Source organism: Vanacampus margaritifer, chromosome 12, assembly GCF_051991255.1.
Source record: "Vanacampus margaritifer isolate UIUO_Vmar chromosome 12, RoL_Vmar_1.0, whole genome shotgun sequence".
NCBI lineage: Eukaryota > Metazoa > Chordata > Actinopteri > Syngnathiformes > Syngnathidae > Vanacampus > Vanacampus margaritifer.
Genome location: NC_135443.1, coordinates 20,562,141 through 20,706,319, shown reverse-complemented (window position 1 = coordinate 20,706,319; position 144,179 = coordinate 20,562,141). Strand labels below are relative to the sequence as shown.

The 144,179-nt window shown below is 39.3% G+C and overlaps 2 protein-coding genes across 6 annotated transcripts; one reads left to right on the top strand and one right to left on the bottom strand.

Moving 5' to 3' along the window:
• Positions 1–35,097: 35,097 nt before the first annotated feature.
• cdh11 (cadherin 11, type 2, OB-cadherin (osteoblast)) lies at positions 35,098–123,180 on the bottom strand. Of its 4 annotated transcripts, XM_077581765.1 has the most exons (18): positions 122,905–123,180; positions 118,557–118,856; positions 80,246–80,300; positions 78,052–78,094; positions 63,213–63,489; positions 62,273–62,412; positions 60,363–60,657; positions 58,001–58,120; positions 54,543–54,710; positions 51,621–51,808; positions 44,938–45,051; positions 43,904–44,043; positions 43,688–43,824; positions 41,510–41,631; positions 41,291–41,408; positions 39,305–39,556; positions 37,919–38,070; positions 35,098–37,840 (listed from the first exon to the last, which is right to left on the bottom strand). In XM_077581765.1, the coding sequence occupies exons 5-18, from the start codon at positions 63,343–63,345 to the stop codon at positions 37,478–37,480; spliced, it is 2,442 nt and encodes an 813-aa protein (XP_077437891.1). In that variant the 5' UTR covers positions 63,346–63,489; positions 78,052–78,094; positions 80,246–80,300; positions 118,557–118,856; positions 122,905–123,180; the 3' UTR covers positions 35,098–37,477. The 4 variants fall into 4 exon arrangements, with proteins under 4 accessions (XP_077437891.1, XP_077437890.1, XP_077437888.1 ...); XM_077581764.1 differs by lacking the exon at positions 78,052–78,094; XM_077581762.1 differs by lacking the exon at positions 118,557–118,856.
• LOC144061374 (uncharacterized) lies at positions 64,462–139,614 on the top strand. Of its 2 annotated transcripts, XM_077581766.1 has the most exons (4): positions 64,462–64,639; positions 69,326–69,384; positions 136,528–136,578; positions 138,463–139,614. In XM_077581766.1, exon 4 carries the CDS (start codon positions 138,612–138,614, stop codon positions 139,254–139,256), a length of 645 nt encoding a protein of 214 aa, XP_077437892.1. In that variant the 5' UTR covers positions 64,462–64,639; positions 69,326–69,384; positions 136,528–136,578; positions 138,463–138,611; the 3' UTR covers positions 139,257–139,614. The 2 variants fall into 2 exon arrangements, 1 of the variants encoding a protein (XP_077437892.1); XR_013296171.1 differs by lacking the exons at positions 136,528–136,578; positions 138,463–139,614 and adding an exon at positions 82,640–82,816.
• Positions 139,615–144,179: the final 4,565 nt, after the last annotated feature.

Sequence of the window (144,179 nt, the reverse complement as noted above, 5' to 3'; positions counted from 1 at the left end):
ATGCCGTTTATTATTTGTCTGTGTAGATTGTCAATCTTTAATTATTTCAACTGTACTCAACAATTAACACATCACATCTTGGCAAGCTAAATTGTTTGTTTTTGAGAAAACGCTGTGATTTTTATGGGGTTTCTTCATTGTCCCACTAATTTCTCAAAGCCCTGCTGCCTGTTGTTGGCCGCAAACCCCATCACTGGAAGAAAAAGAAAAAAAGAGCTGTTGGTTAAAATAAGATCATGTAGAAATGTCCACATATATTTTAAAGTATATTTAAATTCAGCTATGATTGAATACATGCCACAAGACTTATCTACCCCCCCCCCCCCCCCAAAAAAAAGTTACAAACATCTACTGAAAGTGTTCCTTCTATTTTTCACATTGAGTGGAAGTCAAATTTTTTACAGTGCTGTTCAGAAGTACAAATTACGACATTTTCTGTGTACCTTGAAAGCATCAGTAGTTGTAGCGGGATGGGAGAGAAACATTAGTTTTACCTGAGATTTTTGCCGTGGCGAAAGTGGATGGAAAGGATTGTGGTCTTTATGAAATTAAGTCCCCCGCGTTCTCAGTGCACTCTATGACCTTGGCTTTTGTTTAATGTGAGTGAGACTAAAATAAAAAGGGAGTGACTAACTTACCGACTAACTTACCGACGGCAGGCACAGTGGCGAAGGATCTGGCTGAGAGCGCGTCTCGGAGAATGGCGTCATCTTCGAGGATCTCGTGACCAAATATATCGTAATAATAATTTTATATATGTAAATTATGCTATTGAATTTGAGTTGTGACAGGCAACAAAAAAATAAATATTGTTTGATATTTCATATTAATTTACTGTTTTGGTTCCTACAGTGCCTCGTCTGTGTTTTTTTTTTTTTTTTTTGGGGGGGGGTCTTTGTTGAGCTTTATCCTGCTTTTTCTCACTTCTTCTCCGCACTTGGGTCCTTTTGCCACAAACATGACTACAAAATCATAACAGATTCTACTTCTCTCTACTTTTGGTGTGTTGTAGCACAAGTAATAGGGCTTCACCAACTTTTTCAGGTTGTTAAATCTGGAGTTATACCTTCATATTGTGACCAGGAGTATATATGATATAGAATTTTGATTGAAAGTTGAGAAGTTGAGCGAAGCATCTATCTCCCACTGTCGACTTTTTCTCTCTTCTATCTGTCTTGCATGTCCATCCCTCATCTCATTTCATCTCCTCTTTCCTCTCAGCTCTGGTCGTCGTCTGCTCTAATGTAGCTGTCAGTCATGCTGTCACTCGCTTTCCAAAGGCTTCATTTCCTGCCCAGGATTCCATTAGCCTCCACACTCACCTGCTGAATTACCAGCCTCCCTCGCTCTCTTTGCCGCACGTCTGAAAACGCCAGATGTGGAGGTGGACATCCTCAGTGGTGACACCAGCACTGTGGTGATCAACATACACCATGCCCTCCATTCCACTGGAATGAATGTACACGTCTGACACTTTGAGCACAACTTGGGATTTTTGTTCATATATTCATCAACTACATGACATAGAAGTCATTCCGGAAATTTCCATATTATCTTCTAACTGGAGAGCCTCACTCCTCCTGCCAGGTTCATCCACCTTCAAGCCAACTACTTGACTTTGACTCAAAGCAAGATTCTCCCAGTCCAGCTTCTTCAAAACAATGGCCGACTACCGTTCCACAGTATATCCTCTGTAACAAGTGGCTACTCTGGCTCCATGCTATGAGCTAATAAATTAGCCGTTGTTAGACTATGTTACATTAAAAATAATTTACTTTTTTTTTTTAACCTTTCACCATGAATCCACCTCCTGTCTGTCCTAATTTTCATCTCGTTTTTTTGTTCATGAACTAAAATGTCCATATATTTTAGTCCAGTTTTTATGACATTACATTACATTTTCATCTCGTCTTAATTAGTCAACGAAAGTTATTGTTTATTAATGAGGGTTTTAGTCTAGTCTAGTTTTAGTCCGGTGAAAAATGTGTATTGACGAAATTATTTTTGTTTAGTTTTCATTGACAAAATTAACACTATTCTGTCATGATGAAATGTACTGATACCAGATCCTGTGAATTTAGAAGAAATGCCCATAATCCCTGAGCAATGGTACTTTGAAACCATGGTTCTTTATTGATTTTCGTACATCCTGTTTTGATGAACATGTGTGCTGCATTCGAGTCACTTGGACGCATTGGTGCCAGATGTGGTGAATTTGGTCGAAATGGCCAAAATCCCCCCCCAAAAAATCTTCCACCAACACAAAATGGCCGACTATCTCTGCATTTAACAGCATAGTTTCTTCAGTGATTTTTACGCACCGTTATGATGAACGTGTGCCAGATTTTGTGTCAGTTGGCCGGACTGGTGCCAGATGCAGTGAATTTGGTAGAAATGGTCAAAATCCCAGAAAGATCTGCAACCCAAAATGGCCGTCTATTTGTGCGTTTAACAGCATAGGTTCTTTAGTCATTTTCGTGCTGGATACTAATATTTTTGTGTTTCATATGACTGATTTGCTTTCTCTGACTTGTTGCTACGTCTGTATGATTCTGCTTTGATGCATTAGCCTTGCACAAATCAAGAGCAGAAAGGACACCCCTGGGAGCCATTTAGATGTGTTTTACTTGTGTTTTTTCTCTTGTTAATGGTGCTCTGGGTTATTGGAGCAATTCTTTTTCTCTGAGCGTGAGTGAGGGAGGGAGAGAGGGAGTCTTGTTGGAGCTCAGGCTGTCCTTGAGAACTTTTCCTCATAGGCTCAATCATGTGCCGGCTCCACAGTCACACTCACAGTCACAGTTTCTCCTGAAGCACTTTGCTGATTGTTACTCATGATGATCAGATTATTATTAGTCACAGCAAATAATGGAGTAATCCACTAATAAAATAATGCCTTCAGTGGTCATTTTGACAAGGATACCAAAAAGGCCTCAAAAGCATGACTCGCGAATTTAAAAATGAAAAGTAGATTTATAAAAATAATCGACAGTGATCTTTAAATTACAAACAAAAATCACTGCAAGGCAAAAAACTACCAACAATACAAGCACATTTCTCAGGAAAACTGGATACAAAAACAAACATGAAGTAGGAAGTAAAGTTTCTGAAATAAAAGGAAACAATTGCTACAAAATAAAAGCAGGTATGGCAACATGACAAAAGACAAAAGTGAGAACGAGACAGGACACATTTTGTTTGAATCTAAACTTGACTACACACTATGACCGGCTACCAGAACCCTGCTTTAAAACCCTAATTTCAAATCCAAACTTTTTGACACCTTATTTTAAACCCTACTTTAAAATCATAACACTATCTTAATGCGCAAATTTTATAATTTAACATTTAAATTGAATCCTAATCCTAATCATTGAAATCCTAATCCTGGTTTGCAAACCTAATCTGAAACCATAATCCTGGCTAGCTGTCCTAATTTGGCACCCTAATTTACCTTTGTAACCCTAATTTGAAACACAATCTTTTCTTTGAAACCCTAATCCTAATTTGGAACACTTTTTTTAAGGTAAATATTAGGGCTGCCAATAACTAATCTTTTTGGAATCGATTATTCAATTGATTGCTCGGGGAAAACAACCCCCCGTGCATAAACACAGAACATTTTATCCAGTTATCATAAAGGTTTGAAAGTGATTAATTATAGTTTTGAGGCATACAGTTTTAATGTCGACCAATTTTTATGGCCGACACAAACGAGCTGGTCGACTTTTTTACCCCCCGGCCTAGTATGCTAGTTTTGTGTCATAACAAGTAAAAAAATAAAATGTATTCAGTAAAAAAAAAAACAATTGTATCTTTTAAAAAATATCTCTCCAGGTTAGCTGAAGACAAGATTGTATGACTTGACTTGCTTGATGTGTGCCACAGTAACCTTTTTGAAATGTAAAGGTTAAGATTTGAGACTTATTTGTGACTTGCACATATGTAACTTCGTCCTTCCCTATGGAAAATAGCGTTTGTTGTGCCTTTTGCTCATAATTGATCACCATCCAAGTAGCTATCAGCACACTTGCATTATGATTACCCCGTCGCCACAGCCACTGCCGTTCTATTATTCATGAGCGTGATTACACGGGAGCAGATTACACGCTGACCCCATTGCCTTTGCTTTACCTCAGCTATAATTTGGATGCGGCAGGCAGGCGGAGGAGATGTGACGAAAAAGACGGAAGCGCAACGCGTGCCATCAATCTCGGCAATAATAGTTTGGGATGGAACAGCCCAGCCCCTCTAATGACGTCCCCCTGTATAGTTTTAAAAGCAGAACGGCACAACCACATGATGGAAATCCTCATCTCTTGCAGACTGTTTGGCTCAAAATTGACCTGTCTTGACATTTGAAACCATAGCATACGTTTCACTCTTTCAATCTAAAATTTGAAGACTTTTTCTAAAGTCACTCAAAATACACATTTTTTTTGAATTGATACTGTAAATATAATCAAACATCATAAAATAGTATTCTGTACAGTGGTAAATTAATAAATTATTAAAAGCAAAGTTTTCCTATTGAACAAAATTGTCTGCAAATCTTTTGCTTATTGTACAAATAAAACTAAATATGAACTTCAGTAAAAAAGTATTATTTCAATTTAAAAAAAAACTAGAAAATAAAATGCTGATTAGTTTAATAATTAAAAAAAAGGATCAACTCCACTTTTTTATAGAATTCAGTGGAACCTCTAAAATAGAATATAAGTTTAATGTAAATGATACAAATGGATTATTGACTAAATTAAAACCCTACTTTCAAAACCCAATTTGAAACCCTAACCGTGTCTTGAAACCATCAATTAAAACACTAGCCCTGTTTAGTAGTACTACTTTGAAACCGTAACTCAGTCATTTCACACTAATTTGAAAACATCACTTGACACCGTAACCCAAGTTAAAAAACTGTAATTTGAAACCCTATAAGTCAGGTCCCAATTTCAAACCTTCCCTTGACACCCTAACCCTGTCTAATTACCATAATTTGGAACCCTACACCAGAATTTAAACCCCAATTTGAAACCATAACTTGACACCCTAACCATAGCTTGAAACCATCATTTAAAACCCTATTTAATAATAATAATAATAATAATAATTTGAGGGCAGCACGGTGGATGACTGGTTAGCACGTCCGCCTCCCAGTGCAGAGGACGTGAGATCGAGTCCGGGCTTCGGCCTTCCTGGGTGGAGTTTGCATGTTCTCCCCGTGCTTGCGTGGGTTTTCACCGGGTACTCCGGTTTCCTCCCACATTCCAAAAACATGCATGGCAGGTTAATTGAACACTCCAAATTGTCCCTAGGTGTGAATGTGAGTGTGGTTGTTCGTCTCTGTGTGCCCTGCGATTGGCTGGCAACCAGTTCAGGGTGTACCCCGCCTACTGCCCGAAGCCAGCTGGGATAGGCTCCAGCACCCCCGCGACCCTTGTGAGGAAAAAGCGGCCAAGAAAATGGATGGATGGATGGATGGATAATAATTTGAAACCATAACCCACTCGTTAAACCCTAATTTGAAACTTTCACTTGACATTGTAACCCTGTCTAATAACCCTAATTTTAAGCCCTAAACCAGGCTTTAAACCCTAATTTGAAACCATAATTCGATACCCTAACCCTAATTTAAAACAGTAACCCAAGCCTTAAAACCCAATTTGAAACCCTAACCATGGCTTGAAACCCTGTTCTCAAAACCAAGCGTCCATTTAGTGTCTTAACTCTTTGACTGCCAGACGTTTTCAGAAACTGGATGTCACCAGTGCCAGCCGATTTAAGCATTTTCACTGATCTTTCAAGGTCCACAGAAAATGTTGTGTTTGGACTATGGAAACACACATAATGAAAGATTGAACTCTCATCTCAGAAAACTCTCATCTCAGAAAAAAAGTTTGTTTCTACCTTATTCCGTTCTTCAGTAATCAACAATAGAAAATGGTTAGTTTCACCGAAATGTTCTGTTTTGAAACAAAAAGCGGAGAAAAAGAGCTTTTTGTGAAACGATGTTATTTCATGCACTCTAGTGAATTCTACAGTTCTTTTTGTCCATGAATGATGCCACAAACACCTAAATAGTGCTTTACTTCTGTAATACACCACCACCAACAATGAAAAAGTGTTTTTAGATTGCAAAATAAGTTTATTTCCATTCAACAGTGTAACAATTTGACAAAACAATTTCGCAAACTATTTACAAATGTGTGCAACTGTGGTACTATTTACAATTATGTGGATGTTTCAAATACAGTTTTTCTTTTTGTAACGCTCCCATGCGTGCTAGGAGACGCCGCAGGAATTGCACAACAGATTAGTTTCACTTGTGATGGCTCCTTTCGCGTGCAGACGTTACACTTTCTTGACGGCCTTTTTTTCCGGGGAATAGCAAGTAGCAGACTGTACCCACTCCTCCGATGAATATGCATTGGACTCGGGGCACTCTTCGTCGTCCGATTGAACGTCCGCCTGAGCGTCCGCCTGAGCGTGCTCGGTTGTGCTCCGCGTTTTCCGGTGTTAGCATCGCTAGCCGGTGAACCTTTATGACGTCGTCATAGCCGCCGCGTCAACGCTTGCAACTTCAGCGTCAACCTCGGAGTCACCATCATTATCATCGATGATGATCATCGTCGTCATCAATGTGCTTTTTAGCGTTGGTCGATGCCTTTCGTCTTTGAAAAAAATTCCCAAGTATGAGCTGCCTGCAATCGGTCGCCATTGTTCGCTTCTTCAGCCATCTAGCTCCGCCTCACATCTTCTACTGCCGCGTCAATGCTTCCAACCTCGGAGTCACCATCATCATCATCGATGATGATCATCGTCGTCATCAATGTGCTCTTTAGCGTTGGTCGATGCTTTTCGTCTTTGAAAAAAAATGCTCGACCGTGAGCTGCTTGCAACCGGTCGCCATGTTTTCTTCCCTTCCCCAGCCATTGTCCCCTCTAGCTCCGCCTCACGTCTTCTACTGATGCCTACCCAATCTTGTCAAAAGAGAGTCATTGCTTCCATCTAGGGGCCAAAAATAGTCATTAGGCTAACTAGATCTGCTTGAAACTTACACAGCAGCTGGCCAAGGCTTTCCTCCACCCGTTTCAAAAAAAATAAAAAATAAAAATTGGATGACGTCTTTTAACGTCATTGGCAGCCCTCCGTAGGTTTTTACTTGACGTCTTTTAACGTCCATGGCAGTCAAAGAGTTAATGATGCTTCCTGGTTGTCATGACTACCAAGTTTGCAATTGACGTCTACTTTAATGAATGTTTTCAAATGTAGGGAGTAAAAGCGGTCATAAAAAGAAACATGCAAAAATTTACAATTATGAAGTATTTGTACTTAATTACTTCCCACCACTGTTTCCTGGTCCATATGCTCAAGGTCCTGCTAAGTCATGCAGTCATAACAGCCTCAGGCGCTCTGTGTGTGCGTGTGGGCTCATCTCCTCAATAGAAAAGCACTCTGCTCTGCTTAAACATGTCTTCTTCCTCTTTATTCATCTTCTGCACTTATCTGGCTGGGCCTCATGTGTCTTGTGTTCCCTTTCAGACGTTTCATTACTCCCCTGCCCTTCACACCACTCTCTACTCCATTCGTGTCTTCGACTGAGGCTTTTTTGTGGTTCTCGTGTTGATTTCGATTGTGCAAGGTGATGTGATGATGGACTTCCTCTTGAAGTTATTTCATTTTTTTTTTTAATTCATTGATTATTATTTTCTTGTATGACGTTTTTGTGCTTGTCATCTTATACTTGTGTTATTTTCTAGTTCCGTCATTTTGGGCTCATTATCCCCCCTACAAGCCAGTTGGAATGATAATATTGACGACTGGGGCTGCAAATGTAGAATAAAACGTCCTATTTTTCTTCCTCTTGTTTTGCGTTAACAGGAATCAAAGGCGAGCTGGTTGTTTGCATGCAGACCTCCTTTGATGCCGTAATGAGCCCAGTGTGGCGCCTTATTATCTGGAGAGGCGGAAGAGGTTGAGGAGGTGGCGGCAAAGAAGAAATCAGTGGGTGGTGACACTTTACTTTCTCCTTCTTCGTCTTCGAGGAGCAAATTGAGTCAATCCAGTGATGAGCAAAATGCAGCTTGAACATGTTCTTCAATGTTAAAAAGAAAGGCAGAGATGAGGCTGTTTTTTGCTAAATATACACCATTTCTAATTGTAAAATTAAAATTCATATTATGTGATTAATTATTATATTATATATTGTAAAAAAGTTTTAAACTTCCGATACCTATATTACCTGTAGAGTGATGTGTGGGGCGTTTAATTAATTCAGTTACATGGACGTTAAAATTAGTGTTAGGAGGGCAGCCATTTTTTTTTTTTAATTATTCTACATTGGCACACATTTCATTAACCTTTACATAATATTCATTTTCCATGCACGCAGAGAATGTTCCAAGAACATCCTCATAATCATTGCCAAATTATAAAGTAGAGATCCTTTCAAAGCTTGTTAAACATTAAAATATTGATGATTAATCCTTAAAGTTTAAGATATTTTTATTTTATAGTAAGTATACAGTCTGTATGATTATTCATATGCTGTTTACGGTGTCCTAAATTTTGTCCCAGGTTTTATTGTACATTTGCTCAGTTTTCACATGCGCGCACGCACGCACACACACACAAATAAATATGATTCAGCCATTCATTTCCCGGAATCGGTATAGGTTAGTTAGTTGTGTATAGGACTCATTATAAGGCAAGCATATTCCAAAATGCTAACTTTTATAACAACTCAAAACAATAACACTACCATCTACCGGTCTGCTCGGTTAGCAACATCAATGCAACACATCTTGCCAAAAATCAGACCTTAAAAATTAAACAGTATATAATAAGACATTTTCAATAACACATGTTCATTCACATGGTGACTTATATAGTCACACTCAATAAACAAGCACAAAATAGGTTGAGTGTGACTGCAAAATAAACCACCATAAAGTGTAGTGAGACCTAAATTTTATTGACATGCTTTAATTGTGAAACTCTGACTTTTGACTGGTAACACTGATGTTGGTATGAATTGTCCAAGGATACTGGGAAGCAACTGAAAGTTGATTTTTTTTTTTTTAAAGGCGAGAATCGTAATACAAAACTTTTTCTTCAGTCTTCAATAAGTGTAAAAGTGATGGTAAATGTTCATTTTTATGCATCTCACATTCTTTTTGTATGTAAAGCAATAGTTTATTATCCTTAAAATATATTGTTTGTTACTATTTGTGGGTGTCTGTAACAGATTAATTGGATTTACTTCATTTCCTATGTGAAAAGTTGCTTTGGATTTCATACAATTTGGTTTTAGTGACACTTTCTGGAACCAATCAAACATGAAAACCCAGGTTCCACTGTCTGTATATTTATCGCTGTCAAATTTCAAAATGGGTCAAATTTAACCCAGAAAGTATGTAAAGAGTTCAAGTTCATTCAATAACCGCAACTCCTTTAACGTTGGAGGACAGACTCCTTTGTGGAATGTCTTTCTTCTAACTTTACACATGATGAAGCGCCTCCATTAGACAAGACGCAAATGTAACATAATCCAAAGTAATGGATGGAGTCGTGTTTTTGCTGAAGATAACTAAACGGATCACGAGTGGATTAGGATGCCGAGACACGTCCGCACGCTCCAGTCAAGAGCTCTTCACTCCACAGAGGAAGTCAAAGAAAGTCGTTTGCCCCCCCCCCCCCCCCCACTCTTTCTCACACCCGCCGTTGCTGCAAAGTTGGCGTAATGAGAGCTGTTTTTCAGCTACGGCGTTGCAATTCCAGCTAGAGTGCTGAGAAATCACCTGGTGGCGCTTCAGAGTTTATCTGAATAAAGAAGACTATAATCGGATAGATGGAGGCACAAGCAAGGGCAACAGTTGCATAAATGTCTCCACAGGGGGGCGATGTTTTTACGGCCGAATTATAGTTGGAATCAGACACTGTTTGAGGCCAATTGAGTAACACCTGCGGCACAAAGACAGGGTTAGGTTTCAAATTTGGGCTTAAAGCCACGGTTAGGGTTTCAAGTTTGGTTTCAAATTGGATTTTCAAGTAAGTGTTTCAATTTGAAGACACTTTTTCAGGGTTTCAAGTTTGGTTTCAATTCGGGGTTCAAACCATGGTTAGGTTACAAAAATATGGTTTCAAGCCAGGGTTATTGTTATATTCAGGAGTTGCATCCCAAAAACGCAGACACAAATAATAGTTTTGACATTTATTTGTAAAACAAAGCTTCAACTGAAGGTGATGCAATCGGCCCTCGAGGGGTGCAGTCTCGCAGGTTTTGAAGGTTTGCCTCTTCCAACACAAGCTGATTCCAATCATCAGGATCATTATCAGGCTTATGCAGAGCTTGCTGATGAGCTGATCATATATCAGCTGTGTTGGAGAACAGAAACATCCAAAACCTGCAGGACTGCGGCCCTCCAGGACCGGAGTTTGACACCTATGATTTAGGCTAACAGTGACATGACAAAGAGAACAAAGGCTCTTGCATCAGCCAGGGCTAAATATGGTATGCCCAGTAAGTCAATAACTAAATGGTCTGCGCGAAACGTACTCACGGCTAGACGAGGCAGCGCAAACTAGACCAGAAACAACGAGAAGAGATCGTGGATCAAGAGACGTGGACCTAAGTAGCAAACTATATTATCATTCATTGGACTGTGGAGGCAAGCAGATGAATCGTCTTCCGCTGTTGCCTTTATAGGTTGCGGATGACTCTCATAGGCTGCTGATTATATCAGACAGTGGCAACACAAAGTACACAGTCTGAGAGCACAAATATGATAGTTATGGTTTGAAGTCAGTGTTTCAAATTACAATTAAAGCCTGGGTTGGGGTATCAAAGTAGGGTTTCAAACAAGGGACAGCGTTTTAAATTAAGGTTTCAAGTCAGTAAAGGTTTCAAATGAGGGTTGTTTTTCAAATTAGTAATCCAAGTCAGGGTTATGGTTTCAAGTTTGGATTTCTTATTAGTGTTTCAAACCTGGGGTAGGGTTTCAAGCTTGGTATCAATTTGCGATTGTAAACCTGTGTTACGATGTCAAATTACGATTTCAAGCCAATTAATTTAACTTTTAAATTAGTTTTTGAAATCTAAGTTAGGGTTTTAATCAATGGCTAGGGTTTCAAGCAGGATTTGGTTTTCAAGTTTGGGTTCAAGTTAGAATTTCAAGCTTGGGTTACAGTTTTAAGACATGCTTCATGTTAGGGTTTCAAACAAGGGCTACAGGTTTACATTAGGGTGTCAAGTCAGGATTAGTGTTTCAAGTTTGGGTTTAAATTAGAATTTCAAGTCTGCAGTGCCCCGTCCTGCTGCGTTGGGTTGGGGGCGCGGGCCGCGTTGGGGTGGGGGGCGCTCCTGCTCCGGGGTTTGCTCTCCGGCCGGTGGCCCCTGCGGGGCCCGGGGGTCGTCCTTTGGCGCGGCCGCGGCCTGGGGGGCCCTGAGGTGTTGCGCTTGCTCTGTCCTGGCGGGGGTCGACGGCTCCCCTCTTTGGTGGAGATTTTCATGCATGCTAGATCCACCACACCAGCATCTATCGAGACTCAGACACAATTTGTTTCTCTCTCAGGTCATTGATTCGGTGGAGGCTGGTGTCTGTGGATCTCACTCTGCTTCGTCTGTCCTTTCTACCTTTCCTCAGTTTCTCCTTTGGGCCCTTGAGGTTTCCCTGATTTGTTGGAGTTTAGATGTCTCTGGGGTTGGTGAAGGTTAGTGGCCCGGTGGGTGGTGTCTGGTCGGTGCTGGGCTTCGCTCTTCTTTCTTTTCTTTGGTCCCCCTTCGGGTCTCCTGGCGGCCCCACGACTCTGGCTGGATTTTGAAGTGTTCGGTTTAGGTGAACGGTATGAGAATTCTTATTTTTTATTTTTTTCTTTCTCACGCACGCACGCACGCACGCACGCACGCACATAAAAAAACACATACAAAAAAAAAAAAAAAAAAAAAGGAGAACAATGATGATGACATTTCAAATGATCAATACTGAGATCTCCCCAAAAAAAAAGAAAAAAAAAAAAAAAGAATTTCAAGTCTGGGTTATGGTTTTGAGACGTGTTTCATGTTAGGGTTTCAAACAATGGCAAAAGTTTCAAATTAGGGTATCATGTTAGTGTTTCAAGTTGATTTATCAATTTGTGGTTTCAAGCCTTGGTTATAGTGTCAAATTAGGGTTTCAAGTCTGGTTTAGGGTTTTAAAGTAGTGTTTCAAGTCATGGATTTCAAGTTTGTTTCCCATGTAAAGTTTTCTACTCAGGTTTGGATGGTCAAATTAGGATGTTAAATTAAGGTTTCAAGCCAGAGTTAAGTTTTAAATGAAAGTTTCAAGCCCCCAATTTGAGTTTCAAGTTGTTCTTCATTAACGTCAAGTTTGCTTTCACTCATCCAGCTTTTCATTCGTGGATGTGGAAACAATTTGAGGTCTTTTAATAATGTCATCAGCGTTTAACCTCTCTTTTTCAACCTGAAACATCACAAATAATCCATTTGGCCCAACTATGACCCAATCCATGAGGTTAAACCATGAATGGAAGGTAGATTAAACTCTCACTACACACGTGCGCTCGCACACACACACACACACACACACACACACAGTGAGTAATCTCTGGTCTTGGTATGTCTTCCTGCGTCCTATTATGCGGGGATTTTGCCGGCGATGAGAATGTGAGCGTCTAATTATCCACAGATAGACGCCTTCCAACGCCAGCAAATGAGCACATTTGCCAGTGGACAAATCATTTTAACCCTGACAAGAAAAGGGGAACATCTTGCAACCCTAATTACAATCACAGGCCAGCAAAATGGGGGAAAACACACACACACACAAATGTGCTGTGAGGCTACATTAGCATTTGAGGAGAATAGAAACATTCTTTTTTTTTGTTTTCTTCTCTTTTCATGGCTGTCTAAGCAAGTTACAAAGCTGCCGGGAGATTTGTGCTGATTTGTAGTGTTTTTTTTTCTTTCTTTCATTGTCCCCGCCTCTCCAACCAGTTGCCACTGCAGACCAACACAACACACAAACACACAAACACAAAAGAAAAGTGACAAGTGTTGATGCTGCTGAGGAAAGGCTTGTTTCGACTTGTAAACAACTATATGGAAATGTGCTTGTTGGTGTTCGAGGGAAGAAGACACAAAGTCTGGGGGAAAAAACTCTCAGGAATCAACATTTTGTTTCATGGAGAACAAGATCCGTTTACAGTTAGCTTTGCTTCATATTAGGGAAGTTAGGGGCTCAATGTACAGTAGGGATTCAAGGCAGGGTTAGGCTTTTAAAATTAAGGTTGAATATCAATGGTATACCATTGATTAATTTTGAAACCCTATAGGGTTTCAAAATTAAAGTTGAATGTTAGCAATAAGGTTTAAAAATTATGGATGAATATCAGGGTTAGGGTTTCAAAATCAAGGTTGAATAGGATTTCAAAATTTACCCTGGAGAACCCACAGGGTCAAATTTTGCCCCTGTTAATTCTGCTACCCAAATGACAAACTTTTTTTTTTTTTTGGACAAATTGAACTTCAAATGTCCAGAGTGCTCGGCAGCACGGTGACTGACTGGTTAGCACGTCCGCCTCCCAGTGCAGAGGCCGTGAGATCGAGTCCGGGCTTCGGCCTTCCTGGGTGGAGTTTGCATGTTCTCCCCGTGCTTGTGTGGGTTTTCACCGGGTACTCCGGTTTCCTCCCACATTCCAAAGACATGCATGGCAGGTTAATTGAACACTCCAAATTGTCCCTAGGTGTGATTGTGAGTGTGGTTGTTCGTCTCTGTGTGCCCTGCGATTGGCTGGCAACCAGTTCAGGGTGTACCCCGCCTACTGCCTGAAGCCAGCTGGGATAGGCTCCAGCACCCCCCGCGACCCTTGTGAGGAAAAGCAGCCAAGAAAATGGATGGATGGATGTCCAGAGTGCCACTTCTGACATCAGCATAGAGTCATCCATCTAGTGTATCAATATTGAACTGACATGAGCCAAAGGGGCAATAACAAGATGGCTGGCAACATGCTGTTTTGTTGAGCTGGAAATCTATTCAAACAAAATAATTTTTTCTGTAAACCATCAGTTGTTGAAATTGTGTATATTTTGTTAATCTATTTGATATTATCTTACAGAATGCCCAGAGGTGTGTTTTATATATATATATATTTTCGTTTGTGTGTGTGTGTGGGGGAGGGGGGTAAGCAGTGATTTTGTCCCATGTTTCCATTCGCCAAAGTGTGTTTGCATATTTGAAATCCAGTTCTAACATGCAATAAATAAAGCAAAACACTTTGTTCAAAGTAGCTGTGTATTTGATTGATTATTTTCCAAAATTATAAATAGTTGGCATTGACAGTATTTGTTATTATGGTTCTTCGAAATTATACTCCTAAATCCCAATGGGTCAAATCCTAATCCTAAATTAGAGAATAAAGGGTTAAAATTGGAAAAACTTGATATTTTGGTGTTCATTGGATTTATAGCAGTAATTTAATGCATAGTTCATAGTTTTCCAAAGAAGAAAACGGATCTTGGGTTCTCCAGGGTTAAAGCTGAATATTGAATGCCATGTGAAAGTTTTAAACTTGGATTTCAAACAAAGGTTACAGTTTCAAATTAAGGTTTCACATCAAGTTCTGGGTTTCAAAGTAAAGTTTCAAGCATAGGCTAGGGTTTCAAATAAAGGTTTCCAAGCAGGGTTTCAAATTAGGGTGTAAAGCAAAGGGTTGGTTTTCAAATTAAAGTTTCAGGCTTGGGATTTCAAAGTAGGGTTTCAAGCAAAGGCTGGGATTAAAAATTAAGGTTTCAAAGGAGGGTTTCAAATTTCAAAGTTTCAAACAAAAGTTGGGGCTTCAAATTAAGGTTACACAGGGTTTCAAATTGGGTTTAATGTAAAGGTTACAATTTGAAATTAAGGTTTCACAACAGGATTAGGGTTTCAAGCAAAGGCTAGGGTTACAACTTGAGGTTTCAAAGTAGGGTTTTATCTCAATCAAAAGCCATGGTTACTGGGGACACAAAAACACACACACACTTCTGCTGTTAATTTTGCATAGGTTGTGGGTGATGGATGATTTTGCTGGCTAATGGTTATAAATGCATTAGTGCAAATCATCTGGACTCGCACACACGCACACACGCACGCACGTTTCTCCCCTCCAAGCGTAATCTTCTCTGCGTCCTTCCGATTCAATTTGCCGTCATTACTAAGTCATGAGCCGCCATGTTTACGATGACGTGTGTTCATTTTTTCACATCCGAGGCTCATTCGGCCGCTCGTTGCGTTTAAAAATAGCTCCACTATGTCATTAATCAATGACACAAACACGTGTCAAATTGATCGGCCGCCATATTTCTTTGCGCAAGGCCGCTGTGGGCACATAATGGCGCGAGGAGAAGGATGTTCTCCTTCACCGCTAAACTTGTTTTCAACCTGATGTATGGCACTCTCACTGCATGTATGAACTTACGTCTTCTCTGCGTGAAAGGGGATTAAGGCTCTGAACCTCACCGTTACGCACCGGAAGGTTTATTGAGTTTATTCTAGAAGGACGTGCTAACGCGCTACGTTTGTTGTGTTAAAATTACTTTCAGGAAGTAATTTTGAGGGGATAAATTGTACTTGTCAGTGTAGTTTTAATGCAATATATATGTTTTACTTGAGTATTTTTTATAAGAAGCAAAAGTATTTTTACTACATTACATTGAGCTTCATTGGGCTCCTTACATTTATTAATCTACTATTGCTTTCGTGGTCTCTATGTTTTGTTGTACCAGAGACGTTTCTGCCATCACATGACTGATTCACCAATCCAAAAGAACTAGCGACTCGAGCCAGGAAGTCATATGACCATACACAATTGGAGAACTTTTCAATTCACCTTGGTAAAATTCACTAAAGGGCGTTTAGTGACAACAACAATTTCCAGGGTAATTAAATTGCCCAGGGAGCATCCGAGTACTATCTCAGCTGCAGGGTCTTGCTGAGCCAGGCTGGAACTTTGAGGGGGCGGGCTTCACTGACCAAGGCTGATTGGTTGGTCAAGTTTTTTTTTTGGTGGGGGGGGGGGGGGGGTTATTTTTACATTGGATGGGCTCAAACTCATAAGTCATCAAACTCATTTGAATTAATTACAGAGAACTCTAAGACACTGTGGAAACACAATTATAAATTCCCAGCGGAACTTTTAAAGAACTCCCTTTACCCAGAACTCAAAGATCCTGGGCTTATTTGTGGAAAAGCAGCTAAAGAGAAAGTTAATTTAAGACCATTTCTTGTGGCAGAATTGGCCTTCATTTTAATTATTTCATAAAGATTACATTTATTATTGTTTCACTTAGTGATATTGTTGAGCAATATTTTAATTTGCACATTCTTAGTTGATGTTCATGCTTTGATAAAAAAAAAGAAGAAAAAAAATAGTTATTCTCCAGTTAGTTAGTACCTGAGTAATTGTTTCCACTAAATACTTTCTCTTGCTTCAGTACTTGTAATTTAAAAGTCTAAAAGTCATTTGGAGGGGCTCAGGGCAAAAAAACCCCAAAAACTTTTATTTAAAGTTGACTGCAAACAATAAGTTACATGAAATAATTTAACTAAACACATTTGAATTTTTTTAATTAAATTAAATGACATTATGAAATGGTTTATTTAGTTAGTTTTAAATTCATACAAACTAAATATATATATCATGTCATGACTTAATTAAACAGAAAATTCATTGTATAATTAAAAACACAATGAAATGAATTAATATGTTTTTAAAAGGTCTGAAGTTGATAAATTCATAAGATAAATTTAATTTAAAAAGTAACAAAATTGAAAAAAACAACAAAAAAAACCCACAAATATATTAACTCATTGAATACCAGCTATTTTCATTGGAGCAGCCCCCTTCAATACCAGCCGCTTTACTGGATTTTGACTGATCTTGCAAGGCCCACAGAATATTGTGTTTTATTGCTATATAAACAAACCAAAAAAAAGATGAGACTCTCTTCTTTCATCATAAAAAAACTACCTTTTTCCGTTCTTTAGTTATCAGTGTTAGAATATAGGCAAGTTTTGTTGAAATTTCAATTCCTGAGAGAAAGAAAATGTAGAAAGAGCTTTTTGTAAAACAAACATTTAAAGCACATTTTGGACTTTAACACTATGTTGTTTGCAATAAAGTGTGAGTGTGTCCAAGCTTTGTGTGAAACAATGAGCTGCATTTGATGCCTTGCCATGTTCACGTTGTCTTATTTTTCTTCTTGCATGGTGGCGCCTGCCAGCTTTTTTTTTTTTTTACACTTTTGTGATAATACTCTCCCCTCCTCTCCTCTGTGTTGTGTCGTGGTGCGTTTGCTTTGTTTTCCTGCCTCTTTATCTGCTTCACTTCTAATTCAAGCAGCATCTCGGGCCCTCTCGAAATTAATCTGAAGCGGCACAATGAGCTTAGATGGTATTACATATGCAAACAAGAGTCAGATATTAAAAAGACAGCACAAAGCAAAATGAAGGCTCAGCGATGGCCTGATGAATGACAACCAAGCATGTTGATGATGATGCTGCTGGTGAGGCTTGAGGAAATGAAACATGCGTGATAATCACATGTTGTCGTGGACCACAAGATTTTATGGCATTATTAACATGCAGTCATTATGAGCTACATGGTCAGTTCGGCAATTTTTTTCATCTTCAGTATTTTATAGTTTCACAAAATAAGTAAACAAAATTAACTGAAATTTCAAATGCATTTCAATGAGTGTGAGATTTAATTTGAGTCAGATTTTTGCTCTTTGCGGGCCGGCCCGGTCCCTATACCACATCAATCGAAGTGGTAAACTGCCTAGTCTTAAGTTGTAATATCGCCATTCACTACTAGGTAGACATAGTTTGGTTTCGCTTGCACCTTATACTGCCCTCTATTGCATTAGTAGGCCTAATAATTCTTTGTGGATTTTGAATGACATGCAGAACAAACAGCACCTGAATAATATAAACAAATTGAGTGAGTTGATTTTTTTTAATAAAAAAGAGGGAGAGAGTTCTTGCACTTCATGTTGGTTTGTGCCGTCCTTGAATGGTAATTTTTATGTATGTGAGCCTTTTGCACTGGAAAAAAAAATCACTATGTGTATATTTTTGGATTGTTCAAACCCTTTTCGACATATGCATTGAAATATGTAGGCTATATTGTGAAATATATTAACTAATTTGCTCCCAAAAACATGTAAAAACGTTCTATTTTAAATATTGACATCCCAAAAACATATTTATACATTTTTGTTTTTGTTTTATGCTAGAGCATACAGAAGGCTTTGATGTAGCCTCTGACCTGAAGAGGTCGCTTAAAGCAATGGTAGTCATTACAAAAAAACGGCCAGCAGGTGGCAGCAGAGTATAAGAGATCAATCAGGGCCATGTTGCATCAAAGCTCTTTCTCCTAGGGTTTTCAACAAGTTTGTGAATATTGATGAAACTTAGCTCTATTCTAATGTCTATTCCTGCACGGAAACGGAAACAGATACAAATATACTTCTTTTTTTTCCCTGATGAAAGAAGATACTCTAATCTTTCTCTTGGTAGGTTCCATGTTTTATAGCAATACAACACAATATTCTGTGGGCCTTGCAAAATCAGTCAAAATCCAGTAAAACAGCCCTGAGCGAAGGGTGTTGCTTCAGTTAAAATTGCTGGGAGTGAATGAGTTAAGATAGAGTGAGGCATATTAGTTCAATTAAAAACAAAAAAAGTTTTCGCTATTCACAGTGGGTCTTTAAAAACTACTCCAAATTATGATCATCACTCCATAAAATGTGTCAAAATAAAATCGTGGGAATTTTTTCATACTGTAACATTCCAGAAAATTGAAGGTTTCAACTGCTGCCAAAATTCAAGCCCATAAGTGTGCTAGGCCCATTCCCAAATTGGTCTGTATTTGCAATCACATTAACCAACCCGATTGAGTGATTAGACTCTCCGCTGTCCATCACATCTGCTTGCCGACTTCTTGTTAACCTCGTTAGCATCCGCCAGTTTTTAGAGATGAGACGCAGTCCCGTGCTAATTAGCGCCCTCGGCCAGCTCGACCTTTACACAAAAAGGCTACGTTGTCGCCTCGGATGAAAAATGTGTTAATGTGACTTTTTTGGGGGGGGGGCCCTTTTGATTAGCTTTGTAATTGGATTAAAGGTTTAGCAGCACAGGTGAAAATGTGCTGAGTAAGCGCGGCCTGTAAAGTCTGTCCACTGACTGGCCAAGGTAATTATTTCGAAAACAGATCCATTTTTTAAAGCAAATGTGACGTTTTTGTGGTAATTATGGTATTTATTTGACGAAGGCATAAATTCTGTTCTCCGAATGAGATGCACATAAGGCCTCAGTACTACTTAAAGAGTGGATGAGAAATTGTCTTTTGTTTTTCAATTACGCTCAGTTTTGATTTTTATACAATATTTTCATAAGAGAAGTAATATTTTGTAGTTTTCAAACCACTTATCGAGCAGAATTTGAACTTTTTTTTTACCCCTTACAATCAAAGTCAGCGAAGGCTGGATTATCAAATGTCACTGAAAATTTATCCTGTTGTGTGGGGACGTCTTAAAGCTCTAACCGATAATTGGGCCAAATTTGAGGATGTTCCCTACTTCCGACCCGATTATCGGCTGTTTCAAAATGATAATCCTGAGTGATTACCCTAGTTTAATATCTCCGCTTGTAGAGCCCCCCGTCCCCACCCAAAAAAACAACAACCTCTTAACACACCTCACACCGCAAGATAATCAATCAGGATCATCTTTTAGAGACAATGATGGTGCCTTTACTGACTTTGATTGTAAATCTGGCACGATTATCGGCATGCATATACACCACTTTAATTATTTCTTATTCTTCGATGATGCTTGTTATTGGTTCAAAAAACCGTGCAACACATGCAGATAGACAATTTGACAGTACTCGCAGGCATATATTCCTTTTTCTCTGTGAAAATCGAGTAATACTATTGCAGCTTACTGTGAATGAAACTTTTTAAATCAGTATGTTGATTATAGAAGTTGTAATTTGTAGTGGTAAGATAATGTCCAGTTCCATCGTTTATGACCACACGCTTAGAATCCTCACACTTGCAATGAATCCCTTCCGTGTCATTCAGGGTTTTTTTCCCCCTTTGAGGGCACCGTTGCCAGGCGTCGGGTGATTTACGGCGCGTGATTATCTGATGAGCGGCGAGCAGACGAGCAGAGAAGCCCTCCAGCCAATTGGGAGAGGAGTGGAGATAATCATACATGCTTAGCCGTTTAATGGGAATGCGCTGGATATGAATTTTCTCATCCGGAAAAACAAACAGAAATGATTAATGGGAGGTGGTGAGGGGGAGGGAGGGGCAGAATTAACATCTGAGATGTTGACTGTTGGAATTCACTGAATAATTCAACATGTTTCTTCTGCTTACTATCTCCTCCACTGTGCTGCGCTATCAAACATATTTACAGAATGCACGAGTGTCACTTACTCAATTATATCATATTAAAAATGCCACCAACTGATATTAACAATTTTTCAAAATTCTTTCCAATCTACAGTAATGTAGTACAGTTACACCCTTAATAAGCCTGTGACCGTGTGCTAATCTTTTGTTTTAGTTTTTTTCCAGCCTAGTCTAGGTCAGTGAATGCATCGCGCCTGTCTATGTAACGTTTATCATTGCGAGACTAATTGTTAAGTTGTTCTGGTTGTATGGTACTCGCAGCTCACTGCATGAACATTGCTGGAACGCTGTCTGTGCCCGAGCTAGAGGCCAAACCAGCAGTGACCCTTGGAGAAGCCAGGACCATACCAGCTTCATCTAAATGCATCGTTTGGGGTGAAGTGAAGGACCCGAGGCCAGGAGTCATGGCTGTGCACTTCACAGACAACATAACATCTGGAAGTGTTCTGGTCACTATGGAAAAAAGGGTGCCGGTCAGAGTGTGCAATTTCTCAACCAAAGCAACCGCCCTACCAAAAGGAGCCTGTCTTGGTGTCCTTGTTGAAGCTTGCCTTGAATGTGCCAAAGAAAATTGCAGTGACTAGCCATGCAGATGACGATGCAACATCACTGGTGGTAGGAAGAGTAGCAACGACCCATGACATTCCTGAACACCTTCAAAGCCTGGTTGCTGCTACATGCAAGCTCTCAATGAATAACAACAACAGCGGTTCACTCAACTACTGCTCACATATCAATCGATCTTTGCCAAAAATGACTCTGATCTTGGTTACATGTGTGCTGTTACGCACAAGATAGACACTGGGTTCGCTAGATGAAGATGAAGTCCTCTTCCTGGGTCACATCGTGAGTGGGGAAGGGGTCAAACCGAATCCAGCTCTCATCAAAGATATACAGCAGTGGAGCTCCCCCACTAGCCTTCAAGAGCTTCCAGTTCAAATGCCCTGAAGGACAGCTAGGCTCGGTGGATAGAAGAGTTGAGCCAGTATGACTTCCACATTGAACATCGAGCTGGTAAACATCAAGCTGGTAAACGCACACACAAACGCGGACGCCATGTCAAGGTTGCCAGGAGGAAATGTGGACAAATGTGACAGTTACCGGGCTAATGTGAATTGCAGGACACATTGATCATCGACACTTCGAACGCACCTTGTGGGGGATCAGCCTGTCAGGCCTGCCATGTAAAGGGTGTGCGTACTGCCGGAGAATTCACGAACAGTGGGTCAAATTCGTAAACGATGTTGATGATGTGCCATTCGCAGTAAGTTGCATTGAGCCCCAAAGTCACAGACATGGTCAAGACACCCTGGCACCAGAAGATCAGCCAGCTGTGGGGGGCCCAGAAGTCAACTGGCTCAAATCCCTTGGTCTGGCAACAATTCAGAAAGCAGATCCTGTCCTTGTTACCCTTCACACATAGAAAGAAACAGGGACGCTCCCTACCAAAGATGAAGTGATGCTTGAGAGTCCTGCAGTGAGGAAGTTCTGGCTCTACTGGCCCCAAGTCACACTTAAACAAGGAGTCCTTTATTACACCTGGGAGAGAATTGGAGACCAGAAACCAACCTTGTTATTGTTAGTTCCCGTGTCCATGCACAAGGAAGTCCTACAGTCATGCCACAACCCTCCATACTCTGGTCATCTGGGAAAAGCCAAAACCCTTGAGCGAGAGCACTCCTACAGTGTTGGTGACCTTGTGTGTGTTAGAGACAACCTGAAAAAGAAAGGACTAAGCCCAAGCTTCAAGCACTCTGGAAGGGTCCCCTGATTGTTGCTGCAGGTCGAGGTCCAGTACTGTACGAGATTCAAGGTCCCAAGCGCACCACATTCATGCATCTTGACCGACTCAAGCTCTATGACAGTGACGTTATATCACTCTGGATATTACGACAGAGAAGTAAATTGCTACAGCAGTGCCAAGATTCCAACTTCCAAGAAAATGAAGAGGACACTCCACTAATGCCAATGCTGCCACGACCAGATGATCCAGACGGTACACACATGGGTCCGGGTGACAAGTCCAAAGATCCATGTGAAGATCCATCTCAGTCAAGAAGACAATGTGATACAAACACATGGACAAAGACTGTTAAAACATCAAGTGGTCGAGTAATCAATAGGCCAGAAAGATTCAGGTACTAGTTGCAAGTTGCATGAAGCTAAGTTAACAGTTAATTGCTTGCACTTAAGACTGAATCTAGAAAAAAATACTGTTTTATTAGGTTGTTTGTCGCCTAAATCTTCAATGAGTGTTATGTTTATTGTAATTACATAATTACTACTTAGTTTTCCCTATATTACCCATACTGAAGTATTCCCAAAGGGGGGATACTGTAGTAGTTACACCCTTAATAAGCCTGTGACCGTGTGATAATCTTTTGTTTTAGTTTTTCCCAGCCCAGTCTAGGTCAGTGAACTTTTAATGGAAAAAATGACTGAATGAAAAAAAGAACATATATGATGAATGAAAAAGCATTCATAATCTAAAAGTCATAGCAAAATGAAAAAAACTATATTATGAATGAAAAAATATTAATTAACGGAATTTTATTTTTATTTTTTAATTTTGAAAAAAAAAGTTTGTGGAACGTAACATCCTCGAGACACGAGGGAATACTATAATTCAATTTTCGACCTTACTAGTCATGTTTGAAATCAGAAAATCTCCTTAATCTCAAAGCTGACTGCCGCCAAAATCAAAGCATCTCAACTTGTTTTTACTGACTACATGCCTGCCAAGTTTAGAGACGATTGCAAGGAAAATTGCATTTAAAATTTTCTTGTTTCACTAAGTTTGACATTGCTGTGACTGTGAAATTTTCTGTCGACATTTACACTTTGGCAAGTACACAGCGGTAAAGCCAAAGAAGCAATTTTGTAAATTTTTCAAAACAACTGTAATAAATCTCGAGAAAGCCTGTTGATGGTATTTTTAGCTTTAATCTTTACAGTTACACATTATAAAAGGACAAAATGGCAAAAAAATTGTGAACAAAGACCTTTCTTTCTAAATCAGATGAAGTTAAAGATGAAGTGTTAAACTGCCACAGCTGAGCGCCAACTACTGTCAAGGAGGACTTAATCAATGTCAGATGTTTTTTTTCTTCTTACTGGTAGCTGATATTGGCAGCCTCCATGTACCTAACCTGATACCTTAAAATAAGGTGGTATCGGCCCGATACCGATACATGTTTTTTTTATATCGAGAATATACTTTTTTTGTTTAAATGTAGCTTTTTGTGGTTTGTACCAGATTATATAATTTATTAATTTTCAGAGAAAGGAGCAATTTCATGTAATTTTCTTATACTTTCCAAAAGATGCGTTCCAAGGGTACCGTCTGCTGATCAACGGGAACAAATACATATTTTTTTCTGCTAACAAATGTGGAATTTGAAGGATTAGAAATGAAAAAAAATTATGTTTTTTAGGCTAAATAACAAAAACTGATGCTAGTTAAAAATGTAATCTTGAAAATTACAACAAAATGTCTGAAAGGTTAGTACAGTAAAAGGCCTGCTGGTTAATAACATAACATCTCATTGTTCACTGTGCTGTGACAGCATTCTAAACTAGCCTTGGTTTATGAGCCACATGCTGCTTCACCTTATCTACTCAAGTGTGACACAGCATCCTCTGGTAGTTTTTTTAATCATTATTACAACTTTACCACCTTATCATCACACTGATGCTAAAATAGTGGTGATTTGGGGTTGCCATGCTAATGAAGCTAACAATTTGCATTCTGTTGTTTTTAGCTACTATTTTCAGGTCATTCATACTGACAATCCACTAGTTGAACAATTGAAAAAAGGTTTTAAAAAAGTATTAATGTCTTCTGCAGTATTTAGAGAAGGATGAAGAACAATGCTATAGTATTTTTTTAAACTTTTTTAAAAAAATTTAATTAGCCCGCCAAGCCGTCAGGAGCTAATACGTTCTCATTAAGCACAAATCAACACTGGAAAGAGCAATGCAGGATTAAATTAGCCATTCCTGACAACTGAAGGCCGCTATATGTTTTAATTAGGCCACCAAGAAGGATATACGTTTTAATTAGCGCCGTCTCCCGCGGCCCTGGAGGTTTAAACACTAAGGTAGTGCGTTAATCAAATGACACTAATTGTTTTCTCTCCCTGGCGTTGGAATCTTCACGGAATCGTTTTTGCTTTCAGTTTCTTGTTTGGCTTTTAAAAAGCAAACAAATAAATAAATAAGACTGACCTACTTTCAAGTATTCCCTGGTGACCCGCGAGCTGCAGGTGCTGCATGCACTTTCGTCTCCGTCATCCCAAAACGCAGCCGGCATGCAAACAGGTTTCAAACGGTGTAACAGCTGTAAGCATCTGGACGAATGATCATTACACGACTGTGATATTTTCAATCCTTATCGATTACAAGTAAATTGAATAGCATGTGTAGCACTTAGGCCAAAATATGTCATGTTTATGGCAAGCCCTTTGAGCATTTATTTCATATCCTTGATATCAGACAGTAGTGTTTCTTACTTGTTCAGTCTTTGTCAGCACTAGTTGGACAATTAGCCACACTGGCTGTGCACTTTGTCATACTAGTTGCACAGAAACTCTGACTAGTCGCTCATTTTTAGCAACGTGTTAATTAGTCAAACTCTCACTCTCAATAGTGACGTGCCCTATGATTTCCTTGCACTAGTTAGGTTGTGAGAGCTGAAACACCCACTAGTTAACTAGTGAAAGACAAAACACTGACAAGTTAACTAGTGAACGGCTCTTGAAGTCTACACTAGTGACACACAAATGTTTTACTAGTTAACTAGTGATGCCCCAAATATCCACAAGTTACACTAGTGAGACATTTGGACTGAACTAGTTCTATATTCTATTAGCTACTTCTATTTTTGTTGCAACACACTTGAGATTTTGCCCTCGTTTCAGTATGATTTAGTTAATTTTTTTTAATAGTTTTAAATTCAGTTATGTTTATTTGGCATGTTTTATTTTTTATTTTTACTATGCACAACACTTTGTTTTAGATTGTCCTAAATCAAGTATTTTTTTCTCCGTTATTTATTTATTCATTCATTTATTTTTTTCAGCCTGTACAGCAGTCAGTTTTGGCAGCAGACTTGCTGTTGCGCCAACTTCGCCCTATGGAACCTCATTCTGTTCATTTTCAATGTATCCATATCATACCTATACACTACATTAGTCAGGTTTCCATCCAATTGTTTTGAATTTTGAAGGCGAATTTACTGAAAATGCGCAAAACAGACATGCGACTTATGCCCGTTTCTATCTGTTCTTCTTTTGAGAATAGTGAAAGGGGACTCCGCCGCTGTAGATGGTGGTATATACCATAGAGATATTATCCACCAGTCATTTAAAAGAAGACCAGGAAGCAACTGTGCTGTGCGATGACATCGTATGAGTTTGCTTTTGTAATTCTTGATAAAACATAGCGTTTCTTTGCTGTTTTTTCCATCTAAAATTGCATTAATATTCGCTTCTTTAATTAATTCCAAAATAATTGCTGTTTCGTCGTCCCCCCAAACATACCTTACTTTATCGTCCAACATTGCTTAGGGACTACAAACGGTCAAAACGTGTATCCGGTCTTGCCAGCGGTTATTCACAAAACCTGTTTGCATAGCCAAAATTAGCATTTTCCTTTTTTTGATACATATCAAAATCCACCTCGTCTAAGCGTAAAACTTTTTTTTTTGTGCAAATTTTGGGCCCTTTTTCGAATTTCTAGCATTTCCATTAAATTGTATTTTCGCATTTCTTAAAAATGTAATGGATTGAAATCCAACTACTGACTATGTTTACATCCAGTCAATAACCCATCCAAAAAATTAGCAAATTCCAGTTATACAAGGCCATTTAAACACCAGCAAAACCCCGGATATCGTCGCTGTCCTGTGAAAAATACTTATGCCCATTTTTGTCATTATTTATTTTTTATTTATTTATTTTTACATTTTTACGTTTATGGGATGAAACTGAATGCAGACATATCAAAAACAACAAAACAAAAATGGGTGTTTTTCACAGGACAGCAACATTATGCTCAACTTTTTTTTTAAAAACCCGAATATGATCCCTGGATTACTCCTTTAATAACTTGACTATGTACACATATAACCGTTTTATTTTTTACTATTGACTTCCTGGTTTTGATTTCTTCACTAGGTTCGGGGGTCCAAGCCATATAAATGTATTTTTAAAAACTTGTACATTTTAGAATTGCTCCAAATGAAACTTCCTGCTTACTTTCTGGTTTGGATTTCTTCTGCAACCTGTTGAGGCAGCATACTAGTGGGACCCTTGAAGAATTGTTGCCTGTGCTGGTATTGCATCATGCCAAATTTCATTCCGTCAGGACACGATGATTAACAACACTTAATTCACTTATTGTACAAAAATTATGATAAAATCTCTTTTAACATATTTTTTTAAATTAAAATAGATTGCATATGCTTAAGTTGCTTAGCATGAGATTGTGTTTATGCTGGCATGCAGCGTAAATGCAAAAGATGCGAGAGAAGGGGTGTGGAAATGAAGGCAAAAGTAATAAAAAAAATTAATTGGTTTAAAGAAAATCAAAGAATGTAGACAAGGAGAGAGAATGGAGTCTGACTCTGCTCTGCCCCAATTACACAAAGCAAATATCTTTTCTGATTGCATTTTGTCGTGTGTGTGTGTGTGTGTGTGTGTGTGTGTAGGTGCGTGCGTGTGTGTATATCGTCTTCCCTGACTAAATAAAAACTGGCTGCCAGACCAAAGTTATGTTTTGGAAAATACTGGTTTTAGATGCCTTATTCACATTGGGAAAATGTGAAACTATTGAACTTGGACACATTATTAGAAATGAACACAAACAATCTCAACTTGTGAAAAACATGGACCAGTGTGACCTTTTTGAATTTGAAAATATCCCAACAAAAAACAGAACTTGATCCAAAACAGGATGAGGCATCTTTCAAAATAAGGTTTCAAGCACAGGTTACGGTTTTAATGTAGGGTTTTAAGTTTGGATAAGAATTGCAAAGTAAAGTTTCAAGTCGGGGTTAGGGTTATGATTTAAAATTAGTGCTTGTAGTTACAATTTACTGTTGTGATTTTAAAATATAATTGGCATTTCAAAGTAGAATTTCAAGACTGGGTTATGGGTCATATGTTCAAGTTACAAGTAAGTATATAGCGCTTTTTTTTGGACACTCAAAGATGCTTCACAGTGACTGCATTATTCATGAGCACACAAAGTATCATTTTGTGTGCCTATTATCAAATTATTAGCCATAATTTGGAAGAAAAAAAACTAAATCTGTGGGATTTTGTGAAGCGCAGGGCAAAAATTTATGCGAACCACCAGAGACGTAGCCTACATATAAATGTCGCTCGTGCACACATACGCACACAAACACGGGAAGCGACGAGGACGCAGGAAATGCTCGACAAGACTCTTTCCAAAGCTGGAGGGGCAAACACAACTCGCGTGTCTCGTGACGCCTTTCCAACCAAACTAAACCTTATTACTGTATGCTTTTTTTTGGGCGGGGGGGTTGTCTTCCTCTCCTGCTGTTTGCCTCTCGTGCCTCTTCCGCCTCATGTTCCTGTTGCTAATTAGATGAAGACGTATCGCGGTGCTGTGAAAGAATTCTCCACAGAGCCGAGTGGTGATATGAATAATTGAGACGCAATTAGCCTCTTGCCATCACACCGCTGACCGCAGTCGGCTTACGTGCTCTCTACTGCCTACATTATTTGCCGCTGCGGGGGTCTGCTTATGATGAATGTAAGACAACCATTGGACTGCATAGGACAGTAAACGATCGCCAGGTGTCTTAATAGCAAGCTGTGAATAACGGAGGGATGAAAATAAGAGCTAGGATAATTTTAAATTTACATGGTGTACAGTGTTCAGCTAATCATTTTGAAACACTTAAAACATATTGTTCATTTTGATTGACTTTTTTGTGTGTTTTTATTATTACTGTACGCATTTGTATGGTGTCCTTGAGTAGCCAAAAAAGTGCATACGAATAAAATGTATAAAACATATTATTGTTATTTTTCATAGTACATCGCGCTGACACTTGTAATATTGATAATGGCTACAAGCCCATCCATCAGCTTGTGTGGCCATCTTCCTCCTTCCATCCTCTCTTCCACCTTTCCTCCTCCTCTGTTCCTCTTCCTCCCCTGACAGCACTATGAATAACAATTAGAGGATATACAAGTCACAGAGAAACCATTTAAAAGTTTGAAATCACTTCTGTGTGTCACAGATGAGCAAAAGAGAGAGGAGGAGGCCTGTTGCCGAGGATACGGCCTGAAAAGGTTAAGGGGGGGGGGATATTTTTGTGTGCGTGCTTGTGTGTTATAACGCGATTAGTGAGTAGAATACCAAATAGTGATTAAGAACATGAATAAGCTAATTGCTAAATGTTATTGTGCATTTGGATAGTGTGAGAGAGAGAAAAAAAAGGAAAACATTCAGACTTGAAACCATAATTCAAAACCATAACCAGGGTTAAGGTTCCTTAAATTCTAATCCAATCAAAGAATAATAATAATCAAAGAAACCCTAACCCTGGTTGAAAACTTAACCCTGCTTTGAAACAGTTCCATTAAAGCCTAACCCGGAAATTGACTTGAAACCCTACTTTGAACAATATCCCAGGTTTGAAACTCCAATTTTAAACCCCAACCCGTGCTTAAACACCCAATTTAAAACCCTAACTCTGGTTTGAACCCTTAACATGGTTTGAAAGCCTAATTTAAAACCCTATCGCTGGTTTGAAAACTTAACCATGGCTTGAAACCATTCAAGCCTAACCTGGGCTTGAAGCCCTAACTTGAAAGCATAACCCTGACTTAAAATGCCAGTTTGAAACCTTAACTCTGCCCAGAAACCAATATTTGAACCTCAAACCTGTTTTGAAACCCTAACGCTGATTGAAAAGCTACTTTAAAACCCTAATTTTGACTCAAAAACCCAAACATTAGCCACAATTTGAAACCCTCATTTGAAATGTCCACACTAATTTGAAGCCCCAACTCTGGCAATAGTAAAACAAGACTTGTTATTCTTTTTTTCCTTACAATCTTGGTCTGTCCATCATGTGTTATTTTCAAAAAAATACAACAATGAAATGACTGAAATGAAATGAATAAATCTGCGAGACTTGCGAGTTCAACGGTGTTGTATCGTGAGCTGTGAGCAGTCGCCACTGATGAATGAAGCAAGCAGTCAGGTGATGCTAATTGATGTCTCTTCCTATGCTTGCTTCCTCTCTCCTCCAAAGTTCAATTACGTTCATCCCGGGCTATCCATCAGCGGAATGAAGACGGTCGCCGGGCCAAATTAAACGTGCCAATTTCAATTAGCCCGATGGGAGGCAACAAAGGCGACAGAGACTTCTGCCGTGTGGCCCAGATTTCTTTAAGAGAAGCAAAGACATAAAATGGGAAGAATTTTTCTAGGCAAGAAGAGTTCCTGTCAATTACACCATAAAACCCAAACACTTGAAATAAACATAATTTAAAACCAAAACCAAGGCATGGAACCCTCCTTCTTCTTTGAAACTCTGGCCCAGTCTTGAACCTACGGTAATCAAAACTCGAAATCCCAAATCAGTTACACATCTTAAAATTTGCAATGTTGAGGTAAAACATTTTTTTTTAATGGATGTCTTATATGACTTGAAACTCAAAATGGTTTAATCGCCAACATCTGTCTTCTCCTGTCTGTGTCCTACCTTGAAGTAAACTTAGTTTTAAGATGCTGTCAGTCGTATTCTGAGTGGGTTTCATATGCACACCTGACAAATCAATTAGCAGCATGTTGACTTGGCTTAGCAGCCGCCTCCAGCTTCAATTAAGCACCGCTTCGGAAGCTGCCACATCAAAACCAAAGACAGAGACGTGCTCTCCAGTCGTCTTTCTAAATGAAGACGAGAAGGAACAATCCATCAATGACGGTCAGCATTTGCTCTCTTTCTTTAATTTAGATGATTTACTTAACGGTAAGAAGAGCAGTAAAGTGTCCTAGTCGCCAACAACTGTGAGGAAAATCATATTTAAAATAGGGTTTCAAGTCTTTGATTAGGTTTTAAATTTTGGATGACAGGGTTAGGGTTTCAAAGTATGTTTTCAAAGTAGAATTAGGGTTTCAAAGTATGCTTTCAAAATAGAGTTAGGGTTTCAAAATAGGGTTTTAAACACAGCTTAGGGTTTCAAATTAGGGCTTTAAACTAACTGTGTTAGTAGTTAGTAGGATTCGTTTCTTCAAATTTGGGTTTTTAACTAGGATTGGGATTTCAAAGTAGGGTTTAAAATTAGGGTTAAGGTTTAAAATTAGGGTTTTTAATTAATTTCGCCACACTTAAATGGGTGTAACAATCAGTGGTACTTTAACTTTAACAAACTAGAGTTTTAACCTAAGGTTAAGATTTCAAAGAATTGCTTTAAGCCAATGGTTTCAAAGATGGGGTTTTAAGTCTGGTATGTGAATTTTGGCCAATGTTAAGGTTTCAAGACAATTAATGTTCATGTCTAAAAGTAGAATTCTGGGTTTCAGAGCTGCTTTCAAATTTGTGATACAGGGAAGTGTCCATCTATTTTCACCTTCTTGTGTGCTAATCATTAAAAATCTCCCATTCTGTGTATGTTGAGGAAACCTCTCAGAACGGCGAGCAAGATCCACACGTCAGTTAATTGGCGATGTCGTTTTCCCGCAACTGCCAGAGCTCTGCGGCACATCAAAGGCTGGCACATGACGCTTTTTCTTTGGCTTGAAGCAGACACGAGCGTCGTGGAATGACGCTGTCTTATCAATTATGGAAACGTTCTCACACTCATTTTGCATCATTACTTGCGCTTTACTGCTAGCCATAGTGTGGCTGCGTTTATTTAAAAAATGTTGCATGCTGATGGCGCTCCGTGACTACACGGCATGTCCGAACCATCTGCATAACAACTGCCGCACACACTCACTCATACACAAATGCAACACGCACACACGTACCCGCGCCAAAGAGGATTGATAATAGGGCAAATTAGCAGTAGATTTGCAATGAAAGATCAGTTCATTAAAAATGCATTAAGTGTGAATGGGTTCAGTTAATGCTAAATGGAAGGAGGAGGGAAATCCAGATCATCCCCATAGTCCCCTCTGACTCTGCCGCATTTTATCGCCAAACATTGGAAAAAATGCGCTCTTCAATGGCATTGCACCACATTTACAAAGATAAGCTTGTTTTGCACACTATCATAATAAAAATGTTAGAGTTTGTCTACAAATCACTAAATTACATATTTGTTGAGCAAAGTGGTAGTTTCCCCAAATGGCCGCTAGTTGCCAATCCCTGGCCTACTGGGTTCGTTTATTTGAGTCCTCTTCCTCATTCTCGGCTTGTCACAGTGCAAAGTCATCGTAGGGACAATCACCCCCCCCCCCCCCCCCCACCCCGAGCATTTAATTGCATACTGGTTAAACACATTTGTTCTGGTCTCTTCTTCTTTCATTCTTCAAAGTCTTGACACAGATTTGCTTGTCGCCGCTTGTCGTCTTGTGTGGAACAAACTTGCAAAGAGAGACACTGTTCGCCGCAGTGTGATCTCCATAGTTGAAGAGCTTCCTCCCAGGACTTTAACCTTGCATTTCAATGTGGCCGGGTGATGATTCTGAGGACAAAGAGAAGGATGAGGAGGATCCCGCACACACATGCACACACTTCAGCGTCAGTCTCTCGCACTGCTGCTGAAAGGGAGATGATGATTATGCAAATGAGCGCTCTCTCTTTCTGAAAGATTAAACAGGCCTCTGATTGGTTTTACATAACCTTCACTTGCATGCGGGCCGCCACTGTCCTACTCTCTCCATACACTCATGTACACACACACAAACATGCACATTGCATTTTGTGTCGTCTTTCTGGTGTTAAAATGGCCTCTTGCTAACCTCTCCTTGCTTACGATGGTTGTCGGACGCATTCAGTTTTGTTTCTTCACACACTTCCTGTGTGCTCTTGTAGCAGCAGGTTTTACGATTCAAATACAAATTGGTATTGAACACAATAAAGACAAAATGCTACACATTGCCCTCAAAAGGCAAAATATTGGCAAATAAATACAGATAAACCATATACAGTATTTGTCTAAGAAGAGCAATATGTTAAAAGTTAAATGTGCAAAAAACAACAACATTTTAGGCATTATATTTGTCCATAAAAGGCTAAAGTTTGCTGTGAAAATGGTGGATGAGTGCACAAGCAGGCTTTTTTGTGCAATATTTGTTTGTGAAAAGTAACAGTTGAAGTAATAGTTGAACACAAAAACTAACTAAATACTTTTGTCAGCAATTTGCAACACTTTGCCCCTAAAACTCAAACGCATGAAGAGTTATTATTGATAAACAAATGGTGGATAGGATGTATATGGCTGTGTATTGATAATGATGATGATGATGATGATAAATGGTGGATTGATGAGATGTGTGATGGATTTAATAAAGGGGTGGATGGATAGATCTGAGATTATTCGATGGATGGATGGCTAGATGATGGAGGAATCGGGATCTATCGACGGACAGACGGATGGGTGGATGATGGATGGATGGATGGATTGGGGATTGATCGATGGCCGGATGATGGATGGATGGATGGATCGGTTATCGATCGATAGTCGGCTCATAGATGGATGGATGGATTGATGATGAATGAATGGATGGATGGATGAATAGATGGATGGATCAGGGATGAATGGATGGGTGGATGAATGGATCGGAGATTGATTGATAGCCGGATGATGGCCGGATGATGGATGGATGCATGGATGGATGCATGGATGGACGCATGGATGGATGAATGGATGGATCGGGGATCAATGGATGGATGGATAGTCAATGATGGATGGATGGATCTGCGATCGATTGATGGACGTATGGCTGGATGATGGATGGATGGATCGGGTATCGATCGATGGCCGGATGATGGATGGATGACTGGATGATGGATGGATGGATCGATGACCAGATGATGGATGGATGCATGGACGGATGGATCGGGGATGGATGGATGGATGGATCTGCGATCGATTTATGGACGTATGGCTGGATGATGGATGGATGGATCCGGTATTGATCGATGGCCGGATGATGGATGGATGGATCGATTGGGGATCGATGGATGGATGGATGGATAGATGATGAATGGATGGATAGATAAGATGAATGGATGGATGGATCAGGGATCAATCAATGGCTGGATGATGAATGGATGGCTGGATGGTTCGGGGATCGATCGATGGACAGATGGCTGGATGGATGGATAATGAATGGATGGATGGTGATAAACTAATTGATGGGTGAGATGAATAATGGTTTTATGTATGTACCATATATTTGGATTAATGGATGAATGGATGGACAGATGGATGGATGGACAGATGGATAACATTGATGTTCCATTGATTGATGGATACATAATGTTGAACAGGTAGTTTCATTGCTGGGGGTTGATTGCTAGCTAAATAATGGATGGATGACTGGGCAAGTAGATGAACGAGGGTGTTGATGAAATGATAGATGCGGATAAATAGAAGACAGCCAAAGTTGTTGGTCGTGATGAATTAATAGACGGATGGATGAAGTGTGAATTTGGTTTATGACTTTAAGTCATGATGAGTTTTTGACCCCTCATTTGACTGATGAACTTAATGGCTGTATCATTTAGCACATCCATTTTCTGCGTGTTGTGTTCAAGAACTTCAGGTTAAGTTTATACACAAAGAAAGTGAGAGTCTTTCCACGCAACGGCACTCTCACTGGCACACTCACAAACATGCCATAGACCAGAGATGTTTAATTAACTTTCTGTCGGACCACCCAAGGACATCCATCCGATGTATGCACACACTCACACATATATATCCCTGTTTACTCAAGTGCCACAAAGAAATCAGGCTTCAGTGAGCCTGGGATCGCTCCTACCCTGCATCCGACACACAAATTGTAATTAAAGGAATGATAATAGAAGAGCTAGAAGCGATTCTATTGCTTCTAGCTACTACATCGTGTGATCTTATACTGCATTTTAATTGTTACAGTCTATGAAGCGTCAGTGATGATATCCTAATGATGTAATCTGTTCTGATGTGTCCACACATTAATAGGGTACATTTAAATTCTTGGTGAAAATTTGTTTTTTTATCAGTCAACAGTAAACTTCAATATTATTTAATGTATTTTTCATGATTATTTCATCATTCATTTTAGACAACAGAATACTATAATCATGATGTTGTTAATATTTTATTTTACGATTTGTTGCTCTTTTTTATTTTAACAATGCTTTATAATAAATCTATGTTTTTATTAGCCTTCTTATTAAGCTTTTTTTAAAAAAAAATGTTTTTACTATAGTGTATAGAAGTTTACCGTAAGTAAATGCAACCATACATACAACAATCATGTTCTGTAGTTGCAAAATGTCCTTATGTTCACAACCCAACATCCTTCTGTAATGTAGTAGGCTATTTAAAAGGCAAAAAGACTTTACACGTTATCATTTTATAAAAAGAGCATTTATTTCAAAGTTGTTTTTTTTTCGCTTCGTAGATTGAAGCACATAGTAAAGCAACAGTACAATGTTCAGAAAATATAAGTGTGATGCTGAATCATTTTATTAGTTTTTTTATCTTAACATGTTTTTTTTGTCGTAATACTGGAATATTCGGCATGTATACTAAAAAATAAGAACTTTTAAAATTGTACAAATCGGTACCATAAAACTTGACAGAAGAATAAAAAACAGGCGTTTTCTCTTGAGCAACGTACGCTTCGCCGTATTCCTCTCGAGTGGGGAGGAACTACGATGAAACACCAAATAATGACAGCACACAAAAAACAAAAAAGCAAATTAAGCAAAACAAACCGACGCTTCACTCTTTGCCGGGAAACCAGCCAAAGAGCTAAACACGCGTCGCCAAGACAAACAACATCAGTCAAAATAATAATAATGATAATACTGATTAAAAAAATAGCAACTGATAATAATAATAATAATAATAATATAATTAAAATGAGGTTTAACCGCTTAAAAAATGACATCCTGTCTTCTCGGGGGTGGGCAAATGTTTTCTGGAAATGATCGCAACACATGTTGATGCAACAGCCCGGCCTTTCCGAAAACACGTCACATCCTGTCTGTTTTTAACGAGTGTAACGCCACACTCGTTTTGCACATTCTCTGCAAACATGGAGGCTAGCTAGCTAGCTAGTTTTTGACAAGAAAATAATCAAATAAACAAAAAACAACAATGGAGAGATAGAATGCACTGCGAGTGTCCGTTAAGGCGATATTTAAGATCTCACAGGTTTTTACTCGTTTATGATTGATCATCATCATTGGCGTAAGTAGGGTTGCAAAATTGTGGGAATTTTCAAAGTTGGAAACTTTCCATGGGGTTGGATGGGATTTTTGTTAAGAAATGACAGAAGAGCAGGAATTTAAAAAAAAAAGGCTGGCTCTTAGCTCATTCACTGCAGTTAGTGTTTATATATGTCAGCTTAATTACTTCTACTGATAAATTTGTGGTGTCGTCCAGCTTGTCTATGAAATTTAAGCTTTTACAAAACTTTCATGAGGACCTGGTAGTTGACAGTGTTTGATCACTTTGAATTCCAAATCAGAATGGCTTTTGAGTTAGAAAAAACAATAAGGGTGTGAATCTTAGCTTGTCACGTCAACAATGAGAGACATGACAACATTTTGGAAATTTAGGCACCCTAAACTCAGAGTATTTGTATGTAGGGTATAAACATTAACATGAGGAACATCATGTAAAAAAGCTACTGTCATTCAACTTGAGCCATTCTTAGTTGTAAATCTATAAATAAACAATTATTTTGACATCAAAAGCCCTTTCTCAGTCTTGTTTTATAGTTTGAGATGCCACAAAAGCAAAATATTTGTTTCTCTCCACAAAAAAATGATTATTAAAGAACGGACAAAGCTAAACCATTGCGAGAAGACTCTACTTTGGTTTGGTGGTTCTGTGCATAATGTCACAAAACACAAATTTTTTGTGGGGTTGAAAGATCAGTAAAAATGCTCCAAACAAACTGACAATACGGCACTTTCTGATTTGAAAATGACTGGCAGCAAATGAGTCAAGTTACTGTTATGCCTTTGCATGTAGGCAAGGAGAGCTACCTATTTGGTATGGATGTCTGCACATGACAAAACAAATGTCTATATTTATGCTTGATACGTGTGATACCGTTCTAATGGTAATGGTAAGGGTAATCCCTCAATTATTAGTTAATTCCAGTTTGAAATATTTTCCAAAATTCTCCAGTTTAAAACTTCCCATGGAAATTCACCAAAAATTAACTGGAAATATTTCACCTCTTTGCAACCCTAAACGGAAGTGATTGATAGGACACAGGATCGAAGGATAGAAACAAATCGTCCTCCACAGTTGTGTACGTCAAATACGGTCCGTCTTGATTTTTTTTTCTTTTTTTCCATTACAGAGCCTCAGTCCTGGTTTTCGTAGCTACTGAAGCGTCTTTACGTCGTTGGTCTCGTATTGTGTGTGTTGGCCTCCGGAGTTGTTGTTGATTTATTTTAAGGCCACCGTACTGCCAAGACAGTATCAACAACCCAGAGTCCTTAGCAGTATCGCACAGCAACAACAAACGGCGGGACCACCGGTCTGGCTCAGATGGTGGTCTGGAGGCCCCCGTCAAGGGAGTAAAACCTCCAGGACATTTGTGAATCCAGTCCACAAGGTGTACACAATCTCTAATTTCAGCTAAACTGTTTTTTTGCACTAAGTAAAGTCCAAACACACACAGGTGACGTGATACATTTTTCCAGCCCGATTCCGCTCCAATCCGTAAGAAGTACAGTTGGGAGCTCTCGGCATTTGTTACTTTGGAGGAAATGGGAGAAAGTTGGGAAGGCGTTGGAGCAAAAATCCTCATGGAATCATTGGAATTTGTTTGTATTTTGGGGGAAGGTCCACCGTTAACAGTCGTCATCGTCATCACCTTCATGAACTGAGCAGTCTTTGGTGCCGTACAAATCGGCCAGCTTCTTGAAACGTGGACCCCAGCTGTGCAGATAGTCATAATCCAGATCGGACTCAGTGGTCACCGATTCCAGAGAGCTGAGCGAGCCAGCCAGGGAGCCGCGGCCCTCATAGCCGTAGATCTGGATGGAGTCGTAGGGTGGCGCGGTGGGGTCGCTGTCGGCCTCGGCCACACGCGTCTTGATGAAGTCGTCCACGTCTACGCTGTTGGCTGCTGGGTGGCCGCCGGGACGCAGAGGAAACTGCATCTCCGGTTTCATGTCCTTCCTCGGGTGGAAGCCATTGGCGCCGTCTGGGTTCTGAAACGAGACACAATGTTAGGGTTTCAAAGCAAGGCTTTAGTGTGGTTCAAGTAAAGGATTTGAATACTGGCTTACCTGCAGCGTGGCGATGTCAAAGGCCTCCGTATCCTCCTCTCCACCGCCCTCGTCGTCGTAGGTGATGATGTTCTCTCGAATGTCCTCCTCCTCAAAGACGATCAGAGGCTCTTTCTTTTGACGCCGCAATGCCACAAACAAAACCACGATGACTGAGGGGAACACAGTCAGACTGTTAGTCCAACAAATTGTAACCAGACCTCTCACAGTTTAATTAGTGGATAATTTGTTTTTCTTTTGTCATATGCACATATTAAATTGTGGGTAGTTAATTGTTCTCTGTTGAGAAGTAAACACAATAGTAATGAAAACCCACTGTCTTTTGTGTTTTTTTCTTTCTTTTTTTTTTTTAGTCACAAGGCACCCTTGACCCTAAACTCTAACATTAAGCCCTACCTCAACTTTAAACCTAATACTAAACCCTAAACCCAAGCCAAAGGACTAACACTAAACCTTCATCTACCCGGTTACGCAAAACGAGTGGATCTTAACCTTGTTGGAGGTACTGAAACCCACCAGTTTCCAATGCGCATTCACCGAACCTTTCTTTATTGAAAAATAAAATATGATTTTCCTCCATTCCCATGCACATTAAGGCCATGTTTCTTTAGTTTTGCTAGATCTAGTTAGGACTAGAATTGCTTAACTTGGCAAATCATGCAGTTAGGACGCTGAATCACATCACTGAACTCAACTCTATATTTATAGAGCACTGTTTTCTTAAGATGTAACCCAGGGGCAATAGATATAATGAAAACAGCAGGGCCCCCAGAATTGAACCCTGTGGAACACCATACGTAACTTTATACATGTGAACTTATATTGCACATATTCGTCCGACGACCACTTTCTTTTTATGCTTGACATAGTTAAGGGATTAAAATGAGGGGTGTCAGGCAATAAAATATTTTAATCATAATTAATCGAATGACTTCAGTAGTTAACTCACGATTAATCGCAAATTTAATATCTGTTCTAATGTACAATATTTTTTCCCCTAAATTTTCATACTCTTGTTAACGTAAAAGTTGAACAAATATTAATTTAATAGAAATATGGTTATGTTAATTTTTTTTTTAAGGAACTTTAAAATTAGCTCAAAATTAACACACTCATTTTGACAACCACAATTAAAATAATAAATAAATCACACAGCGTACCATCACAACACAAGTCGACTACTAAAGGCACCAAATTTCCTCCAGCAAAGAACAGCCTACAGCAAATGATGGCCAAGCGGGGCATATAATCACAAATCATTTGAGAAAGGTGTGCGTCTTGTCCTCCGCCGAACCATTGAGACATCCAACACTTAGGGTTCGATCGAACCCATGTTAAGAACCACTCCTCTTAACCTAAGGCTACCCCGAATGTTTCCAGCCTTACCCAACAGGATGACGATGCAGGCGAGGATGGCGATGAGCGCGCCCGTGCTGAGGCCGGCAGGCAGCACGTAGGGCTCCACGTTGCAGGACAAGATGGTGTCCTTGCTGTCGCAGGAGCACACGCGCACCGTCAGCGTGTTGGTGCTGCTCATGGCCGGAACGCCGTTGTCGTTGATCTCCACCGGCAGGAAATAGACATCCTGCGTCAGGCGGCTGAAACCCTTCCGCAGCACGTAGATGCTGGCCGTGCTGTCTGTGTGGAGGGGAGACAAGTACTGGGTTGTCAATAGACACACTGTTAAAAAACTGAAACCTTAAATAGGATATAATTTCTTCAATTTAACCTAAATTTGATTATTTTGCTCTGACAAGTTATTTTTTTACATCATTCTGCTTATTTTAAGATACAAATTATTTATTGATTATTATTATTATTATTATTATTATTATTATTATTATTATTATTATTATTATTATTATTATTATTATCATTATCATTATTATTATTATTATCATTACTAATTATTTAATTATTTGATCAAGCAGCCAGTTTTAAGTACCGTGAGGCTTAATAAAACAAACATTTTCCACATTTAAGATGGCGACCCAACATCAAAGGCCCTGAACTGGGGTTTCATAAATTGAATTTTCTTATTTTAAGATTTTGCATAATCTGGTAATAAGATAAATGGAAAAAATTAAATAGTGAAAACAATCAAACAAAAGTGCAATCTAGTGCTTTATTGTAAGAATAAAAAAAAATGGTGTTATATTTACTAAGATCATTTTTCCTCTTTCCAGTAAGTATAGTACTGTACCAGTTTAGTGGTCTAGTGGTAGAGTGTCTACCCTCAGACTGGGATCTGTTACCTCACTGCTTGACACTCAAGCTAAATTGGCCAAACATAAATGAGTACATATGCATTTTAAGAAAATAGTTCTATATATTACAGCTTTAAAAAAGTCAATATTACTTGGTTTTAATCTAAAAATACTATTTTCAAGACCACTGTTGTTGATATGGGCCTAATATTATTTTCTTATTTTTCAAAATCTTGCAGGTAAATTTAAGTCAAATTTTCTTGTTCTATTGGCAGATCATTTTGCTTATTTGGAGTACAGTAATTTCTGGACTATAAGCCGCTACTTTTTTCACTTGCATTCAACCCTGCGGCTAATACAAAGGTGTGGTTTATCCATCAGATCACAAGGGGACGCACAATAAAGGAAGCACAAGAGCGTCAGACAGAGCAAAACAAACCAAGTGAGCCCAAATATAGTAGGAGATACAGAAGGAGAGCAAGACAATTTGCACCCTCATTATGGAAAAAAAATTAGACGGAGGAGCCCTTATATACCAGTGCAGTAACATTAAAACACCTGCGGCTTACAGTCGGGTGCGGCTTATATGAGTAACAAACTCGAGTATTCCCCAAATTTAGCTAGCGCGGCTTATAGTCAGCCTTATAGTCCAAAAATTACTGTAATAATTTTCTTATTTTACTATATTTTTTTCTTAAATTTTCTACTGTCCTTTTTACATCGGGATAAAGGTTTCAAATAAGAGTTTTGAATTTCGGCTTCAAATCAGCTTTTTAGGTAAAACTATTTTTGGGGGAAACAAATTGGAGAAGATACTTGTAAATGACACTAGACGAGCAGCTTGAGAAAAGAGCAAAGTGTCATTTGCTCAGATGTGAATGTCATCTGTTGCTAAGCGGTAAGCTGCCAACAAGTGTGTCTTGCGTCTTGGCTTCTATTTCATTATCTACATGTTGGATTCCTTTCTCCATGTCAACTATTTCTACACGCTAGCTGCTACTTGAAGCCTCTCTTGTAGCTTAATTCAATCACACCGGCCCCTGAAGACGTACGGACAGATGGATCGAGACCACAATGCAATTAATGCAGCTCCAGGACATGTTGACATGCTTGTGTGTGTGTGTGTGGATGGTGTGAAGGAGGCCACAAATGCAACGTGGCTCACCTCTGTTGTCTTTAAGGGAGAAGTTGTGGTTGTGGGCCACCTCTGGCGCCAGGCGGAAGGTGAAATGTTGACGATGGGCCATCTCGTCTTTGTCCACTGCACCGACTGTTTCTATAACCTGGAAAGACAACACAATTTTTTTTTCAAAATGCCGGTTTCAAGCTAGGATTAGGGTTACAAATGCCTTCAAGTCATTTCCATAAAGATCTCCATTACTACCTTTCCTGGTGCAACACTTTCACACATGAGGACTTCGTTGTTGGTGGCAAACTCGGGGGCGTTGTCGTTCCTGTCTTTCACCTTGATGTTCACGCGCACTTTGGTGTCCTGGTGGTGGCCTCCTACACACACATACACAGACAAACAATGTCAGTTTGCAAGCTAACACAAGACACATATACCATCCAGAAACGGTTCCTGTCAATCAAGCCCTGAGGGTTTATTTCCGGCGTCTCACATCTGCAAGCACCCAAGAGTGCTACCATCATGCTTGTCGCCTCCCACACGTCTCGCACAAATATTCTGAGAGGTTGAGTAATGATTCACAACAAACACAAAAATGAATGTGATGGGTCCACATGCTTCCTTCCTCCCTCGATTCCATCAATTCTTCCTTCAGTCATCCTTCCCTCCTCCCTCCATTTTTTCCATTGATTCTTCCCCAACTCTTCCTTCCCAAAATCTTTTTTTCTAACCTTCTTTAAAAAAAGAAAAGAAAAAAAAAGTCCAAACTGTGGATGACATAAATAGGAATCAGCTCCCAACAAGTTTCCCATCGGCAGTTTTTAAGCACATTTGTTTTTTTAGGAACGGAAACTGCAGTTCAGTTTCTCTTGCAACTGGACCCTCTTATTTGATTTTTCCAGCACCCCGTCATTAGCAGGCTTCTACTTAGCTTCCCAGGGCCCCGTTAGTGGTTAGCGTAGCCTGACTCTGCGGGCCATGAGCCTGTTTCCATCTGGCTGTCTGGTGTCGACAGTGCCGTGGGGAAACCGCACGGCACTTGGAGAGCCAGAGCTGCCGGCCGCAGAATGCCAGGGTGGGGCCCCTCGTGGCTCGCTGTTTTTTGTGTGTGTGTGTGTGTGTGTGTGTGTGTGTGTGTGTGTTGGGGGTGGGTTATTGTGGGGCCAAAATGTGAGAGGACCAGTGGGTCAACATGGATTTCTTTTTTGGGGACTTTTCTTGCTGCCTCTGTCATTAAAAAAAAAAAAGTTATCACTACACGTACAATAATGGATGTTTAGATGTTGTTTTCATTTTTTGGTACAATCAGGCTTAAAGAAAGTCACAATATTAGCTAATATTTTGCAGGACTCTTGATTGACTGACCATGTAAATTTTTAATTTATTACTAATGACAACCTCTACTGTAACTATTTCTTGTTGACCATGTCAATGTGAAAGTTTGTTAGTGATTACTCTGACTGTTTGTTTGTCCCTACTCATTCTACTGACCATGTTGTTGGGACAGTTTTACGCAACAAAAATATAAACGCAGCACTTTTGTTTTTGCTCCCATTTTTTATTAAATTAACTTAAACATGTAAAACTTCTTCCACATACACAATATCACCATTTTTCTCAAATATTGTTCACAAGCCAGTCAAAATCTGTGATAGAGCACTTCTCCTTTGCTGAGATAACCCATCCCACCATATCAAGATGCTGATTAGACACCATGATTAGTGCACAGGTGTGCCTCAGACCACAATGGGGGATATGCCAAGGAGGAGGTGGAACTTATGACTTCTTGGTTTTCACACATAAGCTTTGTTTCTGTTTCCTGTTTGCGACGTGTGGGACGCGTGCCAGTTCTTGCGCTTCCGCCTTTGTGCAACCTTGGTTAAGAATTCCCGTCGATGGTGTGAGTGTGTAGTGCACTTTTGTGTCTGTCTTTCAGTAACAGTCAGTTTTTTGGGTCCCCAAACCCCACCAATAAAACAAAATCGCACCTTTCAGAGTGACCTTTTATTGTTGGTAGTCTAATTCACACCTGTGCACTAATCATGGTCTCTAAACAGCATCTTGATATGGCACATCTGTGAGGTGGAATGGATTATGTCGGCAAAGAAGAAGTGCTCACTATCACAGATTTAGACTGGTTTGTGAACAATATTTGAGAGAAATGGTGATATTGTGTATGTGGAAGAAATGTTACATGTTTCAGTTCATCCCATAAAAATGGGAGCAAAAACAATAGTGTTGCGTTTATATTTTTGTTGCGTATACTTGACTGCAACACTGGGGGAATTTCAGAGTAAAGTTCCCAGGCCTGCTTACATCATCACCTCCGATTAGATACATTTCCCAAAAGTCTAGTTTTTGCCCCATTTTTTTCAATGTTTTCTTTTCTGTGCTCTACACTGGAGGAGCTCCAGAACCCGAACAATGACTCACCAATCTCAGTGGCCGACACAGAGATGTTGTGCCAGGCCTGAGTCTCTCGATCCAGCGGTCTGGTGGTGGTGATCATGCCATCCTCCGAGTTGATACTGAAGAACTGCTCCACATCCGTGTAGCGTGGAATCATGTACCTGTGTACGTGTGTTCAAAAACTTGAAGCTCAAAACTGACTTCAGTTCTACCAGCGATGGGATCGCTGTGTTGTCATACCTGACTAGGTTGTTGGCAATGTCCGTGTCTTTGGCGTGGACGCGTCCCACCTGAGTACCGGCAGGGGCGTTTTCCTCCACTTCAAAAGTATATGAGGGTGCCACAAATACGGGTGGCTCATCAGCATCCTCCACTGAAATCTGTAAAAAGGCAAGTTAAATCAACACTTTGTTATTTTAGCTAGGCGATGCTAGGTTCACGAGTGTCAAACTTGTTTATATCATGGGCCACATTATAGTTTTAGTTGCCCTCAGTGGGGGTTGGTTTTAAAGTGAAATCACATTCTCTAAAAAACACCACAATATTTTCACATACAAATACAAATACAGTGAACAGTGTAAGAATTACAATGATTTGGACTGTTCATGTACCTCCTGCTTTTTATGTCACTAAAGGTAATTGGACAACTGGCTGTTCATCTGGCTGCTAATGGAGCTGTTTTCCTTGTATTGAATGTTATATGATGGCCAAGTTCAGTCACATGCCCTGAACCCAATTTAGCATGAATTTCACTTGCTGTAGAGCAAACACAAGCAAAATGCCCTAAGAAGAAGAAAAAGAAACTGAAAACAGCCGCAGTAGAAGCTTGACAGGGCATCACCATGGATGAAAGCCAGCGTCTGGTGGATTCTATGTTCCAGACCTCAAGCTGGAAGTAACTGTAAAGGATTTGCAGCCAGGTATTAAAAAAAGTTTGACTTATGATTGTCAATTTGTTCCATTAATTTTGGTCTTGTAAAATGCGGGAAGCATATGTACAAATTGTAGTACTTCCCAAACTAGTCACCTGATTTAGATTTAAATACCAACAAATTTAAAGCTAAAAGTCTGCAGTTAAAGCACATCTTGTTTATTTCATTTCAAATCCATTATAGTAGTGTTTAGAGACAAAAAGATGAAAGATGTGTCCATGTCACAATATTTATGGACCTGAATGTATGTTCTGTGTGGGAACACATCAAATAATCGCCCAATAAAATTACGCAATTACACAAAGTATCATTAAAGGAATCACTGATCTAGAAAGTCCTTACCTTTATCGTGGCTTCGTCCTTGTACGGCCCCCAGGCCAGGTATTGGGGGTCCACATGCATGTTGTAGCCCTCCACCTTCAGCGTGTACGACCTCTTGGTCTCAAAATCCACCCGCTGAGGACGACACACAAAAAAACACTTCATCAGTTCACAGTGTCACAATCATTTCACATGAAAGCAAGCTCAAGTGCTGTGTCCTCGTCTGCTGCTAGGGGGAGCTGTTGCTGCACGAATACGGCTGGCAACTGCTGCAGTCCCGCAGTGACTGACAAGCAAACCTGGGGAACCCCAAAAGACGTATACTATAGTACTATAATAACCCATTATAATTTATAGAGCACCTTTGATTAAGTTGTAAAGCATCTAGTCCAGTGGTAAATTACTGTCACCGGCTGCAGATTCAATTGGCTTATATTGAACAGAGCTGTGATTTAATTACTTTATATTAGTAGGAAAACAGTGACACACAATAGCCAATAACATTGAAAGTGAACTGTGCTTGAGAAGAGTGGTGATTGTTTTAAAGTGGACGGGAAAAATGATTTTTTTAATTGCTGCTACACATTTAAGGACCACCTCCAAAAGCAACTCATTTCAGAGGCTGTTAAAGTGGAAGTCAACCTTAAACATTTCTTGACAATAATGTTATGTGACCTCACTAGTGTAAACATGACATTCTGATTAATATTACATTTTTGGAATATGAGTTATGAAGCAAAATCCAGCCATTTTAAGCCATTTTGCCACTTGCTGTCGACGGAAGATGACATTAATGTTGCCCAGGTCTTAGGAGGCAACAACCAATCAGAGATCACCTGTTTTCTGAAACTGCGCTGTGATTGGTTGTTACCTGAGACCTGAGCAACATTGATGTAATCGCCAGCAAGTGGCAAAATGGCCGCCCACTGAGATTGATAAAAACAGCTGGATTTTGCTGCTTAACTCATATTCCCCTAACGCAATATTAACCAGAATATCGTGTTTGGACTAGTGGGGCTGCAAAGAACAACAACAAAAAAAAAAGGTAGATTCCCCAGTTATCTCATTTGCTCCCAAAAATGTATAAACACGTTCTAGTTAAAATGTTTTAAGTGTCCCATAGATGTATTTATATGATTTTTTTTATGCTAGAGTATAGAGAAGGCTTTGATTTAGCCTCCGAACTGCAGAGAATGGTTGAAGAAACACAATTATTCAGAATTACACAAACGGCCAGCAGGTGGCAGCAGAGCAAAAGAGATCAACCAGGGCAATGTTGAAAAAAAAGCAAATTTTTCCACAGTTCTAAATAGATTTGTGAATAATTATGAAATTTAGCTATATTCAAATGCTAATTACTGCTAAACATAAATAAATAGAAATGCTCTTCTTTTGACTCTTTCTTTTGGTAGGTTCCATAGCAATCAGAACACAACATTCTGTGGGCCTTCAAATCCAGTAAAACAGCCGGGAGTGAAGGGGATTTATTCAGTGAAAATGGCTGGGAGTGAATGAGTTAAATAGGGTTTTGTTGTTTTATGTAGATTTGTACTGATACAACAATTATTTATTTATTATTTTGCCAACCCCCAAACTACCATTTTGAAAACCACAACTTTAAACCTCCTCCAAGGCAAGTTTCAAGTTATGCGTTGTCAGCCATTGTACAAAAGCCAAAATAAGCTCTTGCGTGGTGCCAAGAGTACCAGTTCCTGGCTTATCCGCATCTCTGTTGTCTCCGTAATGACAGTAAATAACACACTCTTTGCCGCATCAACCCTTCTCCCGAGAAAGCGGGATAATAACACGCTTTCTCCTCCCCCGACAATGTTTTTCCAGCAGCTGCGGGAGCTTTAACGTGGCAGGAGTCCCGGGTGGGGAGCTTGATCTCCTCATCGGCAGGCCGAAACGTCGCTTAATGGAATCCCAACGGGAGGGGGCAGACCTATAAGTCAGACTAGAGCTCAGATGGGCCTACTGCATGTATGAGCTCCGCACACACACACATAGACGATTTAGCAGGTGTTAGCATGGATTAAAATGCCCGGCAAGACACAGAGGCTGCGTTTGGAATCATTTACTCAGTCCCTATTGCTCAATCATTCAATCTAGCTGCCAAATCTAGCGCTGAACACCTTGCTTCCATTTCTAACATCCTATCTAGGCAGAAACTTGCTCAACAAGCAGGACAACGCTAACTGAAAAACAACGTTTTGCTAGACATAATTTACTCGATAATGCCATTTTATTTGCTTTTGCTCTACTTATAGTGTGCTTCCACCTTTGCATTGTGGTTATGCTAGATCCTGAATGCAGCCAAAATGCTTAAAGTCGGCGACTGGAGAGCGGCAAAGATAGTCTCACCTTTCAGCCGATCGTCAGACACGGCTAGTCGAGCACCTGTAGCCAAATGTGGCTCGGTGCATTAACTGGGTATTTTTACGAGCGGCGTGATGACAGCAGTTAAGTGATCACAGATTTAATTAGCGGCAATCCAGAGCGGCGCAAAGCATCTGTTCCGTCTCGATGAGCTGCCCGTCGTCCCCGACGCAGATGCGTCAAACGCGGGCGAACTTGTTGACTCATAAAAGGTTAACAACGTAGAAGATCTTTAAACGCTTAGTCAGTTTAGTCACGGCGGTCTTGTGTTAAAATGCAAAACAAAACCCATGACGATACAGTGATCCTTTTTCTTGTGTGACGTATTCACAGCTACTTGCTATAAAAACTAAACGATTTGCATTTTTGAGCTAATTTTGACATGCCTTAAAATGCCGCAAGTCAAATAGAAAGTAGTAGTAGGGGTGGGAATCTTCGATCTCACGATTCTCACGATTCTATTTGATTCTCATTTTTGGGTCTGTGATTAAATTCAGAATCGATTTTCGATTCAAGACGATTTTCGATTCAAAATGATACGATTGACAATTATCTCTGTTTCAATCTATTGATGCGCAAAAAATTATCATGATATCCTCCAGTCTACTTTGCAAGACAGAATGACAAATGAAGACATTAAAGTGTCTTTTTGTTTATTTTAATTTATTTTTGTAACATTTGTTAAGTTTTGAATTGTAAGGAAAATGCCGTTTTCCCCAAAAACAGCATGTGGACCACAACTGCTAGAAATAAATTTGATAGATTTTAAAGTATAAAATAAGTTCATTAAATCGATTTTACATCGATTCTGCATCGTAGTAAATGAGAATCTCAATTCTTATGTGAATTTTTTGGCATACCTCTTTGTAGTACAGTAATTGGTGTCAAGGAAGTACAGTTACACCCCCACTCTCAGGTTTATACTGGACTGTATTTGACTATAAATTCCACAATATGGCGCTAAAGGACTGTTTGTGTCCAAATTAAGTTTTTCAACTCATTTCAACAACTTCACACAAAGATATTACCAGAAGACGATAAAGTAATAAATTTACTAAAGTGAATAACAGAGGATAGGTTTAAAAAAATCTATGAACAAAGTGAACTTGCAAATGCTAAACAAAACAAAACTTAAAACATTGTGTTTCAATCATCTTTCACCTTTAAAATAAATGGAAATTCTATGAATCTGTCCCAGCCTTACCCCAAGAACAACAAAAGTGTTTGCATTAAACTAATGAGCTTGAAGGCTTATTAGCAATGTGGTTATTTTAAATACACAACTTGCAATTCTCTTAGTTTTATGTTTAGTTTGACAGTAAATTTGAAAAGGGGAGTGCCAATAAACATCTTGAAGACACTTTTTTATTATTATAGGAAAGTAAATAATATTGACTTATGCTGTTTAACTGCCAAAATGCTGCTTCTTGTGAAGTATGTCAAGTCAAAAACTCTACCAGATAGCCGTGAAACGACAAATTGTCAAACTGTCTTTGGGTAAGGTTTGTGACGGTAACACAGACTTTTTCTTTCCCCTCTTTTAAACGTCACAAAGCTCGACAGAACTTAAACGCGTCAGCGACAAACTCAGCGGGAGGCTCACGTCACCGACGTGTCCCACTTCTTTCATTTTCCATCGCTTTGGTCACACTCTCTGGATCGCTCGCTCACTTTCATTCATGACAATATTCACAGTGACTCACACACACACACACACACACACACGCACACACACACACGCACACACACACACACACACACACACACACACACACACACACACACACACACACACGCATGCACACATACACAGGCTTGGCTTCTTAATATTCCGCAAAGTGCTTTCGTCAGGACACAGTTGAAAGAGAATAGTTGATTAAAGCTCATGCCGGTGTGCATGAAAGTGTGAGAGGGAGAATAGAGATTAGTGAAGGCTTCTCCCGACGCTGATTTCAAAGTGTTCAGGTGTGTGTGAGTGTGTGCGCGCGCGTGTGTGCGGCCTCTTGTGGCCAACAGGTGATGATTTCCCCCGAGAGGCATCAGGACTCTATAATCACATTGCGGCGCATCAGAATCAGGACACTGTAATCAGATCGAGTCCAAGTGGGTCTCATGACGTGAGCATCTCTCAATCGCACACACTCTCATGTACACACATGCATAAACACATTCTTGTGCACACATACGCACACGCTTCAAATCAGCCTCGGGCTCTGGTGCTGTTATTACAAGAGTCGCAGGGAATCAGGGTGAAGGATTTTTGGGGTGATTGTTCCCTATTGTCAGTCTACACACACAAACACACTCACTCTCGCTGAATGGATCGTCTTGTTCCAGTTTCAAGGTATCAAGGTAAAACATTTTCCTCCAAGGGCTACAGAGAATATCTGACAATCTTGAAATCAGCGTTTGGATATTTAACGTGCTACGATCACAAATCGAATCTTAACACAGACCAAAAATTGGAGCAAACAAAAATGTTTTCCTAACATGGAATTATCTTTATGAAGGAACATTATGGAGCCTGTTTTCGTCGACAGCGTGCCAAGGCAAGTCCAGTTTAGCGTGTTTGTGAATTAGACCATGCTATACCTTGATAAGCGTTCTGTCGTATTCTATTGCACGTCTATTTTGCATCTGTCAGTTTGGTGACAAAAAGTTGACTACATTTAGACTTGCTAAAACCAAGTCTAAGTGGTGACACAGATGGTGTACTGTACATACTGTATCTAAACTCTATATAAAGCTAATGTGTATTATTATTTTTCTTAGTCGTAGTAGTGGTCAGGGTCATTGAACCCACTGCGGATAAAAGTATTTTAAGTATTAGACTTCACAGTCTTCATTTTGTAGTAGCTTTTAAATAAAATATCTTCTGAAAGTAATGCATACTTTGCATGCTTTATTTTTGTTAGGCTTTAGTTCTTATCGTTGCCATTTTTCCTTTGTTAGTCTCCTCTTGGACAAAATGGGTCTAGTTTATTATTATTATTACTATTATTACAGCAAACATCTTGTTCAGACTGATGCGTTCAAAAGTGGGTTTTCCTAGTTTCAATTTTCTTAGAGATTGTATTGACTTGGCTAAATAAAGAATAGGAAGGTAACACTTCTGCTTTTGTGCCTTACTTCTGGATGCTGCTGTAATGTACTCCACAGTCTTGCCCTTAAATTGCCACTGTATTATATTCCACTGTCTTGTCCTCAGTCTTCTCTCAGTAAAATGTGTCTAGTTTTTTTTTTAGTATGTCTTGTTATGACTGATGCATTCAATGTGTTTTTTTTTCCAGTTCCTTATTTTGAAGTGGAAAATCTGAGTTCCAAGCAGGACAAAAGGCTGAAATATGGGGCTCCTCCCTGGTGACCACACGAGAACGTCCTGTACCTTCATCTTTTTTCAAGGGCCAACAAGTCATCTCTCATGTGTCCTCTCCGCATTGGATGTGGTCCAATTAAGCTCCAGTCGCGTTGAGATTGGTCGCACAGCTGCCCGCCTCCACCGCACTCTGCACTGCTTTTGGATGACGCTTGAACTTGAGGTTAACCACATCGCCCTGGGCTACACCAATGGTTTTATTTTATTTTATTTTATTCAATTTTTTTAATTCATGCTCTCATTTCTTGATAGCAGCGCAAAAGAAAAAGCTGAACGCCGGAGTCTCTGAGTGGCGCTGAACCGCTGCATCGAGACAAAAGAAGATTTGTATCGATCGAGTCAGGCTAGAGAGAGATTTTTCCCACAGAATGAATAAAAGTGAGCTGGCTGGCTGGATGGCTTTGTGTTCTATGTCGACAGGAAGTGCAGTTACAGACCTCAAGTCTCTGTGTTGAGGAGATTCTGACCTCCAAAGCTCTTATAAAATGTTCAATTTTTTTCTCATATTCTGTCTACAACTCCATTGAGCCATTGAAGCATCTATCTGTCTGCAAATCCTCTAACCAACATACCCATCTAGTCATTTCAATGTACAGTACAGATGTAGTCATCTATTAATTTCCCCATTTAACCACAGCTATATATTTATCAATCCATCTAAACATTTATCTGATAATTTACTAATCTATCTACACATGTATCTGACAATCTATCATCTACAACACCCATCTTGGCATCTACCTATCTACCTACCATTTGCGGTATTGTTATCCAGTCACCAGCCAGCATTCTATTTCTTACATTTAATATATTTATATTTGGGTATTTGTCTTCTATTGTAATTATTTGGCATGTAGCTTTCTCTACTTGGTAGCAACCATTACAAGCAAGCATTTTATCAGACCCACAGTATAAAACATTCTTTTCAACAAGTATTTTCTGTACTTACTTTTTTGAGCTTGATGATAGCCTCCCTGGTCTCCGAGTCGGTGCTGAGCTCGAACATCCCCAGGCCGTCCCCGTCCGTCAGCCGGTAGTTGACCAGCCCGTTGTCACCCATGTCGGGATCCTTGGCCTTGAGACGGCCCACCTCCTCGCCCTCTACTTTGTCCTCCGACACAGACATGGAATACACGCCTGTGGGGTGACACAAGACGCAGATGGGACCACGGTTTATTGAGTGAGACATGAGGCAAAATGCAAATACAAAATGAACTTGTGCTGCTCGCAATGTTTTTAGCCACATTTTTAATTTTCTGAATTTTGCTCTCTGGGAATATTCTTCTTCTAGCAGGGATGTGATTTGACCAAAGTGAAATTATCTGAAAATTTAGCCGGGGGTCTGGGGGCCGCCGGCACCCAGCTAGGTCCAGGGCAGGTATATTGAACTATCCCATATAAAATGGCAGTTTTAGTCAACTCAAAATCAGTCACATTAAAAAACATTGGACTGCCTTTGCTTTTAAAAACTATCACTGAGAATATCATCATATCTAACTAATGTGATTACTAAGTTAACACATAAATAATGTTGAAGAGTTCAAATTTCATGAACAAATAATTGTATCATGACCAAATGAAAAGTAACTCATATTAGAGCATACCACAAATGTCTTTGTTATAGCAGAAGATGTTATCTGTCGGAGTCATGTGCATACACAATGAACTACAAAAAAAATAAAAAATAAAAAAATCGGATTTTTTTTTTGGGGGGAGATAAAAAAAGCGGAATTCCGCGAATTAGCGGAAAAATCACATCCCTGTTCTAGTCTTTAAAAAAGTGTCACAACCAGACCCCGAAAATTGCCAAAGAAAAACTATTTTAGGGGGAATTCAGACATCAGAAGTTTATTCTGGTTGATGGCTAGATGGGTAGGTGGGTAATTGGATAGGTGGATACATGGGTAGACAGTTTGGTAGTTGGTGTGATAGCTAAATAGATTGTTGGGTAGATGGGTAGAAAAGTAGACTGTTGGATGACAGTTTGTTGGGTAGCCGGTACGATGGGTAGCATGGGTAGTAGAATAGATGAATGATGACATTTGATAAATGGGTAGCTTGTCAAATACATAGTTGAATGGTAAATAGTAGCTGGATAGATGGGAGAGAGATACCTGTAATTGGATAAGTTAGTAGATGAATAGCTAGTTTAACAGGTAGGTAGAAGGTTAGAAAAGTATTTGGAGAATTTGGAGATGGAAAGATGGTTAATAGATAGGTAGATGACTACATGGAAGATAATTGGACAGATGACTAGATGGATAGTTAGATGAATGGGTAGTTTGATAGATAGATAGATAGATAGATAGATAGATAGATAGATAGATAGATAGATAGATAGATAGATAGATAGATAGATAGATAGATAGATAGATAGATAGATAGATAGATAGATAGATAGATGGGTTGATGTAGAAAAGTAGTTGAATAGATGGTAGATGACAACTAGATGGGTTGATAGGTATTGTAGATGGAAGATAGGGCAGTTTACAGATGGGTAGCTTGATAGCTAGATAGGTAGATAATAGGCTTGTTTATAATGTAGGTAGTGGCATAGATGGTTAGAGTAATAGTTGGTTATTTGGATAAAAAGGTAAATTGTTAAGTTGAAGTTGTATAGATGATAGCTGGGTAAATAGGAAGTCAGGTAAATGGAATTCAGATGTCAGAAGTTTGGTAAGGTTGGTAAATGTATGTATCAATTGGTAGATGCTGCTGCTTTTTGTCTCATGCAAATGAGCTACTGCTCCACCCTCTAAGGCGGGGCCAATACTTGCTCATTCTTATTCTTCTTGCCTCCCCGTCGCCCTCATTCCACTTCCAAATCTTGGCATGTGTCCTTACCTTTCCTCCTCATTTCGCCCTATTTCTCCCAAGTTTACCTCCCCCAACAAAACCTCCCTCTGTGTCCAATGCGTTCCTTTCATACGTAAGATCAACACTCACATACGTTTCATCGTGCGATATTATTAGCGGGATAAGGTGCTAACTTCACTACTATTTCCCAGGCACGGAAATCATCTTTTCAAGTCAGGATATCTTTTGTATGGCTGGATCACGGCTCGTTTCGTTTCATTTTCCAGGGCGACGAGCGAGGCGGCTGCGGTGGCAGCTCAGTAATCGCACAAAAGGAGTGTGTCGAGTAATTGATACGTGCCAGCGCCGATGTGACAGATCAAGTAAAAAAATTCTCCTTTTTCAGAGCTTCTTGCTTGGCCTTTTGTTATTGCCAGTGTAACTGAATTGTATTTGTCTCAATGCTTATTCTATTATCCAGGCTAAAAGGGAAATAATGATACTGTAGAGCAAGTCTTTGAGAAACCGGAAAGTAGATGTTTTTTTTTTTTTTTTTAATAAAAGGGACACAAAATGGTTTTGTTTTTATTTCTTAACTATTTTTTAAGGGGGTGGAGATTATCTTCATCTTTTAGCTCCACTACTTCTCTCAAAGTGCTTAATATGTAATCAACGTCCTCATTGGCGCCATCTGGAACATTCTTTTCACAGGTGCTCCTTCTGCTCATACTTTACAGATGCTCAGACTCGTGATATAAGTGTAAACTGTAGGTGTTGTTGCGGCGTTTACGGCTGACTCTTGTTGCACTTTATTGTGCATGGAAGCAAATTGAGTGTTCCAAATAGATTCTTTAATGGGCATACATACTTATATATTTACATATATTTGTTATTATAATTTTTTACTTTGTCATTTAAATGTTTTAGCTTGTCAGAGTTGAAATAAGAAACACATACGAGACATGAAAATACACTGAGCCACAATGACACACACATGAAAAACAGGCACGGACACACACATACACATTCACATACACACCAGTACAAGAAGCATCCAGAATTGTCATGCACTCACTCTGTGGGAACTTGGGAGGGTTGTCATTGACGTCAGTGAGTGTGATTTTGACCTCGGTGGTCCCCGACAGGCCGCCCATGTGGCCGCCCATGTCCTTGGCCTGGATCACCACATCATACTCCTGCCGGGCCTCGCGGTCCATGTTGGGCAGCGCAGTGCGAATGATGCCTGCAAGTGTGGAAAAAACGCTTCTAACGTCAACTTTTACAATCAAAACTGTGATGTTGATGTCAAGAATGGATCAATGTGACCATTGATTTCACCAATTGGCATGGGACGTGGTAGTCTTTTTTTCCAGGTGCATACTGTGCCCCCTTTAAAACCTGGGCCATTGATTATTTTATTTTTATAATTGTTTTTTTGTGGCTTTATGCATTTTTTATTGATAGGAAAGATGAAGCTTTAGACAGGATTCTCCCTCTGTCTCCCTCTGTTGGCCATTGTTATTGTCATGTTTCTTGGACTTTTACTTGTGCATGAGCAATGACAATAAAGACATGCAATTCAATCAATGTCTCTCATGACAAAATGCACTTTTTTTTTTTTTTAAAAAGGTGTCGTAGACAGCTGAACAATACTATATTGCCAATTTTTTATCTTGTTATATGGGGGGAACACACATTTTTGATGATTTATTATAAAAACAAAGCTTTGACTACATCAACTCGCGTTGTACCTGAACAGACTTTAACGGAATAAATACAATCATTACCAAATTTGAATCAGGTGTGGTAGATAGTTGGACCATGTTAAATTGCCATGCTACTGAGTTTATATCATGGTGTGTGGGCGGAGCATGGCAGCAAAGTTTGGTAAACGAGAGCAAGAAAGAGAGAAGCCTAACCTAAACAGACTTGGGGAATTTTTCCCGCCGCTACCAAATTTGAACCAGGTGTAATAGACAGATGGACCACACTAAATTGTCAAGTGTTTGACTTCTGATGGTGGTTTGTGGGCGGAACATGGCGACAAATTTGATTATTCACCATAAAAAAAGAAGCTCTATTAACTCCGCTCCTGTCATATTGACACAGACTTCTCTCAGTGAATTTATCCCATTGCTACCAAATTTTAAACCAGGTGTACTAGACAGATGGACGATGCTAAATTGCCAACTTAATAAGTTTTCTTTATTGTGCGTGGGTGGAGCATGGCGGCAGACGACGGTGATTAGGCAAAGAAAAGCAAACATTTAATACATCAGCTTCTGTCATACCTGAACAGGCTTCTTCTTGGGAATGAATACAATTTCTACCGAATTTGAAATAGGTTTACTCGACAGATGGACAATGTTTAGCGGGAAAAGGTTTGAGTCCATCATGTATTGTGGCCAGGACAATTTGACAAATTTGGATGATTCCCCATACATAAACTAAGCCATAATAACTCGGCTCCTCTTTTAACTGAACATACTTTCCAAGTCAGTTCATCCAATTGCTACCAAATTTAAAGCAGGTGTACTAGACAGATGAACCACGCTAAATTGCCAAGCGTTTAACTTTTCACCACGATGTGTGAGCAGAGCATGTTCCCAAACTTTGATGATGCTACATGAAAAACAAAGCAATAATTGAGCTGTATTCAAGGCTTCTTAAACAAAATGGTGTTGTTTCAGGATAACAGATCTGCAATACGGAGACGGAAAAGCAAGATTATTCTGCAGAGGTTTGCGCCAATCCAGTTGATGCCCCGTTCCTGTGGTAAGGACGTGATTGCATATTTGATTCTTCACGTGTTACCACGGCAACCAGGCCACAGCAGCCTGATCTCAATGCAATGTGTGACGTGACCTCCAGAAATGATCCTTTTCCCTTCTGAATCAATCAAGCTAAAAAATATGGATTTAACCTAAACAAGTGTGAGATTATTATATTTCAAACACTGATAATCTGGTGGTGTGTGTTGAAGTTTTTATGGTCACGGTGGGCCGGCTGTATGCGTGTGTTTGTGTGAGCGTGTGTGTTGTGACAGCATGCAAAGCTGATAATCTCCAAACCAATTAGAAATGTGAGCTTTGGATGTGCGCCAGTCAAATGGCCGACACCGCTCTGATTAGCTCAGATTTACTCTGCACAAATCCACCATCAAAATTTCACCACCACCCGTGCACCCTCCCCCACTCCCACCAACTACATGTCTCTCTGTGTGTACCAATGCCATCTCCACTCTGTGTGACCCCACACATCCAACCGTTACCACCTCACGCTGTCCAAATATCAGGCCAGGACACAGTAACCGCCAAAGTGAACGTGCTGTTGTTTTTTGACCACTTTAGAGTCCCCGCTGCACTGACTTTTTATATAACAGTCATCTTTACTTATTTATTTGTGTAGGTGTGTTTGGTTTTTGCAGGTGGTGGACAAAGGTGTCGTTTCAGATTCAAATGATTACCCAGTAGGAAATATTGGGATACAGTAAACAAATCAAATCATCTGTAAGCCATTTGTTTTTAAGGGTAACACTGTAAGAAGACATTGAAATGGTATACAATATTTTGGGCTAATAGTTTGGGTAATGTGAGGGTTTAAACTCTTAATAGAGGCAGTTAAAAAAATATATTTTTTTTTGGGGTGGTGGCTATTTGTCTAATTTATTCTTGGTTCCTAACCCCTGCAACCCATTTCATGAAATCTACTTTATCTGACCTTATATTCATGTCAATACATACTGTCAACTATTCAAGTTCAAGCTGTTATCACTATTTGGAACTTTATGTTTATCAATTTATTACTATTAAGATGGAATAATCGACAACATGCCCAACAATGTACCAATTTTGCCGAGCGGATGTATCCCTGTGATAATCTATGTATTTTAGGGATCCTGAACATAACCCCACAACATTTACTTAGTAGATTGTTATAAAAGTAGCTCCCAACACAAGTTTCACCCATCAACACAAAAAAATGGTGGAAATGTCTGTCATAACAAAAAGAGTGATTTTTTTTTTTACTAGACCCCCAAACTAAGGAAGTTGACAATTTCTATGTTAAGCAGCCATTATGGGCAAATTTTAGGACTTGAATGTTGTTGAAATCTGACGAGAGAATTTGTCTAAATAAGTGGGATGGGCAACACTACATTGTGAAGTTTACACAATGTAATATAGGTTGAGCATGGCATCCAAGTTTGATGAAAACTGCAGATTCACCACAAAGAAAACCACTCAGGAGTGGCCAAAGAAAGCTGGAAAACTCAGACACCAGTGTTGCTGATCAATCTGAAATTGCGCCTATCATCACGCCTATCATAACAGAATATACCAAAACGACTCAAAGACCAATGTCCAAAAGTGAACTAAAAGTCAGCCATTTTGCTTTGAAGCAACCATTTTGACCGATATCCGAGGCTGGCATTTCTACTAGGAAATTGGTCCAAAGCCCCACTGAGAAGCAGGTATACTAGACGGATGGGCAGATAGACAGAGCAGGTGTACCTTACTGTTGCTTGTTCCTCACCTGTCTGAGGCTCCACGGAGAAGTACGGTTGTCCCTGCAGGATGCTGTACACCAACCGGGCGCTGTTTCCGTACGTGGGGTCATCGGCATCCGTGGCCGTTACCTGCATCACTGACGTACCTGCCAAACACAAGCACACAAAAAATGACTTCTTCTGCATGGCCAGGCCACAAGCGCCGCTTGAGCATCTTTGCATGGCGAGCACGTCCATCAACGCGCAGCAAGGAGACTGCTCGGCTGTCTTTGTCAGTCTGCATGCTGCTGTGTTAGCTCCTGCTACACTGCCCGTCTGCAGTGTTCAAATCTCACCAAGGAATGAAAGAAAATAATTCCAAAAAGAAAGGACGTGACAACAGGAACTTGAAACCCTGCTTTGAAATCCTAATTTGAAACCTTAACACAGTCTTGAAACCCTCATTTGAAGCCCAGAATTTAGTTTGAAAGCCTAACAATGGCTTGAAACCATTATTCTGGCTTGAAACCATTATTCTGGCTTGAATCCAGATTCTGAAACACTGGATTCAAACCAACACCCTGACATAAAACCCCAATTTGAAACACAAACCTGGTTTAAAACCCTACTATTAAAGCCCTAATTCAGAATCCTAATCTCAGTTTGAAAGCAAACCCTGACTCAAAACCTACTTTAAAACCTTAATTGTCAACCTTAGCATTAACAATACCTTGACATACTACTCTAAAACCCTGAATTAACACAGTAACCCTGATTTGTAACTCTCATTTAAAAAACAAACCCTGGCCTCAAAATGCACTTTAAAATAATCATTTAAATCCCCAACCCTGGCTTCAAACCCTAATAATCTTAGTTTGAAAAAAAAAAGTTTTAAAACCATTACCCTAGTTGAAACCCTAACCCTTCCTTGAAACCATAACACTCGCATATAACCCTAATTTAAAACCCTTATCCCTGATTAAAAAAGTACTTTGAAATCCTGATTTGAAGCCCTAACATTTTTTGAAACCCTACTTTCAAAACTCAAATTTAAAACCCTAAATTTAGTTTGAAAACCAAACTCAAGCTTGAAACACAAATTTAAAACCCTACTTTAAATCTATACCCACTGCCTTAAATCCTAATTTAAGATCCTATATCTGGTTCAAAACCCTAATTTAAAATCCTAACTCTAGTATGAAACCCCAACTGAAACCTTAACTTGAAAAAGCTGCTTTAAACCTTAACTGTGAAACTAACTTACCCTACTTCAAAATTGACACCATACTTTTAAACCCTAACCTTGGCTTGAAAATCCCCTAACCTTCTGCTCATGCCTGACTTGTGCGTTCAAGTTTCACGCGGTCGGACGATTTTGAAATGGAATCGCTCAAACGTCCTCTTCGCGTTTCTTTATGTGGAAAGGCTGTCCGCAGTTTCAGGGGCGTTAAGAGTCCCCGTGACCACAACCAATCCGGGCTGGAGAGTCTATCAATATCGGAAGCTCTTAGTCATGAGAGCCGCAGCAGCTTGTCGGGAGTTTGATTCCTTTTAATGTATGCGCTAATGGTGCGGTCATGTAGCCACCCTTCCTGTGCTCGGGTTTCCATGAGAATCGATCATTCCTGAAGAAGAATGACCATGATGAACTTCGGCAAAGACTTCATTATTCATCATTGGACTCGTTTGATGTAATTTGATTGTGTATGCATTTGCGTGGGAATGTTTAGCTGGCTAAACATTATATTAGGCTGTTAAGCAATCAGGAAATAAACCATCTAGGCAGTGTATCAACGCCTTGTCGTTACTTCGCTTTTGACCTCTTACACCGCCCTAGCACCAAGGGAGTTTGCAGACTTGGCCGTTGGGCCAGAGAGAGAGAGGCAGCGCTAGTTAGCTGGTCCAACAGAATCTTCAGAATGAACGGATTTAAAGCAAAAGCGGAAAAGTTATTTTCAACTAAAAAGGACAACCTTTCCGTAGGTTGGCGCGGCTGCGTTACCGCATTAGCCGCATACAGTCTTGATAAACTGATGTTTTCATTCAAAATACGTTAATGTGTTTTGGACAAAATATGGTGCAGATAAAGAGCAATTTAAGTGCACTCCATTTACTATTTGTCATTATGTTCAAACTAGATTTTAGATTTTTTTTGGGCCTATGATGCGTGTTTTGGCAAAAATACAATAATTAACCCAATCAAGTTCTTTCAGGACTCGCTGCTTAAACGAATAACGAATGTGAATTTTGGATGATTTAATGATTACGATATTGATTAAAATAATAATGATGATCATTTTGGCCCTAATTATACAGCCCTACAAATTGTTTACGGCCACAACCACAAACAATTGTTTACATTTCTAGCCCCATACAATTGTTTTCCAGTTAGTATTGTGTAACACTCACCGACATTGGACATCTCAGGCACCCTAGCGTAGTAGGGCCCATGCAGGAACTCCGGCGGATTGTCGTTGATGTCCTGCACCTTGACGATGAACTCAGAGGGCGGCTCCAGAGGCTTGTTGGTATCTCGGTCCACCGCCTGCGCTGTCAGCGTGTACTGAGCCTGCTCTTCACGGTCCAGCGTCTTGGTGGCGTGAATGTTGCCCGTCTTGTCGTCGATGACGAAGATGGTCCCAGCGCCCTCGCCCGACAGGATATACTTGATGTTGCCTTTGCCCGAGTCCACGTCGGAGTGGAGCTGTGTGGGATGAAGAGCAATTAAATTATGTCATGCTTCAAGTAGAAGATGCCTATATTTGATATATTTTTTGGGTTAATTTATATTGTATATTACATCCTCAACTAACGAACACAATGGGTTCCGAGAGGTTGTTTGTAAGTCCAATTTGTTTGTAAATCGAATCACATTAAATTTTGAATCACAAATTTTGTTTCATCAAATATTTGTTTTAAATAAAACGAGAAAAATATGTAAAAAATTAAATAAAATAGAAAATTAAACAAACAATATTCTTTATATATATATATACAGTACATAAATTTAATTAAAAACATACATTAAATTACATCATCCATTCATCCATTATCTGAACCACTTTTCCTCACAGTACATACAATTTTTACACAGTACAATGCAATAAAAACAAAATAAATATGCTTACTGTACATAGATGGTGGAGGAGTTATTGAGTTGAGTTCATGTAAGGCTGAAGTGGAATGCATTATGTATTGGGTGTAACAGTCTCAGGAAACTATGTTTTCTGACTGTCCCTGAAGTGCACACGAATTATGATTGGTGCGTATGACGAGTCAAGATGGCGACTACCGAGTCAGATTCAATTGATTTTGAAGCTGAAGGGCTATTCACTACTACGCTGATAAAGAAGAGGAATGAGTGCTGCTTTTCATGAATATCCTCCAGGAGAGATAATGTATGATACGGAGCGCACTTAAATATTAACTTGCACGCAAAATACAGCTTTTATGGACATCAGTCAGCCTTTGTTCGTATCTGCGAATGTTCGTAACGCGGATGTTCGTAACTAGAGGACTAATTCAATGGTTCATTGAATTAGAATTAATAATGAAATGAAAAAAATATTAGTTAAATGTGCGAATTAATTATTTTATTTGAATAAGTAATTGGTGAATTTTCAATAATTAAATTCAATATTAACGTTGAAAAATGAGTCCGGATTATCTACTTCTTGAAATGAACTATGGTATTAAAAATAAAATGCAGAAATTTTATAAAATTAAACCATTAAAATTATTTAAATAAACAATTGTATACAAACACAAAAACTATTAGTAATATAAATAATTTAAATATAAATAACAAAACATGTTTAAGAAAGGGCTAACTAATTCTAATAAATTATTCATAAAAAAGCTAGAACATAATTTGTTTAAAATAAAAACAATTTTACGTTTCATTTTACTTAATTTAAATAGTTTTATCATTATTTACTATATTTTAAAAACCCTTGACCACAAAAGTTTGCCCAGCGCTGCATGTTTTCGGTGTCTCCTGCCTCCAACCCAGGTGTTTCAAATCATCAGCTCGTAAATACGTTCTGCAGGAGCCTCTGAGCTGTGTTTGAGGAGGGTGACATCAAAAACATGCAGGACTGCGGCTCTCTAGGACCGAACTTGCCTACCCCCTGTATTAAGCCAAAATGCAACTACCTGAGGGAAATCACAATTTCAGTAAAAACAGGTATCCAGAATACAAAATCATTGCCATATAAATCACCACAATATAAATCTGCAGATTTTAATGCAGTCATAAAACTTGAAATCACTGATGAAAATTGATTTAACCTCCCCCCAACCACTCTCTCTCAACTCACCCTTCCCACCAGAACTGGATCCGGTCCGGTGTACTCCTCAATGACAAAGAACTGATTCCAGACCCAACCTCTTTTGGACCTGTGCAGCACCTGACCCTCCTTGCCCAACCGGGGCCGGTGTCTGTGCATCGATGTGTGACCTGCACACACACATACATTGTATTGACTCTACTATGAAATCACAAGGTTTTCTCTCTGAGGGTTCTTTTTATTTTTATTTTTTACCAATTGAGATTAGCGCCAAGGTGTGTGTAGGATGCGGGAAAACACGTCAATGGAAATCCCACTTGGACATCACAGTGAGAAAGTGTGTGTGGGTGGTGCTTTTCATAATGTAGCCTATTGTGAGCAATGGTAGTGTTTTAATGACAAAACAATGGGAAAGTACCTCCTCCGTTTAAGCAACAAATGTATCATTTTAATTGCAACATGTTGCTATTTAAGTGAGAGACAATGATTTTTTTAGGTCTATATAGCACTGTTTCTTAATAAAAATAAAATATTTGTTTATAGCTACATGTCTGTATGTACTTTATAGTTAGTTATGCCATTACTGTATGTTATGTACAATATTTTAAAATGATACTTTTCCTATTGAAAAACGCATTCAGCAACACATGCAGGATACATATATACCCATATAAACATATACAGTATTGCTTTTACCCTCACCCTTCCATTACATTTTCATTTTCATCTAAGAAAATTGGGGTGCCGTTTGGCAACCTGTCAGGCTTCTCCATTCTGTCTCCCTCTGTTCATCTGTTATTAGATGGATTACAACTGTTGAGTAAATTCCGTTGCTCTATATTCACCCATTTATACGTACATATAATTGTATAGAGTATTTTTGTGGCCAAATATAACTTAGTAGCAAGCACTAATGTGGCTAAATATGGCGTGTTATTGTGTCACTGTTGGAAGACTACAGCATTCTCACCTGCATGTCTGTGCCTGTGGGGGCGATGACCCAAGGAGTCGTGTCCTCTTTGGCTTGCCGTTGCCAGGCTACAAAGGGCGCAGAGTCCCGCTAACACCAGAAACACCCTCAGCATCATCATTGTCATCATCATCAAATCCGACCTCCTCTATCTGGTTCCTCTCAGTGGAGCTCAGCCCCCACTGAGGTGACTTCCTGTTTGGCGAAGGGAATGTTGGGAGTGTTGATTTCACGAGTGCCAACCTTCTTCTTCGTCTTCTCCTCCAATCCTCTAAGCCTGGAAGCAAACAAAATGTTGGAATTATTGATGATGCTCACAGTAAAGGAAAGGAAGCTTTCCGTCTGATGTTCGTCAACCTTGTTACGCGAGTCGCCTTTAATTAGCCAGCCAAGGCCATCTGTAAACTAATTAGCTTGAATTCACTTGGACATAGATGGGACCACTCATGTGAAAATGGTAGAAAACAAGATGTCGGTTTCTGTTTACATGTCTTTATTTAAAAAGACTATCAATCACATGTGCAGCAATATGACAACATGAAGTAAGTGGATGTAAATGCTGCAAGAGCACAGCCAGCAGCCCTCCCACCATTGACACTTCTTTTCATTTTAAATAACAGTCAAAAAGAATGTTGCATCATATGAAGGAGTGACAGGACAAACTGAAAAGAAAACTATTTTAGTTATCACCAGAATAAAGTTGTGATCTTGTGTGAATAAAAGGGTGGACTCAAAAGTAATGATTTCACATTTGTTTTTTACTTACAATTGCAGTATTTGCCTGAGGGGTGAAAAAATGATAACAACTTGAAAAAGTTTCTTGTTAAATTTATGAACAACAATCATCATAAAAAATTGACTAATATAATTGTTTTCAGAGAAAAAATGAATGAGAAAATGTAATACTGTACATTCATATTCAGATGAAATTAGTTTTTTTAGTACAAAAATGATTCACGAAAATAAATAAATTAAAGTAGAAATTTAACGAAAAAAGTAATACAGCATTCAAAATGTCCTTAATAACACATACTTCACCTTTCCCTTTGGAGACTACCCTTTATGGGTGGGGTGTTGCTAAAGTGCAACTACTTCTAAAACCGCATGTTACATCACACGCTTTAGCCATGGAAGCTAAGTATGTCAAGCAATTTTGAAAAAAATAAAAGACCTGTAATTCTATTTGAAAACACTGGAAGGTGCTACACCAGGAGGGTCAGACCTGTTTTTGGTTGTTGGTCATGTGACAACCTACCAGGAAGTGAATATGGAGCTCTAAGAAGCAGCATTCATACAACGTTTAAAAATATGTTTTTAAACAGAACGAAAAGCAATAAAATGTAATAAAATGAAGCTAAAGATCAAACTTGATTATGGACATATTCACTGGTCATACCAAGTAGGCAAAGCCAATGTTATTTTGTGAGGTAAGTTTGCACAGTATTCACCTAGTGATAGTTGTTTATTTGCTTCTATTTTCCATAGTTGTAGTGCACTTTCAACATTTCAATTTGATTTTGGCATTAACAAGGTAAAGGTAAAATGGCTTGTTTCATTAATTCACTGTCATACAGTGTTTGGAGAGTATCTTTCGTGCCTCTTTTGCCCTCCATTTTGTCCTTAAGCCACTTAAAAGACATCTTCCTTGCTCTGAACAGATCTTGCCTCAGCTAGGATTTTTTTCAGAATAGTTTTGTCTTTCCTAGCATCTACTCTTCACTTTTAGGGGAAATTCTAAGAAAACATCACAATTGTCCGAATTTTCTAAGAATTTGGCCACTAGGAACAACTCTTTGCAGAATGTTTTGGAATATGGCCCCGGATGTTTAAAATGTGACATGAGACGAGGGCAATTTAGGACCCAAGTGCGGCACATCAAATCACAGCGATAGTTTGGAAATTGCTTCATGACTTTGATATCTACTGTGACAGATTCACTTCAAAGCCAGAATACAGAGCAGCTGACTTCTCAGTAGAGTAAGATTGGGAATTTGTTTTGAGCAAAGTCATGTAATGCTCCACAGGCCACAGGTATCAGACCAAAAATGCTCACACTTAATTGTTGTCTTAATCCACAATTCACAGAAAGCATAACGGGGAACTCACAATTCGTTATCTTGATAGCTGAATCCCCAACAGCCATGGGGACTGGCAAACAAACGTGGCAAAGCAGAACATGTTATGAACTTGTTATTGCTCAAACTTTGTGGCCAAAGGTGGAGGTGATAAACGGGAGACTGTTGTAGTGTTTTCATGTCTAACAATCTGATCAAGATTGTGTCATCATAGGCGGGTGTCGATGACTAGGGTCGAAAGATTGCATTTGGCTGACAGACTGGCTGTCATAGCAAGAAATGTGACCGTATCCTCCAAAACATTCACTTTAGAGTTTTAGCCACTTACTGAATCATTGTTAATGTTTGTTATGCTTCCGTAAATTAATCTTGAACAGTTTAAAGCATCCTTTGTGACCATATGTGCCCTTGATCACTTACTGCCTGATAAACTTTCTTTCCATTAGGGTTTTTGGGTCATTTCATTGGCCCTTGCTTGATCACATGACCAGCCAAGCAGGTAGCACTGACAATTAATCCCACTCAGGCTCATCAAGTGGCTAATTATGCCTGACACTTGATTGATGGGACTTGTTGGAGAGTTTTGTTTTAGTGGGGAATAACCTTGAAAGCAAGATGAAGAGAAAAGTGGCAAAAAGTTATGGTCGTAAGGTTGATATACTTTTTATTTTTTTTTTTAAGTACTGTTCATATCAAATTTCAAGCATTTTGTGCACCTTGTTCGAAAGTGTAGTGCACTAAAAAAACACAAAGTCCTGTATGTTTTATGTTTACATTTAAAATAATAATGATTGTGAATCAAATTCTTATTCCAAGCACTTTTCCAAGTAATGCATTAAAGCCAAACCTGTTTAAGAATTCCAAGACCTCCCAACTTATTTTAATGGCAGCAAACTTGTTCAGAATCTCCTCACAGACTGTCAAAGTGTCACAATTGTGTCAGCTTTTATTAAGTGGCAACATAATTCAACAAGTCCAGCATAAATTGAATTTATAGTGGGGGGGAAACATTGCAGCAGTGTCTTATTTCGCTTGACCGCGCTCATCTGTTATTCTGAAACGATGTGCCACTGTGATAGAGAAATAGGATATTTTATGAAGGAGGACCGGCGACGGCATGAATGATGCCTCTACAAATATGAAACTTGATAACACCACTATTGATTGAATTTGTCTTCTTTAAGGACGAAAACATGACAGGAGAATCTTGTCACAGATTTTGGAACAAGCTGGTTTCACCTAGTGATGTGAAATTTGGTAGATGTGCCTATCATAAGTAGACCCACAAAAAAGCCTCGAGGAATCCATGCTGGAAATCAGTAGTTGCCTAAAGGGGGTGGGGGGACTAAAGAAGTATAAGAACTTAAAAAAGTTTCTTGCTAAATTAAAGACAAACATTCATCATGAAAAAAAAAAAGACAACCGGTAAGATTTTTTTTTCTTGACAAAACTTACTACATTCTTATTCAGATGAAAGTTTTAGTACAAAAATGATTAAAAAAAATAAAAATAATAAATAACACCACTAAGTTTGTCTCCCATTTTGTTCTAAAGTGGACATTTTAGTCAGATGATTGCATCTTAATTTTTTTGTGATTGATACAAAATTTGATGGATGGGCAACGCAAAGTTCCGAAGAATAAGATTTTTTGTCGTCGTGTGTGGGTGGAGCAGCAAATTTTGATGACTTGACAAAAAATGGCTGCGTAGTGCTACAAGGGAACCATTTGAAAATGCAGACCCAGAAGCCAGTTTCACCTAACAACATAAAATTTGATCTATCATGGGTAGAACCACAAAATTGGCAAATTTATCCAATGGATACCAAATTTTGAGCATTTATACAAGCAGATTGACAACTCAAAATTGCAAATAATTTATAATAAGTTTTTTTTTTCTTTTTTCTTTTTTTTTTCTATAGAGCTCAGGATTGTTCATTCGATTTGACATCATCATTGCTCTCCTTTTTAAAAAATAAATAAAATAAACATTTTTTCTCATTTTTCTTTTTTTAAATTTTTTAAAAATATATATACATATATATATATATATATACACATATATATATATATATTTTTTTTTTGTATGTGGGTGAGTATGTGTATGTGCGTGTGTGTGTGCGTGCGTGCGTGCATGCTTGTGTGCGTGCGAGCGTGTGTATTCATCAGTTCACCTAAAGCCCATTAAAAAAAATCCCATACTAATAATATAATATAATAATAAATTGCCAAATGCAGAAACATCAATGTAAGTTATCACGATGTAGTGGCTCTCGCTAACAGACAGAATTAAGTAACCAGAATTAGGTTAAAAAATTCTATATACGTAGACCATGTTTCTATAAATTTTGATATTTGGTTTTTATTTGAGGCAGATATTTTTTCCATTAAAATTGGATTTATGAGGAGGTTAGACCATTGGTCGATATTCAGAGTTTGTTTATTTTTCCAGTTAACAAGAATTGTTTTTTTAGCGATAGTAAGGGCTACAAGTGTAGATTGAAATTGTTTATGTGGTAAGTCAGTTGTTGTTAGGTCACCTAGCAAACACAAGTTTGGAGATAAAGGTATCCTACAGTCCAAAATAGCGGAAAGTTTTTCTAAGACTTTAGTCCAGAAATACATAACCGGAGTACATAACCATGAAGCATCAACATAAGTGTCTGTAGTGTTTTGTAAACATTGGAGACAAATGTCGGAGTCTGAGAGTCCCATTTTCTTCATCATATATTGAGTAATGTATGTTCTATGAATAATTTTATATTGGATAAGTTGTAAATTTGTGTGTTTTGTCATTTTAAATGCGTTTTCACAAACTTGAATCCAAAAGTCAGATTCCGGTGCTATAGACAAGTCTGTCTCCCATTTCGAGATGGGTAAATACATTTTATCAGTATATGAAAGTAACTTATATTACATTATATAACTTATATTACAAAAATATATTTTTGAAAGTTTTTTTGTTGTTGTCGGAGAAAGCTTGTTAATATCTTTAGCTAAAACAGGCGGTTGGAGCGTACCCCGAAGTGTTGGAATTTTTTTCTTTATCATATTTTTAACTTGAAGATAATGTAAAAAATTTCCGTTTTTTATATTGTATTTTTGGAGCAAGGATGTATATGATACAAACATATTATCTGAGAAGAGATGGTGGAGATGTGTAATTCCTTTCTGCTCCCACACACCTAAATAAAACGGTTGGTTGTTAAGTTGAAATTCGGGGTTATGCCATAGGGGAGAAAGCCCACAGGGCTCCACTTGGGCTTTTGTCAATTCTAGTGCCTTCCACCAGGCAGTCAGGGTGGCGGAAATCATTGGGTTTTTAAAACAATTATGTCGCTTAATCGATGTTGTAATAAAGAGTAAATCTCGAAGTCTGAGGTTATTACAATCCTTCTGTTCTAGTTCCAGCCAACAGTTAGTGTCTCTGTTGGGTTGTGCCCATAGAACGATATATTGTAGCTGGTTAGCTATATAGTAGTACATAAAATTTGGTGCCTCTAGACCACCTTTGGATTTACTTTTCTGAAGAGTAGATAGACTAATCTTTGCTTTTTTTTATTCCAGTAAAATTTTGTAACGGCTGAGTCCAACAACTGGAACCCTTTAGCCGTAGGTTTAAATGGAATCATTGAGAAAAAATAGTTTATTTTGGGTAAAACTTTCATTTTAATGGTGGCTATTCGTCCTATTAGAGAAATAGGAAGATTGTTCCAGCGCTCCAAGTCACTATAAATGTTATCCAGAAGTGGAGAAAAGTTTAAATGAATTAAAAGTTAATTTAGGTGAGATTTTTATGCCTAAGTATTTTAAATTACCTATAGGAAATGAGTAGTGTGGGTCCTGGCTTGCAGGGTTCCATGAATTAATATAATATAATAATAATAATAAGTTTTTGATGGCATGTGGGCCGAGCATGACACAACATTTGATGGCTTACTGTATAATAAAAAAAACTTGCAGCACCTCTCAAATTCTGTGTGGGTGTGAGGCTCCATTCGTTTAATTTACCATTTTGATGTATTTATTTCCTCCTTAGACTTGGCCAGAGGTGCGAGTGAGCTGGTTGTGCAGCAAACGAGATAACGACTCCCTCGGGTGAGTAAGCCCCTTTCACCCGCCTACTTCCTGTGTCTGAACACATGACTCAAGAGTCGCATTAGAACAATAGACAAAGTGTGTGTGCGTCTGTGTATATTTATAAATGTGTATGTGTGCGTCCCTCGGGTGGCAGGAGTCACGAGTTGTCCGAGACGTTTGTGATTCATTGGCAAACAGACTGCATGCTGCTTGGGGAGTTTTGAGGGGGGTTCAAGAGGTTGTAGCGGCGGGGTTGCAACCTCGCTAACTAACTCCACATGTGTCCGAATGAAGCTGGTTATTCACACGCCACTGTTTAAGTGGCACGATTACATTTCAGGGTCAAGTGCAGGGATTACCTAAAGTGTGGCACACCCCAAGTATCAGATTAAAGGTCTAATGGAAAGTGGCACAATCAAATCCAAGGATCTGGTGAAGGGATTCCTGTGGTTACTGTCTGGTTTAATAACTCTACATTTAAATTAGTTACATAATTAGTATTTTCCCTTGTTAAGTTAGAGTTTTTAGCACAGAGGTGCATTGCACCAATTCTGTCGAAATGCTGAAAGTGGTGCATTTCTTAAAAAGACCCCAGAAATGCAAATTTTTATCATCACCATTTCCTGATCCACATGTGAACTCGGACTCAACCTCAAAGCTCCTCTCCAGATGTGAGTTCTATTTCTTCCTACAGTTATCAGAGGGATGAAATTCAAACAAAAGCAAAACAAGGTCATGTGAGGTTTATAATGAGATTTTCTGTTACTGTATAAAAAAAATCCACTTTTTCAAAACAAATCTCCTGATCTTATTTGTAAAGGCTGGAGATGCAAAAAGCTGCAGAGTTTGTTTGGATTTTCCACCTGCAGAACTTGTACTTGTTTTCATCGGGCATGATGTGTGTGATAAGGCAGGAAAAAATGGCGGGAACGGGGTGTAGCCAATCAGAGAGCAGTAATAAACAGACGTGCTTCGCATGTTGAGAAGATTTAAATAATTTCCACATGCTCCCATAGTCTCATTTTTGTATATTGTCAATTTATCATGTTCCAATATTTGTATTTTGTATTTTCTCCTGTTCTTACACAATCTGTATGTTCTCATGTTCATTTTCCTGTTCTTATATTCTCATGTTTTTGTGCTCATAATGTGTAATTTATTTATAACCTATATTATCTGTATTTCTACAGTGTGATTTTATTCAAATTTTTTATTTTATTTCTTACGGTTTCTCATGGCTCTCAATTTGTGATCTCATGCATTCTGGTTTTCATACACTTGTGTTCTCCAATTCTGGTACAATATTCTGATATTCTCAATTTTGTGTGTTCCTGCTGTCTCTTTGCATCTGTTGTCTTTTCGCATATTACTCACACACATGCACACCCACACAAAAGAGTTTTGGAGTTCATCGCGAGTGAGTCATTTGCGTGTTAGCCTGGTAAAAGCTTGAAAGTTGGCGCACAATTTAGTGCAAAACATGAGGTCTAATTGCTTTTCAATTGGACCACCAATTGCGTGTGTGTGTGTGTATGTGTGTGTGTTGCGATTAGAAAAGGCTTCTAAGCTTTCTCAGCACTCATGTAAATTAGTATTAATGTCACACTGATACACAATTCTTATTTTGTGTGTGTGTGTGTGTGTGTGCGTGTGCGTGTGTGTGTGTGTGTGTGTGTGTGTGTGTGTGTGTGTGTGTGCGTGCGTGCGTGCGTGTGTGTGTGTGTGTGAGTGAGTGTGTGTGCGTGCGTGTGCCTTTGTTTTTGTTACATTATGAGGCCCATACACATGCTTTTTTCCTGGTTTAACTACCATTGTGGGGACCCACTTGATCTTGTCAGGACATTTTGCTGGTCCCCACAAGTTCAGACCTCTTTTTGAGGTTCAAGACTTGGTTTTAGAGTTTAGGTTTGAATTGCGTTTTGATTAGGGTTAGGGTAAGGGTTAAGGAATCAGTTGTGATGGTTAAGGTTAGGGTAAGGGGCTAGGAAATGCATCATCAATGAGATGTCCCCACGGTGATACAAAGACAAACGTATGTGTGCGCATGCGTGACTGTAATTGTGATTTCCTGACTGTAAGCATATGTACTGTACAATACATGTGACTGTGTGTTACAGTGTGTGCATGTGCCTTATAAACTTGTGTGTGAATGCGTCGCTGTAACTGATTAGCATTGAACCATTCGTGCAACTCAAGTGCTAATTAGCAGCCACAAGCCTGTACCGCATGCACACATACACATGACTGCTGTAGTACTACATTTGTTTGATTAATGTAAATGTCATGTGGTGACACAACAATCCGCTTTGTTTGGCCAATTTTGGTGGAGTCGCCTGTGCTTTGATACACACTCCACACGCATCATTGCGCCACTCTCATGCTTGCAATCTCTCATTTTGTTCCTGTTCTGTTCTCATAGTATTCACAATCATAGATTATTTATCTTATATTAATTTTCAGTAAAAAGGGGCAGGGGGGGGGGGGGGGGGTTGGCGGACGATAATGGCGTCACGTCAACGTTTTTTTTTACCAATCTTTAATGTTTTAAAGCATTAATGCTTTACATACATTTTTTTCCCAGATTTTTCAAAATGTGGAAGTTCTTTTTTTTTTTTTTATCTTAGACAATATCATTTTAAATAAAAATAAAAAAAGTTCAGTTAGCTCCCAAAGTTATCAGTATGTCTTAAAAAGTTGATTGTAAACTGGAAACACCTTTCTTTGTTTTAATGTCGAACAAAAACAAAAGGCTCAGAAGGTTCCCAGGGTCAGCAGCATCTCTAGTAAAGTTAAATGAAAATTTAAATAAATAGTTACCTGAGATTAAAATGGTTTTAGCTTCACCTTTTACTAGCCATCAGATTTTGAAAAAAGGCCGATACCGATATTTGTCAAAATGTGCAATATTGGCGCCGATAATCGGGCAGGCCAATTATTGGTCTATACCTAGCTAAAACACTATTCAAAAACTTGAACTTGTCATGTATTTTCTTGTAATATATTGAATGTAATTTTTTGGGGGGCAACGCTGCTTGTAATTTATTTATTTTTACTTATTTTTTGTTGCGTATTATGCTACAGTGACTTGTAGTTTGTGGAACATTATTTTGCAACTGTAGAACAATTAATTTGAGTCATTTGGAAAACATGTTTCTTTTTTGTAGTATATCGGAACATCGTGATCGTGACTCAACTGCATGAGGAAAAAGTGGCCTCATGTTTTCAATTATTTGCACATCATTTAAAAACAATGAAAGTTCTCTTCCAATTACCCCATCACAGGCATTCTAATGTGCTTCCCGAGTTGCTTCTCTACCCGATTTGTCCTCTTTATGAAAGACAAAAGTCTTCAATGGCTGTCCAAATGAGATGCGTCCAAGCCGGAGGCCAAACAAAGCCGTCTCCGATTAGACAGTTGACCAATGCTTTTGGCGCATTTTTACGACTTTGTCCGCCATTTAGCCCTTTTAATTACCATGCGCTAATCTCCGATGTTCAATTTAAAATGGGAAAAGAGGGCGTTCGTTTGCGCTAATGTCGCCATTATTGACTGAAATAGAAACTCAAAGGGCACCCTCAATTAACTGGCATCTTAATTAATACTCCTCATTCCTTCACCTCCGCGCCATATTTCTCCATTTATCTGCCTTTCGCTCTTTCTTTCTTCTTCTCTGTCACAGCTCAGTAGTGTCTGCAATGGCAATTACTGCCTCACAGTTGAAATGACACAATAATTGACTGCTGCACTACATTACAGTACACGCCACAAAGTGAATATTAATATCCACATGCTGCAGACTTTTTCCAGCCTCTCGTGTATTATTACTGATCTGAAAGGTTTAGGTTTAGGGTCAAATTAAGGGTTAAAACAAAAGTTTCAAGCCACGGTTGTTTCGAGGAAGAGTTTGAAATTTAAGATATCAAATAAAAGGAAGGTTTTGGTGTAAAATTGGGGTTTTAAATGAAGGTTTCAAATCAGGATGAGGATTGTTAGGTTTAAGGTTTCAAATTAGGGTTTAAAGTAGATAAACTGCCATCAGAGACAGTTGAGAAAAAGAAAGCATTTAAGTATTTAAGAGGCCATAAAATGTCGCTAAAAGTTTGAAATGAGTCAATTTAGCTGTCAAAAAAAATACCCCAAGATGAAATACATTCAGAGTATTGGCGTAGTGTTAAGTTGTATATTTTGATAATTTATTTTTATTTGTTTAAATGCCGGGCTATGGCCACTGAAAGTCAGTCTTTATGTGAAACTGATCTGCACCTCAAAAAATGTTGGCGACTGCTGTCAGAGTTTTAAGCCTGCGTTACAGTTTTTAGGGTTCCTCTTCTCTGCAGCTGCTATTAGATGACTCTGACTATGTTTACATGCAGTCAATATTCGGGTTAAGTTCAGAATTCCGGTTTCTGAAAGAATCGAGGTAACACGTTTACATGCATGGTGGAAAGAGTTACTCCCGTGTACATGCTCATTTGTGCTCGATTGGAATAATACGTTTGAACCGCGCCGCGCAGACGACGTAATTATATAAATAACGTCATTTGCGCTTTTAACTTACTATATGTGCAATAAAAGACATATTTATGTCACTCACCACGCTAAATAAAGTAGTCAGTTTGGTTCTTTGCTGCAAGCGTCATGTTTGTTGACAACGGCTTGAGTATTTCCGGTGGGTTACACGCCAGAAGCACGGACTTATATACTTGTATTTACTGTATGTGTATACAGGCACAAACTGTGGCGTTTTCACCGTAGAGACTAATAATGTGAAAACGCAGTGGACAAATCAATGTATTCAAGGGAGGCTCCTTTAGCATGTAGGACGGAGCTTCGCATACACGTCATGACTACATAGACCAAGATTCTTTGCTAATCTAATAAGCGAAGAAGAAGAAGAAAAGAAGACGAAGAAGAAAATAGCGAGCATGCCAACAGTGAAAAACATTGCCCCGATCGATCGAGATATTCCGAATGTGTTTAAATGAGCAAGAATTCCGGTTATGAAAGGAGTAACCCAGGGCTCTTATTCGGGGTTTTAAAAACCCGAATAAGAGCATATTCGTGTTTTTGCGCATGTTTACATGGCCTTACAAAACCTGAATATTGCCAATATTTGGATTTTAAAAGGGTTATTGCCTCCATGTAAACGTGGTCTCTGAGGAGGTCGCAGACGAGGTTGCTGCAGCTCTCTCTGCTTCCTTTCATCCAAAGGAAAGAAGCTAGCAGACAAAACAGTTCAGACAAACCACACCAACACAAGTGTGTTGAAAAGAAATCAAGTAGCTCCCTGTGGCCCTTTAGGACATTTGTGTGTGTGTGTGTGTCTGTGTGTGTGTGACTGTGTGAGAGAGACAGTACATGAGTGTGTGTGAGACTATGGCTGTGAGAGAGACTGTGTTTGTTTGTGTGACAGTGTGCGAGATTGTGTGTACGTGTGAGCAAGAGAGCAACTGTGTGTGTGTTTTGCCCAAAGGGAAACGTCTGGAAACGATTTGAGCCTTCAGGAAAAATAAAATGCTTGGGATTCTTTTGGGGGACAATCGGCCGCATAGAGAAACCAAATGAAGACCAAAAAGAGGCCAGACATGAGGAAAATCAAATAGTTCGACTTGTGTGTGTGTGTGTGTGTGTGTGTGCGTGCGTGCGTGCGTCTAAGTGCATGTGGTTGTACAGTGTAAGAAACGCTGGCTCAGGGCATAGAGAGATGGTGATTATTGGCGAAGTGTCCGAATGTGCACCCTACTCCCCATATAGTGCCCTTATGGGTCACGCCATTTTGTAGTGGTGTCCGAATGTCCAGGGAATGAAAATGTCGGGCACTCAAAATTAGTCACAATGCACTCTGAAAAGTGGTGAACATCGATGTTCACTCAACCGGGTTGATATAGACCACAATGCATTGCGTGTGTGAAAAAAACATGGCGCGAGGGACAGCGCAAGCGCTGGAATCAAATCCGATGCATGAATATATACTATGAAAATAATGTATTCGTTTTAATTGAAAATATCTACAACAAAGGAAATAAAGTACAGTTTTAAAACATTTTCATTCACAATAAATAGTTGGTAATTTATGCGCCGGTGCGTCGTAAGAGTTATGTGAGATATGCGACGAGGAGAAAGTGGGGTTGCTGTCCGAATCACCAAACAGAATGAGGGCACTACATATTAGGCCACTATATAGTGCGGGGCTATGTAGTGAATGAAAAGATAGGGGATAAGTGTGGACATTCGGACACAGCCCATGTTATTGTCTGATCTGTCTCAATGTAGAGGTACCTCACCTTACGAATAGTGATGCACGATAATATCGGTGCCCGATAATTATCTGCAATTTTCGACCAATTTGACTTCAAACAGATAAGACAGATAATACAGAAGTCCATAGATAATAATAGACTTGCCGTGTTGTTGCCGCGTTAGTCCATCTGTTGTGGTTGTGGCTCAAGTTGTGCCCAACTCCTCAACCCCTCCCCTCTCCTATGGTAGTGTCGCATATTTGTGACATCATAATGTACACAACGGACCTCGTGTTGACAGAAGATGCTTCATGCCAACATGACAGTCGCCAATGTGGGCTTACTTTACTGTGTCTCTCCAAAATGTTACCCTCGCAGTTTTTTGTAGCATTTTTAAAACATGACTGTTTTGTTTTGGCAAACTCAAAATTAGTTACTGGTTGTCTTTGAAGCAGAGATATCAATACAATTCAGCTTCCTAGTGCTTTGCACAATGTTTCAATGTATTTCTACATGTTAGCCATATAGTTGTAAAGTATAGTTGTATTGATATTAATTTTGCAAACAATTATCGTCTTATCGGTTATCGACATCAGCACTTTCTAAATTATTGGTTTATTGTATCGGTGGAAAATAGCATTATCGTGCATCTCTACTTACGAATTAGTTTTTCAAAATACAAGCCATCACTTTTGTGTCTTGAGATGTAAGCAAAGATTTGAGTGTTACATGGTGCCAGCGAATTTCCAAACAAACATCAATTTGGCAAGATTATTGCCTCTTTCAGGTGAAGATTACTCTCAAGCTCTCTCACTCAAATTACTTGTGTATTTTGCTGCAGCTTACTAAGCAGACGTGACCGTCTTCTTAGGGTTTTATACTGCCCCTGGTGGCTAAGAGGTGGACACCAGGAGTAACATTATAATGAATGCATGACACTATGACGCACCTTTTACTTCTTTGCATTCTATTTATGTTATTACTGTATGTTTTTATAAAGTGTAATACGGCAGAGTGCTAATTATTTAAACACATTACAGCATTTTTGTGTGTGCTGCTATACAGATGAATGGCCTTTTCATTCCTTTCATTTGGGAAGGATAAGGATGGATGGTCACAGAATGAATAAGCTTGCAAGTCAAGGCAACTAAAAAATCAATATACTGTAGTTCCACACACCTCATGGGCATGTGTGTTGCTTCATCTTATATTAAGTCTTTGACCTAAAAATGTCCTGAATCAATCTCAATTAAAGGCGCATACTCCATTTGGACGTATTAAATAAGGTTATAAACACAAAGAGCCACCATATATTCAATGTTTCCTGGTGAGGGGGGCATTTTAGTAACTTCTAATTTATGTATGTAAGCAACACTATATGTGTTTCGAGTACAGCTCGTAAAAAAAAAGAAAAAGAAAAAAGAAAGCTTAATTTTAGCATTGAAAACTGTCAATTACAACGGCACGGCGGGGCACTGAAGTGGCATCAGTCCATCTTATTAGCGCCCCTGTTAAAGGCAGGTGCATGGGGAAAATAAGGAGGTGGACAAGGAAGGAAGGGAGGAAGTGAGAGAGAGAGAGAGAGAGAGAGAGAGAATTTGTCGTCCAGCTGGGCCAATCGTGCATGTCCGTGGACTGCAGAGTAAAGATATTAAATATGAAACATGAGTGAGATATCAAAGAGGAAGCTGCAATGCTGCATGAAAATCCTCTTTTTTTTTTCTACCCAAACCCTCCATTCTTTCCGTCAGTGACTTAATCCTCAGGGGCTTACATTTGTTGTTTGTGTGTGTATTCTTCTATCTGACATATTTGAATATTCCCTGCCTCCATACGTGTTCTCCCACCGCTATCCCCCACAAAAGGCCTCCTTATCCCCGATGTTGCTTCAAGGGAACTTACGTGTGGTTTGACGAAAAATAACAGAAATGGAAACAAGTAATGGTAGAATTAACATGGCAGTGAGTAAAAATGTGTGACATCATCCCCGTATCTCACTGTAATATATATACTGTAATGTGCTGAAAATAAAGTCAAAGTCGATTAATCAATGATATCATTGATATTTTTTCTATACAGTGCAGCAATCCCCAACTAGTTTTCTATCATGGACCGTTTCCTGCAGACATATTTCGACGGAAAAGCAGTCTAGTCTTAATATTAATAATAATAATCTTAATATTCTAATATTGTTTGCGTTAAAAAAAAAATGTTTTTAAATGTTTGCGTCAACGTGTACCGGTAAATGACTTTAAAAATATAAATATTGTAATCTTAATTTTATTTTAATATTTTTATTTGATGAAGAAATATGTAACATTTTTCCGTTTTTTTACTTGTATCCCAGGATCACTCGCTGTACCTCACATCCTCCCCGGTTTCGGAAAAGCAATTTCACTCCATTCGGTCTTTGTAATACTCTCATTGTCCTCTGATAGCACATACCTTTTACAAACGTTCATCTAAATCTGCCTGGATACACGGCAAACTACAGGCACAAGAAAAAAAATATGGTTAATCAATTGAAACTGAGTATTTCTTTAAAAAGGCTGATTAAAAAGTGATTTGATCAAGACATGTGGTGTAAATCATCCGTAGCTAGCATCCGTAACTGCATCATGTGACACAAAAACTGAATCAGCTGAAATAGATGATATGACTACTTTAATCTACAGAACTTGTGTGATTAAAATTGAGACCAATTCAAATATTTATATGTAGTACGATGCCAAATGTGTTTTCTAAACTAACATTGCTTAGTTTGACTGTAAAAGTAAAATGAGAAATTGTTAAAGTTAAGTTACATTTTGAAAGTGTTTGAAGCACCAAAATGTTTATTTAACTTGTCTGGGTTTTTAGGCATCAAACAACTTTTGCAGCAGAGCAGACCAAAGTGTAATTTATTCCGCTTTTGTGTGTCGGCGCGCCTTTAAAAAGCTGGCCACGGCTTTTTATTGATGTGTGCTCTCCTGTATCTCACTGCCGATCAGTCAGCCCTGCAGGCTAATCAATACGAGTAAAGGGCATTAAAACTCGGCCTGCTGCCGTTTTTGTGTGAATCTCCGCCCTCGCCGGCTAATACCTGCTGCTTATCACGCCTGCCAGACACCCCGTCACTGTCACTTTTTGAGAAAAAATATATATATATGTGATGCTTGCAGGGAAAGCTTACATGCTAATATTTGACTATACACTCAGCAGCCACTTTATTAGGTACACCATTAGAGCTCCAGTGCAATCACTGGACATTCAAATAAATGGTGGATCATTTTAACATTTTGAGTCACAACTAAGCTAAAGTTTTGGACAGTGTGAACATTATTCGTCTTTTCCGTTTTCCAATCTGATTTTGAAGGATTAGAATTTGTCACTCTGAAATCGGCTCGTCAGCCTGCCAGCCGCTGATAAGCGCTCTCAGGATCGATTAGATCTACCTTTTTAATCTATTCAACTCTTCCAGGCCATTGGGAGGAGGGGGATGGATGTTTAAAGGAGTTGTGGCGTGTGCGATATGCACGACTTTGAGAAGGCGTGACCAGAGGGCAAATGTTTTATTTTTACAAATTTTTTTAAACATGAGATCATATAAAATGTGTTTTTAAAATGTCGCTGTTGGCCAGCCAAACAATAAATTTTCCAGTGAAGCATGGAAAGGTGGGAGGTGCAAAAATGAGAAGGCAAAAAAAGTTTGGGGAAAATTCAGCCCGCAAATATAATAAGTCTCAAGAATGAATGACTGAAAAAAAAACACAGGAAGTCTGATATTTTATTGTGAAGCGGCCATTTTAGGGTAATTTCCTCTATAATTAATTCCGGAAAAGACACAGCGAGTTTACCATTTTGGTTTAAAGGAAACGTTTTAGGAAGTTTCCAAGTTAAACTTGCTCTAGAAATGTTGTCCAGTTGCTATAGTAACAATAGAACAACCATCATCAAAAATTAAGAAAGACTTCTTGAGACTTGGACCACTTCCTGTGGCTTTTCGGCATTGCTTCTTGAAATTTTTTTTGTGGTTGTACGACTATTTCTACCATGCTGCTCAATGAAATAAAATGTTTCTGGGGCTTAATTTTTAAATAAGTGTTGCATTGCAACAAATTACCTTTAGAAGGTCCTGTGGAAATGGCCTGAATGACTTCGCTTAATTAAAAACAAAATAGCATGACTTTTGTGGATTTTTCGAAATAGCTTTTCGAGAATTTTTTGTGGGTCCTTACATGATACACACCAAATTTCATGTTGATAAGTGAAAGAGGCTTCAGGACCTGAATTAAAAACAAATTAAAAAAAAATAATTTTTTTTGCGTTTACATCCACATTGTATACACTAGATGTATAATTTCCCCAGGATGAATACAACTGCTCTCTATGGTGTGTTTTTTGTATGAGAAATTCCTCAAAATGGCAAACAGAGCAATTTCACACTGCATGCTCGGGCTCCTTAAAAAAAAGAAGGAAACTGGCCTCCTTTCAGCCGTCACTTTGACTCGCCCTCCGTGTAAGGGAGGAAGCACGTTTAACGGAATGCTAAGCAGGCGAGCCGCGTCAACGTCAATTCACAGGCCTTTTGAATCAACACACACACACTCACACATACACACACACAAACAGCGGAAGGGTCAAAACTGGCAGCACCCACCTTTAGCTCATTACTGGCGTCACATCCAATAAAAGTCCTCTACACGGCAATCAGCCTGTGGAGAGAAGAAGAAGAGATTTAACCTTTTGCCTTTAAAAAGTACAATACGTCTTCATCTTGTTCACTTGTCGCCATAAATAAAAACATTAGCCGGAGCCTGTGCACGTACGTCTAAAAATAACAGCCGGCTCACAGCCAGTCAAAGCTGTGCTGGTAGTAATTTGCAGAGGGAAAAACAACAAAATTGAATGGGCTAAGTAGCAGCAGCAGCAGCAGGCTGACAGTGCACCAGCGGAGAACCGGTTAGAGACTTTTAAATTGTTGTCGGTGTCGCTGTCGGACGGCGTGTATCGAGTGTCAAAACAAGCGTGCGCCGCCTATTTGCGCCTGACTGCAGATGCTGAAACGTAACACAAGTATATTTAATTCATGTGTGCCTGCAACTAAATTCGCAGAGATGCTTCCTGCGCCGCTTGGCAGCTTTTGACTCAACACCAAAAATGTTGTTTCGAATATACAATGTCTCTGACTTGCACAATTTTTTTTTTATCATTTAACGCTTATTGTGCGATATTTAAAATATGTTTTTTCCACATCTGACTTCCAATTTAAATTTGTTTTCCCTTCGCTGCTACACTGTGACAAACTAATTTTTTGGGCTAAAACAGTAATTTAAGTTGAATCAACTTTAAAATAGGAATTATTGACATTTACGGAAACAATGCTAGCTAGCACAACAAGGTAAGCAAGTTGTTTGCTCCAAAATTGTTTGCTGAGTTGTTAATAATTATACCTTTAAATTGGGTGGCAATAGGAGAGACAATTAGTTCTGTACACTTTGCATGCGGGAAAGCTAATTTTCAGCAAAACTTTAAAAAATATTTTGCTGAATTGCCCAACTTAAAATTTTATCGGATTGTTGCCTTGACATTTTGAGAAAGCATAACATGTAAAAACAATGTGAATACAAAAAACAATAAATTGTACACTTAAACTATAAAGTAAGATACAGTAGTACAAAATAAATGAATAAAATACATGAACAGAAAACTAAACAAAATAACAATTTAAAATGTGTTCTTTAACTACGCTTCACAATGCTTACATTTGTGTTAAGGAAAATTTCCATATTAATAAATGCTACTACATTCAAACTGCGATCACTATGAAAAGATTTCCTATTTTATTTTAGCACCTCAAAAATGTCCTCAACTGTTGTGCCATAGTACCGAGCCCGTTTTGTTACATTTAGTGAAGGAGAGTCCAACAAATGTTATTTTCAATATCATTATTATATGTGACGGCGCCCCCATCAGTCAGCTCTCTGCCAGACACACATGGAACGAGTGGCTTAACCTCTAAACGTCCCACAAGTGCCTGGCAAACACATTGAACGCCTCCGTTGGGACTTTTTGAGTGAGAAAGTGTGATTATTACAAACAATGCAAAGCGCTGAAAGGGCGAGAGCCTGTTTATTAGGAACCGTCTTAATTTATAAATAAAAAAAAGCATAATATGTCTCCTTTAATGTCAGTTGCACAGTAGCAGTGGTACTTTGACTTGAGAGTTTAATCCATTGCAGGGCCTAGTTTGTAAACTTAATTCACTAGAAGAAAATATTTCTTTAAAGAATTGAAATGCCAATAATCTGTCACAATTCCTCAAAAAAAAAAATCCCCACAAACCACTGTAAAGAAAAATAATTCACTCGAGGTGGCTTGTACCTCATATTTCTTCTCACAAGCGACGACTTGTAACTTGGTAAGTTGGGCTCTTGTAACCCAAGGCACCACTGTATTTATGTAATTGCCAGCAAGTGTCATAAAGCCACTTGCTCTCATGAAAGCGGCTACTATTTGTGATACAAGCACAAATCACCTCAGAATGGCGACACTTTGAAATAGCGGGATGTTAAAGTGAGCACAATCGATTCCGTCGTCTCTCACTGTGTTATGAGACACGGCGAGACAACCGTGTCAATACCATAATAGTGTGCGATGCATGAATTAAAGCATATCGATTTAAAAATTTTCGGTGGGGTGGCAGCTCACATCATGCTGGAGTTTGATGGCATATGCACGGCCGCAGCCTTCTGAACATGAACACGTTTTGTATTGATTTAGTTCCAGCAAATCTATTTTCTTCCTCTAGTGGTGAGTGAGGCCAGGCCAGAGCTCAAATCAGACACTGAAAGCAACAGGGTAGAAAAACGGTTTGAAAATGATTGGATGACAATAATAACTCTATCTCAGCAATATAAGTAACATTTGGGTTATTCAGCCTCCTGTTACGTCTAATTGTCTCTAACATTTAATAAAGATTTAACTTGTGTTTTTCAACCCTTTGTCCTTGCTCGTTCCCTTCCACCTTCTAGTCACATTTGTTTCCTTGCAGTGGCTGGACAGTACCCGTTGGTGGCGCTAATGCAACATAAAGCTGGCCAAAAGACCCACAGAAGAAGAACAAGCAAGGACAAATCATTAGATACAGTTGTATTATATGTTTTTTTGTTAATAACAATACTGTTGAGTGTAATTTTATTTTGTCATTCATTTGCTCCATTGGAGTACAATAAGCCAATAAACAGCACTCTGCGGAACTAACACTTGAAATTGCAATTTTTTTTCAGTAATCTAGAAGAAAGAAAAATAACTATATAATAATATATATATATATATATATATAAAGGTAGGTTTGCAACACCTTACAGCCATACTATCCTGGCGTCCACTATGGCAAATAAAAACATGAGATAAAAGTCTAAAAAAATTCCATGTTGTTCTTATGTGGGAAAAGAGTCAAAATCAGTAAAAATAAATAAATAAATAAAAAATGCCCAGTGGAAAAAAGGCAAGTCTGAAGGGGTTAAATAACTGCTATTGACATATTGACAATGGCGCGCACATCTGTTTTCATATGTCCTGAGCGCATATGTACATTTATGGCATTATGACTTGAGCAGTCTATGAAAAAGGATCAAAGGATTTCCATGTACTCAGTTTAGCTTTTATGAGGCCAAGAATTACAGACACTTTGTGGAAGGAACGGTGGAAGCAGATGCAGGGAAAGAAATTGGTCTGAGTGCGGACTAACATTCCATGGTCAAGGCAAAAGCTGATGATGTCATCAATCCCAGGGTCTCCATTTAGAAACAGCAGATTTTAATCCGCGGGAGCATGATTTGTTTGGATATAGCTCAGTTGGGAGACCATAATCAGAATAATTATTCTGGTCTCACTCCAGCCTCAGGCCTTTTAGCTAATGACAGCCACGACACTCATGGTGAAGCTTTCAAGCTGTCGGAACGCGTGTGAAATGTGTGTATGATGTGTGTTTATGTGAGTGTGGGAATGAAGTTGGCGTCTACATCATCTATGCATACTAGAAAAACATTACTGGAAAAAAACATGGCATTTCTTGATGATTCTTCTTTGTGGAGTTGTTATGCTTCTGCAGAATCACTTAAGCTAACATTTATCACGCAAGCTAGCTAACATGAATAGACATGGCAAACACTGATCCTAAAAGTAAGGATTAACTAAAGTCAATCTTTGCGGAACTACCAAAGAATCAAATATGCTAATGTTATAAACATTGATATTTAAAGACATATTAAGGAACAACTTTAATTTTGCTCTTTCTGCAATGTAGCATTGTTAAGCTGCAGCAGTGTCACATACGCTAACATGTATAACATATTATAAATCACAGCTAATAAGCTAACACAAATATCATACACTGATGAGCACTAATTTTCAAAAGTAACAGAAAGGATTGTCTAGTTTTGTTTTTGCACCCCTTAATATTTAGCATTGCTAAACTACCAGTTCCACATAAGCACTTACACTATTGCATCATGAATCACATATGCTAAAATAAGATAAGACAAGAACCTTTACTATTCCCACAAAGGGTAAGTTTGCATTGTTTCAGCAGCAATCGTGAATAGCAGGAAACTAGAAAATAGGCGGCAGGTAGTTTAAAGCTACTGAACGTAGAATATTCCATTTCGAATCGCTACTGCCACCTGCTGCCAAAAAATGAAACTGCGCATACCATTCTTCACATACACACCAAGCACATTACGTTACATCCGCAGACAAGGCGCGGGAAATTCTAACCCGAATCCAGTCTGAAAACTATTGGCCAGAGGCTTGCAGGAGTACCCATTGTGAACAGCTAAGGTGTTAATCTACTAATTAGAAGGCATTTCAGTCATAAATGGTCAAATAAAAAGCTTATTGTAAAGTTATTTTGGGGAAAAAAGTTCCATATTGCAGCTTTAAGTAGTTGCAAGTGCTTAACATACACGTGTGCTCATTGCATCCAAGTCACTACATGGTGCACATGTGCTCCCGACATGTCAATACTTGAGTATGTGACTAACGAGCCACATTTAAAGGTAATGAAAGGAGCCGCTATGATTGGCAATGATTGAATTCAACTGTGACCACTCCCACAGCGGCGCAGATCTGACATGCTGTGCTCGTCTGCGAAATTACCAACTGCTTCCATGATTTACACCAGTCATGAAAATAAAGTCCTACGACTTAATGTAAAGCCTTAAATAAACATCATCATCCATCTTCAAATTGCCTTATTTTTACAATCACCTGCTAAGTGAACATCTTTCATCCTCATCCTCCTTTTAGCCCTCGCCCTCTTCCTTCTTTTCCTCTCATGCTTACCTGACTCATTGCGCTGTCTAGTGACTATTAAGTGTGCATCCTTCCTCCTCCTTCTCCTCCTCTTCCGCCTACTTTTTGTTCTCATCCTCATCTGACTCAGTGTGCTGTTTGGTGAGTATTATTCATGCTCAGACGTGCTCCTACGCTCAATCCAGACAGCAGAACCCCTTATTTTATTTTATTTTTTTCCCCTACTACTTCCTGATGTGAAGTCTTGCAGTCGGCCGGTTTTAAAATAGCAGCATGTGGTTAAATAAGTTATTTTTTACCCATCTGGCTGGAGATGCTGCAAAAATACAATAGATGTCTGATTTTGACAATAAAAACATGCAGCCTTATTGGATCAAATCAAATTCTACAAAATGCACAACTATATTAACCCAGGCAGCAAAAACTCTTCTGAAACCCTAACAATTTCTTGAAACCCTAACCCAGCCTTTAAACCATACTTTTAAAACCTAATCATTGATTGAAACCCAAAACATGTTTTAGAATGTTTTTTTAAAACTCTTTTAGTGGCTTGAAACATTAACCCTGACTTGTAACCCAATTTGTAGCCCTAACACTGGCTTGAAACCTTTATTTGAACCTTATTAACCTTAATATCAAATTCTAACCAGAAACTCAAATTTGAAGTCCTAATTTGAAGTCCCAACATTGGCTTCAAACTATATTTTAAAAGCTTAATTTGAAATCTAAACCCTGAAATCCTAGCCATTTGTGTGTTGAAACCTAACCATAATTTCAAACCATGAAACTTGTCATCCTAACCCTTTAGCAATTTTATTAAGATATATTTTATTTCATTACTTGGCTTTCTAATGTCTTTAACTCTTACTCTTAAATGTTACCCTTTTAATTGTGTGAAGCACAGTGTGCCTTGCCTTGCTTAACCTTGTCTTGACATTCTACTTGTAAACGCTAACCCCAATTTGAAATCTTAATCCTGGCTTGAAACTTTGTAATTGTAAACCAAACATTAGCTTTAAGCCCTAATTTGAAATCTCTAGCCCAAAAACACTCATCCTGAATAGAAAGAAATATGGGACACTATACCCCCCTTACCTATTTATCCATCCATCTATCTATCTATGCATTGGAACCCATCCAAAAGTCTGATAGTCGTGGACAATCTCTTTTTTCCCCATCAGGCCTCATTCATGTATTCATCTATGCACATAATAATACATCTGCATACAAAGCAGCTCCAAGACAATCCTCTTTACTTCACCGGCCACTAAGCTCTTTAACAACCCGCTGCTTTGACCACTGCTCAAACTTTGCCCGCGTTTGGAATCGGTCACTCACTCCCTACTTTTTAATGACTATATAGCAATTTTTATACACAGTACTGGACTGTATAGTTGACAAAAAATTCCACACAAAAAATCTACGTATAGTGATGATAGGGATTAGGGAATGAGTAAATGATAATAATAATTAAAAAAAAGTTTTGCATTAAAGACAACAACAATGCTTTGCCTTAATAATAAAGTCAGTTTGGCTTAATGCTTAAATACAACGCAAAACACCATAGACAGGCTAACAAATAGCATCATTGACATTGTGTTAAAACTCTTGAACACAAACAATAAAAAGAATACAATACAACAATGTAGCAATAGCCACAGGCATATATTTTTTATCCTTTGCGAAAAATGACCAATATTACAGCAGCTTGTTGAGTTGTTGTGAAACTCTACTACTACTACATACTACGTATGTGTCTTAATGTCTGTATTATACTGCCCCAGGTGGCCAAAATACACTCTTACGAGAAGGAGCAGTACAATGTTAATTGAATTGCAGCAAAAATGTGCCTAAAACTGTTTAATTCTTTGCATTCTATTGAAATATGTCATTACGGTTTATTTTTTTATAAAGTATAAAACATTTTTGCATAAGAAAACTCATTATAAACCTTTTCGTTGTTTTTTTTGGGCTGAGGCTGCAATGGGTTAATGGCATTTCCATTTAGTTCACGGGGAAAAGTTGATTCACCGCGCCAATATTTTGAGTTAAGAGTGTGGTCACGGAATGATCGAAACTCCTATCTCAAGACACACCTGTCTCAGAGAGTGTAATTTAAAGCAGCCAATCACGGCTCATGTAGTTTTGAGCCAGCATGTTCAATCTGGGAGCACACAGGCCTATTTCCCACCTTGAGGATGATGACAAACTCACAAGACACACACGCGCACACCCAAACTATCACATTAATGCTGCGGGGTGGCCGCAGCTCCATTATTTCTCTGAAGAGGTTTTTCAATTCTACGGCTGATGCTTGAGGGATTGTGTGTGTGTTTATGTGTGTGGGGTGCATTTAGATGAGTGTGTGTGTGTGTGTGTGTGTGTGTGTGCGTGTGTGTGTGTGCGCGCGTGCGTGTGTGTGTGTTCAGAGGAAGAAATAGAGACAGATTTGGTGATGCTGGTGGGGGGATTTGGCCCAAAATGGCAACCTAAACCATTTACGGAGCCTACCACGAGGGTTATCTGGCGTTTTTGCTTAGCATCTCATTCAGTGAAAGTGTGAGGCTGTACTTACTTCCTGACCACTATATATAGCGATTTTTACAATAGTGTGCTATAGTTTATTAAAAATCCACTAAAAAAACATAGTAGTAGTGATTAGTGATTAACACAGCGACTGCAAATCATTCACTCTTTCTTTACTCCTAAAGCACTGTCAAAGAAAAATAGTAAGTGGTTTGTTGCCATCTTGTGGCATCCATAGGCAATTATTATCAGAACAATGCATCATGGGATATATTTGATTTTCTGCTATAGTGACCAATAATAAACATACAATTACATAAACAACTAAAATATGCACTATGTAAGGGGAAATTGTGTACTCATTACTCTTTCAAACAGCACTCTAAAATGATGACTAGTATATACAGTCGGGCACCATATAGTAGACCCTGAACGCAGCCTGAAAAATCCTGACTGTGACAAAGCTAATTGATTTCGGCCACCACTTCATTCTGACTGCATCGATCAGGTTAGAGGCAGCGCTGGGAGAGTTCCTTGATTCTACCCATTCTCACCCGCAAGATGACCGCCACCGCCTTGATGTACAAAAACATCTCAACGGGACGTCACGTCCGTCCCCCGTTTAAATTTAACTCAAGTTATTGGACACTTCATTAGGTACATCAATGTGCTATGTTATGTAGAGCTGTGATTTGAAAAAAAGATCCCCCACTAAGGTTTTAACCAACAAGTGTCTAACAGAAAATGTGGGAAAACATTTTAAATTATCTGACATTTTAATAAAGTAAAAAAAAAATTAAAAAAAAGTTCCAAATAATATGACTTTAGACTTACGGAAAAAAAAAAACTTTCTTGACATAGCAAATTGGTTGCCAACATAGCAGCAATGCAATATCAGAGGATAGGAAGTCGAGGAAATCGGCTGATGGGCCTCAAATGCTGACTTATCATTTTTGCTTTAAGCGAGCAAACAAAAAGGAACAGCAGAACAATTAACTTTATTGATGGTTCTCTCAGGTGCATACTTTTTTAAATTTCCTTTTCCCCGCTTTCCATTTTGCATCTTTCTTTTTTTTTTTCTTTTTCTTTCTTCTTTTCTTTTTAAAAAAATAAGAATTCCCATACCGTTCACCTAAACCGAACACTTCAAAATCCATTTTGCATCTTTCTTAGTACAACACACAGTCACACATGTACATGCAATGCAGCAATCACACAGTCCAGCATCTGGCATGTTATTATTCTCCTTTACTCCTAAATCGAGGTCCACATTGAACTTTCATAGCTTTTTTGGGTCAAAGCACAAATTGTATTACATTCAAAGTGTTTTTTTTCCCCCTCCCAACAAATATTTTGGTCAAATTCCAAACTTTATGACTTTCTGGGCGTAGCACATTTAAAACTGCCCGATTTTTAGGACATATCGGTATTTCCCAAAAATGTTTTTGTTTTCACAATGTAACACTTCTGGCCATATTTTCAAGGTACTTTTTTTTTTTTATTCCAAACTGTATGATTTTTTGGGCATACAAATTCTGAATTGTATCACTTTCAGAGCTTACCAAATTCCAAACTTTTAGGGTATATATATATATATATATAATCTCAAGTCACATTTCATATTGTAGCACTCTTGAGTGTCCTTTTGAATATATTTTTGTTCAAGTTCTAAATTGTCGGACTTTCAGGGCATATTTAAAAAAAATATTGTCGTTAAATTACAATTGTATGAGTTTAGGGGTCAAACTAATTTGAAATTGTCTATTTTTTATGGCATAAGCTATTTTCCAAAAAGTTTTTTAGCAAATTTCTAATTGGAAAACTTCACGACACATTTAAAGATATTTTGGTCAAATTCTGAATGTTTATGTGCATATTTTCAACAATTTCAAAATAGTGTGACTTTCAGGCCATAGCAACTTCTATATTGTCTGATTTGCAGGGCAGTTTATGAAATATATTTTATTAATTTTTTGGGGTCAAATTGAATATTGTACAACTTTCAGGCTGTAATAAACTGGCTAAATTCCGCACTGTATGACTTTTAGGCTTTATTATTTTAAAACTAAAAATGTATTACTTTTTTAAGGTAATTAAGAAAAAAAATAGTTTTTTTTGTCATCTTATTATCTTAGATTTTTTTTTCATTATTATTTGGGTCAAATTTCAATTGTCCAATTTTAGGAGCATATTTTTCCACAAATATGTAGGTAAAATTCTAATTTTTTACTATGGGGGCTGGAGGAGGAAATCCGGCCGATAGAACAGACGTGCTGTGAGTCGTCGTGTTTTTTCTAAATGAGTGAATGGCAACAACCAGCAGAACAATTAACTATATTGATGATTTTCTCAGGTGGACGCTATTTTATTTCCTCCTTTCCACTTTCCATTTTGCTAACTTCCTGATACAACACACACACACGCACACACTGCACACTGCAGCAATCACACAGTCCAGCAGCTTTCCCGCCTGGCGTGTTCTTCTACTTTACCTCCAAATCAATTTCCTGTCAGGTTACAAGTGTGTCCTCGAGCAGGGGTCACAACCTCCACCTGCTGACTACATCTCCTTGCTTGAATTAAAAGCCTGCATCACATTACACACACACCGCACATATACCTACACGAGGACAAAGAAACCCAATCAGGCTTTTAAGGAACATTTAAGGCGTGGATGTGGTAGCACTTGGACAGCGACATGGATGGATGGATGGAAGGAAGCATACTGGGAGATGCGAGGGTGGAAAGAAGGAGAACTAAAAATAAAACGTGTGGGCTTGCAGAGACAACCTGGGGTGTGGATCAATTCGGAATACTCAGCCGAAAAAAAGAGTCAACGGTGTTGAGCAGACGTATATTTGTCGGCACAGTGGGAGGACCGGCCTGATACCATTCTTGTGATGTTCTGGTAGAAGTTTTATTTTGAGTCTATCATGGCTGGGAAATACAGAAAGTCACTTGCAATAGTTACAATATCATCCAAATTTGCTCATGATATCATAATGTGATCAAAGATTTGTTGGAAGAATAATACATAAAGGTTCTGCAAGTTCTCTGATTTCTATTGACAAATACAAACAGATAAATTATTTTCAGTATTTTGTGTTTTTGGTTTCTCCATTTTTCCTAGAGCTATCACAATTGTCACAATATTTATGTAAATCAAGAAAGAACTTGTTGAAACTGTCAGCCTAAAAACATGAAAGACATGAAAAATTGGATTAAAAAATACTCTTATCATGATACTTTTACAATTTAATAGTTTGAAAAATGCCTAATTACAAGTTTCAGCCAGGTATTTAGGGTTTTTGCTAACTCAAATTGAGGCATTTACATTCTGCTCATTAGGCAGTGGGATGTTTGCAAATTTTTTTCCCCTCAACAGTTTTAGAGCAACTTTCAACTGTTTCTGATACAGTGCCATACCATCTGCGTAAAACTGCAATTGTAGTTAAAAATCCAGCTAGCGAAACACTGGTCCAATAATAACAGTTTTCATGTTGTTGGAGAAATGAGAAATCATTAGGTTGAATGATTTTACAGTCATTGCTTGGAAATGTGTAAGCTGATGAGACTCTCCTGGCTTGGTTTCTTCCTGCTTTTAATTTGAGACAGTAAAGTAAATTAGCATTAGTAAATTAGCAAATGCGGATTTTGGGTGCAAGTCCGAGCTCTAGTTATAACAAAGCCATCATTTTCATCTCCATTGACAATAGTGAGACTGTATCTTGAGAGATAACAATATATTGTGATGTTAATATTAACGCCTAGACGGGAGGAAAGATGAATGCTGAAAAATAAACTTCAACTTCGCAGACATAAGCGGCGTTGCCAAGTCACTCTGCTCCATTTCCATTTGCCGTATTAATAATGTGCCAAGAGAGAGATAATGATATATTGATATTCCTGCCACCCCTACTGCCTAGATGGGAGGCAAGATTGAGGCTGAGAATTGGCCAGGCCATCTTTAAAGAGCGTGTCCATTCTAATGACTCTTTTCAATTATTTTAATAATGAAGTGTGAATCAGATGATGCTGAGACAAAGTGAGAAAGTCCAATATTGATCGTCTTGACAGTTCGCCAGCCACACTACAAACTTTGCCTCCTGGGACTGCAGGTCGATGTCAGCAACCTGACCTGAGCCACAAGCAAATTGCCAGACTTTTCATGCAATCTTCCCAACTCAAGTGTGACTTTTACCCATAGCAGAAATTCATCCCAAAGAACCAACTCCCTCAGCAGGGATAAAAACATATTAAAGGTGACCACAAGTCAGAGGTCGGTCTCAACTTCATTTGCCTGAGTGTCCTTGAATACAACACTGTTTGCCCCCCACCCCCACCCTCAGACCACCTCGGGTCAGTCAGCATATTGCACGGCGCCACCACCAGACATAAACTTAGCAACGTTGCAGTGTCACATTCAGAAGACCTTATCGGGATTTCAATCAAATGATTTTTTTTGTAGCTGAAAATAGGCCTGACCAACAAACCCTTAAATAAATAAAGACAAATGTAAAGCTCAACTTAATCAGAATTTCACATCCAAAGAAATGCACTACAATTTACTAGAATAGAACACCATACATCTAAAATATATATACAGTTGAAGCCAGAGGTTTATATACACTGTGCAAAAACACATTTCATTTTTGCCTCATATTCTGAAATCAAATCAGACTAAACCTCTCCTGTTTCAGGTTAGTCAGGATCACCAAAATTATTTAATTTTGTTAAATGCCACAATAATGAGAGAGTGCATTTCTTAGAGAACTTTACATTATTTTCTTCAAGGTAAAAACTTTACATACATATTCTTAGTATTGAGTAGCATTTCCTTTGAACTGCGTGACTTTGGTCAAACGTTTTGGGTAACTTTCCACAAGCTTCTGACAGTACTCTGCGGAAATTTCTTCTGACAGAACTTGTGTAACTGAGTCAGGTTTGTCGGGTGCCTTGCTTGTATACGCCTTTTCAGATCCGCCCCATAAATTTTCAATGGGATTCAGATCAGGGCATTGTGATGGCCACTCCAAGACATTGACTTTGCTATCCTCAAGCCACTTTTTAACCATTTTTGGCAGTTTGCTAAGGGTCATTGTCCATTTGGAAGACCCATTTGTGTCCAAGTCTTAGCATCCTGGCTGATGTCTTGAGATGTTGCCTTAATATCTCCATCTAATGTTCTTTCTTCATGATGCCGTCTATTTTATAATAATATCTAGCTCCTGCTGCATCAAAACAGCCCTACAACATAATGCTGCCACCTCCATACTTCACAGTTGGTATGGTGTTCACAGGTCTACAAGTTTCCCCCTTTTTCCTCCAGATGTATCGTTGGTCATTATGGCCAAACAGCTCCACTTTAGTTTCATCAGACCACAGGACATGTCTCCAGTAATTGAGATCTTTGTCTTGGTGTCTTTTTGCAAAGTGTAATCTGGCTTTTTTATGTTTCTTCAGGAGTAATGGCTTCTTTCTCGGTGAGTAGCCTTTTCAGCCCATGGACTTGTTTCACTGTGGATTGTGACACTTTCTTACCAAATTCATCCAGCATCTTCACAAGGTCTTTGACTTTTGTTTTGGGGTTGAGTTGCACATTTGGGACCAAAACCCGTTCATCTCTGCGACACAGAGCGGTTCTTAGTGAGCGGTGTGATGGCTGGACATTCCCATGATGTTTATACTTGCGTATAATTGTTTGAACAGATGAACGTGGCGTGGCACCTTCAAGCATCTGGAAATGGCACCCAACGATGAGCCAGGCTTTTGGAGCTCCACAATTCATTCTCTGATTTCCTGGCCGATTTCTTTAGAATTAAGCAGAGATTTTAAGGTGTGGCCTTAATTACATCCCCAAGTGTATCATAAATTAACTCTCATGTCAGTTAACCTATCAGGAGCTTCCAAAGCAATGATCTAATCTCATCTGGGCTTTAAAGTCATTGTCCTTTATGTGTATGTAAACTTTTGACCTTGAAGGAAATAATAAAAAAATGCTTTAAGACATTCACTCTTTCATTATTGTGGCATTTACCAAAATTTAATAATTTTGCTGATGCTGATTGACCTGAAACAGGAGAGGTTTAGCCTGATTTGACTTCAGAAAGGGAGGCAAAAAATGAATTGTGTGTTTTTGCACTTAAACCTCTGACTTCTACTATATATATATATATATATATATATATATATATATATATATATATATATATATATATATATATATATATATTATTTATGTTTAATTTGTTTTATTTTTATTAGCATATTTGTTACTGTAGTAATCCAAAAGTACCTTAAAGTAATCAACTTAATATGACAGTTACTTGGATTATGTTATTGATCACATCTTTATTTATTAACAAGTCATTAGTAACTGTATCAATACATCACATTTTACATTTTAATGTAACCCTTACAACCTTGAGAAATTAAAGGAAATGTACTGCACATTTGTGGAAATCCTCACATTTTTATTGTAGTTAAAAAATATATGTTTTTTAAATTTACTTATGATATTGAAGGCGACAAAAAATTGCAATTGCAGCACAAATTGTCAGGGGAAAAATATAAATAAAAGAATACATTTGTTAAATATTAGGAACTAAATTATTTTTATTACTGGCAATTCACAGAGCTTTTTGTCATCCTTTTCTGAACAATTTTGTGCTAGTAAATTATGCTAATAAGAGCAACATTTTAGACAGTGGGCGCACATGTGGCTTTATTCCAACACTTGTGCATCTGGCGAGTATTTGCCACTGATCTATAGCATCCCGCGGCTCTTAAAATAAATCGGCGGGTGTTGGAAAACAAAACAACAGATGTACGCTCGCTTTCCTATCAAGCTGCTTATTAAGTCTGCAAGCTTTTTTCCATGCATTTATCTGTCTGTCCGTCCATCCATCCTTCCATCATGACTGCACTTCTCTTTAGCTCTCTGGATGCCTTTTAGACCTGTCATTGGCAAGCGACCTGCATTATCGGACTGACTCCGAATGGAGATTTAGATAAGAGGCTAGGAGCTGAAGGGGAGCGGCAGCAGAATACCAAGAGAATACTGGCCAGGAGAAGAAGCCCTCACTGCTAAATGACGTGTACTTGCATTGATCTTGACAACATCAGGCCACCATTAGTTCACATGGTAACTTTGCAGTGATAGTAAATGCAAGTGTTGTTAATTAATTTGCCTAATTTATTTTTGAGTTCTGACTGAGAAGAAGCCGATGATGTCCCTAGGATTAAAGCTTGAAATATAGGATTTAGGTTAGCAAAAGTGGTGGGTGCTGAACAGAGTAATTTCCATTCATTTGAATAGGGAAAGTTGATTTTAGATACAACAGATTTGAGTTACGAGCATGATCATGGAATCAATTAAACTCGTCAAGTAGTCACTGTAGTAAAAAAAAAAAAGGGGGGGGGGGGTGTAGGTCGAACAAAATGCTATACATCTGGCCTAAAAAAGCAACCAATAATGTCTAAGTCCGACCACGTGCTAACTAGCTTAGTCATAAATAACGCAAACAAAGGGCTTTCCGGGTCTTTGGTGATGCGAGGGGCCGGCCTTTGCGATCGATGGCAGGAAGTGTTGTGGGCTGATTAGAGACGAGAGCGTGGGGTCAAAGCAATCTAAACGCTCGCTCGTCCTTTTTTAAAAGGTGCACCGTCAACAAGGCTGGCTAATCGACATTAGCGTTAAAGGGCGAGGGTCGAGGAAATGTTTCACCACACATCCTGTATGTACTTTGGACAGAGGTGGCAAAAGTACTCACACTTAAGTGGAAGTACAGATACATTTGAAAAAAAATGACTTTGGTAAAAGTACAAGTAGTGATAACATTTTTAATTGATTGAGTGAATGGCAATTCAATGTAAATGAGGGAAGATCATATTGTTTTGAAGTAGCTTTTTCATTTGATCTCAACAAAGTGATCCGCGACCGTTTCTGTGGAGATGTTTGCATTGTAAACAAAGTGCGTGTGTGTTTGTAGCCACTGTCGTGTGGATATTTTAAAAGCCTCCAGCTGCTTTTGCTTATAGGCCGCAAGCTTTCAAAAGCAAAGCTGAAGCCTCCACGTCAGCAAATATCCTAAATCCCCCTATGACAGCATGCACGGCTGCATTTTGGAAACAACAAAACAATACTACTTTGGGTTTGTTTGAATACAAAAAGAAAGCTGCAGCACAGCATGATTGTTTACAATATGCTGTACTATACATACTATATTTCAGTGAAGTTTGCTATTCTGTTCACCCTCTGAAGTAAACCAACATGGTTCCCTGAGCTTTAAAGGCCTCCATTGTATCCAAAGCATTTAATCAGCTTTCCAACATAAAAACAGAGTAATATAATAGTTGTATTGATTAGTTGTGTTGTTGTATATCAGAGAGTGTCACAACACGCGTCTGCAGCGGGCATCCGTCCCCTGAGTGTCATTCGTCAAAGGTCAGCCGCTATTGGTTACCGCGACAACCAACAGGAAAAAGACTGAAAAGAGCGACAACAACAAGCATTTACATCACACACTGCTCCTTTGTCAGCCATTTATTGTCAGTGTGTGTGAAACCCTGCACTGTAGTACACGCACATACACACACATGCAGTTAAAGCAAGTGTCCTTTTTATTGCATGTGCGCGTACTGTGATGTAAATGAGCCTCTCTTGCCCCCTTTCTCTCTGGCCTAGACGCCCGTTAGTTTACGGCATTCGTCCCTCCTGTTTAACATGACGGTAAAAAAAGTTTTTATTAGGGTGGGCAGGATGAGACCACCCGCACTTTATTAGACGGATGGAAAGGAAAGTGATGTCACGTTGTGTCACATCTGGACAGATTCCGAGCATTTTCTGTTAGTATTCTTGTCTTTCTGTCTTTGTGTGGCACCACCCTTGATGTCCAGTGTTTTACTGAGGGGATGATTCACCTTTGTGGGGACATTTTAGGGCCAACATGCTGCCCTATTAAACCAAGGATTCCCAGCCATTGTGCCTTGAACGAAATTATCCGATTTTACTCACTGTTATTGGTCTGAAAAGTAATCATGAATTATTACAAATAAGGGAACTATAGTGACAGGCAGAACAATTAAATGTTCTTCCACTAGATGCCAGAAGGCTCAATTATCTCGTGTAAGACCTTTTGCCATTCATACAACAGAATAACTTCACTTTCATACCAACCTACATAACCTAGTTTCTTCTAACGTTTCCTCCCCTACCTACTGGCCCTACCAATCTTCCTTAGCTCCACCTTAACATCCTTACATACCAACCCTGCAGACCAATGCATTCACTTTTTTGTTTACATTACCCCTAACAAAGTACTAAATATGCTAAATTCCGTACATACACTTCCTTGACCTCCTTACCAAACATCCAAACCCTAACTTACCCTATGTTACCTGCCTACCTTAAATTCCTTACCTCACCACTTTGGTGAGTTTCATCTAAAAGGCAGAGCTGATGTGGCAAATTTACAAGAAGGCAGTGTAAAAGAGGCTGAAGAAGTATTTGGATGGTTGGTGGTAAAAAGTAGCTATAGTGGGTCACAGACAAATAAATGCTGACTCGACAGTGTCAACGCAGTTTGTTTCCAAGAAAATAAATCGCATACCAAACCTAAACTTATTCAATCATGCATACATCCTATTCCACATGACAAAATTCTTAGCAATGGTTATCTATAAATCATACTTGTCTAGTCAGAACCTTCTTCCTAATAGATATGTCAATGTGTCTTGTCCAAAAAAGGTCTTTCAGCACAGGTGTGCACTTCAAATTGATGCCAAGGTACAAATAAAAAACGAAGCTATTGGTAAACGCTGGGCTTCCTCATCACAAACACTGACTTTGCATTCGATAAAGCAGGCAAGCTTCCGGCTTGCAAGGTGAATACCAATATGTGAATTAATGTTGAGGCCGAGAGAGAGAGAGAGAGAGAGAGAGAGAGAGAGAGAGAGAGAGAGAGAGAGAGAGAGGATAAAAAACAAACATGATGGAACGGTGGTAAGGGGAGTAGGATGCAAACTGCAACTTCATCCGTCACAGACTCAGAGGAAGTTAAACGATTTTTACCTTTAGGTGAGCTGAGTTACAACTTAACGTGGAGCTTTGTCCTTGCATCTAATTCAACCTCAGTATCAACAGCAAATGAATACCTACCTTACTTACCATAACCACCTTCTGTACTTACTTAAATAAATATCTTATCTTACCTACCCAACCGACTACCCTACAAACCTACCTGCATAAACTTCCTTACCAAACCTGACTTTACCCTACCTTAGCTTTCTTACTTAATTACTTTCTACCTGATTATCCTTACCTACCGAATTTAACTTCCTTGCCTACTGACTGTACCTTACCCTGTCTTACCTTATCTACCTACGTAGCTATCTTAATATTCTTACGGCACCTACCATATCAACCAACCAACCTTCCTCAATTCCCTACCTATCTACTGACCAACTTTTATTTCCTGCCAACCGACCTCCCTACCTGCTTACTTTTCCTTTCCTTACATACCTAAATACCTACTTTTACTTCCTTACCTACATACACTATCTGTTTATCATCTTAAAACTCACTTGTACCTTCAAAACAGAGTGGTCCATCAACAGTAGTGAGTAGGTGTGGGAATATTTGGACACTTCACATTTCAATTACGGTTACGATTCAGGGGCTAGGATTCAATTATGAAACAATTGTTGATAAAAAAATATATTTATGTATATTGATGCAGTTTTTTACACTACTCATTTCTATTCATCTAACTAAGTATTGATCACTTTAAAAAAAAGCCTCACGGTTCGTTCAGATCACGAATTTGAATCACGGATCAGATTATTTTTGGGATCAGCAAAAAAAGATACATAGAATTTTGTCTTCCTTTTATTTTATAAAACACTTGTACCCATTAAATTGCAAGATTCAACTCAAATTGTCAAATATGTCAATTTAGAATGTAGGAACATAAGCCGTATTTGACATTTTAAGATGAATGTTTGTATTTATTTAAAGGAAAAATGTTTTATAAAGAAAATGAGGATGAAAACTATTCTAAATATCTTTTCTTTCTTTCTTTCTTTCCGTTTTTATAAAGAAAGAAAAATACCTCAAACTGCAATTTAAGGCATATACTCCTTCTACATGGAGAGTGAATGACAAACTAGCCTATGTTCACATAATTGAAAAAGAGGCAAAGAAAGATCAAAGCCACAGTTGTCGGACTACTGGTACTATCAAAGCCACAGTTGTCGGACTACTGGTACTTTAAAAGCAGACAGCTGTGCACTCACTACTAGCAGCTAGCGACTAGCCGCTAACACCGGAGACTAATCGCACAATGACAACGTAACAAACTAGATCTTTCTTAGCGCCCTAAATTATCAATTAATATGATTTCATGATGGTAACGTGTTGATGCTGGCATCTAATAGCAATCAAAAACTACGATAAGGCAAGCCGAAATGTGTAGAAGTCAAGCTTGCCGTCAGCCGGTCACGCCACCATGCAGACCAACTTCAAAATAAAAGCGTACTAAGGCTATTGCATGGCATCAACGTATTCTTTCTTGAGCTTTATTTTGAACTTAGCCTTTGTTCAGGCGGCATGGTACTTTATTGAATGTTTGTAGCTTTTTTGACAAGTCACAGACTAGTCGCAAGTCACACAAAATGCTCCCATATATGCTACTTAGATGATCGATAAGGTTTTTTCTCTGCCATCACAGTGAATGGTGACTGTACCATTTGCCGTCACGTGAACGTGCTTTTAAATTAAAAGCAGTTTTTTAGATCTCACGGCGAGGTTGGCATCATCCATGTTTGTTTGCGTGCGGCGCCGCGCACTGCGTGAGACGTTTGTGCTTCCCAAAGTGTCCGGGAGATGACGGTATAGCGCTTCTGAGTTCCACAATATTTTGAACCTTCTGTATACTTTTATTAACATATTTTAATAATCGGAATGTGGACGTTTGTGGCTCGATTCAGACTCGTCCATGTCTGAATCGCGATGCATCTATCAGTATGTGCATTGTTCTAGCATTCCGTACTCCATTCCTTCACCTCCCTCCCTCAAGCCAAGCAGTTGAGGCAGATGTCCACCCCACTTTGAACCCTGCTTCTGTCCGGGATGTGTATTCATGTTATTTTATTCAGTTACAACTGAGGTACTTTTTGCCTCTGATTTAACCCCAGTATCATGGACCTATGCTGTTGTACAAATTGGTTCAAAAGGTTTGAAGAGTGAAGTGGAAAAAAGGAGCTGTGAAATATGAGCGTCAGTGCCGCGGAGAAAAAAATCAGACATTGCTTAGGTTTGCACGTCTGGCCAATCAGGATCAGTTTGATACGTCTGCCAAAACCACAGCGCTTGTGTGAGCTCAAGCGACCGGGGTTGGGGGGGGGGGGGACCCTTTTTATGGAAAACTCATCAGAATGAGATCCAGTCAAGGCCAAAGCAAACATCTGCTAAAATGGCAGCAGGAGGTTTTGTGTCTGTGTGTGTATGCATGTATGTGTGTGTGCGTGACTGCTGTCAGACCGGCTTTGTCTCAGCAGAACTTTTCATAGCTGCTAAACCTGCATCACACACATGCACGCACACGCACATGCACACACACAGGTCAATACCGCAATGAAGAATAAAGTGCTATACTCCACTAGTTTCCATTTCGAGTCCCCCTTTAGACTCACTTCATCAGTCTTCCACTGTCCAACTCACCCCCTCCAATTTTCTTTCCTATTTGGTTTCTTTGGTCTTCAGCTTCCCCTCAAATGATTTACTAATGTTCTGGTAACTGATGTGGAAAATAAACTACTTCCTGCTTCTTCTTTTTTTGACTATTATTAGCCTTACTTGCCGACCTACAGACCTTCCATAACTTAAGTTTGTACCTTCTTTAAATGGTAAATTAATGGTACATTAGATTCTCAAAGGGCTTTAACACTGTCTTGTCATTTTACCTACTGATGATAATCAGTATCTTGCTCAAGGTCACTTCAACATTGTCACAAGGATTGGGGAGCGAACCCACACCATTCAAATTGGGAGACGACCACTCTATCACTGAGCCATGCTGACCTAACGTAGTTCCTTACTTAGATGCAGCATTTCCATGCCTACCTACCTTCAACAGCTTCTACCTTACCTATTAAACTTAATTACCTACATACCTTCCTTGACCACCACCTCCTGATACCTACCTGCATTCTCTATATCCCTTATCCAACTTGTATGCCTTCCCCCCCAAATAGCCTTCTTTACCTACCTAACTATGCTACCGTAATGATCTACCTACCTTACCGACAGACCTTTCTTGCGTATCTTCCTACTTATCCTACCTTACCTAATGACTTACTAACCTACCTTCAATACCTACTGACAGACTGACCAACCCGAGTGACAGACCTACCATACCCTATCTACAGATATGCAGTACCTTTCTTTCTTACCGACATCCATTACACACCTACCTACTCACTTACCCTACCTACATTACTTTCCCTACCCACCACCCAGTCAACTTACACTACCAGCCCTCCTTCCTTACCTACCTACTCTACTTTCCTTATTTTCTGCCCTACGTATCACTATCAGTGTGTGCATCATTGCACACCCATTTATTTAACCGTGTCCAAGGTCTTTTCTTCCTAAGAGCTCCACTGCTTGGCATTTCAAAAGCAGTTTAATTCTTTTCAAAGCACTTAAACTTGGCCTTGAACACACCACCGTTCCACGCTTGAGAGTATTCAAGCATATTACACAACTTATTATGCAACTTGAAAATATGCTTACACCAAATGACACTGATTATTCTGACTGTCGTAGTATTTTAAAACGTTATTTTGTTGTCGGCGGGTGGCCATCAGACGTCATTAACGTGTGTGTGACCTGAATCATTTATAACTCTGAGTGTGTCACCTTGCTTATCTATAAGACGTCGTATTTGGCCCGTTTAGGTTCATGCCTGCGGGCCTCTATTATTGTTCTAGTACAAATAGGTCACATAGAAGAAGGACCCTCCCACTCCCATACACACATATAGATCTGTGATTCTAAGGATGCAAGGGTTATTGTGGTGCCACATTCAAAAGCTAAAACACACAACGTGAAAATTCCCGTCGGACAAAATGCTCCTTGTGGTTTAGCTCGACCCATCTAAACCTTCATGCACACAAGGTGGATTAGCCTAATTTACAAATGTATAGCTTTGCGACACCGCCATTAGCTGATCCTGTGTTATGTGCGTTTGTGTGTGTGAGCCAATGAATAATTCAGTGGCAGTATAAGGGTTAAAACGGGCGGAACATATACTTGTTAGGGCCTCAAAGAAGAAAGTGGAACCCTCCATCACAAAGACGAAGGAGGGAAGACGGCTTGTCAGAAGTTCCAGACGTCCTCTCAAAGAACATGTTACTCAGAACCAAATATATATGTGAAAATTCATCAATTTCAAGTGAATTAAATGAACACCTTTAATTGAAAATTAGTATTATTTGTATCTCACTGGTGCATACTTTGAATTCAGAGTCACTCAGCATGTTTGTAACATGGGCCAAAAATGTCATTTTGTCATTTTTTGATTAAATATGACAACTTTTTGTGCGTACATATTAAAATAAGAAGCAGCACGGTTGAATACATTGTGGTAATTACGACCATGTGTTCCTAGTTTTCTTTATGTAAACAAAGTCCTTTATTGTGTCTCATTGGTTGTACCAAATTTTGTGGCAGTTGACTGTGTAAATTGAGACTTTTGGAGCTATATACATTGTCATCTTAAAAACTAGTAACCTTTTGAGTCCCATGGATGATGTTTGCTAATTATCAAAACGAATAAAAAAGGAGGCACAACTGAATCAATTAATTCACATATATACAGTACTAGTAGTACACATACCGTGTCATAGTCAAGATGGCCCCCTTTTGTGATACACTGCAGTCATTATAATCACACATTCCTTATTATCTTTGTCAAAACAAAGTGTTTGATACAACTCTTTGCCTAACTGTGTTGGCTATTGAATGTACAAAATTAAGACCTGACTCACATTTTGGAATTTATTTATTTTTTAGATTCTGTTTTGTCTCTATTTCCCCAAACCTCTAGTTCCTTTTTTTTTCTCTGAATGCACCCAGCTGAACATAAGTGAGTGTGGCAGGCCCGGTTGGTGTGTCTTTGTGCATCATTGCGTTAGACTAACAACCCCCCTCCTCTTTCCTAAATACCACACACACACGCACTCACACACGCACACAGACACTTTGAAATTGTATGGAATTTTTTGAGACTCATACCAGATGTTCCTCCCCTCCTCATTTTCCTCCCTCGTCTCATTTTTCTGTCCCATTTCCTCCGTCATTCATGCTCATTCGTCTTTTTTAAATTTTATTTCCTTCTTCCTCTCCTCTATTATTCGTTTCCATCCCTTTCTCCTCTTCATCCCCATTTCATTTTACTCACATTCCTTTCATTCTGCTGTTAATTTGTGGTAATGTTTGTACACGGCCTTCCTCTCCCCTCCATTCACTCCATTTGCACTATATTGATAGCACTCGTTCTCAATGATGCTGCTAATACGGTGGAAGTGTCGCCTTCATTCACTATCGGAAAAATCTCACATCCTCTCCACAGCCTCGTTGTCATTCTCCACCCTGCGCTCCTTTCATTCCTGTGCTGGGATCTTTTTTTCCCCTGGCGTCCTTAGTCGACAAACTCATTTTAAACTCTCCGAGCGGTAAAGCAACAAATACGAGAATGCAAAACAGTTGGAGAGAGTATGGAGAGAGGAGGTGATTTGCACACCTTTTCATTTTAATACCTCTCGGGTAGGCAGGCGGAGTCTTTATTTGTATTGTATTATTTCAACATTATTCATTATCTCTCCCAGATTGTTTTCTTCTCCTCTCTTCTTCCTGTCTCCCCCGTAAGAGGTTTCTTTATGCTCCAAAATCAACACTTCACAATTTTTTTTTAATCCAATTTAAAGAAAATAGCCACTTAAGTCTTGCGGAAGTTGGTAGCTTGCTTACAAACAAACAAACAAACAAACAGTTGCCCGCATCAAAATTTTGCCACTTTATTGTAATCTAATTTGGAATAAATAGCTGCCAAAGTTCTGTATTTGTCGGAGCGCACTTTCAAACTGTTGCTGACTATCAAAACAAATCAAAAAGAGGAAGGCACCTGTGCTGTTGCCTGCTAATGCTAAAAAGCCCTGTTCAGTCGTGTAAGTTTTGTGTGCGTTGTTGACTGTGAAAACAAATCAAGAAGGCATTTTAATAACTAAAAACAATTTAAACACTAAAGTAAATGTAGCTGCTTTCTCACTGCATAACAGTAGATTTTGTTTTTCATTGTATTCGCCTGTCATTTTAGGGCAGAACTCATTAAAATACGTTTGCTCTTGCGGCCTAGCACATTCAGATAATTATATGCAGGTCATCATCTAGCCGTAGAATCATCTTTGCTCCCCGCATTTCAACATTTGATGCAGATAGAGTTCTGCACCAGCAGGGTAGATAGCAGCTGAGACTGGGAATTAGCATCACAAATAGAAGCTACACAGAAAAGCTAAAAAATAAAATAAAATAAAAAAAACACGACTGCATCAATGTGTAAAAGTTTACGATCCATCACCAACCTTTAGAGAGTACAATAAAGGACTGGCTGAATGATTTGTTTTGAATATGTTCTACTTCACATTAGAAAAAGATGCTTCCCATTTGCACAATTGTCAGTGCTATCAGTTCTACCGCAGTACTAGTACTGGTACCCTTACAATGTTCAGTGACTCTCTGTGACTACAGTCTGTGTTTATGTCTTAAATGTATTTTGTGGCTTGTTTGCTGTGGCACTAGGTTGTCTTGAACCACCAGTGACAAATTCCTCATCTGTTTTTTAACATACTTAGTAAACAAAGATGATTCTGATTTTCATTTTTTTTTTAATCTTGAATGAAATAGCCACTTAAGTACTCTGTTGGTAGCACATTTTCAAACTGTTGACGACTGTCAACAACATGAAGGCATTTCTGTTATTGGAAGTAAAAATGCTAGTGTTAATAACAACGCTACTAACAAATGTTTTGTTTTTAGAGAGGTAAGAGAAGATACTTATTCACCTGTTTTTTTTCACACAGCTGGTTGAAATCATCTTAGATCTGAAAAGCTGTGATTTATTCCGGTCCAATAATGTTGCTACCTTATTGGGCCGCCATAGAAGAGCTTATACTAGGATTGACGCTACTGCTTAAAAATATCAACATTTTTCATCATTTCTACCACTATTTGATCATCCCATTCACTTGCCACCACTCATCCATTGTCCATTTTCTTCATCATTACCGCCCCCCTAAGCCACCACCCTCCCCCGTCCCCCCCAACGCCCCAACCCGCTCTTTCACCCCCTTTGACGAAATATCCATGTATTGATCCAGCCGCCTGTGATACGTCACAATGATTGACAGCTACTAATTGGCTTAATCTCAACCCCCTCCCCATGGAGGTTGTTGTGCTGTGCCTCATCTGGAAACAGCTGTCCCATTATCCCACAGCTGACACCATGATCCCTGGGAGCCTGCCAGGGGGCTCACTAGTGATGGAGCTAGTGAGGTGGCGAGAGAGTGAGAGAGGTTAAATACATCTAAAATTCAGACACCATCTTTTTTTCCCTCCGCTTATTCTTTGTCTTTTGGGATAACATGCTGCTTTCTGATGGACGCACTCATGCGGAAAAAGTATTAATTCTGAGGGAGAATACGTGAGAGTCTCTTGGGTACTCAAGCAGACGGTTTTTGCAGTTAGCTGAGCCTGTTCATCACTTTTTGACAGCCAAGGAGGGGAATCTTGAAGTGAAAACCTGCAGCATTTTGGATGGCCTATTGTGGGAACTTGGATTTGTGGCTGTTGACACTTTGAGGTTGTGTTATGGAACCTTGATTTATCAGACCTGGACAACGAACCCTGGATTCAGTGTCCAGTCCACTCAGAACGCCCCTTCTAAAGTAGCTATTTAAGTCTGGCCACAGTTGGTCTCAACTTGCCACAGTAAATGGTGCTGTGGTGCCATCAACAAACGAACTGGTCAATGTTTGAGTCTGATTTGCCTTGCTCTCATCATAGATAAACAGGCAGTAGACTAGAGCAGGCTAAAACATGTGTCAATGTGGTGGCCATGTTGGCAGTGGTGATGATCCCATCAAAAGTAATAGAAAGCATGGACATTAGGCTAGCATCGCTGTAAAGACCCAGCTCAAAGTAGAGTATCTACTTATTCATATGTATGGCTGTTTTTTATTCAGGTGCTTGTCGTGTACACATCTCATGAACATGTTATTTTAGGCACAGTTCACAAATGTTTTTCGAAGGTATCTAATCGTAACGGAGGTGAAAAAGCGAAGCGCTAATATTGTAGCCAATGAAAATGACCAGGTACAAGGTAAGTTTGGATAAACTTTTAAATTATACGAAAGGTTTCTATGTTTTTTTGTTTTGTTTTTTTAAAGCAATTTACAACAATTTTGTAGTTTACTGGGTACCGATTGATGATTCATAATCCATTGCAGATTGAATCTAGTATACAAAATGTGTAAGCCATAAATAAATAAAAAACATCAACATTAAGTGCTCGAACTCGTCAAGCCCACTGTTTGAGGTGAAGCAAAGTGAGCTTCAGGAAGGTTTCAGTTTGGCTGGTCTCCACCTCGAGTGTCCTTGAGTGAGACAGTGAGTCACCGCTTCCCTGTCTGGTCTGAAACTCATCCGAGAGCATCCGAGAGCAAAGAGGAGGCCCCCTTCGCCCCCCTGATTAGCTGTGCTCTATTGAGGAGGCAAGGGCCAGAACAGAAGGTCTCCGAAAAGGCCGATAAGCCTTTAAAGACCCCCTGTAGCCCACCCCCACACGTCAGCCTGACATCCTTGGCGTCCCATTCATCCAGCATATCACAGCGCATTTACATTGGCATTAGCCCACGTGACCCCGGTGGACCCTCGGAGATCCGGCTCTGTGATCCGGTCGCTTCCCTGGCATTAGCTCTTTAATAGCTTGGAAGCATTTTTTATTCATTACGCTTAATGGCTTGATTGCACAGCAGAATATGCATCGTGCAGCAAGCAAGTAAAGATATTGGGATGGCTAATAAAACCTCATCAATATTTCAGGCAAACTTCTAGGGCTCCTTAATCCTTGCGTGCATTGTGGCCACTGTTGTTTTCTTCTATATGCAGAAGGCTTTATCGAAGTTTTTTTTTTTTTTTTGCATCAGTCCCTACAGTGGACATACATGCTGTATTAATTGATGCACATGTAACAGCTGTCCATTCTAGTGACTGTTACACAACAATGACGTCAAAACATCCTAAGGGCGTTTGTCATAATTTTTGCATTAAAGGCTTCAGACGAGATGTTTAAACTCTTAACAACCTAATCTCGGCTTGAAACCTTCATCTGAAACTCTAACTTGAGCTTTATACCCTAATTTGAAATAATAGCCCTTGTTTTAAACACTAACTGAAGTTAGAAACTATAACTTAACTGGATAACAACACTTGAAGCCCTAACTCTGTTTTTAAAACCCTAAATTGTAACCATCGTCTTAAAACACTGTCTTGAAAAGCCTAATCGTGGCGTGAAACCCTAACACTTGTTTCTAACCAAGGCTAGAAAACTTTATTTGAAACCCTAAACCTGATTTGAATCCCTAATTTCAAATCTTAACTCTTGCTTGAAACCATCAATTGAAACCTTAGCACTTGGTTGCAACCCTACTCCTAGTTTGAAAACGTAATTTAAAACCAAAGGTGATTTTAGGATTAGAAGTTTAGGTGTTCTGACAGTTTCATACTACATTCAATTGGGGGACATTTGTCGGCGCAGGGGTGGGAGTGATTAGTTGAATCAAAAAAGTTTAGGGAAAAGGGGAGTGCTACTGTATTTAAATATTAAATTTCCACCAAGTACTGTTCTACACAACACAAAAATAAAAAACATATGAAGATCTGTTAAATTTTGGGGGTTTTTGGATTAATTTTTAACCCCCCAAAACAGGCTAGACACGCCTATATTTGAAACCCTTACTCTTTTTTTAAAACCCAACCTTTCAACCTTTTTAACATCAACACAGGCTTAAAAAACAATTTTGAAAATACACTGATGTGATTGTGGAATGATTTAACTTGGCAGTAACATAAACACATGCACACGCATAAGTACATTAGAACAAGACCCTTTAATTTCCACACACTATTGATCATCAGTAATTGTATGTCGGGCATTAGAGTACACGCTGGGGTCTCAACACAGAATAAATTATGAGCATGTGAACCTGTTTGTGTTTTCTAATTGATAATGGATTGTCAGGAATCAACACCATGAGGGGATGTTCTGGAACAAGGAGAGTGACCACGGATAGTGTCAGGGTTCCAATTGATTAGCAGTGTTGCCTTGCATGTGTGATGACCCTAATTAGCCCGGTTAAATGAGCCCCTCGCTGGCAAGACCCCCACCGCCCTCTGATGCGCACTCCACCACTCGGCAGGGACACTGGAGGACACACATCTTTTGTCCTTCACTATTTTCCCTACTCAACCCCCCTTTACTCCATATTGTTAAAAAAGGGGTATGCAAAGTTTTCGTTGATGGGCGGAGTCAGTTATGGATAAGGAAAAAAAATAAAAAACTGTTGCCATGTCTACCTGTATATAAAATAGCATATTCTAAATTAATGATTAAGTTACCATATTACATTTGTAAAATAGCTCATTTTTATTACATTCTATTTATCCATCCATCCATTTTCTTAACCGCTTGTCCTCACAAGGGTCGCGGGGAGCGCTAGAGCCTATTCCAGCTGGCTTCGGGCAGTAGGGTATACCCTGAACTGGTTGACATTCTATTTAATTTTTCATAATTAATTTACTTTACCAATCCTTTATATTTGTTTTAATCCAATTAACCAATTTGAAAATCTAAAAAATAAAATAAATTGTATAATAAAATCTGTAACATAAACAATGTTTATATTATTTCTAAAGTAATTATTAATTCAGTTTTTTATTGTATTTATCATTTTTTTAACCACCAATTGTTGATATATTTTTGTGTTTTATTTTTTGTGAGGAAAATAGTCTGTTTTAAGAATAAAATTCTTATTCTAATAAATACACTGAGTAAGTATAGTTCTAATGCATAGAATGTATTATAATGTATTAAAATTAGACAAATGAACAATTATTCAAGAAAATACATTCATTTTAAATTAACAAATTATGCTAAATTGTAAATTGAACAAAAAAGTAATGTGAAAGTTGGCTGAGATTAAAAAAGAACTCACCCCTGATATAAAAACTGTAGGTTACTAACCCCGCCTTCCCTCCCAATCCCAGCTCAGGTCAACAGAGAAGCCCTTGTTGTTCCTCTGAACCGCCATCTCATGCCTCATCTTGAGTCTCAATGAAGCTCATTCGTTTTCTGCCAAAAGCCCTCAAAGCCAATTAAGGATTGTCTCGGCGCTACCTCCTGGAGCTTACTTGTGTGCCTTTGTTGGGTGGGAGGGTCTTTGATTGATGATGAAATGTTTGAATCGCCGCCAAAAAAAAGATTCATTTCTATCTCGGGGTATTGCAGGAGGCTGGAGACCCAAAAGAAAGTTCTTGGCTTGGCATTGCTTTGCAGGATCGTATGTGGACCGTGAATGTTTTTCTCAACCCCCACTGAGGGTGAGAGGTGTTGTTTTGATCGATTTTCAGCAGGGTTACGCATTAATACACAAGCCAAACTTTACCAAGAGGTGACAGAAGCCGGTGAATTGTGTTTAAATCCGGATACAAATGCGGATAAACAGTCCCTAACATTGTTCTCCACGACTACCAAGCAAAGATATCTTAGTTTATTATGAAAAATATCAATGTGTTTTGTTTAGGGTAGCAAAGAGGTTCAAAAGAAAAAAAGTTTCCAGTCGGCACCATGCAAAATAGATAGCTCTGCTTGCCCACATGAGAGTCATCAAGTGGCCTGAAACTGCATGAAACAATTTCTGCGTCAAAACTCCACGTTCACACTAACATTTAAGCTCCTGTCAATTGCGGCACCGCTGACCTCCTCGGCGTCTTCGTCCTCCTCCTCGTCGACACTCATCAAAGAAACCGGTCGCTTTGAACCGATCCCTCCCGCGCGTCTGAAGGATAAACACGATATTGCAATCCTCGCAAATGAGATTTCCTCGTAGCCCAGGTGTCAAAGCGAGACACTTTCGTGGAGGACTTTTCATCAAAAACCTGTTGACGCGCCATGCGCGTCGCTCTCAAGGAAGCTGCGAGCGCCTGCGGCCAGATTATTGGCGGTGCGGTAAAAAAGCCGTCTGTGATGGTTTTTGAAAGCCAAACAAGACACGAGATACACCTTGAGATCATTACTGAACAATTTCAAAGACTTGGCACACACAACATTTTCTACTATCCATTTAAAGATTAGATTGATGATACGAGTGGTTCTCGAACTTTTTACACTAAGTACCATCAAAAAAATACTTAGCTCTCAAAGTACCACCATCAGGAGCAACATTAATAATAGAGTAGCCTAGTAAGTCCAAGTGTTCATAAAAATTTGGTTTTATTCCTAAACCTATGCATAACATTATGTACAGTTTGAACATTAACATTGCACCTAACTCATTTGCTCCCAAAAACGAATAAATACGTTCCATTTTAAATATTACCATGCTCCCAAAGATGTATTTATATGTTTTTGTATTTTTTTTATGCTAGAGCTCGAGCATACAGAAGGCTTTGATGCAGCCTCTGAACTGAAGAGAATGCTTGAAGCAATGGTAGTTATTACAAAAACGTCCAGCAGGTGGCAGCAGAGTATAAGAGATCAACCAGGGTCATGTTGCAAAAAGCTCTTTCCCCACTGTTTTAAACAGATTTGTGAATAATGATGAAACTTAGCTATATTCTAATGCTAATTGCTGCAAAACGAAAACAGATACAAATATACTGTTTTTCATGATGAAAGAAGAGCCTCTAAATCTTTCTTTTGGTAGGTTCCATGTTTTTACAGCAATAGAACACAATATTGTGTGGGCCTTGCAAAATCAGTCAAAATCCAGTAAAACAGCCGAGCAAAGGGGGTTGCTCCAGTGAAAATGGTTGGGAATGAATGAGTTTATATAGTTCATGCAACAAAAAGAGATGTTCAGCTTAACACAGGGATGTGATTTGACCAAAGTGAAATTATCTGAAAATTTAGCCGGGGGTCTGGGGGCCGCCGGCACCCAGCTAGGTCCAGGGCAGGTATATTGAACTATCCCATATAAAATGGCAGTTTTAGTCAACTCAAAATCAGTCACATTCAAAAACATTGGACTGCCTTTGCTTTTAAAAACTATCACTGAGAATATCATCATATCTAACTAATGTGATTACTAAGTTAACACATAAATAATGTTGAAGAGTTCAAATTTCATGAACAAATAATTGTATCATGACCAAATGAAAAGTAACTCATATTAGAGCATACCACAAATGTCTTTGTTATAGCAGAAGATGTTATCTGTCGGAGTCATGTGCATACACAATGAACTACTAAAAAAAAATAAAAAATAAAAAATAAAAATCTGATTTTTTTTTTTTTTGGGGGAGATAAAAAAAGCGGAATTCCGCGAATTAGCGGAAAAATCACATCCCTGTTAACAGTACTTAGGCAGTGATTCTTTGTAGTACATTTAGAGGGCGCTTACATATGGGGTACGCTGGATTCCAACATAAAGCAAAATCTAGCACCACAAACAAAAAAATTTAGAACATTATCAGGCATATGATTATGTATATTTTTAAATTAGATTTGTTTAAAGTTGAAAAAAGACACACGTTTGACTGCTATGTGGTATTTGTATTATTTTTTTCAGAATTTAGCAACAACAACAAAAAAACTCGAAACATTTTAAAACTTTTGTCATAATGGTGCATTATGTGAAAAATTCTAAGGGTTTTTGAAATTTGAATTGAATTTGGAATACGCTGTTGATATGCAGTAAGTTTTAGTTCATGCACTTTCACCTTCTAAACCCTTAATGTACCAGCCAATCAGCATGTCCCTAACATGAAATCATAGACCACAAACCTATCTACTTTATTTCCTTATTTGGTGATCAATTAACCAAGCCAACATGTCATCTTGGGTTCGTACTCTTTTTGTGCGAACAGTGCAGCCAACATTTTTTTATGTGGATCCAGTTTAAAGTTCATGTCTCTATAACGACACTTAAAATGTCAACATTGACCACAATGGGTATGTCTTTCTTTAATTTTGAGTTATGGCATCTTTTCAACTTCAATGTCATTCAAAAGATATCTAATCGTTTCATTGAAGTCGAGAACTGCCAATGATGTCAAAAATTCAAAGAATTCCCACTTCCGATAGATTGTGGTCTGATGCCGCCATGCACTCCTATTATCTTTCAATCCTCGAGGCTAAATTCACTGCACCGCCTTTTTTCTTAGCATCCTGTCCCCTCAAGTACGGCTTACAAACCCAGTGACCTTGTCGTACTTGTACCCGCTTGCGTATTCAACGTCACAATGAATATGAACACGCTCGCCAATGTGTTGCACGTGTTGAGGACGTAAACACGTAATGAAAGTGGCTCGAGGCAAGCAGATGTTAAAAAATACAACTCCAGGAGAAGCAAGCATCTCTGAACAGGCAGTACGAGCAAGCAATTACAATAACTGTTGTTTAGTATTGATGCAGCAAATGGTTTGCCTTTTCTGCATGGGAGCTCTATACTACAATAAATTCTCACTATTTGCGGGGAATAGGGACCTAGCCTTACCGCGAATATCCGGAAAACCTGCAAGTAATTGAATGCTACCGCTAAAAGGGTTTATAATTGCCTATATCATAAATTTAAATAGTAAATATATCACAAACTACTATCCCAAGACACTTTAATATATTTTTAAGCTGATTTTACATTACCCTTAAAAAAATGGCTTAATTTTTTTTTTAAATCCAACTGTCGCATTGCCTGCGCAACCTGTAAAAATATAAATTTGTTAGGCTAATAGACTAATAGTATAATTGCCAAAATAAATTTTAACTTACTGTCACAATATCAATAATAAATACCAATGTGCTTGCTAACAATTAGTTTTTTCTTCATGATTAACAATTTAACTCTTCTTGTTTGTTGAATTGTATTTCTTTTCCTGTTTTCCGAAAACATTAAAAAAAAAAAATAATAACTTGGGTAATTATGGTATTAGGCAGGGATGGTACCATACCAGGTATTGGTTTGTTTTAAGGTATCAGGTACTCATGGAGGCTGCTTCTAGCAGTCACCGTTACAGCAAAAAATTAATAAATCTGCTATATAAATAAAGATGACTTGACTTGATTTGACTGACATCGACTAAGTCCTCCTCGCCAGTAGTTGCTGTTATACTGTGGCAGTTTCACACATCAGAGAATCATCATCTGCATCGGTACACAGTGTCTATAGTCAGAGTGAATACTCATACTAGTATCGGTCTGAAAAAAAGTGGTATTGAACATCCCTACTATTAGGCTAACACATTTTCAAGCAATAGTGAGAACTCTGCCGTTTGTTAGCACGAGCCTTTTAATAGTCACTTTGCAAGAAGAAAACATGCTCATGCAGTGAATTCTCACTTATGCTTATAACCCAGACTAAACTTTCCTAAGAACAGAATAACTTTACTTCCTTGACAGCGATGACTACTTTCCTTATGTCAGGAATCTTCATTACAGAAAGAGTGCAAAATACATCTAGATTGAAGCTATCCTAATATATTTATTTCAGAAGTTTTTCATCAACTAGCTAAGGGTCTCAAGGGGAAAAATTTGAATAGGTAAATTAGCGCATAACAAACTACAAGGAGGCAGAGCTTCACTCCATACACTTGAATTATGTTTGTTATTGACATTTGGGACATTAACTTTTTAAAGCAGAGATTGTATTTGTTTTTTTAATTTGTGTGTGTATGCATTAGATCTAGTGTCCAATGTATGTCCTGGTAGTCTTGTTGGAGGCAATATTCACTGCAAAGGTCAGAGCAGTCAGAGAAACCCAAAAAGACATAGGTTATATATATAAACGCTGGCCTCTGTCAGCCCAGAATAAAAAAAAGAAAAGAAGCAGCCAAAAAAAGTGAAATAATACTGTGCGTGGAAGTGTCAGCAGTCCTATTCAATCATATGATGACATTCTAAGTGTCAGAGGAGGAAGTGGATTGGAAAAAAGAATGGTGATGAAAGATGCATTGTGGGAGTTATTGATAACAGAGGACGGAGGCGACTAAACGCAACGAAATGGAGGGAGCTTATTATGGCAGAGAGGTCAAGCATGCAGTAATGCCCTGTCTTGTAGAAAAGAAAACAGGCCTTTGTGTGTGAAACGTGCACGAGAGTGTGTGTCCAGTACCAAACATTACAGGACGGCGATAAAAATATTTTATTGTGTAAATGCTGAGAGACGATGAGCTGTCACATGCTTCAAGTCCACCGTCGTCTAAACAAAGTCAGTTGTTTTGTTCCTTTCTGTTGCGTTTAATAGCGGCAGAAAGGAAGGGTTCGAGTGACAATCAAAGGACAAAATACGTTTTGTTTGTGACAACTGCGCTATTACTTTTCTTAGTATACAGTAGATTTTTAGTGTAAGAAAATCAAAGGCAATGATGTCATGGCATTACTAAGTGTACTTTCTAAGATGTCCAATCAGATTGCACCAAGTAATGACTTCGACCACACGGATTTTTAAAAATGGTTTAAACAATTTTCTTTCCAACAAAATTTGCAGATTTAATGATGCGCCGTCTTATGACGTAAAGTTATTTTTTTAACACACATTATGGAGCATCGAAAATTACAAACACTCAACCCTCAGTCAGATGGGGCGGAGCTAACTAAACGAAAGTGCAGTATTACATGTCCCCAGCGCATCCCTGGATGGTTGAATATAGTATTTGGGTTTCGGTCAATTTTTATTTTCTGTTGTTTAATAAAGTGTTCAAACAATACTGTAATCGAGATGTGGTAGGGTTTTTGGGAGAGTTAGGGTTATAGTTATAAGATGTTTGCTTTGAGGTTGAAAAACTCTGCATCCAGGGCTTACTCGATTGCACTAATGTTAAGCCTATTCTGCCTACAGCCACTAGGGTGTGTGTGTAGGTAATGTCCAGCAAATTTGATTTGTTGTCATGCAATTACTGAATGGCCATAAAAATGTATTGTTTATTTTGTTTGTTAGTATCACGCTTACTAGCGGGATGATCTTTTTCATCAGTTTTCTGCTATTATTTTTGTTGTCGCAAATATTTAGCAAAATATTTAGTGAATTTGGAATGTTGGACAATGATGGCAATGTTGTTCATTTTTATTGCATTGTTGGGTTTAAACTTATTGAAATGACAAAATATAAAAAACATTTGTGACAACTGTGCTATTATTTTTCACAAATTTTCATTTTGCCACGCAAAAGTGTCCCATCTTTTTCAATCAATTGCCACCCGCCCTATTGCCGTACTTCTTAATGTTTTTTTCGTTTATTTTTATGTCGATTTGTGGACATTGCACTCCACCCTTTCCAGAAAAAAAGAAAGGTTCAGTCCTGCCTTGAAATTACATGTGGGCACAACAAGTAATGTGTATCAATGAGCATTTAGGTTATCGGAAAACATCTTGGTCAGGTTCACGGTGTCAATGCATGACTGTGTGAGCGTGTTTCAGCATGTGTGTGCGCTACCAACTATACACTGTCCCTGTGGAAAGGTCACACACACACACACACACACACACGCACACACACACACACGAACATGCACACATTGCACTTGGAGGACCTAACCAGCACGGACACATTCGTATGGAAGAAAGTGTTACATCAGCACAATGAAACAGCTGTAATTAACATAATCATATTAGTTATGCTAATAGGGTGCGTGTGTGTTTGAGTATGTGTGTGTATGTATGTGCGTGAACACAGAAGCCATTAGCTTATTGATTGGGAACAAATCAAGTGTGATTTTGATTTATTTATTTATTTTAGATCATGACATCATCATCATCACAGTGAGAAATTATCAGACGTCTTAAAGGGAATTCGAGTAGGAGACATCTGTGAATGACATACACGCATACACACACACACACACACACACACACACACACGCACACGCACACACACACGCACACACACACACACACACACACACACACACACACACACACACATTCTGTTAATTATTATCCAGAATCATGAGACACAAACGACTCATTAAATCTCTCCTTGACCCGCCGCACCGCAAATTTTTGATTTTGCCGTCTTTTCCCGCTTAACTCCGACGCAAAGGAGAGAAGATCCTTTCAGCTGTGAATTATTAATTAGCATTCAAGCTAGCCTCCGAATTCTCTCTGACCCACATCGGGAAGAGAAGAGAAGAAGAAGAGGAGTGGCTGTTTTGTTTTTCTGCCTGAAATGTAAATGAGAAGCTTCATTCAGGTAGAAGAAAAAAGTATGAGGTATGTGTGAAGTATTATGGAAAAGTGTTTTTTTTTTTTTAAATAGTTGAGTCTCTGGCCACCCATTAAGTGTGGTTGGCTTTGTTAAATTAGCCAGTGGTGGCTTTGAGCAAGCACCATTTATTTACAGTCTGGACAAGGCAGCGTGATAGTCTGCTACTCTCGAGGGAGTCTCAGATTCTCAGGATCTACTACACTAGTTGACAAAGTGTAATTGGATTGCTTAGTGATGAAGTGTTGCCTCCATGAGTGAAAATACAACACGGCAACACTGACTAACCCTAACTTTGTCTTAACGTCCCTACACCGCCCCAGGTCGTCATGGTAACATAAGCCGTACTCTGCAATTGCACAAGACAGAATTGCCCCTTCAAAACTGTGCTTCAAGCAGAGTGTGACGAGTGGATGTTAAGTGTGACTTAAGAATGTCCCAGACATGTGGAAATTGTTTTAAATTGTAAAAAAAATAAAATAAATGTGTGCCTGCATTAAAAGTGTCTGGAAAACCAGTAATTATTTTTTTTCCACCGCCACATAATAGTCTGTGTGACTGCTGTCATGAGATCTTGCCAAGCACCTGACTGTCACGGAAAACAAATTACTCCGGATTACACACATGCATGCAAACATGCTATCTATTGGTTTTGCATCAAACACACACACACACACACACACATTTGTGCCGTGATCAATACATCTCCCTATCGGGGGTAATCAATTCCCATTCTAATCCGCTCGATGAGGCCGTCAACGCCGCTCCCCGATCATCAAGAGTTGAATCGAAGACATCGCTCGTTAATCCCGAATTAGCACCGATCCCGTCCGCGCCGGGCAATGAGAGTCTCCAACAACAAACGTGCTGTAATTGAAACGGACCACATGTTGATAAGATAGTAATGTCTTTAGCTCATTCAAACTTAAAAAACTATAAATACGTTTTTTAATACTTTGTCCTTCATCCCCAAAACATATTTATAATTTTTTTTAATGTTTTGTTTTTAAAGCTAGAGCATACAGAAGGTTTTGATACAGCTTCTGGGGTTGCTTAAAAACGGCCAGCAGGTGGCATCAGAGTATAAGAGATCAGACAGGGCCATGTTGCAACAAGCTCTTTTTTCCAGTGTTTTCAACAGGTTTGTGAATAATGATGAAACTTAGCTATATTCTAATGCTAATTGCTGCAAAACGGAAATAGACAAATATCCTTTTTTTTTCCTGATGAAAGAAAATACTCTACTCTCTCTTTTGGTAGGTCCGATGTTTTTATAGCAATAGAACAGAATATTCTGTAGACCTTGCAAAATCAGTTAAAAAACAGAAAAACAGACGGGAGTGAAGGGGGTTGCTGCAGTGGAAATGGCTGGGAGTAAAATTAAACTTGGTGAAGTGGCATGTGGCTCATTATCCAGGGTTAGTCTTGTATGATCGGTTCCAAATAAATGTCAAAAATTGTTTAGTGAAGAACTGAAAGTTGTAAACTAGTGTTAGTCTGAAACATTTGCTATAATCTGCATTTGCTTTGTACAATTTCTCCTTTTCTTGCCACCATAATTCAGAAAGGTGAAGCAGCATGTGGCTCATTACCCAGGATTATTCTTTTACACTCCATTCTAAGTAACTGTCAACAATTTTGTTTGTAATAATGTGGTGGTTCAAGTTCAAGTGTATCTTCTCCCCTCCCTCTTTTTGTTTTTATTACAGTAATACAGAAATATTGTGTTGTAAAAAACAACATTTAATTAGTGAAGCAGCATGTGGTTGTTCATTGTCCAAGGTCATTTTCATACCCTCTGTTCCAAGTAACTGTCAACAATTGTATGTACTGTATTTGTTTAAGACCCGGGGTCTTTTTCACAAAGCAGGTTTAGTGAGAACTCTGGGTCAAGAAAGCCTTAAACGTGGGAAACTCTGCGTTTTTCAATTCAGAAAGGGAGGTAATTGAAACCAAAGAAAGTTTAGTGTAGTGGCAACGCTAGGTGAAACAACTCTGCGTTTATATAACTACCTAAAATCTGCTGTCCAGAATCAAAAACGCTTAGTTTCCTATGTCAGGGCATGTCAGTCCTGTTCAGGGTTAGTCTCTGTGTTTGTTGAACATGCTTTGTGAAATGGACCCCTGGTTTGTATTTCCTCTCAGTCTAAATAACAGCAACAGAAAATGTATACTGCCTTCGGTGGCTTGTACAATTTCTCCCCCACATCAAATAATCATGTCTGTCTTTGGACTTGGTGTAGCAGCATGTGGTGCTTGGTCAATAGTTGTTTTCGTACCCTCCGTTCCAAGTTAATGTCAGCAATTGTTTGTTTTCAAGAGGCGGCTGAAGTGTGACAGCAGCAGAAACTACAGTATGCATGCTGCATTTCATGTTGTTACCATTTCTGCCCAGAACATATTAAAACTTGTAAATCAAGGTACCACTGCATTAGAAAAAGCGCACACTGACTTGACTTTCATTTTTCTGCTTTGTTCCGGCAAGGGGGGGTTACAGAGTGCGGATCAGAACCGCACAAACTGTACATCAGACTGAAGGCAGGAAGCGGGTCACCCATCAGATACAAAGAGTTTACAGACGCTGACGTACCCACCCCTTGTGATGCGTAGCAGATGTTTGGCTTCTGTTGGGTGGCGAGTTGTCTAACAAACTTGTCGATGTGCCAAGGCGGGAGCAGCAGGACGACTTGAAGGGACCGGTCGTCCCCTTTGATGTGGGAAATTCTGTTTCAGTGGCGCTAATTGATGTCAGATGATGCCGCATAGGCGTCTTGGTGTTGCAGTAGCAGTGGTTATTTGACAGGGGGCGCATTTGTTGACTCAAGAAGATTTTTGCAGCATTCGAGGAAGGTCGGAAGTCGGATTTTTCGCAGTAGGCTTTTCCCAGTTCCGACCTGAAAGCGTTCAAGGCAAAAGTAAACAAACAAAATGGCGGATAGTGATAAATAGTTTTTTTTTGTTTTGGACCTCAAAACACATTTTGACCTCCAGTGAACTTGACATCTCTAAATTTTGCTTCATTTATGTATTTATCTTTTTTTCATAAGCATTCTATACAGTTCAGTAGTTCACCATATAATTTCATGCAGGGACATAGCAGCATACTGTTACACAGACTCTAAAAACAGTTGGGCCAAAAATAACCCAAGTATGGGTCAAAAATGGACCGATCCTCTACTTGGGTTGATTTGATCCAACTTTGAGTCAAGAAATAGGTCTTTCAGCGTAAAACAACTCATAAATATTGGTCAGATCCTTTACTTGGGTTAAAAAATTGGGTTATTTTGTATAAAACAACCCAGAAAGTTGGATCAAGTTGACCCTTAAAGTGGACTGGTCCATTTTTTATCCATAATTTGGTTAACTTTGACCCAAATGTATTTAGAGTGCGTGTTGTGTTATGTGAAGTTATGTTGAATATTAATGAATAAAGAAAGCTATCTAGTTTTACACTCCGAGTTCAACGGAGCGTTCCCATACACACTTCCTGGTTTGAAGGCGGAAAAGTCTGACTTTCCGCTTTCCTCGAATGCAGCATAAATTCATTGCAGAATTTTTGCCCTGAGTAAAATGGCCGCAATAGAAGATGGTGCAACATGCCCAAATAAGGCAAGCTGTTAAAGCAGACTATGGAATAATTTCACTCACTTCAAAAAGTCATTACAATGCCACACAAGCTTTTGAAATAAGATTAGTATCTCTGCCATGTTGTCATGGTGACAAATTTTCACTTACTTAATCAAGACTATGTCATCATTGTGATGCGACACTGACTTCACTTAGTGAAATTAGTGGTCCTGAAGTGGACCAACCCAAGAAATCCCTCATTTAGTCTTCTTCCGCAGTACCAGAAGCTCTTAAAGCACCAGTAATAACAGTTTTAAAAAACTAAACAGAGCCAAATGTTAGTATCTCGTTGACCCTAAATCGCCTCCTTTAGTGATGGACCAGCCAATTTTAGACCATGATCCGCTTCATTGAATTGCACTTAAAACAAAGCTATGGAACTGTTTGACCTTAAAATAACGAGATGTTGGATTTGCTTAAATATATGAGATTATAATGTGGTTGCTGACTCAGGGTACATACTGGTGAACTACACAAACATTAAATTCCAAATAAAATTTTGCGGAGGCTGTAACTGGTTAAATGATTTAGGTTATTAATAAAAGTAACACAAAATAATCACTTGAGTGTTACACAAACATTGATATCAGCAAAGATGAGATATTTATTATTATTATTTATTATATTTTCATAATTTTAATTCAATAATTGTATATATAAATTAAAATGGTTCTGAATTGTCTTAAAGAACAATAAGTCAGTCTTTCATAAATGTAAGAAAATACTTTTAAATTCATGTAAACAATACATTTCAAGAAAAAAGTCAGATACAAAAAAAATGGCCAGTAAAATTTTATTTTCTTATGAATTTATGGGGAAAAGAGATATTAAAATAATCGATTTATGGTTTTGTGAATAAATATCAGGGTCGAAAAGGAAAATCTATTCAAAATTTATTTTTAAATTTTTTAAACCCAGCCTGACATCAAAATCACTTTGATGCTAGTAGCATGAAGATGTATATCCATTATATTTGATTACAAAATACAGGGATCTACAAAGTTGGTTGACCAGACTGGACACAAGTTGTTAGCAATGACGTTTGAGCTCACACGATATTTATGTCTAAACATTGTAACAACACAGATGCGTTCTGTTATCATTCATTTTCACTTCTTTGTGAGTAGCAAACACCTGAATGGACATTTTAGTCCGAGCAGACAATGAAATCACTGTTGCGTACCTCTGAGAGAGGAGGGGCAACAAAAAGGATTTGAGGTCAGAAGACACACTAATTACACACACTTGACATTCAATCTACCCGAGACGGCAGATTATGGTTATAATCCCGTCATCGGCATCATCAACGCGGGATGTTATTACACTTTTACATGGGATGTCCTGAGAGAGATTCAAAGCAAAGTCCGATGGATGACTTGATGAGATGTGATAGACCCAAATATTTGTGTGCAAGAAGTTTGTCAGAAGTCTTGAAAGCCAGTTACGATGGCAAACTGTTTCCTCATTATTGTAAGAACACATTCATGTTGCTTGAATGACCTAAAATTGACTTTTCATAACTTTATGGACAATTAAAGCTAATGCTGACAATGCTGTGCATCCAACAATACTGCTGCTCTCTTTAGTTTAGGGTTCACTTTTCTTTTATAGTGGAAAGTCTACCACCAAGTACAGCAAGTGTATCAAAGCGTGTACGTATAGCATCGCAGAAACAAGCAGCAAGTTAACGCCAAACCGGTCAAAAAATCTGAGTGGAGCAAAACAAAACATCACAGGGACAAAATGGTAGCAGTGTAACACCCCACAACCCACTGCCACTATGCCCCCCTTTCTCATCCCCAGTCAGTCAGTCTGGTAGGTAACAGAAGCCACTCACAGGTCGACATACTTATCCAGACAGACTAGACTTGTGTGAGATTGAATTGTCTGTCCCAGGGGAGAGAGCAACTAGCTCTCCATCTACCGAGAGCGGCCCTCGGGGAAAGATGAGGAGAGGTAGGGTGGAGGGTCACAAGAGGGGGGAGATGGAAGACAAAAAAAAGAGAGCTAAGGGCATTCACCGCCTCAGCCGCCGCTGCAGCGAAGCCCGACAGCTCCCTCTGTTGCTACTCGCGGAATGACGCCTACTTTTTCATTCATCTTCTTCTGCTACTCCTTAGCAGCTGGCGCTTGATGAAATATAAATACCACGATTACAGTGTTGTAAATTAATTTATTACCCCCTGACCCCCCCGTGAGAACCTCAAGAGCTTCACTAGCGCTCTTTCAACTTGTTCCAAACGTGTCGGAGAATCTTTGAAAGATTCCAAAGAGTCCCTCGCAAAGGCCCTCTAAGAGCATTGGGGGCTGTCTAATTACTAGAATACTGAATTCATTACTAAATCAATAGGTAGATATTACAGTGACACTGAACTAGTCATTGTGCTGCAACCATGGAACCATGCCTGGTGATCATCAAAGATTAACTCTTTGAATGTTCAAAGAATAAAGAGGATCAAAGAACTAACAAACATTGTTTCCTCCAAACCTTGTCCTTGTGCAGGTTTGAATGACTTCAATGCAACAAGATGATTCTGCATTGTTGCAGAAAGAAATAAACAGGCTGGTAGAAGTCAACACCCTGCAGTTTCCTCTGAGCTCCTCCTTTGGATGTCAGGAAAATTAATTATCAGACTAAAACCCCATTAAAAAAGAGAAATCTTTAAAGTGGCCACTGGAGTGATGAAATATATGGCGATTGCTTTGGAACTTTCACAAGTAAAGAGATGCAATCAAGCCTTATCCACATCACAAGGGAAAGGGCAGCAAATGGTTGGTGACGAAATAAAACAAAAATGGAACCACATTGTAAGACAAGTACAGTAATTACAAACTGCCTTTACTTTTTAGATTTAGATGGAAACCCAAACCACAATTGCAGCCCACAATCAGAGTATTGCTTGGAAGAGAAGAAGAGCAGCCCGTCAAATAATATCTCTCTTCGTTTTTCTTCTTTATTCTAACAGTTCTTGCATCAGGTAGAACCTAAACGAACCAAGCCAAGCAGTTTCTATTGGTCTATAAAGGCACCGGCTTGGGAAAATAAAAAGTTGCGGGTCGCAGTCACGCGCAAACGCACGCTGGGTGTCAGTATGTACAGCAAATGTTAAAACAATTAAAACAAAATAAACAATAATTGCACAATTACACTCCGCGTGTCTTCTAATGCGTAAACGCGTGCGTCAAACGGTACGTGCGTGCGCATATTTGCTCGTTTTGCGCCACAGCTTGCACCCAAACAGGCACCGGGGAGCATTTCAACGAGAAGAGCCTCTCATGTGCGGCAGGAGGAGAAAAATCGAGCGCTTCTCTTACCTCTGCCAGTCCGCGCGCGTCCCGAGCAAGGAAAAAAAATCCTTCCACAGCCAAGAAATAAAACATCCGCAGCTTGGGGGTCCAGTCCAGTTCGCAGCAATCCCCCCTGTTTGTTTAGTTTTTTATCCAAAGAATGATTGATAGGGAAGAAAGGGGTTTTTTTTTGGTGGTCTCAGTGAAAGAGTAGGCTGGATGTCACTGCGACCGGAGCATCCTTCTCGCTCTCCACCTCTTGCGATGTGTGGAGCCGCTCTGAGTCCGTCCGTCCTCCCTCAGCAAACCTCAGACGAGATGTGAGAGGGAAAGAGAAAGGAGGGAGGGAGAGACGGATGGAGAGAGAGTGAGAGAGGAGGGGGGGGGGGGCAGTAACCACAGTAGAGCTCTCTTTCTCTCATTCTCAGTGCATTTATGCATTGTAATTTTACACAGGGTTCCCCCCACTTAAAACCTATCAAATTATTCATAGTTATAGTATGTTCAAATATATTTATTTATATGCATTCCTAAACTTTTGATTGTTCCATCCAGGAGTGGGGGGATGCAACAGTTGCTGCTTTCCATCGATTGGTCGCGACCTGAGCCAATCGTCGCAGAGTGGCCCTCCCACTCTGCGACCCCAGCGAGATACCCTTCCGACCAAGGGAGGTGATAGGCTGACAATTTCAAATGTCTCCAGGCAATGAAGAGAGTTAGAAAAGGGGACACATGACACTGTTTGACTGCCTTTATATATATATATATATATATATATATATATATATATATATATATATATATATATATATATATATATATATAATTATATATGTATATATAGCATGGCGTGCCGTGAGTTGGCGGTGCCGTGAGTTGATGGTCTGTCTCATGTTTATTTTTTTAAGTACCGGTGCTACAAACCCAATTCCCAAAAAGTTGGGACACTATACACATTGTGAATAAAAACTGAATGCAAATATGGGGAAGTTTTAAAATTTTGTTAAAAATAGAACATAGATGACAGGTGAAAAGTTTAAACTGTGAAAATGTATCATTTTAAGGGGAAAATATGTTGATTGTAAATTTCATGGTGCCAACAAATCTCAGAAAAGTTGGGACACGTAGCAATAAGAGGCTGGAAAAGTCAATTGCAAAACAGCTGGAAGACCAGTTACCACTAATGAGGTCCATTGGCAACTTGATTGGAGTATAAAAAGAGCTTCTCTACCCATCTTCGCTTCTGAGAGGCACTGTCACTCAGAAGCGAAGATGGGTAGAGAATCACCAATTCTTCCAATATTGCGCAGAAAGATAGTGGAGAAATATCAGAAAGGTGTTTACCAGCGAAAAATTGCAAAAAGGCTGAAGTAATCATCATCAACAGTGCATAACATCATTCAAAGACTCAGAGAATCCGGAACAATCTCTGTGTAAAAGGGTCAAGGCCGAAAAATCATACTGGATGCCCATGATCTTCGGACCCTTAAACGGCACTGCACTGCAAACAGGAATGCTTACTATAAGGGAAATTACAAAAAGGGCTAAGCAAGACTTCCAAAAAACATTGTGGGTGAACATAATTCATCGTGCCAGCCGCCGTTGCCAGATGAAACTCTACAGTACAAAGAAGAAGCCATTTTTACGTTTGCAGACTGTTGTAAGAAGAAGAGAGGATGCCTCACAGTGGTGACAATGGCCTTGTCCCAACTTTTTGAGATTTGGTGACACCATGGAATTTAAAATCAACATAGTTTTCCCTTAAAATGATACATTTTCTCAGTTTAAACTTTTGACCTGTTCTCTATGTTCTATACTGAATAAAATATAAAAAAATTGGCACTTCCATATAATTGCATTCAGTTTTCATTCACAATTTGTATAGTGTCCCAACTTTTTGGGGAATTGGGTTTGTACATTTTTTTTGATACCGAGCCGTTTTTGTGCCAAAACATCAAGGTACGGTACTGGTACCGGTATTGCATGCAACACTACAGCTCCTCCAAAAAATGTCTCAAGAAGCCATTTCCGAAAAGACACAGGAATTGGCTATTTTTGTTTGAAGTAGCAATTTTAGGCAAATTTCCAGCATGTTCCTAAAAGACAGACTCATCCTACAGATTTTTCCAAAAACAACCAAATTTGTCCTTTTGTTATCGAATTTAGACCAACATAGATACTGTAGATGATGCTAATTTGTAAAAGCATTTTGAGTTTGTCACTGCATGTGGCCGGAGCAAGGCAGAAATGTTGTTGTCATAAGTAAATTAATTGAAAAATCGGAAGCACCCAAACCCCAAAAGATAACAGCTACTTGCTAGAGCATAGGTTACCTTAACAAGTGATACAGTTGCTGGCTAAAAACACTCAAGTAATGTTAAAATGGTACCGAATTATATACTAGAATATACTATACACTTTTTGTGTACTGTGACGGTCACACGCTGGCTGAATTACCTACCTCAATCTCTCCTTAATGCAAATTTACAGAGACACCTCCAAAAAAGCAACCACATTATGCAGAATAACAAAAAAAAGAATGAAAAGTTTTTCTCTATCTATTCTGCAGATCACTTGTGAATCAAAATGTTAAGAATGTAATTTATTTATCGGACTGCCTTTTTTAAAAAAAAAAATATATATATATATATATCGAGCAACAGTGAGAGCAACAATGTGTTGTAGTAATCATAGCAATAGATAGTTAATAATAAATGGGGGAGGAAACATTGCCATAATGACATTCAGCAAGACTTTATTAGTTTGGAGGCCGAATGACATAATTAGATTAAAATAAAGGGCATGTTGTCAAATATAATTACGGGGTCTCTTTTAACCAACGGCGGCCATTTTTCTTTCATTTTTCTTAAGTGTGAGATGCAGGCCAATTCGAAACTGCTTCACTACAGTCTTGTCAGACTGGCTTCCTGTTTATTGCATTCATTTCTGCTAAAGTCAAACCTATCACATGCATTACATATCAATTTCATTGAATGTTGTTCGTAATTACCTAATGTATTAGAGATCTTCACAAATACATAACAAATCGTTGTTTCAAACCAAAATGGCAGGATTTGTGATGAGCATGGTCACAAATTAAACTTGTAAGTTGTAAGGTACCAAAAACTCTGGAGAAAAAAAAGTAAAGAGACATTCAGATCTGGGCTTCGCGGACAACACCACCATTTTTTGTCTGGACTGACAGTCTGACCAGTCACTAAACATTTACAACTTCTCGCTGCAGCTGCACATATTTCACATTCCCGATTTAAGTTGATCACAAACATCTTGCCTTGTCTCTAACAACACCATTTCTTGCGTAATTAACCGGCAACGATGCATGTATCCCTTACGAAAGGCACTTGCTACATGTGTGTGTCAGCGCAACATGGCAACATACCCCCAAAAGACTTGTAAATTATTAGCATCCAGCACCTCTGTGTCTTGTTGACATGAAATTCAGTATGCAGGATGCAAAAAAAAAACAAAAAACCTCAAAGAACCAATGCTGTCAAACATAAGGTAGCTGGCTATTTTGGTTTGAAGGTTCTGTTTTTCAGGGAGTTGGTTTAGTTGCAGAGTTCATACCTGAAGTCCTCCTTCTATGGAATTACAACCAAATTTAAACCATGTATGAGTCAATATCAACATAAACAAAAACAAAAAAGTATCAACATAAGGCACCTTTGAGACTATAGAGCGCCTCGTTGCGGCATAGAAATTCTCAAAATGACCTGGTGGGATATATTCCAGTTACCGGAGGCTTTGAGTGCTCAGTGGGAGAGGGGTCGTCTCCCATCGGTGAGGTTGTGGGTTCGGTCCTCAACCCTGGTGACCATGTTGATGTGTCTTTGAGCAAGACACTGAACCACGATTTCCTTCCAATGGACCAGGCAGCGCCCTGCGTGGCAGCAGTCGGTCGTTAGTGTGTAAATGTGTGTGAATGGGTGAATGTGAGGCATTGTAAAGCGCTTTGGGTACCATATGGTGTAGTTAAAGCGCTATATAAAAAGCAGTCCATTTACCGTATATTTTCAAACATGGACTGTTTGTTTAAGAAAGATGCTAAATGAGGCAGCATCCATTTTCCCACGAAAGGGTTCTAGCCGAAATCACCAAGTTAAATTTTATACCTTTTTTAGACCATTATGAGAAAAATTTTTGACCAACTTCAATCATAGCAAGCTGGTGCTTTCTGGCTTTCACGTGTGACTCAAAGGCATTCACGCTCAAAGTCCCCAACTTTATTTTTTTGCATACTTTGCCACAAGCCGAGTGCCTATCACCTACTACTACCTCTCAAACAGCTGGGAAACTTGGTACTTTCAAGCCAATTCTTGTTAAACTGACATTTACCCATTTTACAGAAACATGTTGTTAACACTATTCTGACTAACTGCATAAACTCGGTGGAAACGAAAACTTGAAAGGTACGATACGCGGTAGTGGACACACTGAGCCACTTAATTGTATTGCTACATTCACACCAAAAGTGAAGGGAGCGTTTCGCCTCGCTTTACTCACTAGCGTTTCATTGCCAGAGTGTACACGGGCGTTTCATTTGCGCACACTGAAGAAAGGGGCCTTTCTTTGCTTCACTTATCGCAGCCACTTCTACTATGGCAAAACTTCTCCCAGAAAAAAAAAAAAGTTTCAACATTGCAATAAAGTGTCCGACACCGCTCTATAATGTTATTGATAATGCAGATAAGGTAATTCAGGGTTCTATGTTAAGCCTTTTCGGGTGGTGGCCATGCCAGAACCAGCACTGGCCCTGTATATTGATAGCCTTGGGCCGATAGCTCACATCAGAATTTGGTTAATTTAACATTTTTCAAATCAATACTATTCATCGTCTCCACATGCGTGTATTTTTATTTTTTTATTTACTTTACAAAAGATTCACCAATCTCGAGTGTTGAAAATCGCTTTCTTTCTTTGATGATGCAATGTCAATGATTGAACAAACATTCCGTTTCTGAAGATGACATCAACACAGCATATCACCGGAACTCGTCACTTCATCATCACAAACACAACACCACTTGGCAAAACAAAATAGATAGCTGTAATAAGAGAAAAAAAAATAAGAGAATAAATAATGTAATGATTCCTAATAAGAGATAAAGTAATTCACAATTAGTAAAACTAAAAGATTGTGTATTATACATTAAAGTGTTGATTTCATCACATTTAATGATCAAATTTCTTGGGCCATTTATATTTTTACCGGTGTCCAGACACCCTGTACAATACACAATAAAATAAATTTTAAAAACTAAATACATAAATAAAATAAAAGTAAAATATCTAGTGGCTATTGTGAGTATGGTTGTTCGTCTCTGTGTGCCCTGCGATTGGCTGGCAAACAGTTCAGGGTGCACGCCGCCTACTGCCCGAAGCCAGCTGGGATAGGCTCCAGCGCCCCCCGCGACCCTTGTGAGGAAAAACGGTTAAGAAAATGGATGGATGGATATCTAGTGGCCATAAAATTCACATTCAAAATATGTTTTTGTACAAGTTTTTTTTTTCAAGGCAAGTGCAAATAATTAAGATTCAATACAACAGCGTGCCTTAAGTAGCTCCCATTTAACAGTTCTCCACACAAACTGTAGTGTCTCCGTCTGAACACTTGGTGGCACACTGGGTTGTACCCACATAATGACATTCTTCATAGGCCGCCGAAGAAGAGCACCGCAAAGGGATAGCGTCATGTGCTAACTTCGAATCAAAGTTGTAAATAAAATGAATAATGAAAAATACAAGACTAATTGTTGAGAATGCTGCACAGATCATCAAACTCAATGTCCACTACAGGCACAGACAGCGACCCCCACTCGATTTAAAACTTTTTACGGCAATTAAAGGGTTTTATCTGCAGTGATCCGAATGCAACAAGCTAGATGCTATGCTAACCACCACGAACTACCCGCCCGCCTGAACTACATTAACCACAATACAAATGCACCACCTCAAAAGCATCCCCTTGTTTTGGTGTGTTCTTTTTCTACAGACAGTTAGATAAAGTTGCTCGGAATGGACAGGGCGGATATAAGAATTTAAGACTTGGGTAAAATTAATTTTAGACCTGTGATGAATTTTTTTAATTTTTTAAGACATTTAAGCCCTAAAAATCATGTTTCTGAATTTTAATTCACTTTTTAAGACTTTCTTAGACCCCGCAGAAACCCTTCAGTCAAATTAGTTAAATACATTTTATGTACATGGCATTTTGGGGGGTAACAACAATCTTATTTCACTTTACGGGGACTTCAACTCCACAACCCATTTTGAATGTCTTTAAACAAGGAGCAACATTTGTAAACATAAAAAATACAGTGGTACCTCGGAGTTTGAACACAATTCGTTCCTGTGAAGTGTTCAAAGTCCTAATTGTTCAACCTCCGAAACATTTTTTCCCACAGGAAATAATATAAATGCAATTAATCCGTTCCCAAGCTCCAAAAACTGAAAATTCCTATTTTAATTTCTATTCATGTAAAAAAAAAAAAAAGTACACCCTGTACAGTATTTAAATAAAAAAAAAACATACTTTTTTTGTTGTGGTGTGACGGCCTCAGCGCTACCACACAAGAGCATTCGGCATCGCTCAACTTCACTCGGCTACCCGATCAAGGTACGTTTGGCATTGCTTGGTTTGCTTGGGTGTTCAAACTCTGAGAATGAGGTCAAACTCTGAAGCATTTTTTACTCAGATTTTTTGGTCGAAGTTCGATTTGTACGAGTTTCGAGACATTTGAACTCCGAGGTTCCACTGTAATGGAAAATATCTAACATGCTTTGAGCACATTTAAAATATTGTAAGTAAATGATGCATAGAAAATACAGTATGTACGAGTAAAGAGAAGTTGTTTCTGTCATTAAAGCCTTAGATGGAAGTTATGTTAACAAAGCATTTTGTTTTGAAAGTGCCACTTTCCCCGGATTTTGGGCACTATTTGGTAGAGATAAACAGTCCAAGAATAACAAGCAGCAGTAGTAATTAGTTGTTTTCACTGGCATGTGAGCTAATATCTGTCCAGTTTCCATGCTAGCTTGCGCTTTTCGTAAGTCCTCCGCATTTGTTCCCATTTGCAGAATGTGTCATGTTTATTCATTTATTTTTGTAAACAGTGCAGATGGAGACAATCTTTGTACAATTTTCTGCTCCAACATCCTCTCTGATGTTGGAATTTGGCTAATGCCGTTGAATGAAAAACACACGTGTGCACGTATGCGTCTTTTGGCTTCTGTGTGTGTGTTGCTGGAGGCCGCCCTGGTGATTACATGGGGGATTATGGAGCGGCCTTTTAAGGGCCAGCTTGTTTGTTTTCACTTGAGCCTAAAGGATAGCAGGGGCTTTGAGGGGATCACACAAGCGGGCTATATGTTTTAATTTATTCCTCCCTTTGTCCGCCTTCTCCCGGTCTTACTCTTTCTATGTAACTCCTCATTCTCCTCCCCGCTGTGTTGGTTTAATAGAGGGCACCGGTGACCAATCAGCAGGCCGGGATTATCGCACAGTCGGCCGTAATTGAATCTTAGCTGTCGGCACGGGAACTGGGCAGAGGGATATTGGGGCAGCCGGGAGCGTCTTAGAGGGATGGAAGGTTTATTTTTTTCTCTTTTTTTTGTTCTTAATGACGAGACATGTACATATTCCACCATCTCGACACATTTTGACCTCAAGCCCGCACATATAGCCTTCATAAAGCTTTTATTTAATAAAGGCTTATGAAGGTAATAACGTTTATGGCTTTGCCCTTCATAACATCAGGACGCAGCGATAAAAAAGTAATCGTCAGTCTGGTTCATCAGACGTGTCAACACAACGCTGGAACTCACCACATGGTCGCAACTAGTGAAGCAATAATGCTACACTTTATATGACTCAATCTACACTCAACACTAATTTATAACAAGAGTATCATTATTGGACTCCAAGGTAATGTTTGTACCAGCCATTTAAAAAATAACAATCATCTAATGAAAATCAACAAAACATTAACAAAACACCTACCTACAGCCAAAAAGAACCAACCGACCAGCCCCCCCAAAAAACAGCCCAACAATCAGCCAAGTAACCACCAAACTAACCACCAGCCCAAACTCCTTCCTAAAAAAAAAACTGGATATGAACCAGCAAAAAATACCAACAATTGATGAACCAGCAAAAAAATTAATAAAGATACCAACACAAATAATAATAATAATTAAAAAATAAATAAAAATAACAATAGACCAGCAAAATAACAACCAACTGACCATCCATGGAAAAAAACAATGGACCAGTGAAAACAACAACCAATAAACCAGTCAAAAGTTACAACCAGCCAAAAGACCCCAATCCACCAGCCCCAAACGAACAAACCAACCAACCAACCAGCCAAAAACTAACCAACCCAACCCAACCCAATCATCAGCCCAAAAAAACAACAACTCATCAACTCAGCGAAAAACAATCAATGAATTGGCAAAACAAAACAAAACAATGAACCAACCAAAACATAAGCAACCCACCAGCCATAAAAAACAACCAACACTAAACCAACAAAGAAAGAAATAACTTGCAGAAAGAGAAAAAACTAACCATGTAAAACTGCAAGAAACCATCCAACCAAACCACTAGCCAACCAAGAACACCAACCAACCACACAAACTAACAAAAATAACAGTAACGCGCCAGCAACGAACTAGCAAAGAACCAACCACACCAGAACCCCCCCCCCAAAAAAAAAACAACCAAACACCACCACTTTAACAAAAAGCAAGCAACTAAACCAACCAACCACTAATGTGCTCAACAGTCCAAGTAAGAAATGTTGGTGATGATCTTGAAAAAGTTGCAAATCCAGGCAAGTATTTTCACAGTCTGTGTGGCACATTTTACAGTAGCTCTGAGCCTCAGGCTGCCTTGACTCTGTCCTGTTGGTTGTGTTTTGTTTAAGCGAGTAAGCTTTAATTCAGTGATTTGTGTGTGTATTTTCTGCCATCTCAATCACACTTTATCAACTGTGACTTTTTTTTCCCTTCCCAAGCGCGATCAGTACAACTAAATGAATGTTCATCCCTAATTACAACGTACATCCATATTTGTTTGTATGTGGATATTCTATTTACTCATGATTGAGGCCAATGTGCAGTTGTGCACATTGCGATTTTCAAACCAGCATTTTTTTTTTGGCTTCCAGACAATTGCTTTGACTTGATGCTTGGTTTGTGCTCTGCCATGCACTGTCAACGGTGGAACCTTACATAGACACGAGTCTGCTTTTCCAAATCATGTCCAATCAATTGGATTTACCACTCGTGGACTCTAAAACACAACAAAAAATTCCAGACGCACTGTGCATTACACTTGCATATGCCTTCAGGCTCCATTTTAACATCCTCTGATTGGGCTTGTCTGCGCTAATGGGCCTCATAAAGCGCCTCCCGCCCCAAATGAGAAGCGAAAAGGTCGACATAAAGTTGGGAAATAAATAAGACAACAACACGGCAAAATCAAAAAGAGAGAGAGTGAATGAGTCAAAATAGGCAAAGCCGTCCAAAGAAAAGCAAGCGCCGAATAGAAGTGGCCTTGTGTGCGAGTTAGCGACGAGGGCCGGCGCTGCATAGCAATGGCCTCTCGCCTCACACTTTAATCAGCCGCCCTGCGCTAAACATGGGCCAGCCCTCCTCTTCCTCCTCCACCACTCTGGACTCATTTAATCAGAACCTCGACTCGTCTGCATGCATCAGCGTTGCACAAAGAGCAACAGCGTGTGAATGGAAGAATGGGAAAAGGAGCCTCAGAGACAAACGCACCAAGAGAGAGAAAATAGACTTCTGCTCTCCTCCTCCTCCTCATACAGAAAGAGGAAGGTGACATTTTTTTTAAGAGGTGACACGGTTGATTTGTGTGAGCTCGCATTTTTAATAAATGCTCAAGGGGGACTCAGACTGGCTTAAACCAAATACAACTACAATAGCACACTTCTGCCAAGGCAGAAGTGTTAAAGTACATTTAATTGTGTTTTTTTGTTGTTGTGTTACTTAAATGGCTGCGTGTCACAGGGACGATAAAGTGAGATATTTTCAATGGGGTATTACTTTTTAAAAATTATTTGCCGGAATGTTCGCTCACAAAGAGCTGACTTATAGTGGTGGGAAGTAACAAACCCCAAATACTTTGTTATTTGACTTGAGTAGCTTTACTTAGTACTTGATTACAGTGGAACCTCGGGTGATTAATCCTTTCCAGAAAGCCTGATTAAAGCTGAGTCAAAACCAAAGCAATTTTTCAAATACGGAATAATGTAAATCCAATTAATTCGATCTGGACAACAAAAACATTTTACATAAAATTACTGTAGCTTTTCATAAATAATTGAGTTTGATAAATTTAAATGACTAATGTAAGTGGCTGGCACCCGACGAATGCATTATTCAACAGTGCAAGCTTATTTTAACAATTCAAGGCCTAATAAGCCTCAAAGTCTGCCTGGCGACACTTGCACAAGTTGCAGCAACATTGGCATAACATCCTGTCAAAAATTGCGCCCTCAGAATAAAAGTATGCCAGTTTAACAACAATTTCACCACACTTTAATCTAAATGTAACTGTTAAATAAGCCACCATGTGATCCAAGAAAGTGTGGTGATGAGGCTGTTTTATTATACTGTGTGCTTTTTTATGTTGAAGGTCTGACCTTCGACATGATGTGTTACATTGGTGTGGCCGAGCAGACAGGGAGGATTATTGCCTTGAGCTGTAAATAAAAGATTGCATTGTGGAATAAGCCTTGCTGTCTGTTGAACCCTTTTAACACAATTAACAAAATACTTCGAATGAAAACGCATAGATTTCTGAGAAATGAATGGGTCACGTTTAAAAAAAAAAAAAGAGTGGATTTACAAAAACAAGAACAAAATTTAGAATTACACTCACTCACTCCCTTACTCCCTCCCATACTCCCTAATTTACTCCCTCATTTACTCACTCACTCACTCACTCACTCACCCACTCACTCACCCACTCGCCTTCTGTTTCCATTCATTCTAATTAAAACACAACGCCGGCTAGCGCGCGGAACTTGGTGCTTTAAACCACAACTGGCAGCTTCCTGTTTGTGGTGAACTTTTCCGTGTTTTTCTCTTTGTTGTTGTTGTTTTTCTTTCCCGCTACGAAAGTGCACAAAAGTGTTTGGGAGCCATCGCTGTTGTGCTTGAATAATCCTCGGCTGAGGCCAATTAAGTATTCGCAGTCAATGGGGCGCCAAAGTGTTTCTTTGCCTGGAATGTGGATGCTGCTGTTCAGTTTACTCGCTTCACTTTCTTCTCAATTGTTCCATTACGTGAACAAAGCTTCTCTGCAGGAGAAAGTATTTCCCCTACAACCCCTCCGCCTGCAGGTGTAAAAAAGATTTTACGACAAACCGAACTGAAGGTGCCGATCCCTGCCAATGTGCCGTAGCTTGGCGGGGCTTTGAAGCGGTCAAATGCGTTCTTATTTTTATTCTTGTTCAGCAGTATTTTGCATACACTTGAACCCATGTGGGCTTTTTGTAATGTCTGCTGCGATGAAGAAAAACAAGTTTTAAATTTATGCTAATGTGCATCTCGAGTCCAATGCTAATGTGGGTCTTTTTCAATAACAACACAGAAAGCCGTCTTTGTGCATTACATGAATCAGGAACTGGTTGTGTGACTGGACACTCGTAGCCTAGCATTTTTGCCCAATCAGTCTGTTTGAAGATTCTAGGAAGAAGATTTAAAAAAAAAAAAAGCAACAATGTCATGGCATTGCCAGAAAAGTTAATCTGATATTCTGTGCCATCTTAAAATGTCCCATCATCTTTTGCTAACTACTAATTAACAACTAACTCATTCACAAAATTTCACTCACTCACTCACTCACTCGTAACTGCAACTGACCCATTTACTAACTCAGATACAACTCATTAACTCACTTGCTCATACACAACTAGTCACTCAAAACATAGCCATTAACTAAAAATTAACTCCATCAATCAAAATTAACTCATTCACTCGCCTGCTCATTCAGAATTTACTTGCTCACTCACAACTAAGTCACTCAACACTGACAGACTCACACACTCACACAGAACTCCTGTACATTGTTCACAATCAAAACACTCCTTTACTAAAAAAATAAAAATACTCACAAGTCATCATGTGACTCACAACTCACTAACTTAGTTGGTCATTCAAACATCACTTGCTCATTCACAACTAAATCGCTACTCAACACTTTCTGACTCAACATATTCACTCACTCACAACTCACTCACTCACTTATTCACAACTGACGTCCAACTCACAAACTCAGTCATTCATGCTTCACTCAAAAATACAGTATGTACAACTGACAACTAAATTAATTACTTGGTCAATCACAACTGACCCATTCACTCGCTCATTCGCAAATCACTTGCAAGTCACTAACTCATTCGCTCATTCAAAACAACTCAAAATCGAAATCTTTACTCACCCACTCACAAACCTACTCATTAACTTAGCAGTGACTCACAACTCACTAACTAATTCTCTCACTCACTAGTAACTCATTCACCTGCTCCCTCACAACTTGTAATTTACTTACTCACAACTAAATTGCTCACAATTAATTGGCTCCCTCCTTCAAAAATTACTTGACACATTCACTAACTGACTTGCTCAGTCACTACTAACTCACTCACACAGCACACTCATTGACTATCTCCCATCTTTTTTGTAACTCACTAACTCAGTCAATCACTAAAAATTTACTCACTTAATCACTCACAAGAAGCCGACTCAATACTGGCTTTCTAACTCACTTACTAAACAACTCACAATTAAATATTAGCACAATTAGCTCAAAAACTTAAGTCAAAATTTACTTGCTTTTTGACTAAGTCCCTCGCTCGCTCGCTTACTCACTCACTCACAACGAAGCCCATTCGTGCAGAATCTGATGCTGTGTCAAAATTGGCTTTTTAGGTCTCTGTCTGGGCACGTCCGTATTAATGAAAGCCGCCTTGACAACAAGCTCAAAAGTGTGAGCTGCAGGCTTCAATTAGCTCATCACCGAATCCAAACTTAGCGCAATTGTCAGCTGTCGCACGCCCGCAGCTCTCAACGACTTCCTCCGAGGTTTGTTTTCCTTCACCGACGGGGTTTCCAATCCCTTTGAAAACAAGCGTGGGTAATTAAAGATGTAATCATTTTTTGCTTGCGCAAACATGCAATCGCTTCGGAAGCAAACTTTTAAACATTTACACTCGTGTTGTTTTTGTAGCAACACGCTGGATATGCCACCCCTGAAATATCCGTCGGCATCATCAACTCTGTGTTGATGGTTAATGTGTTTTCTTTAACCGGAAAGTCCCCCACACTGCTCCTCCCCAACAGGCGCAGGCTAAAGAAGCCCACACACTCTTTATTTACTCGGCATCACTCTTCTCAGCGGGGCTGCTCTGCTCGTCCATCTCCCGTCGTTATCTTATCGCTGACTGCTGACTGCTGACTGAGTGCACATGTCTGAGTAAAGCGGCGATAAGAAGATGTGACGGACGAAACGCAGACTCTCGCTAGCGACACTCCCTGTCTGGCCTTTGCTGCTGTGTTTATTTAACATTTATTTTCTTGTTTTTGTCTGTTTGTTAGGTGAGAAGATACAAAGTTTAACTGCTGACCTTGCTTTGCAACACTCAAAAGGTACTTACATTCTCCACTTGTATTTCCCATTTATGGGATACTCCAGTCTACAAATACAGTATTAACAAAAATGTAAATGTAAATTCAGTGGTAACTGTCTTAAACTTTTTTATTTTTTATCTTTATGAGCCGGTTGTTATTTGGAGTTTTTTGGGGTTTTTTTGGGACCACTTTCACTGTTTACTGAACAGGACCATAATCCAAATGCACAAATACATAATGAAAACAATCCCGTGGAATATGGAGAATTTGCTAAGCATATGTAAAATGGCCATATAGTCCCCTCCAAAAGTAATGGCAAAGTCATTAGTATTTATTTATTTATGTATTTATTTATTTATGTATACTGAATAAATTTGGGTTTTAATGAAAAAGTGAATATGAGAGTTATGAGTTCAGAATTGCAGCTTTTTTTCATAGTATTTACATTTAGATGTGTTAACTCAACCTTTTGTTTGAAGCCACTCACTTTTGAAGTGAACAAAAGTATTGGAACATACATTATTAGATTTACTTAAAGTGAATATCATTCAATATTTGATGGTAACCCATTACTTGCAATAACTGCATCAAGCCTGCCGCCCATTGACTTCACAGATTGTTGCATTCTTCATTTGAAATGCTTTTCCAGGCCTTAACTGCATCCTCTTTTCAGTTCTTATTTCTAGGGGTTACTCCCTTCAGTGTCCTCTTCAGGAGGTAAAATGCATACTCTATTGGGTTATGGTCCAGTGTTTGACTTAGCCACTCTAATGCCAAGCTCAAACTACGCAACTTTTTTTGTCTTTCACGACAGTCACGCTGTCAGATAACCCGATTAATTTGTTCTGTATCGTGGACCAGACGTGTAGTCACACTACAAGTCTGAACCCGACAAGACACCACCCGATCATCGCATGCTGTAATGCCAAGAGCACCGCGTTGGCACTAGTTGCCGGGGAGGCAGAACAAGAAAAGCGGAGGGAAGGGAGCGTTTGTATGAATGGAGCACGCGGGACAAGTGCGGCCGTGCCATTCTGCATAAACATGAGCGCATTGCTCTCGCTCCCTGCTCGGTAGTTATCAAACACTGAAATATTATATAGTGTTTGCATAATTTATGTAATTTATACTGCTTAAATATTTATTTGTATTTGACTTGTTTTAGTACAGTGCATTATATACATGCATTCACTCCGAACTGCCCTTCGAGGGGGAGAAACGACTTCTATAAAAAGATACTGTATATGTCTGTCTCAAAGATATTCCCATCCCTACTTATGCCCAAATCATACTTAAAAAGAAAATATTAGAACGACAGTCATAATATTTTTTTGTATGGTACTCTACACGTCGCTGTTTCTCCTCTCTCTCGCCTCCGCCTTTGCCTGACGATGGCAATGTTGGAAGGTGCATGGCTCCCGTCCATAAAATCAAAAATAATGTGACTTTTGATATCATTAGTGTCATGGTCTGTGTTTTGGTTTGTTTTATTGGTCATGTTTTCCTAGTGTGTCTCCCTTTGTCAATGTCTCGTCAAGTTTTATCATGTCCTCCTGTGCTTGTCAACCAATCCGTGCCCTCAGCCACTTGTGTCTTGTCCAGGTGTCTCTTGTTGTCTCGTCAGTTGGCTTGTATTTAGTTCTCTGGTTTTGTTCAGTCTTTGTGGAGTCATTGTCGCTGTTACACCCATGCCATGTCCTGTCGTCATCATTTCCTTGCTTCGCAGTGTTCCGTTTTGGTTTTTGCCTTGACTTGTGTTTTTCGATATTGTTGAATTTGTTATTTTCGCCAAGTACCTTGTTTGCTTTTTTCTTAATTAAAACCCCTTTTTTACTGCATCCTTGCCTGGCTGCTTTTGCTCCCTGCATTTGGGTCCTCCACCAAGCTCTATCCTTCTGACAGAATGACTCCACCACAGAAGGACCCAGCGGGAGCGCTGTCATGCCAGGAACAAATACTTGCCTCCGGAGCCCTACTAATGGCGTTGTTGGATGAAGTCTGGCGTTGTTGGATGAAGTCTGGCGTTGTTGGATGAAGTCTGGCGTTGTTGGATGAAGTCTGGCGTCGCCGGGCTCCGGCTGGTGGCGCTCTGGGTAGCAAGCCTCAAGTCCCCGAGCCAGGTCTGCCGCCGCAGCCTCAAGTCCCCGGGCCAGGTCTGCCGCCGCAGCCTCAAGTCCCCGGGCCAGGTCTGCCGCCGCAGCCTCAAGTCCCCGGGCCAGGTCTGCCGCGCCAGCCTCAAGTCCCCGGGCCAGGTCTGCCGCGCCAGCCTGAAGTCCCCGGGCCAGGTCTGCCGCACCAGCCTGAAGTCCCCGGGCCAAGTCTGCGCGGCAGCCTCAAGTCCCAGTACCGGCAGTGCCCCGCCCCGGCCTTTCTCGCCTATGCCGCTGCAGCCCCTGGCCTCCTTGCCTCGGCCGCTCTCGTGCAAAGTCTCTTCACCTCTTCCATGGTGGCTTCAAGCCCATGAGTGTGGACAGGAGGCGCACGTCCCACTGCTGTCCTCTTCTCCTCGTCTGGCGGCGCACGTTGTGGTCGCCTTCTGCTCCAGTGTGGCATCCAGGACGCCCTCCGGACCGGCGCCGCCCGGCTCTCCTTGTCTGGCTTCCGGGACGCCCTCTGGACTGGCCTTGATGGGTGAATCAGGTTCCCGCCTCTGTGCCCCCCTTCGCCCGCCCTGTTTTTGGACTTTTTTGTTTTAGGGACGTCTGGGAGCCATCCCTCGAGGGAGGGGTACTGTCATGGTCTGTGTTTTGGTTTGTTTTATTGGTCATGTTTTCCTAGTGTGTCTCCCTTTTGTCAATGTCTCGTCAAGTTTTATCATGTCCTCCTGTGCTTGTCATCCCGGTGTCAACCAATCCGTGCCCTCAGCCACTTGTGTCTCTCGTTGTCTCGTCAGTTGGCTTGTATTTAGTTCCCTGGTTTTGTTCAGTCTTTGTGGAGTCATTGTCGCTGTCACACCCATGCCCTGTCGTCATCATTTCCTTGCTTCGCAGTGTTCCGTTTTGGTTTTTGGATATTGTTGATTTTGTTATTTTCGCCAAGTACCTTGTTTGCCTTTTTCTTAATTAAAACCCCTTTTTTACTGCATCGTTGCCTGGCTGCTTTTGCTCCCTGCATCTGGGTCCTCCACCAAACTCTATCCTTCTGACAATTAGAGTATGTGTTTCTCATATTAAATGGCAACAAATGTGCAAATTGTGTGCGCTTTATGAGCTCAAGCAGCATCGCCGCAGCAGGGTATTTTTGGATTTTTTTTTTTCGGGTTCACCTGTCTGGCCAAGTCCTATGAGAAATAAATATATATATTTTTTTATTTTTAATTTAACTCTTTGACTGCCAGACGTTTTCAGAAAAGGGATGCTGTTTGGACTATGGAAACACACATACTACCAAATGAAAGATTGGACTCTCATCTTTCTTCAGAAAAAAAAGTATGTTTCTACCTTACAGTATTCCGTTTTTCAGTAATCAACAATAGAAAATGGTTAGTTTCACCCAAATGCTCTGTTTTGAAACAAAATATGGAGAAATCAAGCTTTTTGTGAAACGATATTATTTCATGCACTCTAGTGAATTTGACACCTTTTTTTTCCATGAATGATGCCACAAACACCTAAACAGTGCTTTACTTCTGTAAACACTACCACCAACAATGAAAGTGTTTTTTGATAGCAAAATACGTTTATTTACATTCAACAGTGTACCAATTTGACAAAACAATTCGGCAAACTATTTGCAAATGTGTATCACTACTATTTACAATTGTGTGGAGGTTTCAAATACAGTTTTTCTTTTTGTAACACTCCCCTGCGTGCAAGGAGACGCAGCAGGATTTACACAACAGATTAGTTTCACTGCGATTGCCCCTGACGCTACACTTTCTTGCCGGCTTTTTTTTCCGGGGAATAGCAAGTATATACTGCAGTGTGTGTTTGGCCATGTTGCCATCAAGTCTACTATCAGGATTATGATACGGTGACGTTACGGTGGTGTTACGTCTGGCTTCCTCGTGTCCTTCAGTTCCTATACCGGGTGGTCAGAGATGTTCTGATCCATCTTATCCACTCCATTCATGGTGGCATCGTAGTCCATAACCAGTGTCTTCTCCGTGATCAGACTGTACCCACTCCTCCGATGAATATGCATTGCACTCGGGGTACTCTTCATCGTCCGATTGAACGTCCGCCTGTGCAGAAGTGCTTGGTTGTGCTCCGCGTTTTCCGGAATTAGCACCGCTAGCCGGTGAGGCTTTATGACATGATCATAGCGTCAACGCTTCCAACTTCGGCGTCAACCTCGGAGTCACCATCATCATCATCGTCGTCGTCATCAATGTGCTCTTTAGCATTGGTCGATGCTTTTCGTCTTTGAAAAAAATGCTCAAGCATGAGCTGCTTGCAACTGGTTGCCATTTTCGCTTTCTCAGCCATTCTCCCCTCAACACTCTAGCTCCGCCTCACGTCTTCTACTGACGCCTACCCAATCTTGTCCAAAGAGAGTCATCGCTGCCATCTAGTGCCCAAAAATAGGCATTATACTAACTAGATCTGCTTGATACTTTCAGCACAGCTGGCCAAGGCTTTCCTAAAAAAATAACCCCAAAAAACATAGTGAACGTCTTTTAACGTCTTTGGCAGTCCTCCGTAGGATTTTACTAAACGTTATTTAATGTTTTTGGCAATCAAAGAGTTAATTAAAAAAAATTAAAAAAAATTAAATCCCTCTCGCTATTGGTCAATGCTGCGGAACCAAAAAGGACGACGACGTAGGTATGTCACATTGTGCGACAAGACGAGCAAAAATTCTGACATGCTAGACTTTCATCGTAATGGTCGTGAATCGTTCCAGACAACAGGTGGCCAATCGTTGAACGTGTCACACAGGCGACGCTACGTCAAGACAACTCAAAATCGTTTATGACATGCCCCGTTTTTCCATGACACGTCGGTCGGGCCAAAATCGGGCTATTTTCTTGTAGTCTGACCAAGGCATAAGACCTTCCACTTCCTCCTCTGTTGAAGTCCTTTGTTGTGTTGCAGTGTGTTTTGGGTCAATGGATAGTTGCATGAGGACGCTTCCCCCGATTATGAAAAAGTCTCAAAGTTCCATACCAGAAATGTACCAGGAAGTCTGTCATTTTGGTAGGAAGTGGCCATTTGGTGAATTATATGGCCTTTACTTTGACAAACATCTACGATATAATTTGCTAGACAGCTACATGGTAAAGATTTTCTGTTCATACATGCCCTCTAACAGGGGTGGGACATTTTGTCATAGATGTTGATAATTTCAAGGATTAGCGATATAAAAAAGGGGTGCATAAGCCCATTAATTTCCACAGTTTTAATTTGTTTCTGTAATTTTAATCAAACAATTGTTTATTTTTATTCCTGTGGCACATCACCAATCATGATGGCGGAAAGAATTGCAAAATTAAAATATTTCATTGAGAAAAAGGAAGAAACATCAGCAAAAAAGAAAAATTAAGGGAGCAAATGCCCCACCTCCCACTGTTAACATTTTTCTTGCTAATGAACGTTAATTTCACTACATAGTCTGGATGTTGTGAATTTGTGTGTGAGTAAGGACACATGTTTGCATTGTGTATTTAGGTCGAGTCTCCGGTCGGCTAACTGACAATTTAAAAGTCCAATACGATGGCCGACCTCATCAATAAGAGTCAATGCATGTTCAAATCCCCTAGAAGCAAAACAGTTATTATCAGTTCCCAGGCACAAATTGGCAATTTTGCTTTTAATAATAAGAGCGTGTGTTGCATCTGTGTTGCTTTTTTTTTTTTTGGTAGGCGTAATGCGTTCCCTCCGGGCGGCAATTAGCTCTCAATGAGCGCTCGCGTGGCAGGCTCCGGGGACAATTAGCGTGCGGTGTTAGTAAGCGACTTGTCATATTTTGTAGCACACAATAAGCCCAACACAAACCACCCACTGTGGACTGCCTTGGAAAAAAGGACACCACTGCAGTGTGTGTACAGATTAAAGGAAAATCCCAAATAAACGAATGCAGACGCTCCCTAACTATGGATTTTAATCTGTTTCGTGACTGTGCTCCTAATGCAAATTACTCTTATCTCAGATTGGACATACTGAGTGTCTGACATTTATTTTCCCCCCTTTTTTGTCCCTTGAAATGAATCTTGGCTTGCACTATTGGTTTTCTCCAAGAGTTCCGCAGTGTTCTGGAATGAGCGTACATGATTAGCATTCATCCCTCTCGCCACGACCAGCCACTGTGAGAAAATGTCAGACAGCCGTCTTGGTAAAAGGTAAAATGTCAGGAACGCTGCGCTGGTGTCATTTGGAAAAATCCAACATGAGCAGCTTGATGTTGTTGTTCTTTAGCCCGCCCCCAAAATGTGTGAGGACGGTGAATACACCATATATCATAATTTGGATTATCATGGAGATGTGTTGGTGGTTTTATTGATCCGATTGTGTTCAGCTACTGTAGTCAGTGAGTTGTTGTACATATGCGACGTGTGTCTGTTTGCATGTATATTTTTTCTTCTACATGTGTTTTTTGTGTTAGTGTGCATGTGGTTTATGTTCTTATGTTTGCGTTACAAATTTGTGTGTCGGCAGACGAGTGTACAACGTATTCTAGGCTGACTATATTTTCATTTCCAAAAAAAGAGGACACTCAGCTTGACCTCGAGATACTTGATACTCAGATACAAGATCCCATACATTCAAACTATTTTGATATATGCCTCCTCTGTATGGGTAGAAAATAAAACAAAAAAAACATTACTCTCTTTTGAAGTCTTTTTTTTTTTTTTTTTTTTACTTCGAGCGGCGGTCCCGTCGCCTCCGGTGCGGCAGCCCAACATCAGCTAAAGTTCTGAGCCACCGTCAGCCAGTGCACAGTCTGCCAGCCACAGTAAACATTGCAGTGCACTCCATTTGCCGCACAACGAAAAACGGACAATTTCAAACCCGCCCGGATGCCCGGAAAGATAGTAATAAAGTGAATATCTCCCTGTAAAACAGCCTAATTCCTCACAATATCAAGCTAGCAACTAGCAACAGCAATGCCAAACACCATCTAAAATGAAACAGCCAAGCGAAGCACATCCACAAAGCCAAAGAAAGCCATTCTTTGTGAAAAGTATGAATAATTCTTTGTTCCTTACTTTGCTGAAGATCCGGTAGCTAAGGCATTGGTCTCCCATCCTTCAAAAGATGGCGTTTTCCCTCAAAAGAAAGGCGAGAAAATAGTTTTGTATTCTCCAGAGTGGCGCAACTTACCGCTTTGCTGTGCAGTGTGCACTAAGTGTGTTTTGAATTCACAAATGCACTGTGCATAGAAAGAATACAGCAACGTAAAAAGGCTGCGTAGTGATCTGCCTATTTGCGTAAAGGTCTTTTCTACTGGGAAACTCACTACGCATGCGCAAACACACATCGCTACGCGGACAGGGCTGGGAAAAACACAGTAGCGGTGTGCCTTCAGGAGGATAATTTTTGCAGCATTTTTGCCTGCAGGCCAGACGAAGTAATGAGTCATTTTTAATTGAGGTATGAAAATCACCAAATGTTGTCACTTTTAAACCTGTAGGTAGTGTAGGCTTTCTGAAATGAGGTAAACAATTAAAATAAATAGAA

Excerpts from the sequence above, each read along its gene's own strand:
- cdh11 (XM_077581765.1), bottom strand. The coding sequence starts at position 63,345 with ATGATGATGACAATGATGATGCTGAGGGTGTTTCTGGTGTTAGCGGGA. Across the intron at positions 60,658-62,272 it reads ATCCAGTTCTGGTGGGAAGG|CTCCACTCCGACGTGGACTC; the intron begins GTGAGTTGAGAG and ends CATCCCACACAG. Across the intron at positions 39,557-41,290 it reads CTCCCTTAAAGACAACAGAG|ACAGCACGGCCAGCATCTAC; the intron begins GTGAGCCACGTT and ends CCCTCCACACAG.
- LOC144061374 (XM_077581766.1), top strand. The coding sequence starts at position 138,612 with ATGAAGTCTGGCGTCGCCGGGCTCCGGCTGGTGGCGCTCTGGGTAGCA.